This window comes from Silurus meridionalis, chromosome 6 (assembly GCF_014805685.1).
Source record: "Silurus meridionalis isolate SWU-2019-XX chromosome 6, ASM1480568v1, whole genome shotgun sequence".
Classification (NCBI taxonomy): domain Eukaryota; kingdom Metazoa; phylum Chordata; class Actinopteri; order Siluriformes; family Siluridae; genus Silurus; species Silurus meridionalis.
Genome location: NC_060889.1, coordinates 2,186,051 through 2,314,443, shown reverse-complemented (window position 1 = coordinate 2,314,443; position 128,393 = coordinate 2,186,051). Strand labels below are relative to the sequence as shown.

At 39.1% G+C, this 128,393-nt stretch overlaps 6 protein-coding genes and 1 non-coding gene across 13 annotated transcripts in view; 1 reads left to right on the top strand and 6 right to left on the bottom strand.

Annotated features, from left to right (window-relative positions):
* Window positions 1–16,807: 16,807 nt before the first annotated feature.
* On the bottom strand, window positions 16,808–74,871 carry carmil3 (capping protein regulator and myosin 1 linker 3). 5 transcript variants are annotated; one of them, XM_046851916.1, is made up of 40 exons: window positions 74,646–74,871; window positions 72,478–72,572; window positions 56,220–56,270; window positions 56,084–56,143; window positions 55,444–55,565; window positions 54,020–54,114; window positions 53,774–53,844; window positions 53,616–53,689; window positions 48,947–49,022; window positions 48,312–48,400; window positions 47,980–48,074; window positions 47,386–47,472; window positions 44,924–45,033; window positions 44,541–44,618; window positions 43,727–43,803; window positions 42,494–42,598; window positions 39,969–40,038; window positions 38,062–38,143; window positions 37,598–37,694; window positions 36,622–36,676; window positions 36,098–36,270; window positions 34,194–34,262; window positions 33,239–33,332; window positions 31,978–32,076; window positions 30,089–30,208; window positions 29,876–29,989; window positions 29,466–29,641; window positions 29,280–29,367; window positions 28,000–28,110; window positions 27,696–27,762; window positions 26,783–26,970; window positions 25,655–25,734; window positions 25,353–25,511; window positions 21,469–21,658; window positions 20,932–21,166; window positions 20,043–20,149; window positions 19,336–19,432; window positions 18,278–18,352; window positions 18,005–18,166; window positions 16,808–17,863 (listed from the first exon to the last, which is right to left on the bottom strand). In XM_046851916.1, the coding sequence occupies exons 1-39, from the start codon at window positions 74,803–74,805 to the stop codon at window positions 18,030–18,032; spliced, it is 4,128 nt and encodes a 1,375-aa protein (XP_046707872.1). In that variant the 5' UTR covers window positions 74,806–74,871; the 3' UTR covers window positions 16,808–17,863; window positions 18,005–18,029. The 5 variants fall into 5 exon arrangements, 4 of the variants coding, with proteins under 4 accessions (XP_046707872.1, XP_046707871.1, XP_046707874.1 ...); XM_046851915.1 differs by having other exon boundaries at window positions 18,047–18,166; XR_006926176.1 differs by lacking the exon at window positions 16,808–17,863 and having other exon boundaries at window positions 18,105–18,166; window positions 19,336–19,428.
* A 2,889-nt stretch (window positions 74,872–77,760) lies between these two features.
* c6h22orf39 (chromosome 6 C22orf39 homolog) lies at window positions 77,761–79,040 on the top strand. The gene is made up of 3 exons (XM_046851888.1): window positions 77,761–77,852; window positions 78,644–78,811; window positions 78,898–79,040. Exons 1-3 carry the CDS (start codon window positions 77,826–77,828, stop codon window positions 79,027–79,029), a joined length of 327 nt encoding a protein of 108 aa, XP_046707844.1. The 5' UTR covers window positions 77,761–77,825; the 3' UTR covers window positions 79,030–79,040.
* Window positions 79,041–79,830: 790 nt separating this feature from the next.
* On the bottom strand, window positions 79,831–83,096 carry LOC124387487 (E3 ubiquitin-protein ligase TRIM47-like). The gene is made up of 6 exons (XM_046851887.1): window positions 82,814–83,096; window positions 81,754–81,849; window positions 81,424–81,665; window positions 80,772–80,931; window positions 80,621–80,683; window positions 79,831–80,528 (listed from the first exon to the last, which is right to left on the bottom strand). Exons 1-4 carry the CDS (start codon window positions 83,033–83,035, stop codon window positions 80,823–80,825), a joined length of 669 nt encoding a protein of 222 aa, XP_046707843.1. The 5' UTR covers window positions 83,036–83,096; the 3' UTR covers window positions 79,831–80,528; window positions 80,621–80,683; window positions 80,772–80,822.
* A 1,713-nt stretch (window positions 83,097–84,809) lies between these two features.
* On the bottom strand, window positions 84,810–89,749 carry LOC124387503 (tripartite motif-containing protein 16). The gene is made up of 6 exons (XM_046851908.1): window positions 88,786–89,749; window positions 88,613–88,708; window positions 88,283–88,519; window positions 86,989–87,145; window positions 86,846–86,905; window positions 84,810–85,857 (listed from the first exon to the last, which is right to left on the bottom strand). Exons 1-6 carry the CDS (start codon window positions 89,089–89,091, stop codon window positions 85,313–85,315), a joined length of 1,401 nt encoding a protein of 466 aa, XP_046707864.1. The 5' UTR covers window positions 89,092–89,749; the 3' UTR covers window positions 84,810–85,312.
* A 2,437-nt stretch (window positions 89,750–92,186) lies between these two features.
* Window positions 92,187–100,018, bottom strand: LOC124387002. The gene is made up of 6 exons (XM_046851087.1): window positions 99,930–100,018; window positions 98,296–98,384; window positions 97,429–97,888; window positions 95,700–95,754; window positions 94,563–94,650; window positions 92,187–93,175 (listed from the first exon to the last, which is right to left on the bottom strand). Exons 2-6 carry the CDS (start codon window positions 98,340–98,342, stop codon window positions 92,695–92,697), a joined length of 1,131 nt encoding a protein of 376 aa, XP_046707043.1. The 5' UTR covers window positions 98,343–98,384; window positions 99,930–100,018; the 3' UTR covers window positions 92,187–92,694.
* On the bottom strand, window positions 94,371–94,443 carry trnag-ccc. The gene has a single exon. It is a non-coding gene; the product is annotated as a tRNA-Gly (tRNA).
* Window positions 100,019–121,278: 21,260 nt separating the features above from the next.
* Window positions 121,279–128,393, bottom strand: part of LOC124387626 — a 152,003-nt gene continuing 144,888 nt past the window's right edge. For 2 of the 3 annotated variants that reach the window (XM_046852056.1, XM_046852055.1), the window contains exons 10-14: window positions 128,290–128,393; window positions 127,571–127,879; window positions 127,085–127,289; window positions 126,581–127,004; window positions 121,279–125,882 (exon numbers count right to left, since the gene is read on the bottom strand). The exon at window positions 128,290–128,393 is cut by the window's right edge and continues 14 nt beyond it. In XM_046852056.1, the coding sequence (XP_046708012.1) occupies window positions 124,941–125,882; window positions 126,581–127,004; window positions 127,085–127,289; window positions 127,571–127,879; window positions 128,290–128,393 (1,984 nt within the window). In that variant the 3' untranslated portion in view covers window positions 121,279–124,940. The remainder of the gene's footprint in view (window positions 125,883–126,580; window positions 127,005–127,084; window positions 127,290–127,570; window positions 127,880–128,289) is intronic. The other variant, XM_046852057.1, reaches the window with a different exon arrangement.

The window sequence follows — 128,393 nt, the reverse complement described above, 5'->3', positions numbered from 1 at the left end:
GAAAAATGACCCATTTATCATTTAGCATTGAAAATGTATATCTTCGCTCGCTATTTAGATTATGAAATAAATCAATAAGATATATCCCTGTTTTTTTATATGTTGCATAGCTAGTGATTTGACCACAGCTTGATAATCATAATGTGAGGGAAACATGTTTAGCAAGCCAGCAACAAGCCATTTTTTGTCACACTGACTGATTTCCTCATGGTAAAGGCAGAGAATATTTATTATTTCATTTTAGCCAGTTAAGTCCAACTTTCTCCACAAATTCCGTCAGTCAGTGTTAGCAAAAGTCACAAAACATTCTTGTAATGGTGGTTGAACAGTGCACTGCTGTGTCCATTTTTAATTCATGCATCTCTGAAGATTTGCTTACAAGACATTTTTCGTTAGCGGACATCACTAAGTGGGCCGCTAAGTCAGCTCTGATCTTTTCAACACCCATGACTATGGTGACAATCTCATAAATAATGCATTATATATTTTTTCCTTTGCTGTCTTTGATCTATGTAAAATAGTAATCAGTAAGATCAGGGCCTTGGTTACAAAAGAACCTAGATGATGATGCTTGGTTTTAACATATACAGTAAATAAATATACTGTATTTATTACTCAGGTTCAAGACACTTTTCAGTTCAAGAACATTTTCTAATGAACCTACTTGGTCCTATTACACAAAATTCTGTACAAAACCAATTTTGACCTAGTTACCATGACCAGGCAGTAACTAAGGATGATAAAATGTTAAATCCATTGCATAGTGACTCAGGTTACAATGCGATACAATAACAACTGTGGCCTTAATTCATCCTAAAAGGTTTCTATCTATCAGCTTGCACTGCAAGCTTCATATCTCACCATTCTTGTATCAATTATACATCTAATATATACAGGAAAGCTCCATAGATAAGATCTGCATCACTTGGCCACAGTAAATAACTACATTGTAAAAAAAAAAAACAACGCAAAACCATTTAAAGGCTTTGTTTTGCTTGCTGGAGGTTTTGTTAATGGTTTGTTGTAATATTTTGTATGCTTGCGTGTGTTAATATTGAAATGTAGGAGGTTTTAATGATTGAAGGGTTTAATATGATTCAAAGGTGTAAATGGTAAGCATGTTGCATTAATAATCATCTAAATGGATTAATGGATTTACACCCTAAGTGCTTCCTGATGTGGTTAAAAGAGTTTTTTTCATAGCATGTCTTTATAGGAAGTAATAATTAAAGGCAAAGTGTAATGTAAATGTAGGATGTGTACAGATTTTCCACATGGACTCTTTTAGTAAATAGGGTCTGCCAAAAAGAACGGCTGTATGGACATAATAGGGAATAGACAGCAGGTCCATTTTCTATAAAACCTTTATTGAATATATATAAAACATTCGTTTGGCACAATGCTGCTCCTTGAACTCTCAAACTTCAGCACAGAAAAGAACAAAACGTTAACCACTGGTCCAATGAATCTTTACCAACCCAAATGTGTTCTGTGTGAGTGAAACATTATATATTTCCTATTTTGTGTATTATTAACTAGTCATTCAACAGCCAGTATATTGAGCCATTCAAAGATCCACTGATTCATCGTCATTCATTATGCTATTCAGGGTCAGAAACACTAAGTGCAGGTGGGAATATACCCTGGATTAGACACCAATCCATCAAAAACAGACAAATTCACACCTTGGGGCAAATTGTGAGCAGGAAATCCATGTGGACTTGGGAAGAACATAGAGATCTCAGGATCAAACTGCAAACAAAGAAGCTGTGAGGACGCTACATGCTGCGTCACCATGCCGCCCAACCTGCTGCTCAACATGCATAATTTAATATGCCAACCTTAAAGAATGGAGTTCATGTTACTGAATGGTATCTGGTGTACCCTTAGGTAATGGTCAGAATCTGGGCAGTTCATGGATATTATAATAGAATAGGATGTTTTGATGGTATTACTATCAGGCAGGTTTGTAGAATGGTGGGATACTTTATATCCTAAAGTGCACTCAAGTCTGTGTTATCTTGTAGCATTCTTATTTTTTGCCAGAGTCCCTGCTTGGAGTCTTGGTCCAAAAGGTACCCTTTATAAAGAATATGACTCTCTTAACATTTAGACTTGCTGATTCATAGTTCGAACCATCAGAACTTACCCTTGTGCCCCCCTTTTTTGCTGTTGTGGCTGGTTGTTGCACATGGAAACACTAAAGATCTCAAGAAGTCTGACCTAGAAACCGTTGTGTTGAATAGTATATTCTATAGTACAATACTCTGATGTATTCATGTGTGCAGAGTGCTACAGACATGTTTTTCCAGTCGAACTTGGCTGTAACCAACCAATCAGAGTACGGAAAAATGCTGACACTATTCTGGGCCAACTAGCTGCCCTGTGTAATCTGATTGGTTATAGAAACAGAGCTTATTCTTAAGGAGACTATAATAAAGGAGCCAACAGTATTGACTTTGAAGGCCTTGGGCAGATTAGATTGACATGGCAGCACATAGAGGCTAAAATGTGATTGGAAATCTAACATACACATACTGGAAGCAGTGCAGCCAAGAGAAACGCTACGAAATGAAGTTGGGAATAAATTAACACAATTCCATGAAACAGATATTAGAATTCAGGTTGTAAATGTAGGTCAGAGCTTTTGATAGTGTTTGGGCCAGCAGAGAAGGCTTTGCTGGCCCTGACCGCCCACCACTGCTATAGTATAATCTCTAGTGTTTTGATTCACTTTACTACTACTACTACTAAGTCAGTAATATGCACTGGAAGAGCTGTTCCCCTTGAAGAGTTGATTTTGTAATAATCAGTTGCATCTGCTCGATTGAACTGCTCCTATTCAGTACCAATGACATGGCACGGTTTGTGGCCACCGCTCGGTTTTCATGCCACACATTTCACTAGCGGTGCATGATTAGTCTGCACGACAAGCTCGTTTCATCCGCAGTGTTTTAATTACGCCTCATCAAGCCTCAGCAGCTCCACGTCGAGTATGAATAGCGCTTGATCAGAATGATGAGGACTCAAATTTATTCCTTAAATCCTCAAAAGTAATTACGCTCCTGTAATTAAGGAACATGTTGCATGAATCGAAGTGTGATCATAAAGCAGAAGTGTCACGTGTGGAGTGGACACCTGTATGGATGCCTGCTTATCCAATCAACCAATCATGTGGCAGCAGCATGGATAATAATTAGGGCAAGAGTTTCAATTCAGGTTTAAATCCAACATCAGAATGAATGAGGAAATTTGATCTGATTGTCCTGTCCAGGACGCCAAAAAAATATGTTCTACTGGATTAAACTACTATGTTTTGAGCTATCCTCAACCCCCTTGCCTTGCCTACAATATCCAACCACAGTTTCATTAGTGTTAGCATGACTTGCATAGTAAATAGCATATTGTCAGTACACAACATGAAATGAGTCATTTAGTTGACCAGCCATAACACTGGATATTTTTTTGCCCTGTGGGCTTGCTAATTAATTCATGATCTGTCCACACCATCTCATTCTGAGGTAAGTTTAAGCATTTTAAATATGTGACACAAAAAAGATGACAGCAGAATCCAAGAGTGTACGAACCACATCATAGAAACACTGACAAGATGTTAACTCGAATGTCAGCTTCTGACTAGACTTACAGGCTGCAGATAAGCTCCATCACAGAGGGTGAAAGCTTTGTGTTTTGACACCAATTCAAACGAGTAATTGCTCTGTCTGGAAAGTTAGCTGGCACATAATGCTATATTGCCTGCAGAGAGAATAACAGGGGAGTATCAAGTGTCAGTGCAGTGTTGATATATGGTGGATGCTTTGGGATGAAATGATGGATTGGTCCACAGCATCACACCAGGACCACAAACATAGTAGACCCACTGGTTTAGTGTAAAGGTGAAGTACGTTTATTGGTACCTATAAACTGAATTAAAGGCTCAGCTGAAATCATCTTCAAGGTAATAATATATAATTAAGGTATGTAAACATATAATTTTACATTAGGAATCAGTTTACGTTTAGGTTACAAAGTTTCCTTACTGATTAAACATCTAAGGATCTCTTATAGAATACAAATACTTCATTTAGCTTTTTACAAACACTACGTTTTAAAGCCAACGCAATGCATTTAAGCTTTATGCTTGCAGTTCTTGTACTCAGTCAGTTTAATCTTCGTTAACATTAATGTTTGTCTGGGGTATTGTGTGTGTGTTAGTTAAATATTGCACATAGTCTAAAATAGTCTAAGGACATATTGCAAGGTGTACAACTAGGAAAACCACCTAGGGGGAATGCAAGATGTTGCTTGATGGCACTCTGCCTTCCTTCCTTACACTTGTGAGTCCATGTGAGTCAAGAATGTTTTTATTCAACAAATCATGTACAAACAAATCTTTCATTTTTTTATTATTGCCACACATTTTTCAGCAGTATTGAGTTTGGATCCTGTGCACTACAATTATAATGTAATGTGTACTACAATTATATGTTTACATAACTTAGTTATATAGTATTTCCTTAGGGATTTTTTCAGCTGTGCCTTTAATGCAGTTTTATACAGTAGGTACTAATAAATGTCACAAAACTAAGATAGGTTTTTTTTTTTATGCTAAAAGAAAAAGATGATATCCACCTCTATAACAAATACGGCTTGGCATGACATTTCATAAAGTCTACTGAAATTAGTGTTAAATGAGCTTCGCTCTACAGTGCTGTTGTGCCCTCAGTATACTGCATGTGCTTTGATAAGTAGATTCATTTTCATTTATACTCATAAGCAACTCTCATCACTTTCAACAAGCCACGGCGTTCATGCAGCCTCGGCTGAGAGTCAAACCCGCGGCTCACCTTTCACGCTAATGAACAGCCCAGATGCTGAAAAGCATTTTATTGAATTACGTTACATGAGTACCAGTATCGCTTACGTCTATTTTTAAAAAAGGGATAAAATGGCTTGTATATGAATGAGTCAGCTTTCAACTATCATCTGAAAGCTGACTCATTCACTATAAAAAGAATACAGACATTTTTATCTGTTCTAAATGTACCTTTAATTAATACTTTTCAAGCTCTTAATTCTCCACAACATGGGCACAAATATGGCTGCTTTATGCAAATGTGTGTTTATTATTAGTAAAATCAAAACTCAAAATGGAGCATGAAGACAAAATATTCTTGTAAAATATTTGAAAGTAATTATGATGTTTTATTTTATACTATAATTTTATACTGTAATTTTATAAATCATCAGGACACCAAATGGAACTTTTGCTATGTTTCCACACGGACTGTTTTAACTGCCGGTTGTGTTGCCGAAATTTTGATGCTTGATTTGAGAATTGGCGCATCAGTAAAACAAATGTCTAGTGATTTAAAAAATATTTTGTTTACCTTCTGCCCTCTAGTGGATTGGAGGCTTTACTCTCCTCATGTGCAAACTTAACTATATACGTATTTGTGCTTCCTAAACATCCACATTTAGTCCCCATTTTCTGTTAAAATATCCTCCACTATTCTGAAAAGATGTTCCACTAGATTATGAAGTGTGCTTGTGGACATTTCTGTGAGATTTCATTCAGCCACAAGAGTGGTAGTAAAGTCAGGTACTGATGTAGGTGAGATGAGTATGCCTGGGGTGCAGTAAACATTCCAATTCTCACCAAAGGTGTTCGATAGGGTTGAGATCAGAGCTCTATAGCAGGAGATCTTCCATTCCAACCCATGTAAACCATATCTTCATGGAGCTGGATTTGTGCACAGAAACATGCTGGAACAGGTTCGGATCTCATGCTACCACCTCCATTACTTCCTATACAATTGTGTGCCTTGAAATTTGTTTGGTGAAGAACCACGTATAAATGGAAAAGCCAGGTGACTAAATTCTTTTGTCCATTTAATATCATTCTTCAGCTTTTGTTCACGAAATCAACGAATAAAAGACTGCATGTTCATCTCTATACTTTCTAGCGCATTCACTTTCTTTAATATTGCCCGATTCATTTTTTTTCCAATTAGCATACCTAAATATTAAGCATTCGTCAAACGTGGAAGCTTGTGATGTATGTCAAGTGAAGACATTAGAACGAGTGATTCGAGGCGGCGTGGTAATACTGAGAAAGTGTCTCCGTGATTGGCTTAATGACTCAACTCTGTGGTTTAGAGCACAGCTTGAAGTGTGCTTTTGTAGGTCTGAATCATCGCTTTCTTTCTGATTATACAAGGATGTCACGATGCAGAGATTTGGGACAATGCATTTTCTGTAAGATGTTCCTTTCAGCGTTCGTAGAAAGGAGTCTCCAGTGTCAGTGCTTACTGCAACGTAGTTTTTGCATTGCAAATTCTTTATATTGACTTACAGAAAAAGCAACCAACCACACTCAAAAAAATGAATTCTGCTGCATGTTTAATTTACTTAAATGTAACATACATTCCGTACAATATAATTTTATGTTTATTAAGTATACGCGAATAAATCATGTAGGATTTTCTATAAGGTCAATTACTTAGCTTTTAATAGATTCACTCATGTCAAAATAACGTAACACAATCAAACTCTCACGCGCTTCCGGGAACTTCACCGCCGATATCGCAAAATTTAAGCAAAGCCTGGCTTCGGGATTTCACCTGTTTTTCGCGCTCTTGTGAAAAGGTAAGAGCAAATCTTTTTATACACTTTTAAAATGAATTAAAATGTAAACTAAATCACTTTTAACTAAACGTGTTAGTCTTTTTTTGTTGATGATCCACTGAATGCAACGTTTTTCGTTGTCAATCAACAAGATGTAACGTTCATTTAGGTTAAGAGAAAGCTAGTTAATTACTGTACAGTTCACGATTAGCATGGTGGACTTTACTGCAGGTAATGGCATGAGCAGTTCAATTTTATAACATAATGCGTTTACTCGTTAAACAAATACACTCATTTAATTAACCATCCCTAAATGAGGCTCTCCGTTGTTTTGCCAATAACAGGGCAGTAGTCAGATTAGCATTAACTGTCGCTTGTCTAAACTACACGTGTGGTATAAGTGAATCTTCCACACTCAGCTCAACAGGAGAGGAAGAGACCTTGCACAAGCGATTCTGCTTGTTAAGAAAGAAAGAACTGTAATAAAAATGGAACGATTTTCAACAGAACTAATAACAGTATTAAAAGTTCAACAGCTGTAAAGCCAAAGTATGATAGCCATAATGATTTACATAATAAAAATAAGGGAAGGGGGGAAATAAAGTTTTACAGGAATTGATATAAGTAAACATAAAGAAAGATTAGATTTTTGGTAAAAACAAACAACACACAGAGGCTGAACTATATACAAAAATCTAATAAATTAAGGAGAAATAGAATAGCTATAATTAGAATAGTCACCAAATACCTTGTCAATTTGTGAGTGAATACTAGTTATGTGGTTATGTTAGATGAGATCAAGTTCAGTACCATCAGAGGTCATGTCTAACAGCTGGTAGGAGTGTGTAAACTTCCATATTAAAATTATATTGGTTGTATTAATGCAACAATAAAAGAAAAATATAATAATAATGTATTATTACTAATAATATTTATAATAGTAATGTTGATAATAATAATAATTTTAATCACTGATATTAATTCACCTGTCTCTGTTTATCACAGCAATTGGTTACTGCCATACCAGCTGCCAAGTGTGCCTTCACCCTGCACTTGTCTGAAGTCCATCTGCATCAGTCATTACAGGTTATAGGCATGATTTCAAAACAAGATGGCCAGCACTCTTCAGTGTGCGTGAGGTAAGTGAAACAACATACTACTTTTTGTTAGAGGATTTAGAATACAATGAAAAGACCCATGAACTGATGATTTGCTGATGGTCACACTTCAGCAGTTGTAATTATGCATTCACTTATTAATACATGGGTTATGTATTAACATTTTTATTCATAGGTGTGTGCAAAATTCAAAAGGACCACTACAGTCTATTTGCAGTCTAAGTTTTTCTCCCAGCTGGATGTTCACTCTGCAAATCTAATCAAGGCATATAGTAAGAAGGGTGGATTTATAGGAAGGAGACTCAAGAGCATCATGACACCCATGACCCAGGTATTGAGTTTTAAAAATAAGACACATGCTCACAGAAATGTCTTTTTTGCTTTGATTAGGGAGATGATTTGATGACATTCTTACTTACTGACATTGCTCTATATGGTATTAGGAGAAAAGCCACACATCATGTGTGAGTTGCCATGAACAAAGTTTGGAAGCTGCTCTAAATGTGACCTTCACAAAATCTCTTGATTTGGAGATAAACTACACATGCTGTCTGTGTCTCAAGTCAAGTCATACTTGCACAAGCCAGCTTGTGCTATCAAGTCTTAGCATCTAGCACAAGCCGGATCTTAATGTTTCATATACTAGTGTAATAGATATTAATCTTAGGTCTTGTGGACTCTCTCAATCTATTAAACATACATTTTAAGAAGAAATAATGAATGAGAATATTTTAAAAGGGGGTCCAAAAAACTTTTACAAAAAAACTTTTTACAAAACATGTATGTCTAAACATATTGTGAAATCTAAATTTAATTTCTATAGTGAAGAAACAAGCGGCATGGTTCTTTTTCCAGAAATTGTATCCTTGATAGGCCATATTTCTTCCTGTTATATTATAACTAGTTATATAATTTCATTATGTCATTTTGCACTTCCATGTAGAAATTCACGTGTTTATTCTCTGATTTGCAGAACAATAGCATTGATATTGGACGTGAATGCATCCTAAAGGGACTTTGTGTGTACTTGAATGAAGATCCGGAGAAGCTGGTGAAGGAATACATGGTATGTTTTTATACCTTTTAGCTTCAGTAAGGAAATATTTAAATCTATGCTACCCTCCAGAACATAAATATACGTTTGAAGCTTTGCAGAAAATAATTTTAGAGCTGAATGGGAACAGGCTTTCTGCAAAAATACACGCTCTTAAAACAATTCTGTTGCGTTGAAGATTGTCCACTTCAAGTAAAGTGAATATTATTCAATCATTCCTTTGTTAAAGGTTTAAGGTCACTGACATTTTATGGGACAGGTCTAATTATTTGAGGTGGGGTGCTATAAAACATTTAAAAAATGAAATGTTTTATTACATGCAGTATTTCTTTTTTCAGATTTGATCATTTTAGAGTGGTTTGCTTTAAAACAATTTTAAGTTGAAACAATACCAAGTACTATGGTTCATCCATATAGTTATAAAAAAAATAATAAAAATGTACTTTATTTTTTAAAAACAATTTACTATGCTTCATGTTTTCAAGAAATTTGTAATGTAAAAATGTTACAAAACCAACAACTTTGTGCAAAGAATGGTGTGCACTTATGTGAATCATTGCCCTTTGTTAATTAAACTTGATGACCAGTGGTTTTGTGTTCATATTTCTACACTTAACACCAAGTAGATTTTGTGAGTCAAACTTTTAATGTAAATTCAAATGCAATACTTTACTTAGAATGTACTTAAATCAATCATGGAAAGAATTTCCATGTGATTCAATGGCTTTCTTTCAGCATTACCTAATTTTGTTTGGCCAACTTGTTTAACTGTAGTTTTAATTACTTAATTCAATTGAGTTAGATCATCCCAAATAAAATAAGTATAACTAAACATGAATAAAAAAGTTGAATTACCACCAATAAATTGTGTTAAAACAAAATAAAGTTGGAAGGAAACTTTGCAAATAAGTATAATGGAGACTAAGAAATTAAGTTGAACCAACTTAAGTATTACAAGTTGGCTGAAAATGATTGCTTAGTGTTTAAAATAAGAAATTTAATCATGTGGAAATACTTTCCATGATTTTTTTAAGTTAATCCAAAGTCTATTTTTTTTTGAGTGCACATTATACCACTCTTCGGGTGATTATTTTGTATATCAGAAAATGTGTGTGTGTTTTCAGTTCTCTTAACACCACAGCAGATTCTACATTTGTCTTCAAACAATGACGCGTATTCATCATTGTTTCAGACAAAAGCTTCGGGCAGATATGGTGTGAAAGTCAAAATGAGTAAGCGATTAGGGGTTGTGAGCATGTTTGTGTTTGTGTGGGTGAAAGAGTGAGAGAGAGAACAGCTGGTGTGTTACGGGAATGAAACACGAGGCTGGGATTTAAAAAGCAGCGCCTACAATCTGATGTTTCTGGATCACCTTGATAGCGTTACCGAGCAACTTTCAGTCCGAAGCATGATACGAGAGATGTGTGTGGGGGGTGTTTGGATTAGGCCATGGTGGCAGTCCCTAATATAGACATATAAGCACTTAGCAAAGAATCTGTAGTAGGGTTAATAAAATGCCTTCCAGCAACGGGCCGAATTTCAATGCGAAGTTCATGCAGCCAAACGTTATCATGAGGATGAAATTTTTAATGGAAGCCTGATTGGATCAGCCAGGAATCCCTAGCAGCAGGCATGTGATAATAACAAAGCCATGGGAAAGTGTAATGCGGAGGAGACGCCAAAAACATTTTCCAAAATAGAAACAGTTGAGGTCAGGGTTTTTTTTGGGTATTTTTGCAACTTTTAATCAATATACATATATATTTATGTAAACATCTGCAAAGTCAAAGAGCTCAACAAAGCCATGTTATGCCAATAGAAACACCAAAAATGTAAAAAAAAATGTGCAAAACGGGTACATTTGAGCTCATGACATTTGCAATTTGCGCATATTTGACTGATTTTGACCGGAGGTTGGGTGTGCAAACTTTTAAAAAGGATGATGATTTCACATGCAGCATATCAGGTCCAAGGCATTGAATAAATGGCTTTTGGTAACCCTGCTGGCACATGTTCATGGTTGATGTGGTTGTTTAAACATTAAAATAACGCTGACTCAACCTAAAATGCTAAATTGGTGGTAAAAAAGGTTTGAAAAATAATTCGAATCCTTATAGAAATTTTATATGGAATCAAAATAATGTCTTAAGCAACATCAAAATGTGTGGCTTTAAAAATGATTAATATGATCGTTATGATTCTTTGGAGGTTTTTCTTCCATATAAAAATTTCAAAGTCTAAAGCTATTGCCTTTTTTTTAAGCTCCTTTCAATACTGGTGCAATCAGTCTGTTCTCAAAACACTGTTGGAGGTAAAACACTGGTACAACATTGCTGTTAGGCAAAATAATTGGTTATCCAGGCAGTGCTCAGATGTCAGGATGCAGCAATTCACACCTAATCCAGAGCAACTGTTTCTCATATTTCACTGAGTCACTGTAGAACATAAAAAAAAGAAACCAGTACCTACCAGCAATCAAGACTGGATTGGCATTCTGGTTAGAGCAATGCTGGACAATAGAATTCTTTCCAGAACCTAAGCACAGAGCCCTTTTCAGAATTGTGGTATAAATGCTGGTATAAATGCTGTTTCTGAATCACTGCTGCCATGTGTGAAGCAGTTTGCAAATAAAAATGAACAAAAGATAGTGGACACCTGCGCATTTGTGCTTCTTGAACATCCCATTCCACACTATTGCCCATTTGCTTTAATAATAACTGCCACTCTTCTGGGAGATGTTCCACCAGATTGTTGAGTGTACCCACAAGAGCGATAGTAAAGTCAGGTACTAATGTAAGTGTGGTGAGGAGGCCTGGGGTGCAGTCAGCAATTCAATTCATCCCAATGGTGTTCAATAGGGTTAAGGCCAGAGGTCTATAGGCCATTTAAGATCTTCCACTCTAAACCATGTAAGCCATACCCTGATGGAGCTGGCTTCATGCACAAATTCGGGCATTGTTATGCTGGAATAGGTTTTCCTTGTTAAGGGAACATTTCATTCTACCACATCCAAACACATCCTTTACAATATGGCTGAAAAGGTAATATCTCAAGAAAGTATTTTATCAGTGCCGTGCATTTATTGGTAACATAGCAAATGCTATCACAAAACAAGACCTTTCAGAACCATTGAAATATCCATGATCGTCTAAATAAATATGGAAGAATATCACAATTTAAGTCTTTGTACCAGGCATCAGGAAATCTTCATGCCATTTTAGAATTGACAAAACACAGGCTCCCTCCATCAGATACACATTTGAAGATGAGATAAAGATAAGCCTTTAATCCTTTTCTACCAGCTCAATATAAGCTACAAAGCTACAAATCTAGTTCACAGGCTACTTCCCAGATTCCACATGAAAACATCGCACATCATTTACGCCATGTGTGCAATGATGGAACAGCTGACATCATCCAACATATGGTCAAATCCCCTGGTGAAATATCACAGCTGTCGCATCAGATGCCCTGCTTTGTTTTGAATTTCTACCCTCCCCATGCCTCTTTCTCACACATAACAGAATCCTCATTTTTGCACTTGCGACTGCCAAGAAGGCCAGACTGCCTATATGACATAATCTATAATTATTCAAATAATGCTGTAATTTTAGAGAGACCTTTGCTTAGCAAAAGAGAGGGGGGGCTGCAGTTCCTAGAATGAGATTTTCAAAAGCCCGTGGGCATCAATACAGTACCTTGTTTGACATTTGTGTATAGAAACTATTTATTCATTAAGTCAGTCATTTTCCTTCCACTTTTCCTGGTGTGGGTTGTGGTGGGTAACAGTATGAGAAGGTTAGCTCAGGCATTCTCTTTCCCTGTCCATAGACTCTCACTAGGGGAAACGGAGAATTCCCATATCAACTGTGAGATATATGCACTTCAACTGGTCCTTGTCTACTCTGACATGAGTGATAGAAGGTGCAATACAATGATGCCCCCCAGCCAGCACCTTCTATAAACCATCTCAAACCTTTTTGAGGACCAGCTAATCTAAAGCAATACTCGACTGTCAAGCCAGATAGACATGCCAGAAAGAGGGTGCCGTCTGGGGGGAGCATCATTTCGAGGTGCCTAAACCACCACAAATGGCCACTCACTCGGCCTACGTTTGTCGAGGACCAGCTAATCTAAAACAATACCGGACTGTCAAGTCTGTTTTTGGAGGAGCAGATAATATAATGCAATACAGGTCTTTCAAGCCAGATAAACCACCCAAAATGGTCACATTCGCTGGCATCGTTTTGAAGCAACAACTAACTCAAGCCAAAAAGACATACCAGGTAGAGGGTGCTGGCACTGGGCATCATTGTGAGGTGACTAAACCACCCAAACAGCCACCTTAGCTGGCCTATCATTTTGGAAAAGCAGATAATCTAATGAAATACTGGACTGTCAAGCCAGATTTGCATGGAGGGTGCTGGCTGGGAGCATCCTTGTGAGGTGCCAAAACCTCAAATGGACACCTCAGCTGGCCTATCTTTTTGGAGGAGCAGCTAATCTAAGGCACAACTGGATTGTCAAGATCCTAACCCTATCACAATGAAAATGTTGAACAAACCATTTACTTCTGAACTTATTTTTTCAGGTCAAGAAAGGCTACAATCATAGCTCTGAAGAAGGAAATACAGTTGTGTTCAAAATTATTCAACCCCCACTGAAATTGATTGTTTTGGTCGGTTTGACATTGATTATGATCATTCAGTCATCCTGCTTACAATTAAATCAAAGAGGCACGTGTAGGTCAGACAAATATAACATAACATTTATAATGAAATAACCACAAATGTCTTTTCTGAGCTCACATCATTATCAGTTTTATTCAACCCCCAAGTGACATTCAATCTTAGTACTTAGTACAACATCCTTTTACAGTAATAACAGCTTTTAAACGTGAAGCATAGCTTGACACAAGTGTCTTGCACCGATCTACGGGTATCTTCGCCCATTCATCATGGGCAAAAGCCTCCAGTTCAGTCACATTCTTAGGCTTGCGCACTGCAACTGCTTTCTTTAAGTCCCACCAGAGGTTCTCAATCGGATTTAAGTCTGGTGACTGCGATGGCCACTTCAAAATGTTCCAGCCTTTAATCTGCAACCATGCTCTAGTGGACTTGGAGGTATGCTTGGGATCATTGTCCTGTTGAAAGGTCCAACGCCTTCCAAGCCTCAGGTTTGTGACGGACTGCATCACATTGTCATCCAATATCTCCTGGTACTGAAGAGAATTCATGGTACCTTGCACACGCTGAAGCTTCCCAGTACCTGCAGAAGCAAAACAGCCCCAAAGCATGATTGACCCCCCGCCATGCTTCACAGTAGGCAAGGTGTTCTTTTCTTCATAGGCCTTGTTCTTCCTCCTCCAAACATAGCGTTGATCCATGGGCCCAAACAGTTCTAATTTTGTTTCATCAGTCCACAGAACACTATCCCAAAACTTCTGTGGTTTGTCCACATGACTTTTGGCATACTGCAGTCGACTCTTCTTATTCTTTGGGGACAGCAAGGGGGTGCGCCTGGGAGTTCTGGCATGGAGGCCTTCATTACGCAGGGTGCGCCGTATTGTCTGAGCAGAAACTTCAGTACCCACATCTGACAAATCTTTTCTCAGTTCCTCAGCAGTCACACGGGGACTTTTCTCCACTCTACGCTTCAGGTAGCGCACAGCAGTCGAAGTCAGCATCTTCTTTCTGCCACGACCAGGTAGCGTTTCAACAGTGCCCTTTGCCTTGAATTTGCGAATGATGCTTCCTATGGTGTCTCTTGGTATGTTTAACATCTTTGCAATCTTCTTATAGCCATTGCCCTTCCTGTGAAGAGTAATCACCTGTTCTCTTGTCTTCCTGGACCATTCTCTTGACCTCACCATGTTTGTAACCACACCAGTAAATGTCTAGAAGGAGCTGAGTATCACAGTCATTTTAAAGCTGCCTAATTGGTGCTTATTAGGCTTTATTGCTGCTCCCTGATATCCACAGGTGTTTTCAATACCTGATTGAAAACACTTCATTGAACCTCTGTTCTTCAGAGTGGTAGTCTTTAAGGGGTTGAATAATTATGTCAATGAAGAATTCACAAAAGAAACATTTACTACTGTATTACAAAACTAATTGATGTCATTTTAGTTGCATATGGTTCTTTAAGAAGTCCTTGTAGGATTTCATTCTAAATACAATTACAAATGTACACTAAATTCCCTAAAACCATTTACAGCATTGGGGGTTGAATAATTTTGAACACAACTGTAACTGTCTTGAATAGATCCACTATCAATCTAGAAAACAAATGCATACTGTGTTAGCATCCTCCAAAGACTCGCACAGCTGTGTGAAGATTCAGGAGCAACAATAATCTCAGTCATAGAGATTTTAAGTGCTGCCTCTTGAAGCGAAGTTACTGTGTTAAGGAGTTTTTCCAGGTGTTCTTAAAGGCGTTCTTCAAAGTCAATCAGCGGTCTTTGCTACCAAGTACACTTATGATGTAATGAAGTACTTTCATAATCTCCCACATGAGCAAGAATGCCCTCCAGTAGCACTCTGGGGGTCTGTCAGAGAAACCCTCTAAACCACCAGCTCCACTTTCTACAAGAAGGCTGCAAACATCAAACTATTTGGTTTGCAACAACAGTTTTCCTTTATAGGCTTATAAATCTCATGATTGTCCATTGGGATATGCTGCAAACTCAGATTAAAAGACACTTTAGCTAGGGACAGGTGAGTATCCCCACCTAGCATGAGGTCCATTTCTTGTGGAGGACCTGATGTAGCAGAGAGACCACCCGGATCTAAATGCCGTTACTGCAGGGTTGAGTCTGTGTAAGGCCATGTCCACACTAATATGTTGTCGTTTGAATGAATGAACAAGAACAAAGCTTTTAGAAAACACTCTCCAAATACATTTGAAAACGAAATTTTCACAGCGTGGACAATAGAAAGGGTGGCTTTCGAAAAACGATGACGCATTTTAAGTCATTGCGGGAACATTTTAAAGAGCCAGAAAGCAAATAAACGCAGAGCGGAAATGACGCAAGTCAAATCGTCTTACGTGTTTGCTCATGCGCAGTACAGGGACATAAACATTTTCAGACTTTTTAATGTGAATAATAAAACTTGTATGGAATACACCAGGCCATAAAATGTTATCAGAATATTATTTTTTCCTTGTCACTGCTCCAGAAACATTAGCCGTGTGCGTGTAAGGCATCGAGGGCTCAAAGAAGACAGCTGCCTGGGCTTTCTTGTTTCATCAGATAGATTTTAGGGTAGTTTAGCAGGCATGTGCAAACAGTAGCAAACCTGCTATGGCTCATTGGGCTTTCACAGTGTGCGTAACTGCATGCGATTAAATGAGACGTTCTTAATGAAATGATTAATGAATACCTTAAACAGGCTCTTCAGTGTGTGTAACTGAGAATAAAAAATAAACGTTTTTTGTAGCAGACATAATTGTGAAGGCAAGGAACATACATTATGTTGTGTTTCTGCATTTCTTCTACATGAAACTAGGAAAATATTACCCAGACACTTGCTGTCCATTACCAGACCCAGTTTAAGGTTCAAGAGGTCTTTGTTGAAGGTGTCCTGGAGGCTGGATATTACTGTGACTGTTTGGTCCTTTCCAAGTTCTCAAGGTTATAAAGGTCCCTCTGATAAAATTATGGCTTGATCATGCAAAACCTTCTTATTCTAGCTGTATATTTTGGTTCATATCAGTGCCAGGACAGGCTTAGCAGGCCTAATCCCGTGCTGTTGGCCTTTGTCGCCCTCGTTCGACCAAATAAAGAACTACATCCTGAAATGTCTGTCTATCTATCTATCTATCTATCTATCTATCTATCTATCTATCTATCTATCTATCTATCTATCTACATATAATTCTCTCTCTATCTATCTCTTTCAATCTGTTCATTTCTATCTATCTATCTGTCTGTCTGTCTGTTTGCTTGGAATTGTTGTCCCATTCAGTTCTGCTTACAGAAATGATTAACCACAAAGCAGCATTTTCATTACTTAGATTTAGCTTTTTATTCATTTTGCCACATTCACAACACCAGTAAAAAATAGAGCTCATTTAGATACAGCAGTTCTGCTCAATACGGAAGAGCATAAAATACATGTGACTGATTTAAGAAAGAAAGAAAGAAAAAAAAAAGACACAGCAAGCCAAAAAAAAGGTGCAAAATCGGCGTACTCGTAGTCGCTATGGAGAAGCTACACAGTGACATCCTGCAGGTTCTGGAAAACTAACACAGGGGTGTATGGGAACAAATCAGAGCCATACAGAATCAAAAATTGTAATTAAGTAAATTAACTTCATTGCATCTTACATCATTCAAAAACAACAGGACACACTAAAGAAGCAAAACCTCCGTTGCATCCCGTTCCAGATCTTTTGATTAATCATGGACGTGGAAATGGGAATGTTATTCAATGGTTTATTAAGGGTTATGACTGGACAAATGTTTGTGCTTCAGTGCGGTCCGACTGCAATGTGTTGACCAAACTGAAATTACATTCACTTCAGAACCAAAGATTGAATTGAATATTTTTAAACAAAAAAAGCAATCCTGAGTTGATTATTGTTCCAAGTACCATTTTATCCCCCCTCAAACACCCCCCTCCCCCACCCCCCCATCAGTGTGATTGCTTTTCGAGCCGGCAGGGAATAGAAATTGTGGGGCGAATCTGGAGGGCCGTTACATGAAATTCCGAGGTCAGAGCAAGAAGCCGGGCGAGTAAATAAAGCCGAGGAGCGGAGAGGGAATATATTGCTCTGTATATCTTTGAAAGGAGTTGCAGCAGGGAAATGAGAGCACAGAAAGGCGGAAAATAGAAAACGAGTAAAAAAACTGGATTGAAAGACTAAAAAAAAGGAAAACAGAAAGACGGGGAGATGATGCAAAGCAAGAATAAGTGAGTGACTCATTGAAAAGGATATGAAAAACCCCAGTGGGGGTGTGTGTGTTTAAAAAAACATGATTGGCAGATGTAATTTCATTCACGCGTACAATCGTTCCTTGTATCTTCGTCACTCTCGTTGCTTGGCTCTGGACTTTGTTGACCTGCAGAGAGAGAGAAAGAGAGAGAGAGAGATAAAGAACGACAACGAGAGAAAGACATGACCTTATGTTACCTCATGAACTAATCTGGATTAGTTAAAGGTCAGCTCAAAGCCATCTGCTAGACTGTAAACGCACACTCACACAAACACCCCCACACACACATGCACTATGTGTGCACATTACCAGGACTATCGCAAGATTTGTTTGCTCTTGAGGGAATTCGTGGCTTTTTCACCGGGGGTTTAGGGTCAGAGGAGATCTCCACTTCCCCCGTGCTGTCTTTCTCCATGCCTGAATGAAAGCCTTAAAGTTAAATGCAAAAATAATAAAGAGCGTTATTCTAGTACACTTTGGGATTTCAGGTCATTAAAATATCATCAAATTAATAATATTAATAATAAGTCAGAACCTGACCTGCCTCACAGGAGTGGATCTTTCGGTTCCTGTGAGGCCTCGTGGTCACAACAGAGTTAACGACTTCCTCATCACCTAGCCATTCATACCAGTTCACAGCCATGCACCAAGATCATCATCAAATATCATGGATATATTGTATGTACTGTACAAAAACATCCCCGGATGTAATTCAATAATTTAAAGTGATGTTTGTAAAAGTAACGATTCCTGACATCAATTAAGCGATTTGGATGAACCCCAAAATTGTAGGTTCTGCAGGTAGTACTTTGTTTTCATGCCAATAAGGAGTCCATGCTCTGCAAACAACCTTGATGTCGAAAGGTATCATTCATGACTAAAAGAAGTTAAAAAACAATAGTTGTACCATGGAATACCATGAAGGTCCAGATCAGCAAGTGGAGAAAACAGGGTGCGATCTTATTCTTTACATGTCTGGGCTAAGGGGTAAGGTGGATAGATGGCAGGGGGTAGAGTGGCTAGAGGGCCTAGGGAGTGGGGTGGCTATAGGTTTACTGGGTAAGGTGGATAGATGGCTAGGTAGTAGGGTGGCCAGAGGGCTAGGCAGTAGTTTGGCTAGAGGGTCTAGGTTGTAGGGTGGATAGATGGCTAGGGGGTAGGGTGACTAAAAGGATAGGAGGTAGTTTGGCTAGATGGCTTGAGGGTAAGGTGGATAGAGGGGTAGAATTTACGGTTGCAAGACGATTAGAGGTAGAGTGAAAAGAGGGCAATGGAGTTAGGGTGGCTAGAAACAGCTAGAAAGCTATGGGGTAAGGTGGCTAGAGGGCTAGAGGGTAAGGTGACTAGATGGCTATGAGGTAGGGTGACAAGGGTGACCCAGTCAGATCCAAAGGTCTGAATCATCTTAGATTGGTTTGAGGAAGGTGGGCACAAGACATCTTCTCAGTCTGATAGATTATTTTTGCAAAGATGAATTGGTAGGCGAAAAATTTACTGGCTAATGTAGATGTTGTATATTCCGATTTGTTTTTCATTTAAATTCTGTCAGTTGCACAAACATTTTATATGATATGAGAAAACGTCTGATTCTAATGTACCTTTAGGGACAGCAGAATCTATGGATCTGGATGCAGGCTTAACCAGGGCAGGCATTACCTGAGGCTGCATGGTGAATTTCTCTGGTGAATTATCTAGCTGGGGAACAACATTACAAACGAATATGAATTGACCAGTTACAAGGCTGCACTTAGTACTAAAGGTACTATAGGTATGTATTAACATGCACGCATATATACCAATCAGGCATATTATGACCGGTGAAGTGAAAAACAATGATTATCTCTTCATCATGGCACCTGTTAGTGGGTGGGAAATATTAGACAGCAACTTAACATTTTTCTCCTTAAAGCTGATGTGTTTGAAGCAGGAAAAATAGGCAAGCGTAAAGATTTCAGCGAGTTTGACAAGGACCAAATTGTGTTGGCTAGACGACTGGGTCAGAGCATCTACAAAACTTCAGCTTTTGTGGGGAGTCATCAGTATCTATCAAAAGAGGCAGGAACAGTGGTGAAACGGTGACAGGGTCATGGGTGGCCGAGGATCATTGATACACTTTGGGAGCGAAGGTTGGCCCATGTGGTCCGATCCAACAGACGAGCTCCTGTAGCTCACATTGCTGAAATAGGTAATGCTGTTAATGCTCGACAGGTCAGAACCGTTTTGGCAGCAAAAGGGGGACCAACACAACATTAGGCAGGTGGCCATAATGTTATGCCTGATCAAGGTATAAACACAAGCTATACACCTTTTCAGAAATAGGAGGAGTCTGTCCTTCTGCTTTTTGCTCGTCTTGACTCGGAATTGAGTCTTTTTCGTCGTTCTCTGCTCCAGTGTCCTCTTCAGTGCTCTCTCCTGCAACAGCAAAGAAAAATCAGTTAAGCACCAAGCGCAATCTCAGTCGAACTTCACCATCATAATCGTCATCATCATCACGTTCCAACTAAACTAGAAAAACGTTCTTTCGGCTTCTCCCATTAGGGGTCGCCACAGCGGATCATCCGTATACATGATCCGCATGTTCGATTTGGCACGTTTTTACGCTGGATGCCCTTCCTAACGCAACCCTCCCCATTTATCTGGGCTTGGGACCGGCACTAAGAGTGCACTGGCTTGTGCAACCCTAATGGCTGGGGTTGGTGCATTTCAACTAAACTATATGGACAAAAAGGTTGTGAACACCTGACCATGAGAAGCTTTTTGAACATCCCATTCCAAATTCTGTTAAAATTGGCTGTTATAATATCCTCCACACTTCTGGGAAGATGTGCCACTAGTTTTTCGTGAAGGGGTTAGTAATTCAGGTAGCGTTATGGGGTGAATAATACTGGGGTGCACTCTGCGTTGTAGTTCATCCCAAAGGTGTTCAATAGGGTTGAGGTCAGAGCTCTATAGCATATAAAGCATATCATATATATTTTTTTGCACAGGGGCATTGCCATATTAGAACAGGTTAGGGTCTCCTAGTTCAAGTAAAGGGAACCTTTCATGCTACCACATCCAAAGAAAATGTATACAATTGTGTGCCTCCAACTTTTAGTTTAAAGCAGAACCACATATGGCTTGGAAAGTCAGGTTTTTCAAATATTTTTGTTCATAAAGAAAAAATTTTATTATGATTAAAATGCCTGCATTACCGGAGCTCTCAACCAGATGGTGCTGTTTCATGTTACCCAGTCTCGGCTTGGTGCTCTGAGGAGGAGGCTCTGGTCTCTCGAGTCTCTGCTGCAACTCTGCCATGACTTCGTCCTCCGTATGAGTAGAGGACGAGGTCGAACCCTGGGCATGCTGATCTTCTTGATTGTCATTAGAAACTTTCTGTCCTTTATTGGCTCGGTTTGAGGAGACGAGCACTTCACTGTACTCGTTTAACTGTTTGAAAATATAAGAAAGAGAGAAGAAGGCAGATTCTCATGACTCATGGACATATCATAGGATCATAGAATCATGCACCAGAGGTCATGAGGTCTAGTTTGCTGTTGTAATTTAGTATAAAAGGAACAAATCACAACAGCAAATTAGACCTCATGACCTCTGGTTTTAATGGAAAGTGGTTTTAATGGAAAGTTTTTTTTCCCTTATAATCCAATTCCATACTTTTTCATACTTTTCATACATACACACATTCATACATATATGAATAGGAAACCCTGTATAACAATATTTTGTCGTACTTGTCTCGGTGCGATGGAGGACGGGCTCACCGGCCTCATCCCGGGCAAGGGAATGCCATGAATGGTTTGGCATAAGATCTGAGGAGATGCTTGATATCCCGTCTCGCCGTTGTCTTCCTCGCACGATGCGTCGGCCCTCTGCGAATTCTTATGGTGATGAATCACAGCGTACAGGTTCTTGGTGCCAGCGCTGCCATTTAAAGAAGAAATGATCAGCAAACACAACCCTGTAGTGATCTCAGAGTACAGAGAGTACTTTTTTTAAACACATTATGTTTGGATGGATGACAGATTTTAGGATGTGTGACAGTTAAATGAGGGATGAGGAACGCCGACTACGAATAAATAATTGAATAAATAAGCAGGGAAAGAAGAAACAGCCTGGAAGAAAACACACAATTTTGTGCCGTTTGAAATGTGCTTCAGTCGTATTCTTTGCTATCTTTAGAAAACTTGTCAAAAAACTTGCCAAAGTTCCAATTCATCCCAGAACGGTTCAATAGGATTTAGGTGCGGCGACTGGGCAGGCCATTCCATGACAGATAACACTTTGCTCTCTAAATAACGCTTACAGTGATTTGACATTCGCTTCAGGTCACTGTCTTGTTGGATAAGAATCAGAAATAGCTTTATTACCAAGTTTGTTTACACACACAAGGAATTTGACTTGGGGACAAGAGCTTCCAGTGCAGGAGAAAGTACAGACATATATAACAAAATATAACAGACAATTAAACAATGCAATACAAAATAAACAATTTGGTTTGAAAGAAGCAGATGTAGAGGACAGGGGGGTATGGAGATGGACGATCCGCTGTTGCGACCTGAAATAAGCAGCCAAAAGAAGTATTTTAATTGTTCAGCCTATGGGGAAAAATAGTTTTTGTGCCTGAATGTTCTGGTGTACGGTCCTCTGTAGCGCCGACCAGAAGGCAACAGTTCAAAAAGAGAGTGGGCTCGGTGTGTGGGGTCCAAAGTGATTTTCATAGCCCTTTTCCTCACTCTGGATGAGTAAAGATTTTGGAGCTTGGGAAGTGGAGCACCAATAATCCTCTTAGCAGTCCTGACCCTTCCGCTGTAGCCTCTTGTTGTCTGATTTGGTAGCTAAACCAAACCAGACAGTTCTAGATGTACACAGGACAGACTCAATGATGGCCGAGTAGAACTGTTTCAGCAGCTCCTGTGGCAGGTTGATTTTAATCAGTTGGCGAAGGGAGTACATCCTCTGCTATGCCTTTTTCGCAATGGAGTCAATATTATTGTCTTGCTTCAGGTGAATTCAGTTCCAATGAGCTGCAGTCCAAAAAAATAGTATGGTGTTGAAGTATGGAATGGTTGCCATGTTCTTTCCTTTTACCCGGAATAAGCCTCCAACCTTCCCTGCTCCAAAACAACCACAAACCTTTAAGCTTCCACCTCCATGTTTGACTGTGGGCATAAGTCAGTCTGCTAACATCACCTCTCCTGTGCTCCACCTCCTATAAGTTCTCCTAGAAAATGAAATGTCCAATTTGGGCTCCACAGAACTTTCCTCCAGTCATTGTCATTGTCACTGTCCAATTTTTGTGTGTTTTTGCCATTGACCATGCATGTGTCTCCAAAAACCCCCAAACCCTTCCAAACTTTGCACAAGCACTGTATATATATATATAAATAATTAATAGAAAAAAATAACTAATCAACAACAACAACAACAATATATATATATATATATATATATATATATATATATATATATATATAGAGCATCTATCTTCCATAAAAAGCTATTGTAATAATCTTAATGGTGCAAACAAACAAACAAACAAATGAAATCAATAAAACAATAATATGCAATTTAACAATTCATATTAACAACAATTCATCATCATCATCAAACTTCTGCTTGACATTTATATGAATAAAAATGGGAATTAATTGAATAAAACCATGCATAAAACATCAACATCACAAACCCCTGCTTCCCAGTTGGGAATTCCAGCTCCCAACAACCACTGCGGCTTCCAAATCTGGCAGCAGTGAAACTCCAGCTCCCAAGCCACACAGACACACACACGAACACTTTCCACACACACTCTCCATCTCCAATCTTCTGAATAAACGGTCTGCTCAATTACACACCCACACACACTCAAATAAAGACTTAAATTCTCTCTAAAGTAATGGTTAGTGTGACCGTCTTCATTGACTTACCAAGTTTTATAATACAAAATATTCCAGTCTAGTTTTGTAACATGCCAACAGATGACAGCACAAAGCTGCACGCACAGTCACAGGGAGCACCGACCTTTATAAGTCAGTCCTTCAAAAGCTAATGTCCTGTGCACATCTGGAGCTGTGCACCTGGTGCTATTTCGACCACGTGCGTTACCACATCGGCCATTCTGACCCCGTACGGACCCAGTCACCGAGCTCTGGGAGCACCTTATCGCTGTGCAAGGGGACGATTTTGAAGCATCTACAGTTGTGCGAGTTTCACGACGATACGGGTTTCCATTTCAGACGACAAAAAGATACCGTCATAAAGCTGGTGGTTAAAACTAAATAAATAAATAACTTTATCAGTGAAGCCAACTTCCAAATTTAATGTACCAGCTGAAGGCAAAAGACATTTATACCCTTCATGCAAAAATGAACAAAACAAACAAAAACATATAATTATGTCTGACAGATGCTTCTTCTTCATCACAAGCAACAAAGAAACAGCTATTTATAGTGAAAAAATTACAATTCTATTCGTGTTGATGGTGGATTGGCTGGGTAGCGATGTCCCAGGGAGCCCTCATGCCTGTGTTACCTTCTGGCTCTCTTCTTTTTTAGTATTGCAGTCACAGGCCAGACCTGCCAGAGTTCCTATGCGTACAATTGACACCTCTTAAAAAAAGAAACGGTGAGATACACTATATGGACAAAAGCGCTTGGACACCTGATTGGATTTCAATGTTGCTTTGGAGCATCTATTTCCACATTAAGTCCCCATTCGCTCTTCCACTATTCTGGGAAGATGTTCCACTAGATTTTGAGTGGGCTTGTGGAGATTTGTGAGACTTCATTAAGCTAAAAGGGGGTTAGAAAAGTCATGTAGTGAAAAGAAGACTTTGAGGACACATTCCAGAAGTTTCAGGAATGCTGGGAGCGCTGTATTGCTGTACAAGGGGACTATTTTAAAGGTGATGGTGCATAACGTACATAAAATACTTCCGTGTAACCAGAGCGAGTCTCAAAACTTTGATACTACCTCGTAAAATCTAATGACATCCTATACAATTTGTGTTTTTCCAAAAACTTTGGGGAGGAACCAAATATGGCTGGAAAAATCACGTCTAAATATATTTGTCTAAGAGCTGGTTACTATATGAGGCTAATTCATATTCTGCCACAGATGGATCCCAAAAAAGAGAAAAGAATATCACTGCAGGACCAAATCTTACCCTTACTTTAGTAAATTATCAACATCGGATGGTCTGGATTTTGCAAACAAGTGTCCTCATTAGTTTTCAGGGAGTTTTTCCTTGCCCCTCTCAAACCCTCTGGCTTGCTGAGAAAGAGTGTCTGTACTGCGTTGTCTATCTGATATTAAGTTCAATTCCTTTTCGAGAAACAATTTCTAAGTGTGTCTGAATGATTTATAGACACTCTGCTAACTTGTATGTATGTACCCCCTGCCTAATAGTGGCCTCCTTCATATCCTCCCAGAAGCTATTGATCTGATGTAAGTAGCATAGTAGCATGCCTGAGTGCTGGATGAGGTTTCTAAAGAGGAACGACAGATGAGAAAAACGAGAGGATGAAAACGGAAAGAGACAACACCGATTGTGTGCACTCCGACAGTACGGTACGTCTTGACAAAACTTGTCTAGGTGAAATTGGAAAGAAAAACGTACTTGGTGCGACATTCGTCCCCACACACTTCGCCCTGGATCGCAGGCTCCGGCTCTTGATACGATGCAGAGTAGCGGTTCTTCCTGAACCCCGAAAAGATGGACAACACGTTACGCCTCTTTTTCCGTCTCAGAGACTGGACGTGATGAGAAGATATTTGACTGTAAAAACAGACAAAATCCACAAAAAGGTTTTTTAAGATTGTTTTGTTGGAAGGAGTCTCCAGTATCAGCGGTAAAACTGTAATTGAGTTTCCAGTGCCCCTCTAGAACAAGAAATACTTTGTGACATGGAAAAGGCAAACCTGTCTGGTAAGACCCTCTTGGTGTAGAAATCAGGAAGTCCCTCATCCAAAAGGTTCACCCCACCATTTTCAGACAAATGCTGCAAGATAAGTGGAAAGAAGCAGTTAGGATCACAGCATGTCCGTTTGTTTTAAATCTAAGGCCCTTGGCTGTTTTTGATAATCCTGCAGATTTTAAGAATAGCCATGCTAAAAAAACAACAAAAAAAAACAAGTGCCTGCGTTTAGTTCACGGATGAATTCGATTAGCAAAGACAACCAGATCTGTAGTAGAGCAAAAACAAAAATGCAGCCCGCAGCTCCTTTAAAGTAAATTCGGTTTCAGAGATTCAAAAAACAACAACAAAACTTCAAAGTCATTCCGGGGTATTTTTGGTCGACTAACATTTTAGCTACACTGTACAGACAAAAGTTTGTCAATACCCGACCAATAGGCTGAACTTATTCGGATAAATTTGAAAATGCTAAAAAAAAAAAAGTCTAAATATAGTGTGGACATAGGATCGGAATGTGATTTCGAAACATTCCATTCCACATTTACTCCCAATTTGCTGCTATAACATTCTCCGCACTTCTGGGAAGATGTTCCACTAGATTCTGGAGAATGGTTGAGGAGATTTGTGCTCAATCATCTAAAAGGGTGTTAGTAAAGCCAGGTTCTGAGGTAAAGTGAGGAGGCCTGGGGTACAGACAGCGTTCCAATTCATCCCACTAGGGTTAAGGTCAGAGCGCCATAGCAGGCCAACTAAGCAAGATCTTTCATTTCCACCAATGTAAAACATATATCTTCATGAAGCTGGCTTTGTTTGTTGCCAATTCTCAAATTTTCCAGAGCTCAGTTCCCCAAAGCAGATGGATACAAGAAATATGAAAATCGTTTCTAAATATAGATTAATAGATAAAAGCTTAAGCAGTACAACTTATGTAAAACACTTCTAACTGCTATTCATGTGTGCAAGCCCTAAAATATTTAATCGAGGCCATGGTATCGTAATACGTGTTTTTATTGTTGGCAAGTTAGTCGCACTTTCAAATATTTTGAATTGAAAAAATACTAACGCCAATATTTTTAAGTATCAACTGACTAAGCATTCCATCTAAGCTTCCAGCTCAAATTCAGCCTTTTACCATATCTGGAGGGGTGTGTCCAGGCCTGTGTTTTCTTGGTGGGCGGGGACGGATATGAGTTACGTGGTGCAGAGGCGTGCCTTGAGTAGGCAAGATGGACAAATTGTCCCACAAGGCCATCCGAGAAAGCGCAACAGATGGACGAGGCGCAGACAGCGAAGGAGACAAGTTCGGATCATCCCCTAGACCTAAAAGGAAAAAGCAAAAAGTTAAAAAAGACGTTAAGACAATTGCGATTTAAAAGGGTACTGAATTGTACCCTTCTTGAACATCTTTCATCTGGTGATTTTTTTAAATGATGGATGACACAGGATTAAATAGCTTGTAAAGCAGTGTTTCAGTAACTCAACTGACCAGACTATGTGGAATCCAGATTAGCAGGTTATTGAGAAGGTCTTGTAATCAGAAGGTCTTGAGTTCAAATCACAAGACCACCAAACTAGGGCCCTTGAACGAGGCCTTTAAACCCTTGACGGCTCGTAAGTCACTCTGGATATGGGGTATGTGCCAATGCCATGACTATTTATGGCATTTGATAGACACCTTTATAATGATCTCAACTATACAACCGAGAAGTTGAGGGTTAACTCCTTGCTCAAAGGACTATTATGGGCAACCTGGTGGTGCTGGGGTTTAAACCCACAACCTTTGAAGCAGACATTCAATGTCTTAACCACTGACCTACCACCTCCCCATGAGCAAAATAAAGCAGTCATTGTGACTTTGTACTATATACTTTAATTGTTTTTAACAGCCAAAGGTGGCTCTGTAGCAGAACTGCGATTTAATCTCGAGGGTTGAGTCACTGGCTGACATTCGTCATCTTATTACACCCATTTCTCATCTGCTACTGTACATCTACTGCCACAGATGGGTCTAATAGTCCTAGAGGCAGTTGTCGACAGTGACTCACTCAGTCTGGTGGAGACGGGCCGGATGCGTCGTGTCCTGGAGCTGCGCTTCTTTATGGCTATTGTATCCTAAGCACAGAGGAAGCAGATGACTAGCGTGCTCACGTCAAAAATAACAAAACGAACAGAAAACAGACGGCAGCACCACGCGTATTTGTTTGTTCCCAAGGCTTGTTTTGGGAGGTAATGGACATTAAATCGATTTCAGACCATAAACAACAATTTGAAAGCACTTATACTGTAAGACAGACATTAGGACATCCATTTGTTGAAAGCAGCATGTGGGATGCGGACACATTTTCTTACGATGCTGATTGTGAAATCGTCCTCTGGGATATCAGCAGAGTCCGAAGTTCGTAGCGTGTGTCGGATCATGGCGCTGTCATCCGGTCGCCTTATGCGAGCCACCTGCTGAAGCTGTATACATAATAATTACATATAACGATTACCAGGACCATATTATTAACCATTTGTTGGTGTAATTCGAGTGTATTTTTTATTATATGATATACTATTAAAATAACAATAGCAACATGGTCTAGTAATGGTAAAAAATATTTTTTACAGTGATGTAAATTTCACCAAAACCTGGAAACCTTGGCAACAAGAACCTATATGAATTTCTGTAATACCACTGTCTTTTAAAAAATGCTGGAAATGTAGCAAAAACCTGGCAACCCGGAATGAGAACATACTGATTTCTTCAGTGCGAGTGTCTTATTTTATGATGCTAAATATTTTTGCAGAAATCAGGCAACCATAATGGCAACCCTAAATGAGGACGGATACTGATTTCTCTAGAACTAGAGTCTTGTTTTTTAATGACGCTGGATCTTTAAGTGCAACTTGGCAACCCTGAATGTGTCAAAGATAATGATTTCTGAAGTACCACTGTTTTTTCTTAAGATGCTAGAAATGTTACTGAAACCTGTCAACCCTGAACATTTTTTGTAATACCAGTGTCTTTTTTTAAGATGCATGAAATCTTGCGGGGACCTGGCAACCCTGAACAATAATTAATTTGGATTTCTGTAGTACCAATGTCTTATTAAGTTTTTTTTTTTTTACAAATCTAAAAAGTTTGCTAAGATCCTGGATACCGATTTCTGTTGAAAATGCTGGAAGTTTAGCTGAAACCTGGCAACTCTGAACAAAAAAAAGATAAAAATTCCTGTAGTACCAGTGTAATTCTTTTCTTTTACAAGGCTTAAAAGTTTGCAGCAACCTGGCAACCTTGAACAAGGACAGATACACATTTCTGTAATTTGAATGTCTTTTTTTATGCTGCTAACAGTTAAGCTAACCCTGGCAACCCTAAACTAGCATAAATACAGATTTCTGTAGTACAAGAGTAATTTTTTACTTTTACAATTTTCAGGAACCTGGACACCCTGAATGAGAAAATATATGAATGTCTGTAGTACCGCTGTCTTTTTTATGATGTTGGATATTTTGCTAAAACCTGGCAACCCTAAAAGAGAACACATACGAATTTCTGTGCTACACCATCTTTTTTAAAAAAATGCTAGAAATTTTGCTAAAGCCTGGCAACCCTGAACAAGACTAGACACAAAATTCAGCAGTACCAGTGTCTTGTGAGTAGCGTAAAGCTCTTGAAGGATCTGGTCCACGACCGAGTTGGTGAGGTAGGAAACCACGGACATCTTCACTTCTCTGAGAGGGAAAAGCGATAAGTCAGTGACAGTTACAGTTGGAATATTAACGCCGGAATATGTGGCATGTTCAGGCATAACTTAAGCCCCATCTCTTACTCTAGAGCTTGGTTGATATCCTGGGCTGCTCTCTCCATCAGCGCAGTGCGGATGGCAGAACGAGGGATGGACACATGCTCAGAAATAGAGGAGAGAGGTGTAGAAAGATGTTCCGCAGCAGCCGAGGATAGAGGACACAATTCCCGACATAGAGATACCATGGAATCCACGATCACCTATAAAAAAATCACGTATATGTAATCTTTAGAATTAATGCAGATCTTTAATAATCTCCATGACTGGATTTGGCCTTTCAATTATACACTACCGTATATATATTAGGCCAAAAGTATTAGGACACCCGACTTTTCGACCATATGTAGTTCCCTCGACCACCACAAAGTTAGAGGCACACAATTGTATCGCATGTCTTTGGGTGTGAAAGAAAACAAAACAAAAATAAAGCTCACTTGAAGTTCCTTGTCAGCTGCTTTAGCCAGTTCTCCAGTGAGAGACTCCAGTTTTTGCCTAACTGGCCCATCTACGGAAAGCACATGAGCCAGCTCACACAGAGAAGGGTACAACTGGGAGACAACAGAGACGACGGTTATTAAAAAAAAAAAAAATCACCCACAAATAACCCACAAAAAATTGTTTGCTTCTCTGGTGAATCCACGACTCACAGCTCGAGAGTTCCTGGCTTCCTTTAGAGCTTGTCTAGCAGCCTGAAGTTCCTCTTCATCGCCTGCCGCTCTTAATGCACATACCTGCTGCTGAACGCGAACGCACAGACGCTCCATCACCTAAAACAGACAAAAGTCAAGAAATTGTTGGTGTATCCCTCAAACAACTACATCATACTTACATGATATGTATAGCTATATTTAATGTTAGGTAAGACATGTCCCCTGTCCTGATCGTCCCTTCCTTACAATGCAATGACACTAGAGATTCCTTCCATGAATGCAAAATTTAGTTTTTGGTTTCCACTGCTGTACAATTCGTGTTGTTGAAACAATGTTGTTATGAACGATAAGGTAAGAAAAACATGCAATCTAGATTAGCCATAAAGAACTATTCGAACTTCTGACCAATCAGAATGGAGTATTTCAAAAATCATCTGTGAGTTATGGATAAATTGGCCCATATATTCGAAAAACATTTGAGAAACAAGTTGGCCATAGGTTTAAAATGAACAATCATAAAAAAAGGCAGAAATGGTGATACTTATACTAATAAATGAAAGCAAATTGGAATGGAGCGAGTTTCTATTTTGCTGTATTGGTTGACAGGACTTGAATGATGTACAGTACATAAAAATTTCTGTGAAAGTGGCTGAGACTTTCCTCAATCACTGGACCGAATTGCGTAAAAAGTGTACAGTAATAAAGAGTAAACATATAGTAAGTATTGGGACCCCACACTTTTTCAATACCCCTAATAATACTAATAATAGGAAAACATATAACCACTATAGTGTACCTATGCACCTTTGGTGCTTGGCCCCCTAATAAGCAAGCATTTGCACCAAATGTGTGTAGGCAAACTATAGTGATTGCATGTTTATTCTTATTATTTTTAGGGGGCCAAGCACCAAAGTTTAATAGGTACACTAATAAGAAAAAAACACATAACCACTACATTTTGGTGCTTGGCCCTATATTATTACTAATAAGACAAACATATATAATCACTAGGGTGTACTTTTCCCCTTTTGGTACTTGGCCCCCTAAAAATAATAAGGAAAAACCAAGTAGTCAATATAGTGTGGCTACACACAGTTTGGTGCTTGGTCCCCACAATAATACTGATAAGATGAAAACATATAAAAACTATAGTGTACCTATACACCTTTGGTGCTTGGCCCCCCTAATAATCAATCAAAATAGAAGCAAATACAAAAACCAAGCAATCACTATAGTGGTACCGTTGGTGCTTGGGACCTAAAAATAATAAGAAAAATACAAATAACCACCAAGTGCATCTACACACATTTTGGTGCTTGGCCCCCTAACATTACTAATCAGAAGAAAATATATAATCACTAGGGTGTCCTTATGCACCTTTGATGCTTGGCCCCCTAAAATAATAAGAAAAAACAAGCAATCACTATAGTTTGCCTACACACATTTTGGTGCTTGGCCCCCTTAAAAGACAACACACTATTCCAGTAGGGTTTCTACACACCTAATAATAATAATAATAATAATAATAATAAGGAAAAACATTTAGTTCCCAGTTCTTGGCCACCTAATATTATTAGTAAAAAAAATACAAATACTATAGTGTACAAGCCCACTTTTGGTGCTTGGCCCCCTGAATAAGAATGAAAATATGCAACTATAGATGTTTTTTCTCTACCCTCTGTTAGTCCAATGCCCCATGCAAAACAGCATCTAATGTCTTGCCTCTTCACGAGTCCGCTCTAACTTTCCATTTCCATATGAATACCTTATCGGACATTAACAATCATGCCTGTCTTCCAGTCACAGCTGTCTTTGCTAACAAACTCGGATCTCGGCAACCCCCTGCCGCCGGTTGCATCACCTGACCGTCGGCGTGGTGAAAGTACCTGCTCAGCAGTGCTAGTCACCAGACCCTGATGCAGTCTGAGAGCCTGTTTCTGAGAGAAGCGCTGAGTCTGGTTGTTTCTTAACAATGCCCGCTGGATCTGACAGATGGAAAAAAAAGACATAGAATCGGAGTTAAAACCTGCATGCTCGACGCCGACAGCGATGTTCAGATAAACGTTCCAGTCATATGGAAATTAGCCTTATTGAATGTTTGGATGGGCAAGAAGTGCACATTTTCAAAGTTTAAAGTGAGTGTATGTACATAATTTACATCAACTGTGCATTTTCAGTATTTTTCAATAGAAAGTATAGTAAATACAATATATATATTTTTTCTTGCTAGTACAAATTACCCGTAATAAAGAAACTCTTTTTGGAGCACAGCACAAGCAGATAATTCTCCTGTCAGTAAAATAATCTCTGTTTACTTGGAAAAGTAAACGCAACAAGAAATTCCCTGATCAAACCTTGTCAAATGCACCTTTAGGTCAACTCTAGTATGTGATAAAGATGTGTAATTCAAGTAAAAAAAGGAATCTGTAGTTCGGCCCATATGGACCATGAACCATTGAAATTTTTATTTGCCGGTTTTGTGTAAATCTGTATTCATAAATCATTCATACTGTAAATCTGCTTTGAGAAGTGGGCAAGTTCTGGAACCTGTTATGTCCATATACAGGACTACAGCATAGACATAGTGTACTGGGACACAATAATATAGGATGTCTTTGGATGGGGAAGCGTGAAATAATCTCTCTATTTGAACTAGGAGACCAAACCTGTTCCAGCATGTCAATGCTTTTGTGCACAGATCCATGAACAGATAGATTACATGGGATCTTGCTATACCCTGCTGTAGGTAGTTCTTACGCTCCGGTGTTTAGTATTAATTTAAGATTTATAATCAAACTCTTGATATCACCCAAACGACGATGGGTTCCCCTATTGAGTCTGGTTCCTCACAAGGTTTCTTCCTCATTCATCTAAAGGAGTTTTTCCTTGCCACAATCACCCCCAGGCTGCTCATCAGAGATAAATACACATCGTTCACTTTAATTCTTAAGTCCTGTAAAGCTGCTTATAGAAATAAACTTGAACATGAATGTTCAAAAAGTACATACGAATTTAATGATCAGGTGTCCACAAACTTTTGTCATACACATATTGTATATACACATGATTATCATCAGCTTAGTTGCATAGTTTGCAAATGCTGCTTGTCTCTACCAGTTAATATCATAATTTTTTCGCTTTGCTCACCTTCGTAATCGCCTGTTCTGTCCGCTCGGGGGAACTGCGGTACGCCTGCGAAACGTCGCTCAGCGGCACAGGCATGCATTGCAGAGTGAAATTACTGGGCCATAAGAGAGAAAGAAAGAGACACAAGGCCAAAAAATTTCGATATTAGGGACGGTAAGATTCACCAATTTGCATCGTTAATTGCACTGACGCATCGATTTAAAAAAACTGTGAATCAGATGCATTAGTGTACTTTTATTATTTAAAAAGTGACCCATTTGTGTTGATGGATTTCTCCTCGCTAAACTGTTTCTCAAACTGCTGCTGCGTAATTATGACGTATCACAAAACTACAGAGACGTGTCCTGAAAACCACATAGAATACAGATTAACATGGCAGAGGTAGAGCTGTAACCTCCTGGAGACACAACAGCAAAAGAACGTCTGTTTTTATTCAGTCATCTTTCGTGTATTTTTTTTTGTTTTGCACAAGAAAGGCCTGTTTGAGAAAGGGCCATGCGCTAGAAATCAATTTCTGACTTTGTGTCTGATTGAACCAAAGAAATAAAAGCAAACTATCTGCACCATATTGAGTTACAGAGCATCGTATTTTTTTAATTGAATCGTATTGCATTGTATCTGAAATCGGATCGCACTGCATCGTAATGGGGTGAATTGTATCGCATCACATCGGTAGCTGCCTTATATGTATCTTTAACATGTCGTATTGCTGGCTATGCATTTAGATACGAATCGCATCAGCCTCAGTTACAGAGATGCACATCTAGTAAATATGGCTCTGTAAAGCAGGAACAACGGATGACAGTATTCCCAGCACACTGACTAAACAGAGCTGAATAAGAATCCAAGGTCGAGTAGTTGGAACTAGAAATTTCTATACAAAAATAAATAAATAACTGAGCCGTAGAACAATTTGAGTGTATTAAACAGTGTGAGTGCATGGCTTATGGCTTACTGCTCCATAGAGCGTGCTACATCCTGGAACCCAGCAGCTGTGGTATTGTTCCGATCCCATGTCACACTCCTAAGAGGCGGGGAGGAAAAAAAACAAGGAAATAAAATGAAAATACAACTGGAATACAGGAATCAAACACTCAATGGGATGGGGGAGGGGTGAGAATCATCATAAACTTCAAAAAATTAAGGAGCGCATCATATACATTTTTTTATCCGTTTACATTTACATATATTGTCGTAGAATAACAAAGCATCTTCAGATTTACGTTATAACAACTACAAACACCAGGGTCACGTTTTTTACTCTCGCTTATAGTACAATGCATCTTGCGTCAAAATGCAGCTCCATCCTGAAAAAACTTTCCTGTGGCAGAAAAACCTCAAGATACTATAAAAAAAAAAAAATCTCTGGCACAGGATATTCATTTAAGCAATGTAAGATAATTTAGAAACGTCTAAATAAACAACCAATTCCTCAACAGTCTTCTTTCTGGCATGATTTCATTTTATCGCTTTTTGTCGATCTCTCCTGCTGCCTCAGCACTTTTGGTCTAATTAATCAATGTCTTATTAGTCAGTGTATTCCCACCCCTTATTTTCTGCATTGTCAAGTCAATTGGCTTTAAGGTGCTACAACACAATGAGACAATCAACACAGTGACAGTGTAGCACTGACCAGTATCGTAAAATTGTCAACTCTTGAATGTATTTATACTGTCGCTCTTAGTTGTGTTCCCCGGTATCACGTCTCTTTGTTCCGTCCCATACTAGTAAAATCACTAGTGTATGGTTTTAATCACATTTAACTCAATTCAGTTCATGAGGTAAATTTATGTTTTCCAAAAATGGAAAATTGTTCAGAACAGAACAATTAGCATTTTTGGGTTTCTCTTAAAGTTGACAAGGTTTGGTTACCCTGAAAAACGTTTACATTTGCGCCATTTAGCAGACGCCCTTGTCCAGAGCGACGTACAAAAGTGCTTTGAATCTTCAGTGGTATGCTAGATTACAAACTTAATATAAACATAACGCTTGAATTCTACAAAGCAAACTTGGAAAGTGCTAATTTAAGTGATTTAGAAAGGAACGCGGAAAATCATTGGTATTAAGTAATACAAGTAATAACCTGACATGTATAAAAAAATGTACAGTAATGTAGAGTCGAGGTGGAAAGTTTGTGATGCTTTTAGAATTTTTTTTATTTCTGCATATAATGTAAATATAAAATATAACCCAAATCACCATCAACGTATACAAAAAGAAGCTAATTAAACAAACAAAGAAAAATAACTTAATTGATGTGTAATATTTGATCATTTTTCTCAATAAATAACACAAAGAAATATTACAGTAGGATATTGGGAAAACTTGAGAAAGATCAAAACTTCCTATACCACTATAGCACATTTTGAGTTGTTTTGTTTTAAAAACTTTTAATAAAATTGTAAAGTTAAATTTTTACCAAATTCGGCTCGAATGATCTTCAGACAAATCAACATCAATCGTATCAGAAGGATTTTTGATATTCAAAACCATTTTTTATAAATTTACTGCCAAACACGACATCAGACTGTATATCAAATAATGGCTCAATGGATCGACATGAAACTAAGAGTGCCATGTTAAACTATAATTGCCATGATATTTAAGCATTGAGGGGCACTAAAATGTAAAAACCTATGATATGATGTTTGCTTTGGAATAATTAGAAATAAACTTAAAGTTTGTGCTTCTTCAATGTGCAGATTTTTCTCATTCCAGAAGAAAAATATAAATAACAATATATTTTTGCCATGCTATATAATGCTATGAAATCACAACGTTTTAAAAAACTTACTTATCAAAGAATACCCAAGAATTATCACATCGAGTCATAGTGGAGGGTTTTGAATCCTACTGTACCTCAGTGAGGTGTTAATCTGCAGGGCTTTGCTCAACATCCTGGCCCCGGTGTCCTCCAGACCGTTGCCGCTCAAATCCACTTTCCTGAGACATGCGTTGCTGCCGAGCATGTTCACTAGCACCGTTCCACGGGATCGCAGTCTAGAGTCAGCAAGGGACAAACTCTGGAGACTCTGGAGAAGAGAAAAGAGGGGAAATAATTACCATTATGGGTCGGTTAGAGAGCTAAGGGCACTGGTATTGTGTGCATGGAGTGTGATCGGCATAAACGAAATAAGTTCGTTGCTATCTGCTATGAGAGAGAAAGTCTTGCAAGTCAAGGAAATTTAACAAACGACATACTCCGAGGGAGTCAGGGATAGAGAAAAGAGAAACAAAGCGAGCGATCAATTATTCAGGTGCACTGTAACAAACACAACAGACTCCTGAGTACATGCTTGCATAGGAGCAGTGACGAGAAGAAAGTGTGTGTGTTTTTGTGTGCCCAGGGAAATGTCTGATAGAGTGTATCTCAGAACGCTCACACATTCTTCTTCTTGCACTAACTGCACTAGTTTTTGCAGGATTTCATCCAGCAACCTGTGGAGAAAAAGAGACAGAGATAAATAGATGCTATGATGCCTAGGTAATGGATGTTGCATGAATAAACCAAATAGGAATTCAAGTTCTTAAATACAGTCTGGTCCGATTTTAAAAACGTATCATATACTGTAACCTTTAAACCTACTGAAAGTGACGGACTTTTTAGATTAGCGAATATATACATTTTTGTATGTATGGTCAGCGGAGTTTTACATCATATAACAATATAACGCTACATATGGACAAAAGATTGTGTTGCTGTTATCATAAACTACATGCTTCTGGGAAGATGTTCCACTAGATTTTTAAGGTACGTTTAAAGAAAATTGTGCTCATTCAGCAACAGCAACACAGTGGTGTTAGTAAAGTCAGGTTCTGGAGTAGGATGAGGAGGCCTGGGGTGTATGCAGCATTGTTCCCAAAGGTGGTTCAATAGGGTATCAGAGATCAGAGCCTTCTAGCAAATCACTCAAGACCTTCAACTGCAACAGTTGGTAACAGTTTTGGAAGAACCTGAAAAAGTCAGGTGTCTTACAGTAATTTCGTCCATATACTATAGAGTAAACCTTCCTATTCCGTATTAACTGAACAAACTCTTCAAAGCTTGCTGAACTCCTGAAGCAATATAGCCTATCATGAATACGCCTACTGTTAGTCCTTAGAAAGCTATACACTGTAGGTGGATAACAAATTCAGCCTAGCAAACTAGATTCCACCTCATTTGTCAATCCAAGCGTTCGATCAATAAAAGAGCAGCCAGGTAATGTTTTATAACCTTTCTAAGGGTTCAGCTTACGTAACAGGCCGACAAATCTCAAATTGAAACCAAGTCTTTTGAAAGGTTAGCCAAGCTGCAAAACAAGCGCTGCACCCATGGACAAAGACTATTAGTAAACGTCTGAGCCATCTGCTCCATACCTGCCCTTGACATTGAAATTCTTGCCCAGCAGCAAATGCTTCAGGGAGGGGTGGCGAGAGAAGGCTGGGATGACCGAGTAAAGATCAGCATCCAAGCCTGAAGTAAATCAACAGAATCAGAAAATGGGTTATACACAATGAATGCAGAGTTACATCAATATTTATATGGGGGAATCATATAAATATATATCCAGAATCCGATTTTGGCGATCCATTGCCATATGAATAGTTCTCCTTGCAATGATCACAATAATGGATCATTGGAAAATGACAATTGAACAAAATTGCTTCCGGCTTCATTATTCATCAGCTTATAAAACAGCAACAGATAAAAGTACTGGTTTGCTTTATAAGATGACCAAGCACGCTAAGTCTACAGCTCAATTATGAGTATTGGATCCTCTGAAATACCGTGAATACGTCTCGACTTATGAGTCATGTGTTGAAAAAGCACTTTTTCTTACCGTTATCTGAGATGTCCAGGGTACTGATGGAGGAGACTTGGGGGAACAAGTCCTTTATCACCGCCGCTCCTGCTGATCGGAGCTGCGAGAGAGCGACAAAGACATAGAGTATGAAGCATGTGATGATGTATTTCATTTTATAGGGATGAATACATATTAAAACCAGCATACGAATGATCGTTTCTGTAGCACAAGCTCGTAAAAGGGTTTAATTAGCTGCGCTCTGTCTCAAGGCAAGGGCATGAATGGCTTTATAATGACTCTGAAAAAAGATTAAAAGGAATCGAAGAAAAGAAATGTCAGCAGTGTCATACTGCGGTATATTGAAAACGTTCAGGATGGTAGAGAAAGTTTTTTCTAACCGCACACAGACACACACAGAGTATAAAAACACAATCACAATGAGGCTACTGTATATAATCAAGACTTACAATCTTATTTCTAGCCAAAAAATCTAGCCATAAAAATCTTATTGATCCTACTTCAAAAATGTTTTTTAGACTTTTTTTTTTCTTACTTAGTTAGTAAAGCTTAAAGATTTGAGCTTAATGCTTAAACCATCAGAGACATTATTTGAGGCCCGTCTTTTAAGACTTTATTTTAGCTGTAATAACTGGTTTTAAGGTTGCCCAGTAAAAAAAAAAAAGCTCAATAATCACACTAAGGACTTCATAAATATTATTAATTCCAAATGCTTGTTTTATGTCGACACCAACATACTAATTTACAAGCTAATAACAAATTATAAGAGTCTTAGTCTTAGTCCAGTATTGAGTCAGCACAATCTTTCCAAAAATTATCCAGTATAATTATAAATTTTGGTAACTTTGAATATCTTCGAGTGTTCAGTAATGACAAATTCAATGTTTTAAGTTGAAGTATTTAAAAAAAGCAGCAGGTAATGATTTTCGCTTTGTTTCAGCCTCGTAAATACTGTTACAACATTAATTTGTTTTAATTTTAAATGTTAAAATGATTTGTCAATTTAAAAACAATATATAATAATAGTTTTTTAATTAAAATGAATTCTTTTGTTTAGTAGCTCTGGTTTTAAGATCTTTTCACACAAATTAAGTAAAGCAACCTGTTTAAAAAGCTAGTTTTAGGTTAATTATACTAAATCGACTGCTTAGAATAAGTGTTTTAATGCTTAGTATAAGATATTTTGTTCTTTTCTAACGCCAAGATATGTTTTCTTATTTTAAGAAATATTACCAAGTGTAATTATCTAACTGGCCTGCCAGATAATTTGACTTGTTTCTAGTCTGTATCTTCTCAAGTCATGCATTTATTTCTTATATTTATTTTATACACTATTTGCTATGCAAATTCATAAAACTAAATGAAATGCTTTGAATTGGGTCTCCTCAAGTTTCCTGCCTCAAGCCATGTCAGGAAGGGTTACCTCACAAAGGTGCTTATGACACCTCAAAATTAACGCCTGGATTTCTGTAGCCTAGCAACAATGTCTGTGCAAAAAAAAACCAACAACAACACACAAATAGAATTTCATTGCTTTTCTGTAATTAGATATAAAAAACAACCAAACATATGTGCCTGTATATTAGATTCAATTAAAAAAAACGGGATATTTTTTCTGCCACTACCTCCCACGTCTTGTCCGAGGCACCCAAAATAACAACACTAACTAGAGCATGTTTCTTCCGAATCTCATTACTGTAGACATCTCTTCAAACTGCTGCTTATGCAACACTATGGGACAAAGATGATGGAAAACTGGCACAGACTGGAAAATATATAAAGAGCTGATGGTGGTGGTGGTGGTAATGGTGGTTGGGGGTGTGTGGAACAGACGGCTTGGATTTCATGCATGGATTTGGTGTGGTTGAGCCCGAATTCCAAAAAAACATACCAACAAAGAGATGTCATGTGTGAGATGTGTGTACCTCGCAACCACTAATATCCAGGTGCAGGTCAGAGATGTGAGGGTTGGAGGACAGTCCCAGGAAGAGACCCCTAAACAGAAAGAACATGCTTCAAGATATCAACCCAAGGGTTTAAAAGCCTTTCAAATGCGCCTCATGCTAAAATATACAAACATTTTTGGAAAACTGACCTTTTACTAAATATTAGCATAAAATTTGAGGCGCATATTTGTGTTCAATGTCTTTGGAATTGGTAGCATGAAATTTTGCCTACTTTTAAAATAGGAGGCCCAAAAGCTTGATGAAGATATGGTCTGCATAGGTTGGAGTGGTATATCTTAAATGCCTACTACAGAGCTCTATCCTCAACCCTATTGGGATGAATTGGAACCCTTACTGCACAGCTACCCCAGTACCTCACCAACCCTTGAAGCTGAATGAGCACAAATGTCCACAAGCTCACTTTAAAAAGGTGTGGAACTTCTTCCCAGAAGAGTGGTGATTATTATAACAGCGAATGGTGACTTAATGTGGAATGGGATGTTCAAAAATATACACTTATAATTGTATAGTCAAGTGTCCCCAAACTAATATCCAAATAGGATTTGAATTCAAATGTTGAATGTTCGATGAAGATTCAGTATTGGGGAAATGTTTCTTCTGAAATGGTCCACATGGTAGTGTGCTTCTACATATTCAACCCATTCAAATTAAACTGGCAATACTGAATGTAGGTACTTGAACAAGGATGAGAACAATCTGAAAAAGTTAGCTTTGGTTCACTTCATAGTGCAGGAAGTACACCAAATTTGCAGTGCAATTTCTATTTATTTTATTTTTTGTAAATCAATGCTGCATTAGTGTGACTGGAAATCTGTTCCAGCAGACAAACAAATCCTGGATGCGATCCTTATTTTCTATTATTATCTAATCCATTTATTTAGGCCTGACACCTCGTGCTCTAGGGAGGTTCTCCGTGATTTTCGGAGTGCTAAGCAAAAGGGCTAAGCAGATTTAGAGAAAGTCTTGTCAAAAATAAGAGCATTTTTATAATTGGTGCTCTGGGACACAAACTGAATCAAATGAACACAAAGTATTCTGTTTGTTCGTAGATTTCTTTCTTAACTATCAGGAATGGAATCTGATGTGGTATTCGGCTGTTGTGGCACATTCCCTGCAAGATTTGATGTGTCCTGGTGTGCTTTTCTGCTCTGGATGTAAAGAGCAATTATTTTAGTTAATGTAGTAATAATCTTTTCTCCACATTTCACATTTAGTCCTCATTTGAAGAGATTTGTGCTTGTTTAGTTGCAAAGGTATGAGTAAACACAAAGGTTTGGATGTAGGGTGAGGAGGTCTGGGGTTCAGATGTTCTACAGGGTTGAGGTCAGAGCACAAGAAGACCACACAAGATCACTCAAGCATTTCATCCTGGAACAGGTTTTGGCCTCAAAGTTTCAAGTGAAGAGAAAATTCCATGCCTCTGAAGGCCTATACCGCTGTGTGGTTAAAATAGCACATATGGCTTGTTCCAATATTTTTGGATACACAGCGTAAACCCTAATTTATTAAAACATTCAGACTCCGAAATTCCCTGGAACGTCTTACCAGACGCCTGAAAGCTATTATAGCAGCAAATGGGGTTTAAATGTGGAACAGGAAAGACTACATGTGTACAACACCTTGCAAAAGAAAGAACCCTCATCACAGTAAAGCACGGTGGTGGGAGCATCCTATTGGACCTGTCCTTCTCTGACTAATCCCCTCCTTTTCCAGCCACTAAATTTAGACAATGCATGAGTTTATGCATTTGCACTGCTGCTACAGCGTATTGGTAATGATACGTTTAGGATGTATATACATAAACTTTATGGCCAAACCTATTGGGACACTTGAATTTTCCAGCCATATTTGGTTCTTCCTCAAACTGTTACCACAAACTTAGAAGTACACCATTTTACGGGACGCCTTTGGATGTTTATTTTAGTATGAAACATTTTCTCCACATGAAATAGGAGACCCAAACCTGTTACAGCATGATAATGACACTGTGCAAAAAGCCAGCTCCATGAAGATTTTCTTACATGGTCTGGGAGACGTGGATCCTCAATCCTATTGAACACCTTTAGAACGAATGCTAACTGAGCACAAATCTCCAAAATCAGGCGAAACATCTCAGAAACAATGCAAATGGGGACTAAATGTGAAATGGTATGTTCACACAGAAAGCTTGCTCAGGTGTCCACAAACTATATATTAAATATAGCATATATGGCTTCATGGTACAACAAAGGAAATCTAATACAAAAGATCTCAGATTTTCAAGGAATACTTTATCGCATGTAAGCGAGATCCAAGAATGGAAATGAGCTAGCAATAATTTGGTTACGTATGCTAATTCGTTGTGGGTGTAAGAACAAGACAGAAAGATAACATATTTTATGTTTTACTTTCTCTCACACTGTAGCGTCGCTACTTCCTTGTTTGATAATACACAAACATATGTAATAAAAAAATGTATCTTATATATAATAAGCTAGCTTTACCTGAGCACATCTGGGGGCATCTTCATGGAGGCTATGCTGAGATGGGTGAGGCTGAACGCTGAGGTAAAGAATTGACGAAAGGTGGGCAACATGTCTTTCACTTTCCTGAAACAAACAGAGAGAAAAAGAAAGAAGGAAAAAAAAGGTCAGAGGATGAAATCCCTTTTCAGGTTTTTCCTTTTTTTTGTATTTATGTCATTCCTCAAGAATCGATCAAAGGAAATGAAATAAAACAAACCATAACAGAGGATGAAACCCTGAGAATGTGGGCATGCATGGGGGGAAAAAAACAGACGTTTGTGGGCACCATGCTATTTTTATAACATTCCAACATTTAGTCCCCATTTGCCATTAGAATAACCTCCACTCTTCTTGGAAGATGTTCCACTAGATTTTGAGGGGTGGTTAGAGATTTGTGCTCATTCTGCCACAAGAGGGTGGGTCCTGTGGTAGGATGAGAAGGCCTGGGGTGCACTTAGTGTTCCAATTCATATCAAAATAGTCAATAGGGTTCATGTCAAAGCTCCAGACTCCAAAATGTTTATAACAGCAAATGGGGATTAAATGTGGAATGGCAAAGATTGCATGCATACACTGCATTGCATAACAAAGTGAAGCACGGTGGTGGGATCTTCATATTGAATCTTTGTTTCTCTGTCTAATTCCTTCCTTTTCTTGCTCAGTCATTAAATATAAGCATATGGCCTTCTTTAGGTAGATGTTGTTGCGCCAAATTCTTTCCGTTTAACTGAAATCCGTGGGGTCCTCCACAGATTGATGCATTTTTTAAATCAGAGAAAAAAACGAGAAGAAATGGATAAAACGCAGGAGTTTACATTCTAGAGCTAAATTCCGAGTCTCATTTTTCATAGAATGTCTCGTAATGCAATTACGGAGCATAGATGCTATTGCGGTGGTGGTTTCCAGGGGGAGTTTAGGCAAGCAGATATACATCATTGCGTTCCTGTATGTCTGCACCCTCTAGCTCTACTTTTCTCTGTCTTACACACACACACACACACACACACACACAATGCTGACTAATAGAAGAGCCACTCTGTCTGAACCAGCAATGTTTGAGAGATATCATTATACAGAAAGTGCTTTTATGGTCTACTAGCGTGTTGGGAGACAGCGAGCTTGGAAAGCAAATGCACAAGCATGCAAGACAGAAGATTTATTGGAAACCAAAAGGTGAACCTGATTTCTGATAACAGTTTTACTTCGAGTTACCTGGGAGAGAAGGAGTTCTTTGAGAGATTTAGGTAGGACAGGTCAGCACAGCAGCCTCGGAGTAAAGGGCCGAACAACTGCAAAAAAATAAAAAATAGGAGAAGAACAAACATTTATTCCAGTGCACCAGGAAATTTCTCAAATCTTGATTCGATTTTTTTATAACGGCATATTGGATAGTGGCGGGGGCTGCAATATAAATCGCGGGATTGTTCTGAAGAAATTGAAAACCCTCATGTAGATAGAAACGATAGAAGACATGGGGCGAAGTCTTGCTGTTACTAGCATGTGACAGTCGCACTGTGTATTCGATTATTGTTTTGTAATCAATTTATGTTTGTAGTTTTGTTGTCTTCTTCTTCTTCTTTCAGCTTCTCCCATTAGGGGTCACCACAGTGGATCACCCTTCTCCATACCCCCCCCTACTTCTGCCTTCTTCACCCCAACCAACTGCATGTCTTTCCTTCTTCCTCCTCTCCTTCTCCTTCTCCCTGGTAACAAATTGGGGAAAAAACACATACTGTATGGCTGGAAAAGTCAGATGTTCTGATACTTTTGCCCAAATAATGTAGCTAGACTGCATGTGCACACTCTCCACAGTGAAGCATGGTGGTGGTGTTAGCATCATGTTTGGCTTTGCTTCTTTGACTAATCCCAAATTGTTTTGTAAACGGCCTCCTCAGGGCCAATAACAAGAACTAATCTGCTTCTGGAACGTTCCACAACACCCAGTTCTTGATTATTGTCTTAAAACAGTATGCTTCACTTTATATTTTGCTGCATAGATTATTATGGGATGCTTTGGAGCACTTACCGATTCCACAGCGCAGTCGGTGCCTGAAAGATCCAAATGCACCAAACAGTTGGGCTGAGCCAAAAACAGGTACAGATTCTACACAGACAAGAAAGCAGACATATATAACTACTGTATATGTTTGTATATAAGTGTGTAAGAGACAGACAGTCAGCAAGCAAAGGTCTGCATGTCGCTAAGCTCCTGAATAGAAAATGATTTTATATACGTCCTAGATCTAAACTAGCGTAGAAGTTCATCCCTAGCCTGTGTCTTATGCTGTGTCAAGTGCTATGTTTCGTATTAGATCCTTGCTTTGTGTTTGGATTAATCATTATAAAAACAAGAACCAAGACAAAACCCTACGCTTGTGAGGTTCTTTGTTTTTTTGAGTGTAGTCTAACCGTAGCATCCTCGCCGGAAAGAATGCCTGGGTTCTTGCTCAGGTCGAGATGCAAGAGAGAGCTGGAGTAGTCATCACTGGAGCACAAAGCTTGAGACAGCAAACTCGCACCTGAGGTAAAAAGAAATCATAAAGAAATTCGAATGCTTAGATAATGTGCTAAGATAATGTGGTAATAAAAGTGAATAGGATCTTTTTAAGTGTAACTTTGTCCATGATGAGCGAGCGGGTGGCGACAGTGGCAAGAAAAAACTTCCTGAGATGGCATAAGGAAAAAACCTTGTGAGAAACCAGACTCAAGAGGAAACCCATCCTCATCTGGGTGGCCATGAATGGCCATTTATTACAGATAAACGATGTTGAGATGGTTGAGATGGTGATCAAATGTGTAGTCCTGAGTCAGTGTAGCAGACTGTTGACAATAAGTACAGTCCAAATTTACAATGTTTTATTATAAAGCGTCAACCACCATGCTTCACTGTATAGCTACAGCCACCATACTTTATTGTTTAGCTTCCACCACAATGATTTACTATGAAGGTACCACCACAATGCTTTATAATAAAGCTACCACCACTATGCTTCACTGTGTAGATACCACCACAATGCATTATTATAAAGCTACCACTGCTATGCTTCACTGTATAGCTATAACCACCATACTTTATTGCTCAGCTACCACCACCATGCTTCATTTTGTAGTTACCGCCACAATCCTTTATAATAAAGCTACCACCACCATGCTCGACTGCACAGCTTCAACCACCATATTTATTTTGTAAAATGTTAAGTAATTTATTTCCTATTAACCTTCAAACTGTATTGCGTTGAAGAATAGAATCATCGACAATCCAAAGCTACCACCACCATGCTTCACTGTTTAGCTACACCCACCATACTTCAATTTCAAGCTACCGCCACCATGCTTCATTGTTTAGTTACCACCACAATGCATTTTACTACAAGATACATTGTATTAACAAAGGTTTGTGGACACGTGACCATAAGATTTGTGTATTTTTCGAAGATACCATTCCACATTGAGACACCTTTTTTTCTTATTATAACCTTCACTCTTCTGGGAAGATGTTCCAATAGATTTTGGATTGTTCTTGTAGAGATTTGAGCTCATTCAGCTATAAGGGTGTTATTAAAGTCAGGTACTGATGTTGTTGAGGAGGTCTGGGGTGTAGTCAGCATTCCAATTTATCCCGAAAGTGTTCAATAGGTTTGGAGCTCTATAGCGGGAGATCTTTCACTCCAAACCATGCAAAACATATCTTAATGAATCCAGCTTGTGGAACAGATTTGAGTTTCCTTAGTTCTAGAAAAAGAAAAACCCACCCTACCGCATCTAAAGACATCCTATACAATTGTGTGCCTCCAACTTTGTGGGGACATTTTGTGGACGGACCTCATAGGGCTGGAAAATTCATATGACTTTTCTCCATGAAATATATAAGGAATAATAAAGACATTAAATTAGGAGAAAGACTTTCTCTGGAACATTCCAGAGCTCTGATGTATCCCTTGTTACATTGTCTCCTTTTGAATATTGTAAAGGAACACCAACTCTTTTTTTTCCCCCCACAAATCATGGAGGATCGCCCCAGATATGGAGATGGCGCTGTGCCACATCCTCAAAGAGCATGCCTCATCAAACGCAGCTAACAAGGCCAACTCGATCCACCTCACTTCCCGTTTCAATTCACATGCTTCCACAGTGTATGCTCTGTTAGAGGACTGAAAAGATTTAGATACGAGCGTTAATCAGCCGAGCCATTTTCGCCATACTGTAAGGACTGACTGAGTTATTAGGGGTCATGGGGATTACATGGGATAATACAGGAAAATGCAATTTAAATTTTTTGTTTTTTAGTTTGTAGTGCAAAAAATTTACAGGATATTTATTATATATATCTCTACAAGCACACTCCAAAATCTGGTAGAACATCTCTGAAGAGATGAAGCAAATTGCAGCAAATTAATACTAAATTAGCTGAACCCTGCATGACATCTTACATGAATAGTGGCTGTAATCGAAAATAAATATGAATTCTATTACCATATATGTAAAATATTTTCCCCATATATACATATATAAGGTCTGTCAAAATTAATGCATTAATCATAACGAAAATTTATTTTAACGGCACTAATTTTATTAACACGCGATTATGTTAACGCGCATTTCTGTTTTACCTTTTTTATTATAAAAAATATAAATCAATACACATATTTAACTGAGATATACTCAGATATAAAAAAAAAATAAATTATAAACTCAATTTTAAACTCAAAATCGGTTTTAATCACTTAATATTTGTTTTACTGATGCGCCAAGTCTCAAATCAGCACCAAAATCCACCTTGATGCTCACATCCGGCAATTAAAACCGTCCGTGTGGAAACACAAATACAGTATATGTATAGAAATAATTATTTTGAAATATATTAAGTAAACCTTTAGAGGAGAACGAGGTCTTGGAGAGGTTGAGCAGACGGAGGCCTTTGCTGAGCTGACACACCTGCTGGATGAGGTTTGACACTCCTGCGAAATCACCCATGCGAACAGACACACACACACACACACACACACGCAAACTTGATTCGTTTAAAGGGGGGGGGGAAGACACAGCAGTAGGCATGCTGCTGTCATTGGAATAAAAATAACTAGTTTTGTAGGTTGTGTCCACACACACACACACACACACACACACACACACACACACACACACACACACACACACACTACTCTCTCTGGCACAATCACCTACACACTTACACACTCTCCCATTTTCAAACACTCGATTTCTCGACTTTCTCTCCCTCTCTTTCACAAACACACACTCTCTCTTATTCACACACCTGCATACTAAAGCATCATACACACACTTTCAGGAAAGGCAAAACCCATCGAGCACTAACATAGTAAGCTTTCACTGTGTGTGTTTGTGTGTGTGTGTGTGTGTGAGACACAGAAGCTTGAAGGACTGACAAACCCAAATGAGCACCCAAAAATAAAGGAGAGCACGAGGTGACAGTCGTGATGTCACACCTTGATTGTCGAACGTGTTGTGGGCCAGGTTGAGGGAACGCAGCACTGACGCCGGATTCTCTGACAGAGCTGCAGCCATTTTCTGAGGAAAATCTCTAAAGGGGATAAGAATGAGACCAAAGAAACAACAAAACAAACAAACAAAACTGAGTCATGACTGCTGAGAGAAAATGTGCACAGTATGTAAGGTAAAGAGGAGAAAGAGAAGGGAAGACGATAGATAGATAGATAGATAGATAGATAGATAGATAGATAGATAGATAGATAGATAGATAGATAGATAGATAGATAGATAGAGAGAAAAAGATAAAGAAAGAAAGAGAAGATCTCACGCTTTAAGGCCGGCATTCTCTAGAGTGAGTTCTTCTAGACTGCTGGACTTACTGACCGTGTGGAGGACCTGGTCCACTACTTCTGAGTTCTGGAAACACACACACACACACACACACACACACACACACACACAAACAATCGCACTAATATTGTCAAGGCCATAGTGATCCATAGTTACTGTTATCTTCGCCTCATTGGTCCACTTGGCAAAAGTTTGTGGACACCTGACCATAAGATTTCAGGGCTTTTTGAACATCCCATTCCACATTGAGTCCCCATTTCCTGTTACAGTAATCACCACTCTTCTGGGAAGATGTTTCACTTGATTTTGGGACAATTTGGGACACCCAAAACTATTCCAACATAAAATGACCCTGTGCACAAAGCCAGCTCCATGACCATTTCCTTTACATGATTTGAAATGGAAGATCTTGAGTGGCCTGCTGTAGAGCTCTGATCTCAACCCTACTGAACTGGATGAATTGGAACGCTCACAAAAATATTTCCGAAATCTAGAACATCTTACCAATAGAGTGTAGGTTATCATAACAGGATATGGGGACTAGAATGTTCAATGCGATGTTTAAAGAGATATATATATTTATGCAAAATAAATCGGTTATGAGATATTTACTAAGCGCATGTCTTTGCAGTACAGCTTGGTGAACCACGTATTGTATGCCATAGAAGCCACGATGACCGCAAGGTCTCTGCAAAACACACAGAAGAGAAATCGAATGAGACAGAGGCGAATAAAAATATAAGCACTCTTCACACAAACACTAACACACACAAAAACTGCCAATCCTTCTCTTCGCAAAGTGAATCCCGAGACAAAGTCCCAGAGACAGAAATAGTACAGAATGACACACTGAGCAGGAAACGCTCGCTTTTATGAGACAAGGGGAAGAGAGGATCGATGGGGAAAATGATGCCAGAGCAGTAGGCTACTTAGCACCGTGGCTCTGTGATATGGCTTTTAATCCTGGCTGTGGGCCTAAAATCATTTTACCCTGAGGTAAAAAAAAAAAGGATCAAGACGGTGGCTAGTCATTTTCTATTCTTCCTTCGAGAAAGGGATCCAAGAATAAAGCTAAAGCATGGTTTGTGATTGGGATCTTTTCGGAGGTTCGGAAGAGTCTGATTTGTTCAATTACCACAAACATGGAGGCAAACAATTGTATAGGAAGTCTTTGGTTGTTGTAATTTGACATGTATAAGGTCAAAACCTGTTCCTGCACAATGTTAAGACAATCGTCTGATTCTGAGATCTTTAAACAACGTGAAAAGATGGCTAATATGTGCCTGTTTTTTTCTTTAAGCACCGATTTCGAAATTCTCATCACACATCCCTGACAATACCATATTGAAGCTTCACTTTCTGCAACAAGATTCTTGGCAAGGCTCCACAACTTTCTTTCTTGGAAGGCAACACAACAGATAGAATAAATCATATCACGGCTGAGATCAATGGAAAAAAAAAAAAAAGGTTTAGAGCCGGGTAAAAGAATGAAACAGTGGAAAGAATTTGACAATGAAAATATTAAAAATAAAGAAAGAAATAAAAACGGTGGGCTACAGATAGAAGCAGAATTAGCATGGCAACGGTCCATGGCAAACCCACCGACCTGACTTGAGAATCCGCATTGCAGAGCACCCAGATTATATAGACGAAAGTATTGAATCAGTACACCTGACTTTTTCAGCCTTACTTTATGTGGGTTTTTCACCAAGCAAAGTTGGAGACACATAATTGTATAGGATGTCTTTAGAGGTCACTATCAAAGCCAGCATAAACATATGGTTCACATGGATTGGAGTAGATCTTGCTTGGACTGCTATAGAGCTCTGATTGCAACCCAGGCCTCCTCAATCTACATCACTATCTGACTTTACTAATGCCCTTGAGGTTGAACAACCACAAATCTCTATAAATACTCTCCATAATCTAGTGAACCATCCTCCCAGAAGAGTGGAGGGTATTACAACAGTAAAAAGGGACTAAATGTGGAATTGGAACACAAATCAGGTGTCCAATATAGTCAGTATAGTGTATCTTACAGTGAAGTGCATGGTGGTGTAATATATATTTATAACAACACATTGGGTGGTAACTGAACAATGAAGCATGGTGGTGGTAACTGAAAAATGAAGTATGGTAGTGGAAGCTGACCAATAAAGTATAGTGGTGGAAGCATAACAGTAAAGCCTTGTTGGTGGTAGCTTAACAATGAAGCATGGTGGTTAAAGCTGAACAGTGAAGTATGATGGTGCAAGCTGAACAATGAAGCATGGTGGTGGTAGCTGAACAATAATGCATAGTGGTGAAAGCTGAACAATAAAGCATGGTGGTGGTACTGTAGCTAAACAATAAAGCATGGCAGTGGAAGCAGAACAATAAGGCATTTTGGTGGTAGCTGAACAATGAAGAACGATTTTGGTGGAGGTAGGTGAACAATAAATGATGATAATGGTGGTGGTAGCTGAACAATGATGCATGGTGGTGGTAGCTGAACAATAAAACATGGTGGTGGAAGCTAAACAATGAAGCATGGTGGTGGAAGCTTATAACATATATATACATTTCAGATATATTGGAATACTACACAAATGTCTATGTTTTTAGTAGTACACCCCTTTCCTGTAATTGCCCCTGTCTTGTTACATTTACATTTGCGGCATTTGGCAGACGCCCTTATCCAGAGCGACTTACAACTGAGCAGGGGAGGGTTTTAGGGCTTTTTGCTCAAGGGCCCAGCAGTGGCAGCTTGGTGGTGGGATTTGAACCTGTGATCTTCTGATCCAAAGCCCAATGCCGTAACCACTGAGCTACCACCTCCTTGTTACATGATGGTGTGCTCCTGTTTTGTTTTGGTCTATAATTAAGCTTTGTTTTCCTTAATTCATACTTCATAATTACATTTTTGGTTTCCTTTGTTTCTGTCCTATGGACTATCCTAGTTTATTGTCGCCTGACCATGTATTGAACACTACGGACAAAACATTTACATGTCCGTATACATTATACATGGCCAGTTCTTGGTTGTTTAGACTTCTATTGACTTTTCATCACAGCTTTAAGGCACATTTCAGACAAAAATACAAAGTCATAAAGTCATCCTACTGCTCATGTCCATTTCCTGTTTAGTTGATTGCTTTTTTTATCACGCGAGATACTTTGGGCGTCAAATTTCTGTGACCAAGGTGTCAAGATTTGGTGCTATTTAAACCCAGCTGAAGGCGTATGCAAATCGAACAGGAAGTGAAACTGTCTGACGTTACCTGTTGGCCTAGACAAGAGATCTGACAGGAAGTCATTAGAAATGCTTGCGGGCTGCAATAAGATCTCATATATGTGTGAATGTTATTGTAAATCAAAGATTCACAGATGAACCACTGCCTTATTTGAGTACTGATCAGCAAATAAAGGAAACATTTGCTTATGTCAAAAGGCACACAAAAATCATGGTTTGGTACGCACCTTGGTTTTTATTTAACGGTTCGGTTCAATTTCGGTACAGTAATGAGAGGAAGAAATGCAAAACATAAAATTGTTTGTTTTTTTATTATATTGACTAAATCAAGTAATTGAGTAAATTGCACAAATTCAATGTATTAAATTAAATTAAAAAGATTAAAAAAACTATTAAACAGTTTACATTTGTTGTGTGTGTGTTCCATTCAATATACAATTTTCTCAACTTATTTCAGCATACTTCAAACATGTCTTCATTCCTTCCATCCTTCATTCATTCACTCCCTTGATATGCGGAATTATCAGGATTTTCTCTTTTTAAGAGGAACTCTTGAATCTGTAAATAAAACGCTAAAGAATCCATAGCTCAAGACTGTCGTCAAAATGTTGGTGATGACAGGAGACAGTGACACTGTGCTAACTCTGGTTTCTGTTTTATACCCCCTAGTGTATGTTTTTTAAGTTTAATAGTAAAATTAATAAAAGAACAGTGACACAGTTCTAGTCTAGTGTCTAGACTCCACTGAGGCAGAGACTAAACAAACTCATATATGTTCATGAGGGAACTCAGATTTTAACTATGTTCTGCACGTAAAAGGATTGAGTTCGGAATACATGTGCACTGAACCGAAAGCCCCGTAACACACCGTGTAGGTACGAACATGTGTATTATTATACCCCTTATATATAAAGAGTCCATTGAAGGGCTGAATGCCAGAATCATTCAATGCAAAAACAAAAAAGAAATACTGACAAAAGGAAAAGAAAAGAAAGCATCAAATCTCCTTTTTCTTTAAAGCCACCCCACAACAAGACTTTGCACCATCATAGAAGATTCCTTTTAGTCACTTTTCCTATTCATGTTGCCGTTCTTTCATCACGTTCCCCCAATCTCTCTTGGTGTAGAAAGCTAATCGCCGAGTCGTAGGATACAGCTGGTATTTGAACCAAGCTCCAGGGAAATAAATCACAGAATCACAGACCTTCACTTATTTTTTTTGTGTGGGAGCGCTGCAGTGTACTCTGGTATGACTAAGGCACTCCAAAATGCTGAAAAAAAACTAAAAAAACTTCTTTGTATCGCCTACCCAATTAAAAGTTTTGACAAGTAAATGACAAATGAGCTAATCAGCATGATTGGTGTTTCACTGATCGAAAGATCTCGAGTTCAAATCCAAGCAAAACCAATCTACCACTGCTTGGCCTTTGAGCAAGACCCTTGACCAACTGCTCAGTTGTTTCAAAAATGGCATAAATGAATGTGGCTTTGGATAAAAAGGTGTCTACCTACCTTTTACAGAACAATGAAATCTTTTCTTCACATATCCCAGTGGTGTTAGGAAACTGGGGTCAGAGCGCAGGGTCACTAAGGGTTAAGAGCTTTGCTCAGGTGCCCCAACAGTGACAGCTTTGCGATACCTTGGCCTTTACCACTGAGTTACCACCTCCTCCGTTGCCATTAACCAAACGTAAACGTTTTATAATTTCTATTACCTCAGACCTCTTCAATACCCACTTCCTTCCACCATCTTTACTATTAGAAGTCTTTCAGCTGGGGCTCTCATTTTGCTTGGACAAATATTTGACACCTGAGTATAAGATTTTTGAACATCCCATTCAACATTGAATCCCCATTTGCTCTTATATTAACCTCCACTCTTCTGGGAAGATGTTTCACCAGATTTTGAAGTTTGCAGGTTGGGAATTCCGATGCATCCCAAAGGTGTTCCATAGGGTTGAGGTCAAAGCTCTATAGCAGGCCATTCAAGATCGTTCACATCTCCAAACCAAGGTAAACTACAGCTTCTTGGAGCTGTCTTTATTTTACCTGCTCTCCAGGTGAGCGAAGTCCAGCAGACTGAACTCTCTGTTGTCTTGCGAGTGATATATCGTGTCCACATCCTTAAATTGAAAGGCAAGAAAGAGATTTCGATTGATTTCTGATTGATTTTTGAGCCAAGATACCGCATGACTTTCACATCTTACCCATTGCACTTCCTCTTTGCAGCTTATGCCGTTGTAGTCGCAGAGCGCCGCATATGTCTCGGAGAAGCCTCCTGGGAAAAAAACCCAAAAGTCACAGGTGTCACAAAGTTTGAGGGAGTCCATTTCCCACCAGTCCTCATAACAAATGAGAGACAATTCGATGCTAAGTATAGGACGTTTTTGCGAGCAACAAATTAGCACAAATAATTGTAAAAATGATTGGGGTAGGGGTGGGATTTTCCTCACCGCACGCTCTCTGGGCCTCCACCGATGTTTCAGAGCTCGGCGAATATTTGTGCCCTCCGTCAGATACCTCGCCATCTGCTTGATAGATAGAGGGGCTGAAAGAGAAACGTCAATTCAGCCTAGAAAAATAAACACTTAGGGGAATAATGCACCGAAACGAAATCAATCAAAGTGCAAAAAGAACTTTCACATTCACCTTTTGCTCGAAGTGAAAACAAAATGTATGACATTTAACATACGAGGGAAGGATTCCGTCGGGTTGGAAGCCTGCTTTCCGAGCTCTAGGTGGAGATCATTATTAAAATGACTTCGAAGCCATAAAAAAAGAAAATAAAAATGGGATAAAAAATGCGGAGCGACGAATCACAAAACACGCAAACATCGTTCTTCGGCATCTATAATGATGTACAATAAAAGAATATTCATCCTAACATGCATGAGGGATTCCAGGATTCGAGTGCCCATTGAGTCAGAATAAGCTGACTAAGCAATCGAGTGCACAAATTTTTTGAGGCATTTTGAGGGAACGTGTCAAATGGTGTCACGTGAGCTTGATGTCGATATCATGCAGATCATGTAAATACGTATGTAGAAACTTTCTTTGACAGGATGTCAAGTAGTTCGTCTATGGTGCCTTGTAGTATAAGGGGTTTCAAATGATAGCATTTATTTAGAATTTTTCACACGACTCCTTTTGCCACGTGACGACGTTACAAGGAAATTAGTTCACAATTCCCAACAAATAGTATTATTCTATTCAATCTTTCTATTCAATTATCCCGTATGTAATTCATTGTATATCCTTGAAAACTGTATATCATCTGTATATACACTGCGTATAACATAACATAACATAACACTTTTTACTGTGGCAAGGTAGCAAGTGAACATTTTTGCCTTAAAGTTGACGTGTTAGAAGTAAGAAAAATGGGTGAACGTAAGGATTTGAGCGAGTTTGACAAATTGTGACGGCTAGACGTCTGGGTCAGAGCGTCTCCAAAACTGCAGTGGTCAGTATCTATTAAAAGTGCTCTAAGGAAGGAACAGTGGTAAACCGGTGACAGGGTCTTGGGCGGCCAAGGCTCATTGATGCACGTGGGGAAAGAAGGCTGGACCGTGTGGTCCGATTCAACAGACGAGCTCCTGTAGCTCAATCTGCTTAAGAAGTTCATGTTGTTGATGCTCTAAGGGTCAGAATTGTTTTAGCAGGAAAAGGGGGGACCAACCATCCATTAATCCATCCATCTATCTATCCATCCATCCATCCAGCCATCCATCTATTTATCTATCTATCTTTACCACCTTTTCTATTTTGATCCAAATAGAAGAAGACATGTTGGTGTAATTTGGCGAATTTTGCTACAGTCAAATGTTTTGTATGACGATTTGTTCATTCGATCTTCAGTGTCACGAAAATAACTCACACGCAGATGGAGTTGTTGAAAATGCGCGAGAGAGTCAAGTTGATGTGGCCGAGCATCTGGTCCATGTGGTCACTCGACTGGAGCCTGAAGACGTAGGTGGACTTTTCTGTCTCTATGACGACCTGAGAGAAAGACACACACAATGCCAGAAAGGGTTTGTTTGTACATGTACACTTTTCAGACCAAAGTATTGGGACTTCCCCATACTTTTACCACAAATCTGAAGGCACACAATGTATAGAATGTATTTGGATGAAGCATGACATTTTTCCCTTCGCTTCAACTAGCAGACCCAAAACTGTTCCAGCATGACAATGGCACAAAGCCAGCTCCATGAAGATACACGTTACATGGGTGGAAGATCTTGAGTGACCTGATATAGAGCTCTGAATTCAAACCTATTGAACATTTCATTTTCATTTTGAACACCCCAGGCCTCCTAACCTCACCTACACCAGTACCTGACTTTACTAATACACTTGTGTCTGCTACGCAATCTGGTGGAACATCTTCCCAGAAGATTGGAGCAAATGGGGACTCGATGCTCAAACAGCTCAGGTGTCCACCAACATTTTATTCACCCAGTGTATATAATACAAAATAAAATATGAGTAGATTCGATTTACAGAATGGCCCATACCTGGTTCTCTGGATGAGGGATGATCGCACGGATCTCCAGGTAGTTAAACGTTTGCTCCACCTGAACGCACAATAAACACAAAAATGTATTACCCCAGAACACGAAGTTCGTTAAATGTATAAATACACTACTGTACCTTAGTTGGTAATTTTGGAGCCATGAGGTAAAGCCGCCATGTAGCCAGGACCTGAAATATTTAATAATAAAAGCAGCAGTCAATTTGATTACTGTAACCTACGGTAACCTTGTAACATGGTAACGTTCTACAAGATCAGGTGATTTTGAGGATCTGGTGATTATTTCTCTTACTGTATATCAAATTGACTCAACAATGTTAATAGCAACCATTATACAATAATAGCAACATCTAACATGTTTGCAAAACATGCTACTTCCTGTTACGTTTTGAGCTAGCGCATCTATAATGGTCCTTCCCTAAGCAGCTTCTCTTTTTTTTTCCAGGAAGTTACTGAGGTAAAAATATGCAGCTTCAAATAGCGACCTTCAAGCGCAAAGTTCGTTTTACCATTACAAAGCTTGTGCACTATTTCCTAAACATATTTGGACCAGGCTTTGAGGATTAGAGGATTCAACAGTGCTCGATGCTCCGAAAGAGAGTTCCAATCTGATAGTAATGAAAGCCGCTAGAAGATGAATAGGGTTTGAAGCGAGTCTCTGAGAAAGTCAGTTAGATCGCCACATAAATTACAAATAGTCCATATTACCTTGTCAAAGCAGGGTGTCTATTAAATAAAAGGTTGGATTTAACTAGGCTTAATGAACATCCTGAACGCCAGCCAAAAAAAAAAATGCTCATCCCGGGATTTATGCATGATAGATGTACTACTGAAGCTGTATCAGCCAGACCTGTTTTTTGGTTTTTTTTAATCATGTTTTGAGGTACCTCAAGTGTCAACTACGGAGTTCTTACAAGTTTCTGATGATACTTTAAATTGGAGGAACCAAGTGAATTAAGTGAGCAGTAAAATATGTAAATCTACTGGTATAATAAGGCAGATTAGGCATTTTATTACTACAAAATGACTTCTCACGCTTTACTATGGTTTAATAGTTTAAAAAAAAACGTTTTTTGATTTCAAAACCTTCAGGTTCCTACTACTTATTATATTAATATTTTTTCAAATGTGTTTTCATGTATAAGATATATTTAAGTAAGGCTAAAATTGCAGAACATTTTTGAATTTTTTTACAATCAAGTAACTTCTAGATTTTTGGGGGGGATTTTCATCTTCCAAAAATTCTTACAGGTAGAAGTCAAAATTTGATACGATGTAGGAGTCCAAAATTATGGACTGGTTTATGCCACCTAGCAAAAAAATAAAAATAAAAATAAAAATTCTTTAGTATGCTATATTTTCTTATACACTTTAAGGTATTATATTTGTTTTTGAAATATTTTATTTGTTTGTTTTTTTTAAGCATGTCATAAATTTGTAGTCAGTCACACAAATTTGTTATTATAATTAAATTTTTTTTTTTTATTCCATTAGTTGTTTTTGGATTTCTTTATTGTTTAGGTGGATTGTACTTTTTTGTCTTTTTTTTTTAATTGTATATATTTTATTTTTGTCCAAAATAAATGATTAAACAAATCTGCACCTACAATTATATTCCTACACCAGTCATGCTTCTCAGCCAATGTCCAATTATCCCTACAACAATTATCGACTGTTCTTTAATCTGTCGCCATAGTCATAATGTCATGAGAAATCGGAAACGCCATCCGTTATCATTAATTATGTACGCGTCGTGGATTCCAAAATCAATTCCGTCTCTCTCTCCACCTGGAAGTCCTATTAAACAGGCACTGCAACACACAATATCAATAGACAATTAAACAATATCATCATACTTAAGGGGGAAAAAAAACGAGTTCAGAAGCAAAGCAGCCAGATTTGTAGTTGCAATGGTGGAAATCTCGATGAGGAAAGGCAGGGTGTTAAGATGATACTGAGCCAAATCAGGTGAAGACTGACCCAGAAATTGGCAAAGGTACTGAAAATAGATTTATGCTGTAATTGTAACTTTGGACCATTAGGCACTGGCAGACGATTCGTTGCCTAGACTCAAGTTATGATTCTGAAGATGCCTTCCAAGATTTTGTCAGTGTAGCAAGTACTTTCTGAAAAACATAGGCTCGCATCCTATTTGGTGGCTTTCCTGTGAGAATTTCTCAGCCAAATTTGGGTTAGGGTTGTTTGGAAAGCAAATAGCAAGGGCAGGTGGTAGCGTAGTTGTTAAGGAATTGGACTTTGAAGCTAAAGGTCGTGAGTTAAAACCAAACTACCACTCCAGGGCTCCCTGAGCAAGACCCTTAACCTTATAACTGCTCAGTTGTATGAATGAGATAAATGTAAGACACTTTGGATAAGGGAGTCTGCCAAATGCTGTAAATGTAAAAATCTAGAAATTTCCCCACTGTGGGAGGAAGAAAGGTTTATCTTATCTTATACAAATCAATGATGGTGGCAAATCAAAGTGGGCATCAAAGAGTGCTCAAATGATTGGACCACATATTCACATTTATGGCATTTGGCACATGCCCTTATGTAGAGGACTTGCAATTATCTTATTTATACAAGCAGTATAAATGAAGCCTTGCTCAAAGGGCCCAAGTGTGGGAGCTTGGTGGTGCTGGGATATGAGCTTATAATGTTCCGATCAGAAGTCCAACATGTTACCCATTGATCTACACATTACCCCAATATGTTTCAAAAGTTATGAGCGCCCTTCCATAAACCGCAAATGTACCTAATTAAGCAGATACTCATTCATCTCAAAACATGGAATTACAGCTGTAGTTTGGGGTTTTTAGATTCACCTTACAGGTTTTTTCAAAAGGTAAACAAAAACCAGCAATAGCCAGCCTTAGTCAACCACTGGTCAGAAAATGAGCTAGATTTTGAATTCAAATGTATTTTTGCTGGAACTAATATTCATTGGTGTGTATCTGATCAGTAGCATGAGATCAAGATATCCTCATTAGTAAACAGTTGATAACCTCAATATACTGTACATAAACCACAAACATACTTCCACAAACGTCTAAAAATTACTTCTAAATGAATCCCAATTTTGACCACTGGTAGCGCTAAAGCATTTGCAGGGTTTGGCCTATATATTTAGTCGGAATGTTTCCTAGATCCACCCCTATTAGTGTGCCAAATTTCAGAGCTTTTTATCATTTGGTTTTATGGGCTGCCACAGACAAGCAAGAAAATTAATAGAGTGATTAAGCAACTTTGGTGCTTGGGCCCCCCCTGGATGGACTCCAGATCCACCATGGCCCTGACAGTGGTCAAGCACTTAAATGTTTGCAACTGTTTCATGGACATCAGTCCTTATTCATATTGGAATAAATTAGACAGGCAGCAAAGAATAGTTAGACATGGAGAAAATATAGAATAAGGTGAAGAAAAGAATGGCTTTAGTTGCAACTCTATTGACTCAAAAATGGATCACCATACCAGCATCTAAACTTTTACTTTCTCCACACAAACATCAGTCTACTTCCTTTTTATCTTCACGTTCTAAAAGGACTACTTCTACTCATCTTTCGTCCGCAGCGTGACACTTTTCCTACACCTGATCCTCTTTTTTCCCTTCTCACCAAGCGCCCCTGACACACTTAGATCTTCACAGATCTAGGGAACAAAGTGAAAAATATTGCTTATGGCAGAAACTCTTCTGAAAAAAATCTCTAAAATGTAGCTTCTTTTTTTTTTCACAAGCCTCGATTTGGAACAATCAATGAAACTGTCTACTGTTAGCGCACTATAGGAAATTGTATTGATCTTTACTAATACACTATGTATGGTGTCAATGGACAAGTTTGTGGACACCTGACCGTTCGGAAAAAAACTTATTTGAACATTCCAGTTCACATTCTGGGAAGATGTTCCTCTCGATTTTAAAGTGTGCTTGTGAGGATGTTTTTTGCAAAGTCAAGGGTGATGTAGTCTAGTGATGTAGCTGTGGTGAGGAGAGCTGGGGTGCATCAGCATTCCAATTCATCCCAAAGTTTATCATTAGGGTTGGGGTCAGAGCTCTATAGCAGGAGATCGTCTAAACCAGGGGGCTCCAATCTTTTCCAGAAAGGGCCAGTGTGGGTGCAGGTTTTCATTCCAACCAATCAATGGTCACACCTGATAGTCATTGAAAATAAAGATCATTAGATTTGAACAGGTTGAATTTGGTGTGGACTTTCTTGGTTGGAATAAAAACCTGCACCCACACTGCCCTTTCTGGAAAAGATTGGAGACCCCTGGTCTAAACCATGGCATTGTCATGCTGGAACAGGTGAAATTGTATGCTACGACACCTTATACAAAACCAGGTGTCCTTATTAGGGTTGGAAAGGGGCGGAAAGTTCCGGTAAACATTCCATCTGGGGAATTTGATTGGAAAGTGTTTTTGGGGAATGTATGGGAGTTAATTAGAAAATTTGGCAAAATTTATAAAAACTGTATCATATCTAAACAAAAATAAACATTTTGTCTGGTCATGATTTAGAAAAATGACATTTTCGACTTTAATTGTTAGTATCATTTTGTTGCGCAATCGCTTACACACAGCACAAGGAGGAATTGAACATGAACGTATGCGATATTTAATAAATTCGAGTAAATGCTCGGCAAGATGGACATTTGTTGACATTACTTTGCAAGAAATTATGGTTATGTTATAGACGAATGCACAGTGCATGTAGGGGGTGTGGCCTCAGTAGCACTGCAGTGAGTATGCTATGTGTGTGTTTTAACCAAGATTATCCTGCAAGATGTTTTTATCAACTACATATAAGTATCCTCTTATAGGCTTAGCTGCAATTTTGTTCCCAGTCCCAAATTCCCAGTTTATTCCCATTAATTCTATGGAAATTGAAAAAAAAAAATCTTGCTGGAACTTTGTCTATATTGAGGTTTTACTAGGTAAAGAATACTTATATAAACAAATAGGTTACACCCTTAAAATCACTGACACTCGATGGCCTGGTAACAATGGCACCTGTCAAGAGGTGGAATATATTAAGCCACGAGTCAACAGTCAGTTCACAGCCTTACAAAATATTTCTCTAAACCGACATGACCTCTAAAAGTCCAACACAATCAAAATTCAGATTCGATCATCCATGCAGCCATGCCCAGACTTCTCACCTATCCCCTTTTATCTCTTCCTTTCTTCTCTGCCTTCCTCATTTCTCCCTGCCATTTTGTGTTCTGCTCTGTCATTTCCAGCTCCTCAAACCCTCCAACTAATGATTCAGTAATGGCTCCCCGGGGAGAGACGAAGCCGCAGGATGGAGACACTGCGAATCCGGATAATAAAGACTTCATCTTTTCGTTTTTTTTTTTTCTTTTAACTTGTTTAGCCTGCTCATCTGCTCTTCATGGCATGATTGTGGTATGGAGAGGAGGGATGCGATGGAAGCATCGAGGTAGCAAAAATTCAATTTATAAATGTATTATGCAAAATGGCAACACAATACTCGAGTTTCTGTATTTCAATTTCCATTTTCCATTTCCGTAGGTGCAAAGTTTGGTGCGAACAGAAAATTAGAATATAATATTTCCATTTTCCATTTCCAAAAGCAGTTTTTATTTGTAAATCACATACTAATTTGAACGCTTTCTAAGTTGCGAAAATACAGTTACAAACCATTTGCTTGATTTAAAGTAGAGATAAATATTACAATATTATTTTACAATAGAAAAAATTGCTCCCTTTGAACTTTCACTTGAGTAAAAGTACCGTATTTTCCGGACTATAAGCCGCTACTTTTTTCCCACGCTTTGAACCCCGAAGCGGCTAATTTATGGATTTTTCCTGGGTTTTTCCCGGTTTCACAAGCTTTAAACAAAAAACTGAGCCTGATAACGTTAGACCAATGAAATTGCCGAACGGGCATGAAAAAACGCACCTCACCTGTGTTCTGAGCTGCACAGCATCGGGAGAAAAGCTTCACCGATGGTGATTTTTAAACGCACGACAATGCCAAAAGAAAAACTCTCGAGAGAAATTGTTGTAAAAGGAAGGAGGAAGACAGTGAAGAATGACTTTCTTGGTAGGCTACTGTTTAGATACAAGCCGATGTAACACGTTGAATCAGGGTCAAGGGATAGCTCGCAACTCTGGTTGCAACAGAAATCAAATAAGCACAGACAGGTTTCCAAAACTCGTGCTTTTTTATTTTTCTTGGTAACAGGTTAGTCAAAGAAACTTAGAAATGAGCATCAGAAAATAATAAGGACATATTCCTCGGCCTTGTACACATGCAGTAATACCGGAAAATTCGGCGGCAGGCAATTCCCACAATGCTGCTCTGCTCTTGAAGGAGCCACAACATATTTCACCCGTTAAACCGTGTAACAGACATTGTCTATCGTTAAAGAATGTGTAAAGTTCATTAGTTTCAGTGTAGACTTATAGACAGGTGCAGCTTATTTATGTTCAAAATAAAAATCTTTGTCAAATTCAGTGGGTGCGGCTTATATTTGGGTGCGCTTAATAGTCTGGAAATTACGGTACTTCAGTAGAATACAGATACGTGAAAAGGCTACTTAAGTAGTCACATATACAGTATGTGTAACATTTCCAGGCAGAAATAGCAGCAAAATGATAATTTTATTGTTATTTGTCTTACACGCATTTCGATTCACGGTTAGGACGCCTCCGTTTTTATCATAACGGCGTGTAAAAATCTTTCAAAATGCGTTCTCAGCCAAAGGTAAAGCAAAAAGGTATGCACTGACGCTCACACTGAAGACGTCCAAAGAAAAAAAAAATTATTTTCAATTAAAACCCTGGGACAAATGTCGTTAAGTTGATGTGGCTTCGAAAATCCATTGACCATGCCCACCCTACGTCACGACAAAATCTGTTCTGCGGCCTCTCTGAGAAGCTTCCTCGATGCTTTCACAGGGTGTTAAAGTCTCAGCACAGGAAATCTCCTGAAAAACCCTGAACCTGTCAAGACTTGGACAGGTTCCAAAATAAAAAAATAAAAAATCTGCTGTAAGGATGACAAGAAAAAAACAGCTTGATGAAAACTGCCTGAGAAAAACCTCTGCGCCTGAACAGACGCATTAATTATTAATGCGTCTTGTTGGGCTTGAAGCGATGTACTACGGTAGATCTGTATACCGATGCATTAAACAAGGGCACAAAGGCCATAGAAGTTGAAATGTATGACAGATTGAAAATTCCGGAAGTTTCTGCGATTTGATATCAAGCAAAAGAGGATCGGATTGCTTTTGAATCTGCTTCCTTTCCATCCGTTTTTAACCGTGCTGTTGACCCGGGGGATTTTTTCCTTGCCGCTGGCTCACTCATTAAGAAACCGAGCATACGTCCGATTTTCCTGCTTTTGGTATTATTATTGTTAAAAGCACTACACAAATAAAAGTGAATTCGCCTACAGTGACTGTCACGAGTTTGGAAACACCTTGTGTTTTATAGGTTTGCTTCTATGCAAAATCCTAGGCAGGTAAATGGAATGAAAATTTGCATTGGCTACCATAAATATAAAAATGTACAGATTAAAAAATCTTTCCTTAGCATAAATAGCAGCTTTACACAATCTTGGCATCTGGAAATTTCATTTCTTTAAATATACATCTGAAATACTTAGCATTGTCGCTTGGGTAACTTGCTAAAGGTGTTCATTACTTTCTTTCCTTTTGATTAGGGTAAGACTGGAAACTTTCCATAGTGAATTCACAGGAATTAATGGGAATAAAGTCAAGTCAAGTCAAGTCAAGTTTTATTTGTATAGCACTTTTCACAACAGACATTGTCTCAAAGCAGCTTTACACAAATCAACAGTTAAGGTGAATGGTGTGAATTTGTCCCTGATGAGCAAGCCGTGGCGACTGTGGCAAGGAAAAACTCCCTTAGATGTTATGAGGAAGAAACCTTGAGAGGAACCAGACTCAAAAGGGGAACCCATCCTCATCTGGGTGACATCAAGAGTTTGATCATAAATCTTTCAACAATACAGAACACTGGACAGTGAGAACTAACATGATTACTGGAGTATAAGATTATAAGTGATGTTCTTTCTGCAGTCTTATACAGTCTATATGGTTAGTTAAACTGGGAATGTACAAAATGCCAAGTTAGCCTATAACAAAAAACTTAGACGTTAGTTGAAGAAGAAATCTTGCAGTATAAACTGAGTTAAATTAACCAGATTTAATGCAGTTTCACCCCCTCCATGCAGTGTGTATTCCTCATTAGACACATCATTTGTCCATCTTGACGAGTGTTCACGTAAATTACATAAATATTAAAAACTTGCTATTTGTGCTAAACTAGTAAGCTATTGTGCAACCAAATTATACTATCAATTGAAATCAAACTGATTTTTTTCAATTTGTACAAGTTTCCATGCTTGTCAGCTTAGAGACCCTTCTTGCGATCCAGTTCATCCCAGAGCAGTTCAATAGAATTTAGCTGCATTGACTGGGCAGGCGATTCCATGATAGAATGACACTCCAGCTGACATTCGTTGATTTATGTTGAAGTCGTTTCCAATGAATCGCAGTCCAGACAGAATTGCATTGAGTTCAATTATGGAATGGTAGCTATGTTGATTCAGTATTCCTTTCATTCTATTACTTTCAATTCCATGTTTGGCTGTTGGGGTGAGGTAGTCTGCTAACATTTAACAGAAATGTCTCATCTGGACTTTTTTCATAGAAACAAAGGTGTCTCAAAAAACATAAAAGACGTTTGACAGGCTCTGGATATTCAAGATATCTGGATCTTGCTAAAACCTGAACAAAACACAGTTTTGTGCTCCTGTCCTTCAAAAAGGATTCTGAGGTCATTGAGAAAGCCAATGAAAATGTATTGAGAGTTTAAAAGAGAAAGAGAAAGAGGCAGGCAGACAGACAGAGAGAAAGAGCAAGCAATAGATTACTCTGGTGATAGGGCTTAATGCCCCGTATCATGGGCAAAGAGCTTTCAGTATTGACCTGTAAATCACTGCGCCATGAGGAACTGCTGACTTCAAAGGAAGATCCGGAGACAGCGAGAAAGAAATAATGTATTAGAGGGAGAGGGCCGATTTGGACAGAAGGGGCAAGTACTGAGCAGCAAGTGACACAAGTTCATTAGTGGACTACACTTCAAAGATAGAATTCAAATGATGCCAAAAAAGCTCCCAAGAGACTGCGTGACCTGGACAACCCGAAATCTCTTGTCTCTTTTTTCTTTTCTCTTCCTGCCTCAGTTCCAACTCGCGGTTTCCATCCACCTGTTTCAATTCCAATTTAAATTTTGCATATGACAACTGCATACTTTTGTGTTTCATCTTGCTTTTAACTGTGGAGAACATCCATCCATCCAATTTCTCAATGGCTTCATTCGAAACCAACCGACTACAAATAGTGTATTTGTAGTCGGTTGGTCGCAGTCTTCATCAAATCTTTGGGGACACCTGCCTACAAATTGTTGCCATAATTGTGAATGCGCTCTATTGAATGTTGTAAAATTTACAATACCTTCACTGCAACTAAGAAATCCAAGCATGTTCCAACTCAAATCAAGGTCCATGAAGACGTGGTTTGCAAAAGTTCAAGAGCAAGACCTCCACTGGCCTGCAAAAGAGCTGAGACTTCAACCCCAATGAACACCTCTGCGGAAGGATTGAAACACCTCACTTCGCAGGACCTCACTCTCTGACATCATTAACACTCTTTCTGCTGCTAGAAAATCCAAAGATTCTAAGAAAAGCCTTCCTAGAAAAGTGGTGGCTATTATAATGCCATTCTTTATAGTTTGTCAATGGATCCTGTCCTGTGAACATAAGTTGAGAAGATACATGCACATATTCACAGTATAATAGTAGCTAGTTCACATCATGCCCTGTTTGTGAAATATAGGAGGAAAATGGAGAACCTAGAAAAACCCCAAAGAGGCATTCAACCTTGGATTTTTTCCATGTTTTCACAATGTCTGTATGAGGTTCCTCTAGGTTCTCCTCTTTCTTTCGGCTTCTCCCGTTAGGGATCGCCACAGCGGATCATCCGCATGCTTAATTTGGCACATGTTTTTACGCTGGATGCCCTTCCTAATGCAACCCTACCCATTTATCCGGGCTTGGGACCGGCACTAAGAGTGGCTGGGGTTGGTTCCCTGACCGGGGATCAAACCCGGGCCGCAGCGGTGAGAGCGCCGCATCCTAACCACTAAAAATCGGATATTATTAATTGTTCCTAAGTGCGAATATGTACACAATAATGTCAAAAAGCTGGTAGCCACAAAGCCTACACATCTTCAGATAGTTTAAGTATGTCCAGGGTGCCCTCTGATGAACAGGGAATCCCAAACAATCTGTATTCCTGGATCTATTATTGGATAAAGACTTAGGGTAGGATGAAAAAAAATGCATGAGCACCCCAACAATCAATATTTAGTGGAAAAAGGTTGCCAAAGATCTTGGGCTACTCCTCCATGCAAAGTTTTTCCAGCTGCTTGATAGTCTTTAGTTTGTGCACACCTCTTTAAATCAGACCACAAGATTTCAACAAGGCTAGAGTTCTAAGATGGATTGATTTTGTGGTGTGTATCGTTTTGCATGAATGTTATAGATATATACCGAAAATGGGCATAGTTTTTGCTGCATACTGCAGTAATGAGCAAAAACCTAAATCGAAGCTAAGTCAAGGCCCTATAAGGTCATATTAAACCTTGGGCTGTAGTGAGAGACCACCAGTTTTAAGCCTTTTGCATTCTACAGACTGTGAAATTTCAGCAACGTGTATCTAATAAACGTGGGTATGCAGATATGTAGACTGTATGGTGTTGACGTTTATTGAAACGTAGGCTATGACACAAGTTACAGAAGAATAAAACATCGGAATGCGCTACTAGCATAGAAAACCAGAGGAGGAGAATAAGGTGAACTTAACGGGGAAACAAAAAGGTCTGCACTTGTATGGCTTGCTTCTCACCTGGGAGCTGCAATTCCTCTACTGTTTGTTTCCATGCTATATCTTTCTTGACAGGGTCATGGTAACAGCTAGAAGACATGTTATACAAGTAAGACCTCAGCTGCCGAAACTACTTTCAGAATTTCATCCTTGCTGGAATCCGGTACACCATTATTCCTTTAGCTCTTTTTTGCCTACTTGGTAAGTACGTTTTAGCACCTTGTGTTGATCAATACCTTATTTTATGTGCCATTGTTATTAGCTAGTAAGAAGACGTTGGTTGTAGCAGCGAGCACACTGTGAGGCGCTCATCATGAATTTCTGACTGAAAATTTTCACAGGCTAATTTTGACTGTGACAGTGATCCTCCATGACTTTTGAACCTCCCTCACAGTATGACATTAGACCATTGTTTACGAGGCCAAGACTAAAGATCTTTTTATATTGGTCATCTTTCGTCAGGGACAAGCTGAGAGGGGCAATGAGAGGGACAACCGAAGATGATAATGACAAATCCTAGGAATTCTAGGACTAATATAGAGCCAAGACCGGGTCTTGGGCTTTATTTGGCTGAGCCCATGTCAAAATTCAGAGTCAATCCTAAAGTCAAAGTCAATCCTGAAAGAAAACATGTAAATATTAAGACCAAAAAGCACCAAATACTTTTTGAGGCCAAGCCTTTACTTCTACTGCTGCTTTCAACATTGTATTTGGGGAAAAAAATGAATTAAGACTAAGACTGTATTTAGCAATAAAGTCTTTTACAAATGCCTTTAAGTCAAAAAAAATCTGGAATGGAAATGAGACATTATTCAAATCTAAGAGTGGACTCGAATCGCCTAACATCTGGATTTGTTATCCATGACTGAGCTTGTCTGATATCAATATTTAGTGGCACACAGCAATTCACCACGTCTATTTGTTCAGGTCAAGGAACACCGACTTCATTACAGCAATGTGTTACTCCAATGAAGCTAATAGATTTAATGTCCACATGAGGATATTAGATCTGCCTTGTCAATTTAAAGCAAACTACAATGACCTGAATCAAAATGAGCCCAATAGTGAAATAAACAGACTGAGGGGCAGGATGCAGAATAAAAATGAAAGCCAAAAATCTCAGACTGGTCACAGCTGCCACTCAGCCTCTAAGATATGGATGGGGACAAGACACATACTCATCGAGGTGACAAGAAGCCCAGAGGGACACATCACATCACACTGCACCCACATAACCTTTCTGCCCCCGCATGCTTTTCTTATTTCTCTTTCTGTCTCTTATACACTCTATGGGTCACAGCTGCTACATCAGATTTGTCTCAGTCGGAATTAACTTTTTTTACCCCTGACCACTGCTCTTGTTCCGAAGCCGATCAGATCGAAAGGCTACCCCTACATTCAAACACAACTAAATACAGTACGTGCCTGACATGTTTACAACCCTACCTATTTCTTCTATAAACCAAACAACCTCGCCTGACTATCAGTACTACAATTTCCACCCACCAGCTTTAATGTAAATTTGTGCCGAAGGCAACTGGAATTCAAATACTAGAATTTTCAAGACAAAACCCTGAATTAACCCCCTTTATTTTAGTGCTTGATTCGCCAAACATTAAACTTCAATTGCTTCATTCAGAACAGGACACTACCCTACTTATTAGCATGCCAAATTATTATAACATGTGACATATTATTGGCAACAAATTTTCAGTTATTATTTATAGCCACTTGGTCAGGTTCCCTGGTGGTCTAGTGGTTAGGATGTGGTGCTCTCACCGCTGCGGCCCGTGTTCGATCCCCGGTCAGGGAACCAACCCCAGCCACTCTTAGTGCCGGTACCAAGCCCAGATAAATGGGGTGGTTTACGTTAGGAAGGGCATCCAGCATAAAAACATGTGCCAAATCAAACGTGCGGGCGACCCCTAACGGGAGAAGCTGAAAGAAAGTTTATTTATAGCCACTTGGTCAAGTATCACCCCCTTTCCGAACTTTTCCACATTTGAAAGTGTTTCAACCTAAAACAAAAAACATTTACAGTACTGGGATTTAAAAATTAGATTTATACGATATAGACAAAATACTTTGGTTAAAGCAAAAAGCATGTTATGTTAAACTATCTGAATTAAACTATCTGAATTGTTGTTGTCAAAATTGCTCATGTACTCTCAGAGTAGATGGACAATATTGGTAAGGAACAATTATAACAATAGACTTGTTGCAGATTATCAATCAGTGTGATGTTTAGGCTTTGAAATTAGCCAGTCTGACAAATCCAGCTCTTGCGGTATGTTTAAAGTAATTGTCCTGTTGGGGAGACAAACCGCACCTGCAGTCTATAATCTATCACAGACTGGAAAATCTTTTTAACGAGGCTTGCCCTGTATTTAGCTTCATCTTTCTTCAGCTTAACCCTGACAAGTTTCCTACAGTAGTTCCTGCTGATGAATGGCATTCTCCCAGCATGATATGACCACCACCATGCTTCACTGTGGGAAGTGTTCTCAAGTCTGCTAAAGTGGATCTTTGCGCCAGGGTCAAAAGGTTTTTCTTTACCTCATAAAACCAGACAAACATGCCTTTTGGAAGACTGAAAAGAACTGCACATGGTCTTTTATAATATTGCTTCTTGTCAGCCCATTATTTCCCAGCAAAATCAGCAAAATCTGAGATTTCCTCATTAAATTAAAATTCATACTTCAAAATCGAGTTCATACATTAGCTCCGTTTTCTCATATGACTCAACTTATCCTTGTCAGATGGATCAACAAGAACTACCACCAATCCATAACCACAAGGCCAAGGTTTTAGACCCCATATTTTGTAGTCTGGGTGAGTTAGGAGCCCTGCACATTTTAAATGTATGATACAATTTCTCAATCATGCGTTTCGTTTTATTCCTGTTTTAAAATGCTTTTGGCTATGGGTAAAAACTTAAGGTAATAATGTTTTACCTTAGCCCACTCTCCCAATCTACATTTTTTCATATTTCTTAAATACATTTCTGCCAACGTTTTTCCATGTTAAATTGCACTAATTGAAATCCAAGGAATCCAAGATGGTTGCTTTTGCAACTTGATATAGATATAGATAGAGTATTATCTGATACAAGATATAAATATAACCTGATATAAGATATACTGTAGATATTAGCTATAGATTGACGTAAGTAAAAAAAATCGGTTCACCTTACCTTGTACATTTTTATATCATTTAGGATTCTGTCAAATTGCACTAATACAAAAAACGTGGAGGAATCCAGTGGACAATTTCTTCTAGCCATTAGGTGTTTCTAACCAGTGTCACTACATAAGAGCTAGATGGCGTTTGCAGATTTTTGGTAAGATAAACCCCTAGAACATGAAAATTACTTTTGCTCGAATCTGCTGTGCAAATGTTTTGGGTAAGGAGATTGGGTAACCTATTTTTTTGGCTTTTTTCTATCATCATATTTTTAATTAGGGAAAGAACTGACTTATGGGACACCTCGGGCCTTGGCAAAAATGCTCTTCGCAGCATTTTTCGGGGGGCAACAAAGCAGGAAAAACAAGAATAAGTGGACTGTCAAATCATGCTGCTGTAACAAGTGCACTATCTAATTGTTAAAAGATGGCAAAGTATGGGGTGGAACACCTGAGAAAAAGCAGAAAAGGCGGAATAGGATGAATAATATTTTTCCGATTCGTTCATATCTGTATATATCCACCTTTTTTTGGTTGCCTTTTCCTTTTTCTAGCAGTGGCTATCTGAGTCCACTCCATTGAGTCAACACCGAGTGTCTAGGAATATCCGATTGTTGTCTCCACATGGGGACCTTTTCACATAATAATTATGATAGTGTATGGTCCTCATAGGCATAGTAAAACAAGGGCATGTGTGTGTCCATGTGTGTGTCCAAGTCTTTCAGACCGAATATTTCCTGTGTGACCCGAGGCCCTGTGCCGACGTCTTCACTGCACACATCTCACACACAGATTTCCTCTTGGAGACAAGGAGAAAGGGTGGCAGACAGGGTGGAAGTCCAACGTCAAACAGATTGTGTGTATGTGTGTGTATGTGTGTGTGCCATAAAATGCACAAAGCCAAAATGTCCTTTTGCATACAACAGCAGAAACACCTAATAACTAAGAATGTTATATAATAGAACACTGAGAGCAGGAAAGAAGAACTGAGAGGTCCCAGAGGTCCCCAAATGAGGGCCACATAATCCCCACCAGAGGTCCCCAAATGAGGGCCACATAATTTTAGCTTTCTTTAATGGGGGTCGTTCTTTAACAGAAATATACATGGGCTTGGAGTGACTACCAGTATTGGAGATTTTATTATGATTTTAAATGTATTTCTAATGCCTCCTAAAGCTACATTATTTTGTGAGGCGCCATTAACTTAGTTATGCATATGCATATGATCTGTTGGTGAATGTAACAAATAATTAGGCTACGTTATTAATTAGAGGTTGAAAGATTTTACAGATATGGATAGCTAGGTTGGCTCGTACTTGCTGATAACTGGGTAATTAACAGTTTTTAAAATGGATATTTTATAAAACAGTACTGCAATTTATTAAAAAAAAGAACAGAATCATGAAAATGCTAAAGAAAACAAATACTAATATACTTATTAATAAATGTAATTATATATTTAATACATTTAAAATAATAAATGTAACGTAGCGCACTCCGTGCAGCATGCAGTCTCTCATGTAAAAACAAACAGCACTTGGCATCAGTAATTCGCCCCTAGAGGCCGCTCTCGTAATGACAGCAAACCGGAAACCAGAAAAACTATAAGTATATACTTATAAGTATTTTTTTGCGGATAACCAATCTGTTCCTATACCTCTATTGAAAACTAAGGAAAATTTAATTTTATTATCAAATACAGATATGATATGAGTATAAATATATATTTCGAATAAAATTTTCAAAATATGTCTCTGGCATTCTTCAGAGGGCCGTTCCAAATGTGGGGGCAGACCTAATTCGGCCCCCGAGGGCCATATTTCGGGGACCCCTGGTATAGAGGAAGACAAGAGAGACAGAGTGAATGAGACAGGGATGAGACAGAGCTGATTGAAGGAGGAAAACTAGAGAAAAAGCATAGAGGATTGGCGATATGGCGAAAGAAAAATGGACAGAATGAGAACAAGTAGATACATTGTGTATTCCTAGAAGAATGGCTTCAGAGTATGTGATATTGTATGTCCTGAGCGACTTTATGTTATGTTATACAACTGACTAAGGAGGTTAAGGGCCTTTGCTCTGGGGCTCAGCAGTGGCAGGTTAGTAGTGCTGGGATTTGAACCCATGACCTTCCTATCAGAAGTCCAACATCTTCTCCACTGAGCTACTGCTTCCCATTTTTAATTCTGCCATCATATTTCTAACAAAATCCATGTTCTGGGCATTCAAAGATATCAATGATACAAATCATCCTTACCAATACCCTGTCTTCAGATTTCCCATTCTTGGTTTCGACTTTGATGGCTTGTGTAAACTTGACGGACGGCTTGTCGATCGCTCTCTTGATGCTTTCTGTGAACAAGACCAGACTTCTGTTACTAAGCAGGAAAACCTTTTTTTTTTTTTTTTAAATCTCTCTTTCAGAACATTCCTTTGTCCTAGAGACTGTTCGACATCCACAGAGACACACTCCCACACACTTCACACATCACGTGCAGGCTGAGATAGAAAAACCTGACTGAGGTGGGGGGGGTTTCGAAAGCGCTAGATCGGGTTGCAAATATATATCTTTAAAAAGTCGAATGGGGGAAAAAAAAAACCAGTGTTGACTGAATTTGTGTCACAGTTAATATACATTCTGAAGAATAGAGACTATGGATTGAAAGGGAATAACTAAACAGAAACAGAAAATTCGTTCCGAGTCAAGTTTTAAACAGAAACGCTAGCTAAACCTGGTCTTCCTTGTGGACAGCCAGGACATAACCGGGGCATATTTTCCTATAGATTTAGGGACGATTGCCTTAAGATTACCATGTGTAATCTTAGTTCTCGTGTTTCCTTCAACCACTTGAGACCATGCTAGGTGTTTTTTGTTTTGCACAAATATTGCATTTTTGTATAAACGACTCAATGAGACTACAGATTTTCATCCCTTTATTCCAGCCTCGAACCCAGTTCTTCCCTGGATCGATTCCAGACCCTCCTCATACCCTGACCCTAAGACCAATAAAAAACAGCTTACTCGAGACGAACGAACGGCACCATATTGCATGAACAGAGGATAAGAGACAAATCATTTCCTAGTGGAGATTCATTATCACAGTCAGCTTGTCTGAGTGATTAAAGCTGCGAGGCCTCCACACTGGCACCACGCACTCCATGTGCCAAAGATATATGCCCTCTCTCAAGTGTGTGTCTGTGTGTGTGTGTGAGAGAGACTTACATGTTTGCATATGAGATGTCTGGGAAATGCACAGCCTGGAGATCTCAGAGAATGACCTGCTTCCCCAGACATTAGATGCATACACACACACACACACACACACACACACACACACACACTCTGCATGCACAACTCCAATTTGAGACACTTCAAAGGAGTGCGCCATTTCGCCCGATCTATTTCCCTCCCCTTGCTACCACTACAGACACACACTTAAAGAAAGACTGGCATGCACAAGCACACACACACACACACACACACACACACACACACACACACACTGATGAACCGACGTTGCTGCTTTAGGATGTTTGGGTGGTGTTAGGCAGAAAGATCTAAATCGGTGGAGCGTGTTTGATCTCATTGCGCACACTTTTTATACACATGTGCAATGCGGTTTGATACACAACATGATGTAATGCACAGTTTAATACACAACACAGTGTAATGCACAGTTTAATACACAACACTGTGTAATGCACAGTTTAATACACAACACAGTGTAATGCACAGTTTAATACACAACACAGTGTAATGCACAGTTTAATACACAACACAGTGTAATGCACAATTTAATGCATAAACACTGTGTAATGCACAGTTTAATACACAACACAGTGTAATGCACAGCTTAATACACAAGACTGTGTAATGCAGTTTAATACACAACACAGTGTAATGGACAGTTTAATGCATAAACACTGTGTAATGCAGTTTAATACACAACACTGTGTAATGCACAGTTTAATACACAACACTGTGTAATGCAGTTTAATACACAACACTGTGTAATGCAGTTTAATACACAACACAGTGTAATGCACAGTTAAATGCATAAACACAGTGTATTGCAGTTTAATGCACAACACAGTGTAATGCAGTTAAATACACAACACAATGCAATGCAGTTTAATACGCAACACAATGTAATGCACAGTTTCATACAAAACAGTTTAATGCACAGTGCATTGCACACTTTCATCCCCCTAAAACAAACTACTTCACGAGCGTACAAATGAAGCTTCCCAAAGTCGGTGAAGTTGCAGAAGGGGACCGGGCACGATTCTAATTCACCGCCCTGATACGCAATAACCTGAGATCTAAAAATAAGTGCATTATTTTTATTTATTTATTTATTTACTTGTGCATTGCGTTGCAATGCATTGCGTTGCCTCCGGCGCGCGCACGTGCGGAATAATTACCTGTCATCTCGCGGCTCACGTTGAGGAAGCTCGCCGGTGCGCTGTCCTTCGCGGCCATCGTCGCGCGCGTGCTGATGCGCCGGAGGTCCCGCGCGCGTCTCCTCGTCCTTGGGCTAACGAGCGGCTGCGTCCTCAGTGCGTCCCGAATGCCTGCGATCATATCTCATCATATTATATCAAAGGCAAGAGGAAGCGGATATGCAGAGACTGAGAGAGAGAGAGAGAGAGAGAGAGAGAGAGAGAGAGATGGGGAGAAGAGAGAGTCGACTCACTTTTTCGAGTCGACTCTTCAGAGTCGAATAGCGAGTCGAATCCGTGCCTGCTTTCATTTGATCGAATCCGAATCTGAGTCGCGCGAGTCATTTGAACAAAATCGAATCCTGATGCCCTTAACCCATTTTTAGTTTATTATTTAGTTGATTTATTTTTTAAATCAATTAAGTTGATATTATTTTTTTTAGTAGTTTTTAGTTACTTTTATTTAATTATACTGTTCCACACACACACTGCACACAAGCTGAAATCATCACGTTTGCTCGAGCATGAGAATAGTAAAAAAAAAAAAAGTCATCAATAAAAACAAAAGTTATTAAATGTTTTATTTAGATAAGTATAATAAACCTTTTGGGCTGAAAACCTTCAATATGTTCAATTGGTATTTTTCACTTGTTTCAAAGAAGTAATAGTAGTTTCAAAGGGAAAAATATGTCACAATAATGTGTGATTTTATTCCGATTATTAGACTTTGGACACAAAATATTTAAAAAAGCACCACAAAGGAAATGTAATACTACAGATTGTTAAGGAGATGTTAAGCTGGGGCTGATTTCTTTCTAGCCCAGGCTGTAGATTCAATGAGTTAACGTATTAGCTACCATTGTGTGAAGGGTCTAAACAAAAGAAAATGCGTGTTAGATATGATTCTGTCTTCACTATTATAATATTTATACCGTTGCCATAACAAATCGCTTTAATAAGTCAAACTGCAGCTAGAAAAAGTTGTTTGTAAGAATGCTACGAATAGGTGGATTTGGAGATGAGATCGTTCGAGCCTTTTCTACAAAAACAAATGGTGGCAATGACGCCTTGTACTTCTAGATATGGTAGGTTTATAGAGTTTATAAATATAAATGTGTAATTAAGAAAGCGTTAGCTAATTACAGCCTCTGAAAGCGCATTATCTCATATCACATATGTCAGACTGGCATACGAATCGACTTCTTGTGTCCATTAGCAGTAAGCAGCTTTAAGGTGTTGCATGTCAAGCGCCAAGTCCTGGTATAGATCTGACAGAGACCTTCCTTTTGATTGAGCTTCTACTTTCCCATAAATTTGGAATAATAGACTCTGTATTGTTCTGTGATAAGAAAATATGCAAGAAGATGAGACATTTTTTTATTTATTTATTATTGTAGCTACTGTTATCACTTATGCTGCAGCTATAAGCGGTAGTTTTCTCGCTTCTCTGAGCTTGTCATTATTTTTCACTGGCTCTGAAGACTCCCTTCTTTTCTTAGTTTTTTTATTAGCAATTAGATGAAAAAAAAATGATTGAATATGGTCTAATTAGTCATTAGATCATTACAGGATTTCAGTGTCATTGGTACAAAATTTGTATTCTATATACTACTGGAGAAATGATTTTCCCCCACTGAGCTTTGCAAAAATGTATTCTGCCCTCTACTGTTTGTATAGTGCAACTGAAAGAAAGAAAAAAAACATTCTGTCAGGTATTTTTAATGAAAATAATAAGTCCAAAACAAAAATTGAACACAGGCAGAGTAGGTTTATCAATACAAAATAATAAAACAAAACTAATATAAAGACGAATAAACCACGACAAAAATAATGACACATATAATGAACCCACAAAGACCAAAACAAAAGGTGTAACTTATATACACAACACTAAAAGGAGCAGGTGGGGGACATTAAGCGCCCAGTGGCGACATCTGGTGGCTAAAGCAAAAACAAACAATCCAAAAAATGTCCAGACCCTAAAACGTTCATAAAATGCTCGTTAGATTGCATTGTCATGAGAAATGAGCTGCAGGAAATACCCTTCCCAACCTGTTTACCTGTTTACGAAAATCTTCATGCTCTATTCTGTACATTCTGTATGTCTCTGGATCATTATAGCTTAATATAATTGTAATTCATAGAATATCCTAGGTTATCTTCTACCCATCTATATATCATCTGTACGTAATTTATATATACAGATTATCTCTTTTTATTTACGTATACTGTGCCTTACACACTTACACACATCTCCTGTAGATCATATTTTAAGCTGTTGGTTTAACCAATCAGATTGTGAGTTTCTGATTTCGAGGCCATCTAGCAGGCGTCCAATTACATGGGCATTTGTTGCGTGGCCAGAGAGGGCGCTAGTCGGAGCAAATCTGTAGCAAACTGCAGAAACTCAAATATATTCATGTAGATTTAATAGCTGCTTTTTCATTCCATGATGACTGACAGAGAAGAAGAAACTGATTTGGTGACAGATATTTTTACAAAGACTTTAACAAGATGGACTTTTCAAGAAAAACTGGACATCGTGAGGAAACGGTTCAAAACAGTTGTTAAGCTTCTTCATAAACCATTTACACTTTTCTTAAATTGTTTTAAGATTTATAATCACACTATTGATATCAACCAAATGAGGACATGTTCCTCTTTTGAGTCGGGTTCCTTCCAAGGTTTCTTCCTCATAACATCTAAAGGAGTTTGTCCTCGCCCCAGGCTTCATCCTCAGGGATAAATACACCTCATTCGCTTTAATTCTTAAGTTCTGTCAAGCTGCTTTGGGACAATGTCCATTGTGAACGGCACTGTAGAAAATAAACATTTTTTTTTTCGCATAGAATTTGCAAAAAAACACAATTCACGTCATTTCAAATCCCCTGGAATGTTATGAGGTTTTTATGAGCTTATTATAGATAATTCTGCTCATTTATGTGTTCATTGGGTTTCTTGCTTCGGTAATGCTGGTCATTCTTTCTGTGAGATTCCTGTCTGTGATCTATCTATCTATCTATCTGTCTGTCTGTCTGTCTGTCTGTCTGTCTGTCTGTCTGTCTGTCTGTCTGTCTGTGATTGCGGAAGTCAACACTAGGTGGCAGCAGAGAATCACAAAAGCAGAATTCAAACCCAAGAAGAAGAGGGACAGCTGCAGAAATGGGAGAGACGCCGTTACCTTGGCGAGTAGGTCTTCCTGATTTTTATGATGTTATTCATTTCTGTTATATAATTTTTTTTTTCTGTTTACGTTGCCGGATTCGGATGACTCATCTGTTTTAGGGCTGTCGATCACGCATGCGCGCACGATTAGGGTTTGAATGAACTTATTATATACAGTTGTAATATAGATGATTGTTGCTGTGATCGTTCAGTTCTAGGTTAGTCAGCCAGATGTTTTGCTTGGGTGTTGCCGTAGGGTGTGTACAACGGTTGTTGATTAAAAACACGCTGACGGTAAACAGTATGAACTAGGTTGTGACGTCATAAAGTACCATCTGATGTGCTCAATTTTCTTGGAGTCTGAATGGAAGTTGGACATTTTAGCTGCTTTTGGAGCTCTGGAATATCAAACCTTCTACTTTATCAACACCAGTAGCAACTGTTAGTTTTTAATCAAACAAAACTTCATTCTTGGGGAGGTTTCCCATGCGATCTACGACGCCCGTGTTGTCTTTTCTGATCAGGGAAGAATCACAGCACACGGAATGGCGTAAATGTTTTTCAGTTTATTGCAGATAACAGACAAGTATATATATCACACTGGAAAAAAAAACCTGATTGGGTTAGAAGACATAGTAACTAGAGATGTGTGAGCCCAGAAAAAGACACTGTATACCCTACATACTCATTATAAACATCCTATTGACACTGAACAGACAACATAGGAACGTGTTTAGAGAACCAGTGTGAGGTCCATCTTAACACTAACAGCAACCGATTCTAATATCACGACTGATCACATTTTTCCATTTCAGCCGCCACGCTCTTGTGATGTTTACTGGGCCGAATTCGGGCACTGCAAAAGTTTACACCACCGTTTCCATCACTACTACACATACGGCACGTCGCCCGTCTGCCTGCAGTGGAAAAACGACTACGAAGCTTGCAGAGAGTGGGAGAGGAACCGCAGTCCACACGCCAAGGTCAGCGTCTATTATAAAGCCGCCCCCTTTTCACCGCAGCGTTTTTTACGCGTGACTTTCACTGTTTTTGCTACTTTTTTTTTCAGGAGAGTCTTCAGATGAGCGAAAGGAATCGAGTGTCTGAACAGAAGAACTTGACTACATTTTGGGAGATGAGGCAAAAACCACCGGCTGACTGGCATCTACCACTTGACGAGGACAAAATAAAAGATTCTTGAAAGCACGAAAAGAATGTGTTAAACGTGTTTTTATTTTGCAGCATTTCTCTGGTTGACGTTACACCATCCAAGATATACTCTGTTGACGTTTATTTTACATTAATGGCATTTTGGTAGACACTTTTATGCTTATGATGATTTAATTCATACAACTGAGCAGTTAAGTGGGGGTTAATGGCATCTTGATGTCCTTGAATTTGATCTTCCACATGATCTTCCCAACATCCTACTAATGAGCTACCACTTCCCTCTTCCTTCTGATACCACTTGCCTGGCAGCTTGGTTTTCTGGGATTTGAACTCATAGCCTTCAAAACAAAGGCTCAACATTTTAACCACTGAGGTACTACTTCCGTGGCTGCTTAATGTTCAAGGATTTGACCTCGTGACCTTCCCAACATAAGCCCAACATTTTATCAACGAGCTACCACTTCCCTTTTCCTTTCTAAACCCTTTCCCCGCCAGCTGTTTTATTTGATTTTACCTCATGACCTTTCCAACAGAAGCCCAACATCTTAACCACTGAGGTACTACTTCCCAAGCAGCTTGGTGTTCTAGGATTTGACCTCATGACTTACCCAACAGAAGCCCAACCTTTTATCAATGAGCTACCACTCCCTTCTTTCTTTTGATACCATTACTCTGCCGGCTGTTTCTCTGGGATTTGAACTCATGACCTTCCCAACAGAAGCCCAACATCTTAACCACTGAGGTACTACTTCCTTAGCAGCTTGGCGTTCTAGGATTTGACCTTATGACCTTCCAAACAGAAGACCAAAATCTTACCAATGAGCTACCCCCCAAGCCTTTTGACCAATTCGATTCAAGGAGTCATCAATATTTTATTGTGGTAAGACAATTAAAAATAGAATGCTTAAAGATATAAATTGTGACAAGATTTAGTTTTCCTTGTAAAAATCTCTGATCCATGTTAGCTAACATTTATTTTCCACTCAGGGCCTCATCTCTCTAAATTGCAGAGCCTGATGTGAGTGTTTTTCCCTCCCAACCCGAACCCGGCATATACCGGTTCGGTAAACCCGATCTGTGCTTTATAGATGAGACTCATATCATCTAAAACATTGTAAAACTCTAGAACTCCAACCCCCTGATGCAAATACACTCCAATCCTAGAGCAATGCTTGCTATGTGTAACAGGTACGTATTTGTTAGCATGCCAGAATTGGTAAGTAGTGGAATAACAGCGCAAGCCCCAGGAACACTGGTTCCTTCCGAAGAGACGAGCCCGTTTTCCTTTCCTGCTGATTCCTTTATAGGACACGGCGATGCACACCCAGTTGCTGCCTCCGTACTCGACCTCCCAGTAGTGCGGGGCACCTCGAAGGCTTTCCTTGCACAGGATTTGCGCTCTGCAGTCGAATCTGTCCTGGTGCTCGGGGTAGTGCTGCGAAGGATGCACGGCCGTCACCTGGGTGTTATTTTGGGACAAGTGGAGGGACACGTGAGCTGTGTCGAGGTTCATCGTGAGCTTGGAGGCACCTAGATTTATGGCAAACATTGGGGTCATTAGGACGTTTGGATGTAGGATAACTGAACAACTGTATTGTAGTGTTGGAGCAGAGCAAACTTACTCTGCATGAAATCGTCCCGCTTCGTGAAAACGGGGGGCGATGTCAGGATTTTCGCAGCCTTCACTGCTCAAAAGAAAGAGTGACAACGGTGACGTAACAATGGAGTACTCGTGCTGTGTTTTATTTTTGTTTGAGGTCATTTTTGACTAACCGTGTTTAGAGATGGCTGTGAAGTGCAAATTGCAAACATGTCTCAAGCGGTTTACGAGGTCCAAGACGGCTTCAGAGGCGAGATCAAACGAAGAGTATGGACGGACGAAGAGAACAGGGGAGGGCAGGGATGAAGTAAGTGCTGGAGTGGACAGAATGCGCTGGGGACAAGATCAAAAAATATCAATGTGGTGTTTGTGGGCACCTGGGTATATGATTGGTATGCGCCATTTTTTAGCATCTCGTTCCACATTTACATTCCAATTGCCTCCACTCTTTTGGGAAGTGGTTTAACAAGATTTTGTGGAGATTTGTGCTCATTCAGCAACAAGAACTTTAGTAGAGCCAGGTGCTAATTTAAGGTGAAGAGCCCTGGGCGACAGTCAGCATTCCAATTCAATAGGGTTGAGGTCAGAGCTCTATAGCAGGCCAACTGATGGGAAAATTAATGCTACCATGTCCAAAGACATCCTATACAATTGTGTGTCTTCAAATTTGGTTGGAAAACACAGGTATCGCAATACTTTTGTCCATATAGTGTAGTTCACATGACAAGTATTAACAATTAATTGAACATCAATTCGCAACCCTTTGTATAAAAACTTTTTTCGATAAATAATTGTTTAATATTTTGGACAAAATCTGGAGCTTACTTGTAAAAAATGGACGCCGTTGTCTGCCTGAAAGAGCCTTTCAAGCTGCTGGAGTTTACAATCCCCCTCTTCAGATCGCAGATCTCTGATGGCAGCCTCTCCAAAAATTCCTTAGCCTTCTCCACGGCAGCTTTTTCTCTAGCCAGGATCAACTCCTTCACCTCACGCTGTCTAGTCTCAATGGAGTGGATCAGCTCTGTAAAGCTGTTCTCATTGTCTTCGACAGCCTGCCTGGCTGAGGTCTTTTGTAAAAAGAAATAAAGAAGCAAAACATGATTCGATCGAACGAATAATTGAACGAACGAAAGCGCAAAAAAATGGGAAAAAAACCTGGAACGCCTCAGTCGCTTGTTTTAATTCTTTTGTTTCACGCTGTCGGGTTTTAATCCTGTCGTTAATGTCTTTCTTTATGCTCCCGAGCTCCAACTGAAAAACAGACAAACAAAAGATTAATATATACTGTATGGAAAAAAGTTTGTGGACACCCAGCAATAACAATTTGCATGGGCTTTTTAAACGTCCTGTTTCACAACGTCCAGCCACAAGAGTGTTAGTCAAGTAAGTTAATGATGCAGTCAGCATTCCAATTCCTTATGTTCAATAGGGTTGATGTCAGAGGTCTATAGCAGAAGATCTTCCACAAGATCTTTCACTCCAACCCATGTAAAGCATATCATCATGCAGCTGGCTTTGTCCACAGGGACAGTCATGCTGAAACAGGTTTGGCTCTCCTAGTTCAACTAAAGGAAAAATTTCATGCCACCACATCCAAAGACACCCTATAAAATTGTGTCCCTTTGAGGAAGAAGCAGATATAGAAGTGTCCCAATACTTTTGTCCAAAACATTTTTAAAAAGTTACTTTCACTGAAGTAAAATAATTTTCGTTAAATAATTAATTTAGAAATATGTGTAAATTTGAGCCCTCAAAATGTATCAATAGCCAAGTCTCAAATCAAGTACAGAAATCCGCCATGATGCACACATCCGACAATTAAAACCGTCCGTGTGGAAACATAACAAAAGTTCAATTTGGTGTCCTGAAGATTTCCATCATTTAAAACACTATAATTACTTTAAAACATTTACAACGGTATTTTGTCATGCTTTATGTTGAGGATGGTTTCACAAATAATAAACATACCTTTGCATAAAGCCTCCATATATGTTTATACGCATGTTTATTAGAGTATGAAATCTTGAAAAGTATTTATTTATGGTACATTTTGTGCGGATAAAAATTTGCTATTATGTTGCGATAAATAGTTGAACCGATTGACGGCCCTAGAATAAATATACTTATTCATTATAAATTATGGCATACAATGTTATATATGTAAATTATAATAAATAATAATTTATATCTTTTTTTTTTAATTAATTCAAAACACCTCCATTAGCTTGTCGTGCTCGGGACACAGACGCTCTTCGAATCTTCCTGTAGCCCCCACCAGCTTGTGTCTCTTGGCGTTCAGGTGCAAAACATTGTGCATATCCAAATGGTCCACGCAGTACGAAGCCAGAGACTGCAAACACGACTGCTCTGCTTTACGCTTCCTTCCTGTGCATGCATAACACGCAACATCTGGCGATGTGTCTATTTCTTCATCCATAGTGGAATAGTTGAAAAAAGAAAAAAAAAGAGATTGGTAGCAACAAAAGCAGTCTGGTAGTGGTTACTTTCGTTTCTTCTAAAGTATGAGTGTGGCACTGCCAGGAGGGGAAATCCAAATATTGAGTTTAATGGAGGGTGTGGATTTGGAGAGTTTAAGCCTCTGACTCAGAGGACTGTTATTCACTTAACCACAATATTAACACAACAGGCCATGTTTTTTATTCTGTATCTGTTCCATGGAGAAAAGAAATCAGCACTTGAAGGGGGGTAGTGACTCAGAGGCCAAGGCATTGTTACTCTGGATTGTTCCCAATCTGCCATTGGTGGACCCTTGAGTAAGGCTCTTAACCCTTAACTGCTGGGTTGTAGGTCGCTCTGGATAAGGGTGTCTGCAAAATGGCATAAATGGGAATGTACATTAAAAAAATTCCACACCAGGCTTTAAAATTCCCTTACTGTAAGTGTATGGACTTTCTGGAAATGTGATCTTCCATGATGAGAAGTTTAGAAGTCAGATTATACATTACGACCAGTCTGAACAGCCTGAAGGACTGTGCTGGGGTGGAGAATATATATATATATATATATATATATATATATATATATATATATATATATATATATATATAATAATTAGATGATGAATATTATAAAGTAAGCTACATTCTCCACACTAGTGTATAATATATATATATATATATATATATATATATATATATATATATATATATATATATATATATATATACACACACACACACACACACACACACACACACATTATTTGGAAAAGTCTGGCACATGTAGTTTGAAGGAGTCTATAAAGCTTGAAGGAGTCTATAAATAATGGACAATTTGTCTAAGAAAGGCTTTTGAGTCATATGAACCCTGTGTAAAAATGAATCATAAGGGGGGGACCAAAAAATCACATTCAAAAGTTAGTGTGACTCATGTGACTGGTCACTTGGGTGCTTGTTCATTCTCTTGTCATCTCAAGACCTCAGTTCTGGCAGGTTGACGTCTGAGGGACATTCAACCTCTTCAACTTATCCACAAGCCACAACTTGATCAGTATTCCACTGCTTTCTTGTAGCTTAGAAGGTGATAGATTGGAAATATGTGGTTGAATAAGCATGCGATGTGATATGTTCCACTGCTGAAAAAATAGAATGATTCTTTTGTATATTCTGTCTAGCATACAATTTTCCCTTCACTTGAACTAGGAGACCCAAACCAGTTTTAAAAGATATGGTTTGCATGGATTAAAGTGGAAGATGTTGAGTGGCCTGCTATAAAGCTCGGACCACAAACCGATTACACATCTTTTGGACGAATGTGACTGCACTCCTGGGCTCCTCACCTCACCTTCATCAGTACCTTTACTCACACCCTTGTGGCTGAATGAATTTTATACAAATCTTCAAAAGCACACTCCATAATCTAGAGCATCTTCCTAGAAGAGTGGAGGTTATTACAACAGCAAATGGAGATTAATGTGCAATGGGATATTCAAAAGCGTATACGAATCGAATTGCAAACGTTTGTCCATATAGTTTGTATGGAGAAAAGATAGTTTCATATCTTTTTCATTCTTTTGGGCCAAGATTATGCTTTGGCCTGAATTATTTTGTCATTAGTTCTCTGCTATGATTATTACACGCCATGGTTTCACAAACTAGAAGAGTTCTTTTGAAGGAGTTTTGGTGTCCTGAAGTACATCTAAACATGGACCAAAGAAAAAAATATATATTCTTTATTACATTGACTTTATTAGTTTATTACAATAACAAATGGCTTTTACTGCATTGATGAATTACCAACATAACAGCTTCATTCTTAAAAATCAGTGAAAACAACATACAATGAAATAGATTGTAAAGCATAAATTTCTCATATTTGCACTTCTAAATAACCTATACAATGATTAGCATATAGAACATTCTCAACTCACTTTAAAATATTCGTTACCAGAGTGTTAGACAAAGATAAAGACAATTTTGTTTTTATGCTAGGTGTCTTTATTTAAAAAAGGAAAAGATTATACACTGAATTTCTGTCAGACATGCAAGGAAGTCATTAGTGCGTTGTAGCTGAAATGCAATCACTGTTCAAAAGCCATACTCAGGAGGCATGGAAAGGCTTAAAAACTTTGTATTCCAGATGTTCAGTGCAAAACAATATGGCAAAATTGAATGATGCAAAAAAAAACTGTGATGGTTTAGTGTGCCATGTTGTTTTGCCAAAAACTACTTCAGGTGCAAGGGCATTTTCTTTCTTATAAATCACAGAGTTGAATTCGAGATCCTATCCCTACCAGCCCGAAACCAGCATATACAGGCTCTTCAAAATGTGTCTGGACCTTGAAGATCCTGCTGAAGACGTTCCCCGAGACATTATAAAAGGCCAAAACCCCTGCTCCATGATCCAGAAAAATCCCTATTTTAGAACAATCCAAAGAGCTGTCCTTGTGGGTTTTCAGGCACTTATCGTCGTGCCAGAATTCGTATATACCCCCGTAGTTGCGCAAGGCCCACGAATTTTTGCACCTGCCAAACAAAGGTGCCTTTTTTCCTTTCCTTGTTATCCCTTTGTACGAGACTGCGATAATAACCCATGACCCTTTCATACCGCACTCGACCTCCCAGTAATGCGGTGCACCGCGCAGACCTTCTCGGCATAAGACCTGCAGCCGCCTTTCGAATCTGTCCCGGTGGGAGGGACGGCACTCCGGCTTTTCGACAGCAGTAAGTTCCTTGTTTAAGTTACTCAGTTTGAGGAGGTCATGTACCGTATTTGTATCCAGAGTAAGTTTGAAGGCATCTGTCGTGGAAGAGTTTGAAACAAAGTCAGTAGCTGGTAAAGTGGCGAATGTAAGACATATTGGCGTAAATCAATTCAGTTTTATTTATACAGTGCTACATGGTGGCAAGAAAAAACTCCCTGAGACCTCATGAGGAAGAAACCTTATAAGGAACCAGACGTCAAATGGAACCCTTGTTGACACCAGTGCAAAATCATTTCTCTTCTGTATTTGAGTTCAGTAGAGTCAAGGAATCGGTTTGGAGTAACTCCATTTCATTGACATTTATGGCATTTGGCAGACACCCTTATCCAAAGTTACTTATTCATACAACTGAACAGCTATGGGGTTAAGGGCCTTGAGGGCCCATGAGTTCCAGCTTCAGATCAAAAACACCAAAACCACTAAATTACCACCTTCCCAATTGTACACTATTAGAATGCATGAACTGCATATAATTTGAAGAAGCAGATAGCTTTGAGGTTTGAAGTTTGACTAGATTTTTTTTTGCTAACATTTCTACATATAATTGATTTGACTTAATATCAAGTTTGATTAGGATCGATTTCAGAAGCCATAGTCATATTCTAGATATTGATCTAACTAATTTGGCATACTAAGCTTCAGTGGTGTTTTCAAGAACAATGGTGTAACCCCTTACATTTATAGCATTTAGGAGCCCCCCTTTCCAGAGTGACTTAATTGAGTGACTGAGCATTTAAGCATGGCAGCCTGATGAGAAGTTCAACATCTTAACTATCACTATTATCGATAAACTTTACCTTTCACATGATCTACACAGAATGTCTTTTTTGAGGTTTATTATTGCTGTGCTTAAGAAAACAGTAGTCTGTGTGACTATAGGAAGTGGAAGCCTCACATATCTGACAAGTTCTTTTAAATATCTATATGCTCCTGTTCCATTATGTATATGTTTTATTTTGACAATAGCTTAAAAATAGTTTTTTTCCTATTACTGATGAAAAAGAAAAACGATTAGCTACTCACATTTTAAGAGCTCCTGGTATGTCTGTGGTAGAGGTGTGGATATGATACCAGTGTTTTTTACTGTGTAAGAAATAAAGGAATGTCATGCAACAAAATACGCATTTAAACATGAAATTCTCAAAAAAAAAAAGAATAAACAATACCTCTTTCAGAGATAGTCATAAATCGCCACTGGCAGAGTAAGCGTAGTTGTTTGATTAAATTTGAGGCATCATTAGTTATAAGCTGAAATGGACCGGATGGATGGACCACTAGAGCTGGGATCTGGATGGACTTTGGAAGGTGGGGAATAGAAGCAGTCTGGGAAAAAAAAAAAAAAAGATTTTTAGATGATTCCCTACCTTGCTTTAACTTCTGCCTCATTAAAACTTTACATCTCTAGAAAGCAAGAGAGCTCAAGACCATCAATTTATTCACGGTCCTTCCATCCATCAATTGAAATGAACAACATCCGTTCGTCCATCAATTTTTCAATTCTATCAATGTCCTTCCATATACACGTTCATAAAATAAACAACATCCATCCATTTGTGGAATAACAATCAGTCCATCCACTTATCCATGGAAGGAACAACAACCCTTCAGTCATCTATTTTTGGAATGAGAGTATCCATCTATTCATTGAATTAACATCCACCTACTTATCTATCCATCCATTCATGGAACAAACAACATTTATCCATCCATTTGTGGAGTAATGGTCCATTCCATCTATCATTTTGCATATTAATGAAAATAAACAGTAACCATCCATCCATCCATCCATCCATCCATCCATCCATCCATCCATCCATCCATCAATCCATCCATCCATCCATCCATTCATTCATTGATGCAGTAAAATAGTACACATCCATTTACTGATTCATCATCTATTTGTGGAATAACAGCATCCATCTATCCACTGAATGAACATCCATCCATCCATCCATCCATCCATCCATCCATCCATCCATCCATCCATATTTGGCTCCTGTTGACTTTGCCCTTTTTCTGAAGATGAAGATCCAGCTCTAATGTCAGTCGTTTTGACACCGTTGTGGAGATCCGAATCGCAGAAGACGCTTGAGATGCTTTAAAAAGAAGACTTCCAGGACACATTCCAGAAGTGGCAGGTACGCAGGGAGCGCAGTACTGAAACAGTTTTGAAACCAATTGATACCACATCGTATGTTCATCAATGGGATTAACAGTGTCCACCTATTATCCATCTGTCGAACTATGCAACAATGCCCATCCACCCCTCCATCCAGCCATCCATCCACTCATTGTTTTATCAATTCATATATTCATCCAACTATTCACTCAATAATGAGTCACTTAACATTTTCCACAAGCGTTGTAACTGCCCTAATAATCCTAAATGTATCGATGCATTCCTCCACCTGCTCGACATTCTACCTTTTCAAGAATATGTGCTTTTGCGCCTGTACTCACTTGCAGAAAACCAATGTCATTGTCTGCTTGAGAGAGCCGGAGCTGTAGTTTAGCATCGATGCTCTTCAGATCACTGATCTCCCGCTCCATTCTCTCAGAAAGTGCATTGACTTGCTTCAAGACAGCCTCCTCCTGAGCCGTGATCAGCTCCTTTACTGCACGCTGCTTCTTATCAATGGAGCGAATCAGTTCGGTAAAGCTCTTGTCGTTCTCTTTCACCGCTCGCACTGCTGATGTCTTACATAAAAAAAAAAGACTTTACATGCACAAAAAGGCCAAATGCTTCATAACAAAATTGAATAGCTACTTCACATGTATAAATAAATACACCTCGAACGAATGAATAGCTCGTTTTAAAGCTTGCTCCTGTTTCTCACGGGTCTGAATCAACTTGGTTGTCTGCATTTGCATTTTCTCCAGCTTGATCTGAAAAGCAAGAAATGAATGCCATAACCATAACCATTTCATTTCATATATCAGATATTTAGTAGAAAAAAACAAACCTTCTTCTCAGGCACCTCATCCTTAATCAAGACGACATCGTGATTGTTGTGTTTATAGGTAAGACACAGGTTGCATATGCACTGCTGGTCTTTGCGGCAGAAAAGCTCCATGAGTTTGCCATGCCGGGGGCAAAGGCTCCTTTTGAGGCTTTTCGTAGCTGTCATCATCTTTTGTCTTTTCTCCAGAACGCCATGCTGGTCTTTATGGTCTTCACAAAACGATGTCGCTTTACGCTTCCTTTCGGTGCAAACATCTAAGTCTGCAGCAGAGCTCAGATCCACAGGTTTGGCTGTGTTTTCATCCATGATGTTAGAAAAACATTGTGTGGCAGCTTGGTTCGTTTCGAAGCGCAAACAAAGGTGGTGCCAGAATGCAAAAGGGTCTGGTGTGGGTGTGGATTTGGATCGTAGATGTTACGCTCTGACTCAGAGGAGTGCTATTTACTTAACCACAATTACAGCCAGTTCTGGTATTTTGTTTTGCTCTATGTATACCCTATGACCAATTGTTCCAAAAAAAATCTTTCCAACTATGTACAATTAGAGTACAATTCTGACTCACAGCTCCAGGCGCCTCAATTTCGGTTTCCAAAGTAAAATCCGATAGCTGAATTGTTTACCTACTGTATAATCATTTATCCATCCATCCATACATTCACTGAAAAAAAAAATCTCTCAAGTTATTGAATAGCAACAGTATCCATCCATTTGTCCATCAAGGAAATTACCCATATTCATCCACTGATAAATCCATCCATCTTTTTATCCATCCATCCATCAGAAAAACTCTATCCATTTTTCTAGCTATTAAATAACAACACCCCTTTATCCATCCATCAAGTAAATTATCTATATTCATCCATCTATACTCACTAGCTATCGAGAAGCGCAACAAAATCCACCTATTTATCCATCCATCATCCACCTATTCATCGAAAAAACAGTATCCATCTCTCTAGCTATTGGATAGAAAAACAAAACAAAACAGCCAATTATTCATCCATCATGGAAATTAACAATATCCATCCATCCATCCATCCATCCATCCATCCATACATTTATCCATCTATCAATTTACCAATCCAGCCATCCATCTATCCATCCATCCATCCATAAAACAAATGACATTCATTCATCCATCCGTGGTATAAAACCCAATCATCCAATCATCCATTCATCCATCCATCCATCCATCCATCCATCCATCCATCCATCCATCTATGCATCTATTCTTCTATGGAATAAACACTATCCACCTATTACTCCTCCATCTATCTGTCAATCCATCCATTTATCCATGCAATGGAAAAACATTATCAATCTCTCTAGCTAATGAATAGCAACAATAATACATACATGTATCCATCCTTCGAGGAAATTAACGATATACATCCATTCATCCATCCATCCATTGAAAAAACAGTATCCATCTTAATAGATAGCAACAAAATCCAGCCATTTATTCATCCATCAAGTATATTTACCATATTCATCCATCCATCAATCCATGCATCCATTCATTGGAAAAAAAACAGTATCCATACTTCTATTTACTCTGTCCATCCATCAAGGAAATTGTGTACATTCATCCATCAAATAAATAGTATCGACCTATCCTTCCTTTCATCAATCCATCAATTCATCCATCTGTCCATCCATCCATCCATTCATCCATTGGAAAAACAAGTATCGATCTCTCTAAGTATTGACAACAGTATCACCCATTTATATATCCAGCAGTAAAAATGATATATAACAATCCATCTACCGTCTATCCATCCATTCATAGATTAAACAGCCAATCATCCATGGAATAAACCACATTTTCTATCCAAGCATCCATAAATGAAATAAATAGTGGCCACCCATAATTGTATGATTGTTTTAATCACATCGTCTCCCGATGTTGTGCTCCAGGGCCTCACAACACTTTTGATTTTGGCAGAAAAAGACCAATCGCAAGCCAGCATTCCTTACAATGCAATATTGTTAGTTTGGGGTCTTGTTTGTTTCTGTTTTTCATTATTGTGGAACTAGATCAAGTCCATTTTGTAAATGCCAACCTCAACGCACTACATTATTTCTCCTCTAACGAGGTGTGGTATTGTGTGACACTCGTCTTCATGCCCAATGAATATCCTGTTGGCATGGACCAGACTGTGTAAGTGTGACTTATTTGTGAAGAGGAACACATGCACTGAGGCATCTGTCTGACTCATGCCACGTGTCTTACTGTGCAGCAACGTGATATGTTTGCCACACAAGTAGTGGTGCCACTCTTCCTTTATTTTGATGACTACTTTGATTTTAATCTTATTTGCTAATCAAAAGCAAGTCAAGTCAACTCTGTAAGTCAAGTCTGTAAGTCAACTCCATGAAGGTTTGGAGTGGAAGATCTTAAATGGCCTGCTATAGAGATATAAACCCAACTGAACACCCAACTGGCTGCATCCTAGGCCTCCTCACCTTACATCAGTACCTGATTTTACTAACACCCTTGTGGTGCAACAGGAACAAATCTCCATAAGCACACTCCAAAATCTTGTGAGACATCATCCCAGAAGAGTGGAGGTTATTATAACGAGGAATGGGGACTAAATGTGAAATCGAATATTCAAACCTTCTTCCATATAGTGTGTGTGTTAACAAACATTGTACTTTCAAAAGCCAAAATTCATGTTCTCATGAACATGAACTCTCAGCTCCCAAAGGTTGTTATTTTATTGCATTATTTAAATATAATTGCATTTGAATTGAATTCCAGTCATTCTTGCCAAAAAACAAAACAATAAAGCAGTCCTATCAAACTTGAAAAGTAAAAAGATCTGATCATCAAAGACACGTCCCTCATGTACCACTAGAGGGCACCCCAGTCAGATAAAGATTTCTTTACAATCTACCAGATTTCCTTCTTTTTTCTTGTTTTTGTAAAGCCCCTTTCTCGTTACCCAGCTTCACTGCCTGACTTTACTAACCCCCATGTGGCTAAATGAGCGCTAATCTTCATAAATACGCACTAAAATCTTGTGAAACATCTTCCCAGAAGTGTGGAGTTTACTATAACAGTAAAATGGGGAGCTTTGTTCTTCCAGGAACAGTACAATATAATAACATTTTAATAGCACTTGGGCCAATGATTCTCTACCCAGTGACAAGAAATAGCTCTTGATTGCACTCATGATTGTACAGAAGGGGGAATTGGCTTTGGGAAGTCCCATTAGGAGAAATTATGAGAAAATGATTTCATTACCTACATCAGGGAGGGGCAACTTTTATAGTGATAAGGGGCCAGATTTTTTTCTCCTTTATACCAGAGGGGCAGGTTATTAATCCAGACTAGAATATTTTACATAATTTCATGCAAACCTTCTTTTTGAAAGAAACTGGAAAGCCTCAATTTGAAAAACCTGTGGCTTCTTCTGCTAATGCACAATTGTTATTGCCTGAAAAACATGTTTTTCTCTGTCAATTTCTCTTTTCTATTTACTCATCTTGGTGAACGTTCTCCATAGTGCGATATTCTACAATGTTTTAATTACTATGGTGATTGACATATACTTGCACCCTCTGCTGGTTGGAGAATAAACAAACTAATGTAAAAGCAGACTTTTTTTTATTTTTCAGTGATCAGACTGACATGTTCATGGCCACCAGCTGCCCAACCCTGACCTACATTATACTGTATATCTCTCAGAAAGTGAAAAGGGCCCTTTGAGGTCACATGGGAAGTCAAGAACAGTCAGTTTTGCACAGTAGCTTCCAATCTTAATAAAATGACAATAAACAACCAAATGCTATATTTAACATTTACTGATACATCTCATGGTACAAGAACATATCCGTACAACAACGTCTCGTACAAGCTACATCTATGCACTCAAAGATAATACATCAGGGGGATCATTGTCGCTAATTTGGAAGGATCTGCAGGACTTTGATTCGTGACGGATTGTACACGCAGTCCTCCTCTAACCCGGAAGCCACCATTCCGCAGTTCGGCGGTACCCAGGCTGTGTTATAACCATGCTGATGCCACGTCTTCTGCAAGGGATGGCCTCGATAATCGATCCTTTTCACTTTACCAACTCGCACTTTCACCTGGATGACCGCCAGAGCCTGGTTTCGTTGTTTCAACGGATATTTAGCCGCTTTGTTAAAATCACGGCTCAAATACACCCCACGGCCCAGCATGCCACTTAAAGAAGGGATGAAGCCTCCGCGTTGGATCTTTACAGCATTTTCCCATGTAGTGCCATGATACATAACATAGGACCTGTGTTTGTGATGGTGTGACCGGTGTTGACGGTGACCATGGCAGTCAGCGGACACCTCTGCTCCTTCGCTTATAAGATCGTCGTCATCATCCTCGTTAGGACATTCTTCTAGGCCACTGTAAGCAAAAAAAATGCAGATTTATTAAAGCAATAGAATGCCATTTAAGCCCACTCTTAAAATAGCATTATTATTTATTATAAAAAATAGGAGTAGATATGTTAATCAGCAACATGGCAACCGTCTTAAGAAGCAAATTTTATAAATATTCTTCTTCCGGCTGCTGCCATTAGGGGTCGCCAAAGCGGATCCTCCGTCTCCATACTACTCTGTACTCTAGATCTGCCTCTTTCAAAACAAAACCTATATGTGGCTGTGGTAAGACTTCACCTGTAGCACATGAGAGTAATCAATGCGCTGTGTTTTAGTCCGACGACGCCAATAAAAAGGAGAAAGACCATAGCCTCGAAGGGAGAGATAGACACACGGATGCAGAAGGTTCAAAGCTCTGCTTGGTAAACTATTGCCTGTCCATCTTTCTTCCAGCAGGAAACCAGTGAGTTTAATGCTTTTAATGGGATGGATTCAGTGGAAGATTTTGAGCTGCCTGCTACTGTATAGAGCTGTGACCTCAACCCAATTGAACCCCTATGGGATCAAATGGAAGGCTGACTGTTTACTCTTCGAATTTCTATTCTTTGAATCGAAGGGGCACATTAAATGTACAAAAACATCAAATGAATTCATTGTCAAGTTCCAATTATGAAATCGTTTTTTTTTTATACACTCTAATGCCTTTATGACTTAAGATTAGTATTTGGTAGCATTAGTGTATTATGCAATCATATTAGCAGAATACCAGAGTAACATTATATATTGATTCAAATTCTTGTTATTTGTTTATCGTCAATCAGCCTTTTTTGGTTCTTTTTTAGATTGCTGTCATGTTTTATGGTGTTGCATTTGACAGTCAAGAAAATAAACACACCAAAAAATAAAAAATAAAATAAAATAAAACAGCAACATTTTCTTCTGTAATCTGAATTTTTTTTTTCCTGATTTGTTTTTCAGGATTAAAGGCAAGCGCTTGTGCAGAAATGCAGTGTGTTGGCTGTAAAAACTAATGGCATACATGGAAATTTACCAGTATATATACATATATAACTTTCTTTCGGCTTCTCCCGTTAGGGGTCGCCACAGCGGATCCTCCGCATGTTTGATTTGGCACATGTTTTACGCTGGATGCCCTTCCTAACGCAACCCTCCCCAATTTATCCGGGCTTGGGACCGGCACTGAGAGTGGCTGGGGATGGTTCCCTGACCGGGAATCGAACCCGGGTCGCAGCGGTGGGAGCGCTGCGTCTTAACCACTAGACCACCAGGGGACCCCAGTATATATACATATATACAGTATATAATTTTTCTTTCCAGAGCATCTGACTTTGAAGGACATAAGACCTTTATATTTAATTAAAAATGTAACCACACACAAAACACATACACACCCCGAATAGCCAAGCTGGAAGTCATCATCCAGTTCATCCTCTGTCTTCTCATGAGTTTTCGAGCTTTCAGCCATGTTCCTAATAAAATCTAGGAGATCGAATACATGTTTATTTCACAATGGTCAAGAGAACAGTTATCAAGTTCCATTAAAAATTAATTATTTAAATGTGCAATTATGCAATATAGAATACATTATATTGAGTAAAGTACTTGGAGATCTGCCATATATGGTTCTTCCCTACACATCTGTACAGGATGTCTTGAATGCTGTACCACTAAGTTCTCCTTTCACTAGGAGACCTGTTCCAGCATGATTATAGAGAAACGCAGTATAACAAAGCGCTGCATCACCGACAGAAATGCAGCAAGAACGAATGAAAAGCAAGAAACCCAATGAACACAATATAACAAGTCTCCTTTCACTGTAGCCACAGCTGCACCACTCGCATACGCCATCTCTAGCAAGCAGAATCATCGATATTTACCTCGTAAAAATGGTTTCTGTGCATTCTTTCTGTGCACTAGGGTTTTCCTGGGCTTTTGAAATGATATTGAACAACAATATGTAATGTGATGGCTGAAATCTGATCAGATAGAAACTCCAACATGTACGGACGCTCAGAAAGAAAAACTTTAAAATGAAGAGAATAGACTACTGAGATTAATGTAATACATATTCATGGACAAAAATATATTAAAACGTAGGTCACTGGTTCTGACAGAGTTTAAACCAGCAGAGGAAGCCTTGCTGGCCCAAAAGGTCTACCACTGCCATCTGTATAGGATAGGATGAATAGAATAGAACCGTGACAGTCATTTTGAAGGTTACAAATACAGATTTTATGTTACAATGGGATTTGTATAATACAATTCAGAAATGATTGGGAAACTCTGTATAGCATCAAATATCTCAACTCACATGGTTTTAGTACTAAGGCGAAGTGCATGTGCTTCTATGATAGCACATTTATATTATGAAATTATGTAAAATTTTTGTTTGTATAGATTTCATTTCTCTCAGTGACTCAACTGTATTTGAGACGATACACTTTAACCAAAAAGAATTGTAGCTACAAATACTGAGAGAAAGATTAATGACAAACATACAGTATAACAAGAATCCAAACTTACCTTACCAAACTTTTTACCTTTACCACAGGTAAAATCTTTCCTGGAACAATCTATAGCTGTCTACTTTCGTTTTCCTGACTCTGCACGATAAGACGTGATAAGCATTGTTTCGTAATTTTTATATAAACACGTGGCAGCTTGTGGAACAAAGAAAGATTGAGTTTTTCAACATTAACGGAATGTGGCTAATCAAGATGATTAAATCTGAGGTAAATCCGATCAGATATTATTCAGCAGTTATTATCATCTATTTTATACAACAGATACTCTATAAAGACAATGTTTTGTGGAAACCTGAAAAGATTTGGATGTGATTTTTTATTCACATTTAGTCCCTGTTTGCTCTTATAATAACCTCCACTCTTATGGGAAGATGTTTAACTAGATTTTGGAGAATACTTAGCAAGTTTTGTGCTCATTCAGCCAGAAGGGTGAGGTACTTTTGTAGGTGATGTGAGGAAACCTGGGGTGCAGTCAGTATTCCAGTTTATCAAGTCAAGTCAAGTTTATTTCTATAGCGCTTTTCACAACAGACATTGTCTCAAAGCAGCTTTACAGAATTTAACAGTTAGCGTGGACAATGTGTATTTATCCCTGATGATCAGCCATGGCAACTGTGGCGAGAAAAACTCCCTCATGTTATGAGTAAGAAACCCTGAGAGGAACCAGACTCAAAAGGGGAACCCATCCTCATTTGGGTGACATTGAGTGTGTGATAATACATCTTTAAACAATACAGAACACTGGAGAGTGAGAACTAACATGAGCACTGAAGTATAATTTTCAATAGGGTTCAGAGGTCTATAAAGGCTACTCTAGATCTTACAGTCCAATCAATGTCATCTTGACTACAGATATTGAGTATCCCACCAATTTCTCACTATTATTAAGTGATCTATATTATATGGAAAACAATAGTTTCTGCCATCTTGAGTGGCCTTCTATAGAGCTCAGACCTTAACCTTACTGAAAACCTTTTAGATAAACTGGACATTCCAAAATCAAGTGGAACATCTTCCCAGAAGAGTGAAGATTATGAGTGAATAGGGACTAAATAAAGAATAGGATGCTCAAAAATACATACCAATTTTTTTAAATATTCAACCTCGATTCACACCAAGTACTTTTTTGATAGAAACACAATGAGCCTTTATACTCAGGTGACCATAAAATTTTGACCATACTGTAGATCTTCAGTGAATTATGAAGGAATGACATATTGCCTGATGGTCAAATGTTTTTCCTTTGACAAGGTCAGAGAAGCGCAATTGAGAGGGTTTGGTCATGTGCAGAGGAGGAACATGGGGTAGGGAGGAGGTTTATGGATGTGGTGAGGGAAGACATGCAGGTGGTTGGTTTGAAAGAGGTGAATGTAGATGACAGAGTGATAAAGAGACGGATAATCCGCTGAAAGTCAGCAGTTTTTTCCTCACTGTGCTAGTTCTCTTTAATAAAGGTAACTTGGAGCAATGATCCTCTACCCACTGACAAAAATAGTTCTTGATTGCAATCAGGAAGGTACAACAGAAGTACTCGTCTTTTGGAATTCACATTTATTACCTACATTGAGCTCTAACTTCTCAGGAAACGGAAAGGGCCCTTTGAGGTCAAATTGTGAGTCAAGAGAAGATACAACACAAAAGTATAGTCATGTTTATTTATTTGGTGCTATATGATTTTACGAAATTTATCCATACACTTAAAGATAATACATTAGCAAAATCAATGCCTCTAATTTGGAAGGATCTGCAAGACTTGGATTCGCGACGGATCGTAAACGCAGTCCTCCTCTAACCCGGAAGCCACCATTCCGCAGTTTGGCGGCACCCAGGCTGTGTCATAGCCATGCTGATGCCACGTCTTCTGCAGGGGATGGCCTTGATAATCGATCATCTTCACTTTACCCACTCGCACATTCACCTGGATGACTGCCAGAGCCTGGTTTCGGTTATGAAATGGATATTTAGCAGCTTTGTTAAAATCACGGCTTAAATACACCCCACGGCCCAGCATGCCATCTAAAGAAGGGACAAAGCCTCCGCGTTGGATCTTTGAAGCATTTTCCCATGTAGTGCCATGATACATAACAAAGAACCTGTGTCCGGGATAGCGTTGACCTTGGAGATGGCAGTCAGTGGACACCTCTACTCCTACAATTTCATCATCCGTCTCATTATGATATTCTTCTAGGCCACTGTTAGCAAAAAAAGCAAGATTTATTAAGCTAAAAGAATGCAATTTAAGCCCAATATAAAAAATATAATTGTTTTTAGGATATAGGAAAAGACATGTTCATCAGCAACATGGAGACCATCTGACTTTTCCAGACATATTTAACTCTTCCCCAAACTGTTAACAAAATGTGAGCTATAAAGCTTTGACCTCCACCCAAATGAACTTCTTCAGGATAAAACTTTACTAATGCCCTTGTGGATAAATGAGCACAAATCTCCACATGCATTCTCCAAAATCTTTCGGAACATGTTCCCAGAAGAGAGTAAGTTATAAAAAATAACAAACAAGGACTACATAAAAGCGCAAACAAATCTTTTCATTTAGCTCACAGAATTTACAGTAATCACACACTAAACACATACACACCCAGAATAGTCAAGAGGGAAGTCATTATCCAGCTCATCCTCCATCATTTAATGAGTTTTCAGTACTTCGGCCACGTTCCTGATTTGAATCTATAAAATCAAATACGTGTTTATTTCAAAATGGTCAAAAGAACAGTCATTTCATTTCATTAAAACGAATTATTTAAATCAAATGTGCAATTATGCAATGGAGAATACACTACCGTAATTTCCGGACTATAAAGTGCACCCTTATATAAGCCGCACCCACTGAATTTTACCAATATTTTTATTTTTAACATAAATAAGCTGCACCTGTCTATAAGCCGCAGTCTAGACTAATGTACTTTACACAGGCTTTAACAAAAGACACGTTACACACGGTGTAACGGGTGAAATATGTTGCGGTTCCTTTAGGAGCATAGCGGTATTTTGGGAAAAGACGGGCACAGCATTTTTCCTGGTATTACTGCGTGTGTTCAAGACGAGGATTATGTCCTTATTATTTTCTGATGCTCATTTCTAAGCTTCTTTAACTAACCCATAACGCTGTTGCTAAGAAAAATAAAAAAGCACGAGTTTTGGACTGCAACTGGAGTTACAACACGAGCTCTCCCTTAACTCAGACTCAACGCGCTACAACGGCTTGTATCTAAACAGTAGCCTACCAAGAAAGTCATTGTTCAGTGTCTTCCTCCTTCCTTTTACAACAATTTAGCTCGGGAGTTTGTCTTTTGGCATCGTCGTGCGTTTAAAAAAAACTTTTTTTCTCCTGATGCCATGCAGCTCAGTACACAGGTGAGGTGCGTTTTTTCGTTTCCAATCGGAAATTTCATTGGTCTAATGTTATGGGGCACAGTTTTTTTGGCTTGAAGTTTGTGAAACCGGGAAAAACCCAGGAAAAATTAATAAATAAGCCGCTTCGTTGTTTAAGCTGCGGGGTTCAAAACGTGAGAAAAAAGTAGCGGCTTATAGTCCGAAAAATACGGTATATGGCCAAACACATTAGGTTACCTGACTTTTCCAGACCTGTGGTTCTTCCACACACATTTGTACAGGATTATTCTGGATGCAGTTTTATTACATTTTCCAATTCACTTAAACTGGGAGACCCAGACCTGCCCTAGAGCACTGACCTCAAGCCTATAAAAACACTTTTAGATGAATGTTAACTCTGACTGCACCCTAGGCCTCCTCACCTCACCTCACCTCACCTTAACTCAGCTACACCAGTGACACCCCACAAATCTTCACCAAGACACTAAAATCTGGTGCAACATCTTTCCAGAGGTTTGAATTTGATACATATATTATAGTCAGGTTGTCCACAAGCTTTTGTCCATATATACAGTGTATCTGAAAATATGTGTTGTATGTAAATTCTAGGATGTTTAGAACTAAAAAGACAAGTGTGACATTCATTTGTAGGTTACAAATAGAAGTACATATGCCTCCATGGTAGCACATTTTTCGCCTGCAATCTATAGATTTAATATTTTTCCATTAATTGGACTCTACTATGTTTGGGCAGTATATTTTATCTCAACAGAATTGTAGCTAAAAATAATGAAAGTGAGAGAGAGAGAGAGAGAGAGAGAGAGAGAGAGAGAGAGAGAGAGAGAGAGGAACAAGCATTTGATAAGGATTCAAACGTACCTGTAGTAAAAAACCCTTCCTGGAACAACCTGCAGCTCTCTTTCGTTTTTCTAACTTTGCATAGCTCTTTATATCTAGGGTTAAGCTTTTATTTTCGTATGAATTGTTATGTAACCGAACAGGAACAGATTTTTACATAGAACTGATTAGCATTCTTTCGTAAGTTTTTGGAACATAGACTGCATTGGATTGCAAACATGAAGGGAATGCAATAAAAAGAAAGTATTAAATCTGAAGTCAATCTGAAAGTAAATATCGTTCAGTGGCAATTGTTATCTCTTATAAACAAAAGATACACTATGTGGACAAAAGTTTGTGGAAAACTAATGAGAATATTGGTGTGTTTTTTGGACAACCCGGTCCACATTTAGTCCCCATTTGCTGTCATAATAACTCTTCTGGAAATGTTGTCTATATATGTAGTGTGCTTGTAGAGATTTGTGCTCATTCAGCCATAAGGGTTTTGGTAAAAGCCAGGTTTGGATGTAGGTGAGTTGAGGAGTCCTGGGGTGCAGTCAAGTTCCAAATTATACCAAGGGTGTTCAGTAGAGTTAAAATCAGTACTCTGTTGCAGGATTCTCAAGATCTTCCACTTTCTTCCATGTCATCCAAACTGCAAATGTTGATGAGAATCTTTGATTGTATTGAAGAAAAAAAAAAAAACCTGTACTGTAGTAATTTCTGATGGAATCACAAGGAGCTCTAGATTCATCAAGGATAGCCCCAAACATTCAAACTCTAAAAAGGTTTTCAATAGGGTTCAGAGGTCTATAAAGGCTAACATGGGATATATCGGTAGGGGGCAGGAGGAAAAGAGGAAGGCCAAGGAGGAGGTTCATTGATGTGGTGAGGGAAGACATGCAGGTGGTTGGTTTGAAAGAGGTGGATGACAGAGTAATAAAGAGACGGATAATCCGCTGAAAGTCAGCAGTTTTTTCCTTATTGTGCTAGTTCTCTTAAATAAAAGTAACTTGGAGCATTAATCATCTGCCCAGTGACAAGAAATAGTTCTTGATTGCAATCAGGAAGGTACAACAGGGGTACTCATCTTTGGGAATTCACATTTATTTCCTACATTGAGCTCTAACTTCTCAGGAAACAGAAAGGGCCCTTTGAGGTCAAATTGTGAGTCAAGGAAAGATACAATACAAAAGGATAGTCATGTTTATTTACTCCATAATAATTCCAATCTTTATAAAATGACCATACAAACCAAAACAACCAAATGATGCATTCAGCATTTATTAACATATCTCATTGTACAAGAACATCCTTAAAAATTTTTCATATGCACTATTTATTTTCTGCTATATGATTTTACGAAATTCATACATACACTTAAAGAAAATACATCAGCGAGATCAATGCCTCTAACTTCGAAGGATCTTCAGGACATTGATTCGGGACGGATCGTACACGCAGTCCTCCTCTAACCCGGAAGCCACCATTCCGCAGTTCGCCGGCACCCAGGCTGTGTCATAGCCATGCTGATGCCACGTCTTCTGCAGGGGATGGCCTTGATAATCGATCCTCTTCACTTTACCCACTCGCACATTCACCTTGATGACTGCCAGAGCCTGGTTTTGGTTACTCCTTGGATAAGTAGAAGCTTTGGTAAAATCACGGCTTAAATACACCCCACGGCCCAGCATTCCATCTAAAGAAGGGTCGAAGCCTCTGCGTTTGATCTTCAAAGCATTTTCCCATGTAGTGCCATGATACATAACATAGAACCTTTGTCCGGGATAGCGTTGACCTTGATGATGGCAGAAAGCGGACACCTCTTTTTCTCCATCGTCATCATCTGTCTCATTATGATATTTTTCTAGGCCACTGTTAGCGGAAAAGCAAGATTTATTAAAGCAAAAGAATGCAATTTAAGCCCAATATTTAAAAAAAATTATCGTTTTTAGGATATAGGAAAAGACATCTTCATTAGCAACATGTAGATCATCTGACTTTTCCCTAAATTGTTAACAAAATGTGACCTATAAAGCTCTGACCTCAACCCAAATGAACTTCTTCAGGATAAAACTTTACTAATGCCCTTGTAGATGAATGAGCACAAATCTCCCCATGCATTCTCCAAAATCTTTCGGAACATGTTCCCGGAAGAGTGTAAGTTATTAAAATAGCAAACAAGGACTACATGCTTACAATGTTCATAAAAGCGCAAACAAATCTCATGACCTTGTCTTTTAGCTCACAGAATGTACAGTAATCACACACTAAACACATACACACCTAGTATAGCCAACAGGGAAGTCATCATCCAGTTCATCCTCCATCTTTTTAATAAATTTCAGTACTTCAGCCATGTTCCTGATTTGAACCTATAAAATCGAATACGTGTTTATTTTAAAATGGTCAAAAGAACAGTCATTTAATTCCATAAAAAATTAGTTATTTAAATCAAATGTGTAATTATGCAATGGAGAATACACTATATGGACGTAAGCATTAGGTTACCTGACTTTTCCAGACCTGTGGTTCTTCCCCAAACATTTGTACAGGATTCTACTGGATGCAGTTTTATTACATTTTCCCATTCACTTGATCTGGGAGACCCAAACCTGCTCTAGAGCACTGACCTCAAGCCTATCAAACACTTTTTAGATGAATGTTAACTCTGACTGCACCCTAGGCCTCCTCACCTCACCTCACCTCACCTACACCAGTACCTTTATTAACACCCTTATGGTTAAATAACCACAAATCTTCACAAGACACCCCAAAATCTGGTGCAACATCTTCCCAGAGGCTTGAATATGATACATATATTATAGTTAGGTTGTCCACAAGCTTTTGTCCATTATATATAGTGTATGTGAAAATCTGTGTTGTATGTACTCATCTGTATAAGATAGGATGTTAAGAACAGAAAAAAGTGTGACATTCATTTGTAGGTTACAAATAGAGGTACATATGCTTCCATGGTAGCACATTAATGTTTCAAATTATGAAAATTCTTTGCCTGCAATCTATAGATTTATTCTTTTTCCATTAATTGGACTCTACTATGTTTTAGCAGTACACGTTATCTAAACAAAATTCTAGCTAAAAAATACTGACAGGGAGAGAGAGAACATTTGATTAGGATTCAAACATACCTGTAGTGCAGGAAAACTCTTCCTGGAACAACCTGCAGCTCTCTTTTATATTGTTTCATTTTTCTAAATTTGCATAGCTCTTTATATCTAGGGTTAAACTTCTCTTCTTGTATACATAGCTATGTAACTGAACAGGAACAGATTTGTTTTTTTTACAAATAACTGATCAGCATTCTTTCATAAGTTTGTGGAACAAAGACTGCATTGGATTGCAAACATGAGCGCAATGCAACAAATGGAAAGGATAAAATTGGAAGTCAATCCGAAAGTAAACAACATTTGATAACACAGTTGGTATCTCTTATAAACAAAAGATACACTATGTGGACAAAAGTTTGTGGAAAACTAATGAGAATATTGGTGTGTTTTTTGGAAATCCCGGTCCACATTTAGTCCCCATTTGCTGTCATAATAACTCTTCTGGAAAATTTTTCTAGATTTTGTAGTGTGCTTGTAGAGATTTGTGCTCATTCAGCCATAAGGTTTTTGGTAAAAGCCAGGTTTGGATGTAGGTGAGTTGAGGAGGCCTGGGGTGCAGTCAAAGTTCCAATTTATACCAAGGGTGTTCAGTAGATTTAAAATCAGTACTCTATTGCAGGATTCTCAAGATCTTCCACTCTATTCCATGTCATGAAGGTTACAAATATAGATTTTATGTTACTTTGGGATTTGTATAATACATACAATTTAGACATGATTGGGAAACTCTGTATAGCATTAGATATCTTAACTCACATGGTTTTAGTACTGCTCCTTCGCTCATAAGATCGTCGTCATCATCCTCATTAGGCCAATTAATGATTATAAATCATGAAACAGTACAGAACACTGGAGAGAGAACAATAGTTTCCGCCATCTTGAGTTGCTTTCTATAGAGCTTTGACCTTAAAATTACTAAAAACCTTTTAGATAAACTGGACATTCCAAAATCTAGTGGAACATCTTCCCAGAAGAGTGAAGATTATAATAAGAGTGAATAGGGACTAAATAAAGAATAGGATGCTCAAAAATACATACCAATTTTTTAAATATTCAATGTACTTTTTGATGGAAACACAATGAGCCTTTATACTCAGGTGACCATAAACTTTTGACCATACTGTAGATCTTTAGTAAATTATAAGGGAATGACAAATTGCCTGATGGTCACCTGTTTTTCCTTTCACAAGGTCAGAGAAGCGCAATTGAGAGGGTTTGGTCATGTGCAGAGGAGGAACATGGGATATATAGGTAGGGGGCAGGAGGAAAAGAGGAAGGCCAAGGAGGAGGTTCATGGATGTGGTGAGGGAAGACATGCAGGTGGTTGGTTTGAAAGAGGTGGATGTAGATGACAGAGTGATAAAGAGACGGATAATCCACTGAAAGTCAGCAGTTTTTTCCTCACTGTGCTAGTTCTCTTAAATAAAGGTAACTTAAAGCTATATGATTTTATGAAATTTATCCATACACTTAAAGATAATACATCAGCGAGATCAATGCCTCTAATTTGGAAGGATCTACAAGACTTGGATTCGCGACGGATCGTAAACGCAGTCCTCCTCTAACCCGGAAGCCACCATTCCGCAGTTTGGCGGCACCCAGGCTGTGTCATAGCCATGCTGATGCCACGTCTTCTGCAGGGGATGGCCTTGATAATGGATCCTCTTCACTTTACCCACTCGCACATTCACCTGGATGACTGCCAGAGCCTGGTTTCGGTTATGCAATGGATATTTAGCAGCTTTGTTAAAATCACGGCTTAAATACACCCCACGGCCCAGCATGCCATCTAAAGAAGGGAGAAAGCCTCCGCGTTGGATCTTTGAAGCATTTTCCTATGTAGTGCCATGATACATAACAAAGAACCTGTGTCCGGGATAGCGTTGACCTTGGAGGTGGCAGTCAGTGGACACCTCTACTCCTACAATTTTATCATCCGTCTCATTATGATATTCTTCTAGGCCACTGTTAGCAAAAAAGCAAGATTTATTAAGCTAAAAGAATGCAATTTAAGCCCAATATAAAAAATATTATTGTTTTTAAGATATAGGAAAAGACACGTTCATCAGCAACATGGAGACCATCTGACTTTTCCAGCCATATTTAACTCTTCCCCAAACTGTTAACAAAATGTGAGCTATAAAGCTTTGACCTCCACCCAAATGAACTTCTTCAGGAAAAAGCTTTACTAATGCCCTTGTGGATGAATGAGCACAAATCTCCACATGCATTCTCCAAAATCTTTCGGAACATGTTCCCAGAAGAGAGTAAGTTATAAAAAATAGCAAACAAGGGCTACATAAAAGCGCAAACAAATCTTTTCATTTAGCTCACAGAATTTACAGTAATCACACACTAAACACATACACACCCAGAATAGTCAAGAGGGAAGTCATCATCCAGTTCATCCTCCATCATATAATGAGTTTTCAGTGGCCACATTCCTGATTTGAATCTATAAAATCGAATACGTGTTTATTTCAAAATGGTCAAAAGAACAGTCATTTAATTTCATTAAAAATGAGTTATTTATATTCAAATGTGTAATTATGCAATAAGGAATACACTATATGGCCAAACACATTAGGTTACCTGACTTATTCAGACATTTGGTTCTTCCCCACAGATTTGTACTGGATTATTCTGGATGCAGTTTTATTACATTTTCCAATTTACTTAAACTGGGAGACTCAGACCTGCCCTAGAGCACTGACCTCAAGCCTATCAAACACTTTTTAGATGAATGTTAACTCTGACTGCACCCTAGGCCTCCTTACCTCACCTCACCTCAGCTACACCAGTGACACCCCACAAATCTTCACCAAGACACTCTAAAATCTGGTGCAACATCTTTCCAGAGGTTTGAATTTGATACATATATTATAGTCAGGTTGTCCACAAGCTTTTGTCCATATGTGTAGTGTATCTGAAAATCTGTGTTGTATGTACTTATCTGTATAAGATAGGATGTTTAGAACTGATAAGACAAGTGTGACATTCATTTGTGGGTTACAAATAGAAGTACATATGCCTCCATGGTAGCACATTTTTTGCCTGCAATCTATCCATTTAATTTTTTCCATTAATTGGACAACTATGTTTGGGCAGTACATTTTATCTAAACAAAATTGTAGCTAAAAAATAATGACATGGAGAGAGAGAGAGAGAGAGAGAGAGAGAGAGAGAGAGAGAGAGAGAGAAAACAAGCATTTGATAAGGATTCAAACGTACCTGTATTGCAGGAAAACCCTTCCTGGTACAACCTGCAGCTCTTTTTTATATTGTTTCGTTTTTCTAGATTTGCATAACTCTTTATATCTAGGGTTAAGCTTCTATTCTTGTATACATAGCTATGTAACTAAACAGGAACAGATTTTTTTTTACATATAACTGATCAGCATTCTTTCATAAGTTTGTGGAACAAAGACTACATTGGATTGCAACAAATCAAAAGGATTACAATTTGAAGTATTTCTGAAAGTAACCATTCAGTGGCAATTGTTTTTTCTTATAAACAAAAGATACACTATGTGGACAAATGTTTGTGGAAAACTAATGAGTTGAGGAGGCCTGGGGTGCAGTCAAAGTTCCAATTTATACCAAGGGTGTTGCAGGATTCTATTGCAGGATTCTCAAGATCTTCCACTCTATTCCATGTCAAGTCAAGTCAAGTCAAGACATGTCATCCAAACTGCAAATGTTGATGAGAATCTTTCATTTTATTGTAAAAAAAAAAAAAAAAAAGAAACCTGTACTGTAGTAATTTCTGATGGAATCACAAGGAGTCTAGATTCATCAAGGATAGCCCCAAACATGCAAACTCTAAAAACGCCCTTTACAGTGCTAGACAAATCCTTGGTTACATAGGTATGATACTTTCTAAGCCATTTCTAAAAGTTCTGACAATGTTCCTTTTTTAAGCATTCATTAAGCTATGCATGGGCCTTTTTCACATCTAAAATACAAACGATTTTATTATGCTCTTTAATTGCATTTCACTGTCTCTGCACTTCAACCCTGCACAACGACAATAAAGTTGAATCGGGTAGAATGAAAACCTTCACCACAACAAGCCTTTCTGGATAACACCGAACACCTACACTGCATTCAGAAAGTATTCAGACCCTTTACTTGTTACTTTGTTGAAGCACCTTTGGCAGCAATTACAGCCTCGAGTATTTTAGGTTTGAGGCAACAAGATTTGCACACCTGGGTTTATCCCACAAACTTCTGCCATTCCCCATGAAAAATTCACTCAAGCTGTGTCAGGATGGATGGGTACTGTTGGTGGAGAGCCATTTTCAGGTCTTTCCAGAGATGTTTAATAGAGTTCAAGTCAGGGTTCTGGCTGGACAACTTCAGGACATTCCCAGAGTTGTTCCTCAGCCACTCTTGTGTCGTCTTGGCTGTGTACTTAGGGTCATTGTCATGTAGAAAGGTGAACCTTTGTCCCATTGTAAGGTCTGTACTTTTCTCTATTCAGCTTTCCCTGTCTGACCAGTAGCCCAGTCCCTGCTGCAAAAGAAAAAACCCACACTTGGTTGGATGGTTTTTGCCAGGTGATAAGTGGTACCTGGCTTCATCCAGTCAAAAGTTTATGCCAAGCTGTTTAATCTTGGTTTCATCAGATCAGAGAATCTTGTTCCACACAGTCTAAATGTCCTTCGAGTGCCTGTTGGCAAACTCCAAGCGGGCTTCTATAGGTTTTTCACCAAGCAGAGGTTTCCATCTTGCCACTCTGCCATACAGCCCAGATCGGTGGAAGCCTGCAGTGATGGTTATCCTTCTGGAACTTTTTGATTTTCAAACAGGATCTCGGGAGCTAAGTCAGAGTGACCAACATGTTCTTGGTGACCTCTTTTGCTATTGACCAGCTTTTGGAAGAGTACTGTTTGTGCCAAAATTCTTCCATTTGAGAATTATGGAGGCCACTGCGCTTTTTAGTTCAGCAGAATTTTTTTGTGTAGTCTTCCCCAGATATGTGCCTTACAACAATACTTACCCTGAGCTCTGCAGGCAGTTCTTTTGATCTGAATACTTCAGTTTTTTTATATTTCAGTTTGCAAAAAAGAATTTTGTAGAATTTTGTTCTTAACATTATGGGGTACTGAGTGATCAATGAAACAAATATCAATTTGAATGATTGTAGTATCAGGCTGCAACATAAGTTGAAAAAAGTAAAAAGGTTCTGAATACTTTCTGAATGTACTGTAGAGTCTACTGTGCTCTAGACTGAGGTCTTTGGCCAGGAAATTTTCCTGAAAATTTTCTGCAAGTGCATGAGTTACATATATAGAAGGTCTAATCAGAATCAGAATCAGAATACATTTTATTGCCAAGTATCATGGGTTACAAATACAAGGAATGTGTCATGACGGGCTGGTGGAAAAAAAGTATAAAGAAAACCTTGGAAAATAAAATAATAAAGTAATAAAGCAATAAATTAAGATAAAGACATTGACTGTACTATTAGTGCCAGGCATGTAAAAGTGAGTGTGCAAATGATAATATTTTCAAAATAAGTTCAAAGGTGCCGGGGTGCAACACAGTAGTCTTGGTTGTTTGCGTTAATGTAATTCATGTGAATACATAATGTAATGTTAGGTGTTTTTGGAGGCAGATAAGAGATAATGGTGGGTCCTTGGTATTGTTAATGAGGTCAGTTGTGGATAGAAGGAGACAGTTTGAGGTGTAAGGTTTTGATCCTGAAGGATCTCAGCCTTCTTTCAGAGGGGCGTGATTCAAAAAGTTTGTGCTCAGGGTAAATGGGGTCAACCACAATCCTAGCTGCCTGTTTCAGAGTCCTAGAAGTGTACAAGTCCTGTAGAAGTGGCAGATTGCAGCCAATCACCTTCTTAGCTAATTGGATGGCATTGTGCAGTTTACCTTAGTGTTTAGCAGTAGCAGCGGGTAATGGAGGTAAGTAGGGACTCAGTGATGGAAGTGTAGAAGTGCACCATCATTGACTCTGGTAGATCGCATTTCTAAAGCTGTCACAAGAAGTACAACCTCTGGCAGTGAAGTCACACAATATGATGGCGGAGACTGGGGCTCAGTTCTTCCTGAAGTCTATCTCCATCTCCACGTCGTTCTGAATAAACAAGGCCACCAGATGGTTAATTTTCCACTTATAGACAGACAGCCTTGGGGGGAGCCAGTACTGATGATCTGGGAGTCAGAGACATGCTTTCCTATTTTCACATGCTGTCTCCTCTCAGACATGAACTCTGTGATTTACCTGCAGGTGGCATCAGGCATAGCTGGGAGAGCTTGTCCTGTAGCAGAGCAGGGATGACTGTGCTAAAGGCGAAGCTGGAATCCACAAACAGGATCCTGGAAAGGGTTCCTGGATAGTCCAGGTGCTTTCCTCAGAGCTAGTTCTTTGGCATTGGTTTGGTGTGTTCCCCCCTTTAAAGATTCTGTCTCTCTCTTAGATGAAGAGAGTGTTTTTTGTGTTGGGGAAGGAGAGGAGGGAGGTGTTGAGGTGTACAGCTCTTTCAAAGTGACAGTAAAACTCGTTCAGGCTTGTTGGCCAGATTTTGCAGATTGGGGGGTTTTAGGTTTGCATTGGCGAGTCATTTGCTGAGAACTGCTGTTGTAGTTTCTCAGGGTACCGCTGTTTAGCCTCTTTAGTGTGTAGAAGGTGTGTAATGGTTGTGTTTGGTGAATTTTGTTTGTGGAGGGTGTGTGATGGTTGTGGTGGGTATATGTTTGGAGTTTGAGTGCTTTGTTTTCTTTAATGAAAGTACAGGCCTATTTCCCAATACAGACTTTTGGTGGTGGGGTGAGTGCGAGCCAGTAGGTTTAGGTTTACACATGGTTCAGATATTTTGAATGTCTTTTCTCTGTAAAATGTTAATAAGGGGATTAAATGTGGCTCAAATTCAAATGTCGATTGTTTGAGTGTGTCTTGTCAAAGCTCTATATGGAAAGGACACTGAGTGCTAGTTTTTTCCAGTGATTTTCTGTTTCACGAATTGTATGATGGAGTGCACACTGTGAAATAGTTTGGGTCTTTTACAAGCAATCAATTCATTTGCTTGCATCCATTGCCTCGGGAGAACGTTACAAAACAGGTTGATGAAATGATCACTCAACTGGTCAACATTAGTGAGGTTGATGCTTTGGTCATAAGCATTCTATTAAGGTGAACAATGTTGTTATTGTTGGTAAGATTTTGAGCAGAGAAGTACATATTTTTTTGTGTTTTGCTATTACAAGCTCAATTTGAGGCCTGGCAGAGGAGGTAGTGAACGGAGGAGGGGGGAGTATTGTAGTCAGTTAAATTGTTAATGGGAAGTGGCATGAATGAAGGCTAGCTGCTGTTGTTGTTCACCTAAAATTCTTCCTTGAAAGACACAACGTCTGATGTAGTTTGCCAAAACTGGCTGCAGGCTTTATTTATTTTGTCAGGATATTGCTAGAGCCAGGATCAGGTGCAGGACGGGTTGATCAGCATCAGACTGGATTAGAGATGAGCCGAATTATTAATAGCCAAAAGCAAAGTAGAATAAAACTGCTGAAAATAAAAAGGGAAGATGATAATACATACCATTTTATGATGCAACATGAAAACAAATACTTTTTTGTATAGAGGAGATGTATCTTAAAAGTAGTTTGACAGATGTTGAAGTATTCCTTTATGGGTTCTTTTTGAAAGCTAGCTTGAAAACTGCTGATATGGGGTTTGCTTTGGGATTAGTATCCCACAGGATAAAACAAGTTTGATGTAAAGCATGAAAGAGCATAATGTGGATGCTTGTTGGATGGTTTCAGCAAACTTTTCAAAGACCGTTTGAATGGAAAATATGTTAATAGTGCTAATAATGGTTTGCTGTTAGTAAACATTGCTCCTTTAACACCTAGTTATGTTGATCGATTAAACACATTGCAAATCTGACAATCCCATGTCGATTTTTCCTTTAAACCATCAAAAGGATTTGTACATTTCAGGCCAGTCAGGTACTTGTTCACTCCCTTGTCATTTCTACACTGCGTTATTGCAACTCACTCCTTTCAGGTCTATCTCTGAGGGATATTCAGCCTCGGCAACTGCTCCAGAATTCATCTTGTGAATGACTAGTTTTCGACCTTCCACAAGTTTTTCCACACCACCCCAAAGCAATGCTCCCTCCATCGGCTTACTGTAGCTTCCCACATGAGATTTATAACTCTGATTCCTGCCTACAAAGTCCAAAACAGACCAGCACCCCCCACCTAAGAGCACTTATCTCAGCATGCACTGGACTGTACAAGGACTTCAAGGTTCTCAAGAGTTTTTTTGCATTTTCGATATAAAATCCAGTTTCTTTATTTGAATGTCTAAGCCATAATCAGGTAAACCAAAAAAGATACACTAATTAGTCAATAAAAAATATCTAATCCTCTAATAAAATCCCCCAAAATTAGAACCTGGACCTTGAAGGAAAAAGTTACACTATATTTTGGAGTGTGCTTGTAAAGATTTGTGCTCGTTCAGTATCAAGGGTGTAAGGAATGTCACATACTGATTGTGCTGATTGTGAGGAGGTCTGGGATACAGTCAGCATACCAAATCATTCCAAAGGTGTTCAGTAGGGTTGAGGTCTGAGCTCTATAGTAGGCCACTCAAGATCTTCCACTCCAACTCATGCAAACCATATCTAAATGTAACGTTAAAAAAAATATATATATATTAAAATTGTTTATTTTTATCAATTTACAAAATGCAAAGTGAGTGAACTGAAGAAAAATCTACATCAAATCAATATTTGTTGTGACCACCCCTCGGGCTTCCAATTTATACTGCATATTTGCAGAAGTCAGGGATTTGGTAGAATTAGAGTCATGTGTATTATTAGTCAATTATACCAATCAGGTGCTGATGATCATTAATTTCATATGTTGGATGAAACACAGTCATTAACTGAAACAAAAACAGCTGTGTGGGAGGCTGGGAAGAAAACCGCCAAACTCTGCTGCTAAGGTGAGGTTGAAGAATGACAGGTTTATGTCACAGGTCATACATGATAGCAAGACTAAACACATCAACAAGACACAAGCTAGACATACTGCTTCGGCAAGGTGTCTCCCAGACAAAGATTTCAAAGCTGACTGGGGGTTCAAGATGTTCTGTTCAAGCTATTTAGAAAAAAGCACAATGAAACAAAGACCGTAGTTGCAGTGGTCAGCCAAGAAACCTTAATATGGCGGATGAAAGACACATCATGCTTTCCTTCGACATCAGAAGACATCCGGCAGTGCCATCACCAAATAACTGGCATAAACCAGTGAGACCCATCTATTGTGGAAACGTCTGGCCAGACGTGGTCTTCATGGAAGAATTGAACAAGGTTAAACGAAACAACTATGCATGAAAACATAGGGACTTGGGTGCAGAAGGAGTCAAAATTCTAAAATATTTGGCTGTATGCCAAAGAGCTGGAAAACGGTACAATAAAAATTGTCTGCATGCAGCAGTAAAGCATGGTGGAGGGTCCTTGCAAGTTTGAGCCTGCATTTAAGTAAATGGAGTTCTAGATTTGGTCAGGATTAATTGTAAATTAAACTAAGAGCCCCTAGGTGGCAGCATTGGTATTTTCTATTGGTAACTGTTGCCAAAGCCTGCATTTATCTTCGGGGAAAATGGATTAAAACTAAATAGCTAAATTAAAGTAAATTAATATGAGATGTTTTGCATCTCTTATTAGATCATATTATATCAATTTCAAATGCCTCTGTTTGCGCCAATCGCATTTGACTGATATGATTGATGGACTTCTCACATTGCAAGAATGATGTTCAGTCAAATAGCAGCTTAAAGTATGTGACAGGGATTGGTTTGATTATTGCACCACTATTAGAGTAGAAGTAGACAATAAAGTGCATGTTGTATCCTTTCAGTAGTTTGAAATAATTGGTATTAAATAATAAGGTTTTGGTGTAATATGACAATGTATATTGCATACCATTTTGGAAACCACTCGCTGCTGCTGAGGATAATTCGACATGTGTAGCCTAAAAATACAGGTACAGGTTTTGGATTGTAGTAATATATAAAGCTATGATGGCTTCCTCCAGTCCATCAGTAAACAGTAAATGTAATGAATGGATATCCATGTATCACCCAAGTTAAGAATGGGTTCTCTTTTGATTGTGGTTCCTCTCAATGTTTCTTCCTCATATTGCCTCAGGAAGTCGTTCAGTCACCACCATGGCTCCACCATCACCACCTTTGCTTGCTCATTAGGAATAAATGTACGAAAATAATACAAAATCAAACTACAGCGACTAATTTCTGAATTGAAAGTTGACATTTTTAATATGTTTATTTCTGTAACGCTGCTCTGGGGCAGGGTCAATTGTTAGAAAATAAATGAAATCCCAATAAATGTAATTACTAGTAGCTTCATGGTTAAGGCATTGGACTTTGATTTGGAAGGTCACAAGTTCAACTCTCAGTCACACCAAGCTGCCACTGGTGGCCCCCTGAGCAAAGACCCTAACCTGGAAGGTAGTAGCTTAGTGGTTAAGGCATTGGACTTTGGATTTGAAGGTCATGAGTTCAAATCCCAGTCACACCAAGCTGCCACTGCTAGGCCCTTTGGATAAAGGTAGCCATGAATGTACAACTGAAGATAAAAAAAACCCCTCTGATTTATCATTGTGATGCTTGCCATCTACTAGATCCAGTAAAGAGGCACACTTTCACCCCATAAACTGTTTACATTTAGGCCTGACCTTTGCATCAGACGATCATCTAACACAAATACAGTAGACTGTGTCAGACTGTGTCTGCTGTAATCGTAAACACTACTATGAGGACTCCAAGGACTCATTCATAATATATAATACACTTTTTTCTTTTCCTACTATGCCCCTGCTGCAATGTTGAAATGTTTTGAGCTGCTGGCCTTTCTGTTCAGGACGATCTAGAAAGGGGAGCAAACATGGCACAGTGGTTAGGCTGGACTCTTGACGAGCTGTTCCTTTAAGACAGATCAGACAGACAAACATGGTATTTGATGTTATTTTGTCTCAGAGGAGCTGCCTATTTCAGGATAAACAAGGTCCTGGTGAATCTAAAAGCACAGCAGGGAAATGAAGACAAGCTTTGATCAAAATTGGACAGGGAATGTTACAGCTGTACTGACTTTGTACCTATAGGGATGAATTATATGCTTGGTAAACAATTATATTATTACCGTCTGACTTTTTGTGTGGCTAGTCAAAACCTTCTTTTGCTTTGCAGAAATTAACTGTGCTTGCTTGGTTAATATGACATGCTCCGTGTAGGGGTTCCTCAGAATTTAAGAACACCGTACTAATACTGGCCAGGATTCCCTTTGCCATCTGAATAGTCTTGGTGGTTCTTCTTTCATGAATTTCAAAGGATTTCTTTTAATGGTGCTCTATTATGGAGCATCCCACAAATCTGAAAATGCACATTCATGCTGTGAATTGCCTATTCGAACAAATCCCAAAGATAGAATGCAGTGGCAAACAGGGAGCTAAGAACATTGTGATGTGTATATGGAGCCAGATATTTGCTTTGGGAGATTGAATGAAGTATTAGGAGAAGTAGTCCTTTACATGAGGAATTAGGGGTTGATATTAGGGGCTAGGATTAGGGGTTAGGGGTAGAGCTCTAGGTTAGCATTTGGGGAAGGGGTTAAAGTTTGAAGATAAGGTTATAATGAGGGATAAGTTAAAAGGTTAATTTAAGTATATAGGGTAAGGTTAGGAGGTAAGCAAGTTATAATTAAATTTAGGGGTAATTTTAAAGGTTCAAGGTAATATTAGGGTTAAGGTTCGAGGTTGTGGGTAAAGTTGGTGTTTAGGGATTAATTGAAAAAGTTTGGTATTGAAGTTTGATGATGAAGTTATAGTTAGGGTTTAGGGTTGTGGTCAATATCAGGGTTTAGGGTTAAAGTTAGAAGTTGGGAGTTAAAGTTTAGGATGAAGTTATATAGGTTAGGTTTAGCTACAGTGAAATTAAGCGTTAGTGTAAGGTGTTAAGGTTTAAGTTAGGGGTTAGGACTGGGGTTAATTTCAGTGTTTATGGTTAATGTTAGGGGTAATTCTTAGGGGTTGGAGTTAAGGATTAAAGTTAGAGGATGAAATTCAATGTTAGGATTAGGGGGTTAGGATTTAAAGGTTAGGGGTTAGGGTTAAAGTTAGGAGGTAATTTTAGGGTTTAGAATTAGGGGTTAGGGTTAAAAGGTTAGCAGTTAGGGGCAATTTTAAAAAGTAGTATTAGGGGTTAAGGTTAAGGTTAGGGTTTAGAGTCAAAGCTAAGTGAAATGAAGAAATTAAATGTAATGTTAGGAGTTAGGTTTAAAGTAAAAGTTAGGAGGTAATTTTAGGGTTTAAAATTAGGGGTTAGGGTTAAAAGGTTAGCAGTTAGGGGCCAATTTTTAAGAGTAGTATTAGGGGTTAAGGTTAGGGTTTAGAGTCAAAGCTAAGTGAAATGAAGAAATTAAATGTAATGTTAGGAGTTAGGTTTAAAATTAGGGATAGATTTAGGGGTTAGATTAGGGGTTAGGGTTAAAAGGTTTGGGTCAAAGTAATGGGGTAATTTTAGGGGTTAGAGTTAAAAGGTTAGCGGTTCGGGTTGAGGTTAGGGGCAATTTTAGGGGCAGGATTATGAGTTAGGGGTTAGTCTTAAAGTTGGGGATAATTTTAGGGGTTAGAATTAGGGTTTAGGGTTAAAAGGTTAGCAGTATGGATTAGATTTAGGGGGTAATTTTAGGGGTTAGGATTAGGGTTTAGGGTTAAGGTTAGGGATTAGAGTTAAAGCTAAGTTTTAAGAGTAGGGGTTAAGTTTTTCAACTTCTCAGTTTCTAGGGGTCGATATTAAGTGTACTGAAGCCTCAGACTATTGTTCTTGGCTCAAGTTGACATGCTTTTAAGTTATAAAGGTTTGGATTAACTGCATTCAAGATATGTAAAAGGTCAAATGATTAATCAAATTATTTTATACTAGTTGGTTGTAAAAAAAGAAAGTAACAAATATCTGTACTTCTTGGTTAGACTTCAGAGTCCCCAACCTGCACATTCAGAACTTCTTTTGTGTTAATGTTCCAAGCAAAGACATACCTTTAGCATTTCATTTAGCACACCCCATCAATTGCAGTTCTATACGTCAATTGAATATACGCACGCATGTGCAGCTTACTGCCTCTTTCTGCACTTGCTATCCCTTTAACTGTCATCCAATCCTCTATAACACCCTCTCCAACCTTCTTGCCTCACAACTTATCCATGCATGGATTTTCTGTCGGCTTACCTGAGGGAGATCGAAGGCTAATTAAGATTGTTAATGAAGATTTAATTTTACGCTTTCCAACCCGGCAAGCACTCGGGAAGATGTAAAAGAGGCAGTGAATTTTTTTATTGAACAGAGCAAACCGGAAGGAGCGGTCCTGCAGTGCGATATATCTAGATCAGAGAGCATTGGAAGTGCAGGAACTCTCAGCTAAAACAGTCTGCTTTGCTGTGCAGGTCAGGACATTTCACGTGGATCGGCAGTAAATCAACCCCCCTGCAAAATAAAACTGCAATGCACTTTCAGTAGCATATGTAATAGCCGGGGGGATGTGTCCCGGGGAATGGAGAATGTCTCCTCCTGACAACCCACCTACCTGTTGTACCATTTGCCATGATGCTAGTGAAGGACTTTATGCCCTGCACTTCTGTCTCACTGCTTTGCCGCATTAATTATTCACCAGGCTAATTTCAAAGTGTGTGGTTATCTTCACCTGCCGTATCTCAGCGAACCAACCGGTGCTCGCCCACCTACCGGCTTTTTTAGTTTGTGCTGCTGAAAAAAGTGACACCCTTTTCAATAGTACAAGACAAGAACAATTTGCTTGCAAAGTCTTCATTGTGCGAAGCTTTTAGGAAGATTTACGGCATCGTTTCTTTTTTGTCGAATGACGCATTCTTTTGTTATGACTTAAATTGCTTAAGTATTACAGCGAACAGAGGAAATAATTACCAGAAATCCAGCTGCATGGTCCTCAAACACGACACTATATAGACAAAAGAGTGTGAGTCTTTGACAATATATTGGTATATGATCCCGTTTCACATTTAGTCCCCATTTGCTCTTATAATAAGCTCCGCACTTCTGGGAAGATGTTGGAGTGTGCTTGGGCAGATTTGAGAAGATTTAGCCAAATGGTAAAGTAGTCAGGCACTTATGTAGGCCTGGGGTGCAGTCAGTCTTCAAATTCATCCCAAAGGTGTTTAGTTGAGGTTAGAACTCTATAGCAGGTTACTCATGATCTTCCACATCTCCCAACCCATGTAAACCAAAACTTTATAAAGCTAGCTACAGAGCTAGCTGTTGTGCATTGGGGCATTGTGGAACAGAGCTGGGTCTCCTAGTTGAAATGATGAGGAAACTTAATTCTACCACATCCAAATCCATTCTATTCAATTGTGGGCCTTACCTAATTTTGCGCAAAGACACAAATCAGTGTCAAGGACAAAACTCTATGGAGTTTTTGTTCCTGGTCAACTGACTTGGATAAAGTGGTCACTGAAGTTAAAGAAGTACATAAATTTCCAATAACAAGTCCTTGAAGAAAGAAATAAAGAAGCACAATGACCCGTTCAAAGTCCTGTTCATGTCTCCAAAAACTTCTCTCATGAGTTATTTCATTGACTCACTCGATTTGGATGGGTACGACATCTGCGAAATGTCTTCTTCACAGAAATACATGGCCTTGTAATTTGTGGGTAATCTCTCACAAAATGAATCATGGGATAAAAATGGTAGCCCTGTGGGACTGCAAAACTGAAACTATTGATCGGGAACAGTTTGTGCTACACCAAGCACTGCAGCATATTTATTTTTCTTCTTCCTGAGGTTAGATGGGGCACGATAAAATCCGATTTGTCGGACAGCTCGGAATGTTTACAGACAAATTTAAATGTATGCTTTATGCAAAGGATAGGCATATAACTTAAGCCTCTATGTACAGCATTTTACTTCTTTTTTTTTTAAATAAAGTTTTTTAAGAATATCTTCCCTCATACAGTATGTATAAATGCCCATGTTTCTAAAAAAAATTTTTTTTTTGATGCCTGCATGTTCCTTTTATTTATATGCAACAAACTAGACACAAGAATTGGACAGGGAATGGCTGTAAGAAAGGTTTTTGGACAAATGAGTCTAAATGTGGCCAGGCTGCTTCACCCCATAATTAAACATGGAGGTTGAAGCCTAATGGTTTTGGGGTTGTTTTGGAGCAGAGAAGGTTGGAGACTTAATCTGGGTGAAAGAAATACTGAACCAAAATGGCTACATTCCATACTTCAACACCATGTAATTCCGTCTGGACTGTAGCTCATTGGAACCGACTTCACCATACAACAAATAAATGACCTGAAGTATATAATCGAGTTTTGTAAGCGATATTTTAAAAAAGCAATCAGTCACCTGGAGTGTTATCTATCATGGAATGGCCTGCCCAGTCACCGCACCTAATTACCTGTGTGTAAAGCTGTTATTCATGTTAATGGTGGATTTTTCAATGAAAATAAAGTGAATGCATCTGTACATTTATTTCTTTTATATAAAGAATTTATATTTCTAAATATTATTATATTTATGTTTTTGTGCAAAACTGCAATGAATGGACATTACGTGCCCCCAAATGAGGATGGGTTCCATCTAAAGTCTGGTTCTTTGATGTATAATCTGGAGTTTACAGAAGGCCATCAAACCAAGTCTGGAATAAGGTTTTGAATAAATATTAATCAGGTTTTGGTTTACAAAAAACATCAGGGAATCCTTTATGAAGTTGTTTTGCCACTATGCCATGTACTGAAAGTCAGAGAAGAAACTGAGGCATCTATTATACATATTACACACTATGTAAACATTATGTGGTCTAAAGTTTTGCTTGTGCTTAGTCCTCATTTTCTGTCATACAGTACATTAGCCTTTATTTGTAACATATACATTAGAGCACAGTGAAATTTGTTCTAAGCTTGCTTGGAAACTGGGGTTCGAGCGCAGGGTTGGCCATGATATAGCACCCCTGGAGCACAGGGGGTTAAATGCCTTGCTCAAGGGCCCAAGAATGTCAGCTTGGGGATACCGGGGCTTGAACCCCCGACCTTCCGATCAGTAACCCAGCACCTTAACCACTAAGCTACCACTCCCCCTAATCGCCACTCTTCTAAGAAGTTTTTCCACTAGATTGTGTAATCTACCACATATTATTTTGTTGTTTGATTTTTATACAGCATCCATTTAAAAGGTAATTTTCTCAACATTTCCGTAAGCCCGGTGTGAAAATATCTGCCTCGGAGCATTGCCAAGACTGTCGCCAAGTGGACAGACTTTACAAGAAGGACTTTGGTATAACCCATTTCTCATGCTCATATAATGGCTTACATAGTTAATTAAATCGCGGTGACGCAAGCGTTGTACTTTCCTGCTTCAGACTTCTTCACGGTATTAACCTTGAATTGTTCACGAAGACTTGCTTTGGCAGTATCATTTATCTTATTAGGTATATTTAAAAGACATCAATATTTCAGAGTTGTTTTGTTTTTCAGACAGGACTTGTCCAATCGGGGGGGGAAGGGGGGGAAACAGAAAGAAATTTGCCGACGGTCGAACGCCACGCATCTAATTACCGTCATCAATTACCTTCCCGCTTCGCATGGTTTTGCTGACCTCAGAGGACCCGACCCCCCACTCCTCTTTTATCATCACCTTCCAGATGTGCACGAGTCACGACGAGACAAAATACTTGTCACGCCTCAATGAGATCCTGGACAGATTTATGGGTGGTGGGGGGGGCTTTAGGGGGGACAAAAAAACCAAAAAAAAAACGCCTTTTATTTGTACATGCAGTACCTGAACAGGTGCACTCTCATGCCTCTTCGCCCCAGGAAAGGAGCAGATTAAAAAGAAAAAAAAAAAAGAAAAGATTATCAGGAGGGAGAAATGAGAAGGTCGGAATGCGAGGTGGTGGGCTAAACACACGTAAGCATGCTGTAATATCACACACGGGATGTGCAAGGGCTCTTTTAATAGAGAAAGTGGATAGACACACATTCTGCGTTTATCTTCCTCCTGAGCTTGAACGTGTAGTTAGCTTAGGTGAATATTGAATGGCTGTGGGAATAGGAAGGCTAATAGCCTCATTAATCTGAAAAAAAAAGAAAGTTTGTTACCTCACATGGCAATACTGAGTAATTCATTTCATACATTTTGCATTTATGGCATTTGATAGCCACCCTAATCTAGAGCGTTTGACATTTACCTCAGATATACTGTACAGCTGAGCAATTGAGGGTCAAGGGCCCAGCAGTGGTAGTTCGGTGGTGGTGGGATTTGAGCCTATGACCTTCTTATTAGAATTCTGACATCTTATCCAATGAGCTACCACTTCTCTACCTGCTTTCCCAGCTTGTTTTGTTTATATGTAGAGGATTGGAGTGGCAATTTACCGCAATAGAGCTCTGACCTCAACCCTATTGGACACCTTTAGGATGAATGTGAATTCTGACTGCACCTCTCACCTACATTAGACTTTACTAACACCATTGTGGCTGAATGTGCACAAATCTCCATAAAATCTGGAGGAACATCTTCCCTGAAAAGTGGAGATTATTAAAAGCGCAAATGGGGACTAAATCTGGAAGGCGATGTACAAAAAGAGCAAACTCATCTTTGGGTCAGGTGTCCACAAACTTTTGGTATAGTAGGTGCAATGTTTGATTCCTCACTTTCAGCATTGTAATAATTTATTTTAAAAAGGCAGGCTCCTTTTTTGTCATACCAATATAATCTGTCCCGCTCTGCAGTCAACCTTTACGATTTTATTCGATAAGTCAGCTGTAATTTCATATTGAAAGCAACAGTGATTTGATAGATATGATACATGACATTTTATTTCTTTGGATATATTTCTCGTGACTCATATCTTTCTATCTCTGCGTTACACTTTCAGAGACAGTGTTTGTCTTATTTAAAGTTCTGAACGCCTTGCCTGTGCTCTAATATCGACGTTCTGTTTTGTCAGAGATGGGTAGAAAAAGAGATTGGTGTGGACACACTGTTCGCTATAGGAGTCTTCCAGCATTGACATTGCCTGGAGTGCATCCAAGTAGATCTCAGTAGCTGGAGTATCATAATTATTAGATAGATAGACAGACAGACAGACACACCGACGGACAGATCGATAAATAGAACATTTTGCCAGCAAAAATAAATACCTCAAAAGGGACAATTGGAAGATTTCTTTTTAGTTTTATTTAAGAAATTATTTATTTAAGCACACACCCCCCAAAAAAATCCCTCAAAACATGTATTTTTTTAATTTACAAAAAATAAAAGAGAAAATACAACAGAATCATATAATAAATAAACTTCAATCTGTTTCATATGGCATTGTGAGATTTCAATATTACTCTGCATAGAGCAGGGTCAATAATGAGGGTAAACAAAAAGGAGGCAGAGCCATTGTGGCTAGTGATACAGACAAGCCTTGGACAAAAGTAAATTCCTTGGACAGTCCTAACCACAATGCTAGTTGAAATGACAAGCGAATATTCTGTAACGAAGGTATTGCTAATGTATGAAAACCTGGGTAGCGTTCCTATGAGAAGAAGAAATGGAGCACTGTTTTGGTTGAAACCATTAAATGGAAACTGTTTGGTAAATAAAAGATGTGAGGGGTTGAAGTGGCTCGGCCTCCTCCTCTACCCGTTATCATGATTGTACACTAATACAGTGGATCTAGATCTGGTCTGACCCAGTCACAGTGGCTCTGAGTCAATATGTCCCACTTAATGATCAAATCACACAGGACATTGAGAAGGTGTATGTGTAAGTGTGTTTGAGTGTGAGTGTTGATGTATGTGCAGGGTTGGTCGTAATACTCAGAAAAGTCACTGTAAAGACATGTTGTGCTCTATCATCATTGCATGATTTTACAATATAAACTTTTTTTATTAATTATTTTTAGAATTGGTTGGTACCATTAATTTAACGCCAATGCCAGTGGCTTGAAAATGCAACATTAAAATCCATAGGCAACAAGTTTGAGGTGGGAGGTGGAAAGTGGTAGATCAGTGGTTAAGGCATTGGACCTTTCTGCCTTCTATCTCCAAATATGTCAGGATCCCCCCCCCCCGTCATCTAACCAAGCAGCAAGACTGAGTGGGCATCCTTAACTATCGGTTGGAACTAGTTCGTTTCAGCTTTGCCGACATGTCCAAATCCTGGAATCGTTTTGAAGTGGTTTTTCTTTAGGCATAAGATGCATTATTATTACTCCCTTGCTCTCAGGCTAAGCCACATCCAATTTTAGACATGCCCTAAAGAAGAAAGGTTTATTTGTCCCTACATTATGCTGCAGTAAAATCCTTATCTTCACAAATCCCACCTTGTTAGTAAATTGGGGAGCAGGTTCAGCCATGGTACAGTCCCCCCTGAAGCAAAGAACATTAAATGCCCTGCTTAAAGACTCAACAGTGGCAACTTGGATGTGCTGGGGCTTGAATTTTCACCCTTCTGATTAGTAACCCAGAGCATTAGTGCTGCCTTAGCAATGATTCTTGAAAGGGCAAAGTCTCAAGTGGGATTTGATAGTGCACCACCCCAAGCACATACACATCATGTTTCACAAGGAATGCACCATTTTACAGGGCAAGCATTTCATTAAAAGTTTTCAAGGAGGATTTGGACAGGTACAGTAAGTCCATGGCACAGCGTTTAGCTAACATGATGGATCACAAGCAGATCCGGCTGAGCCACATGCCTGTGGTCTCTCTGGAAGCACTAAATGAATGATGTTCTAGTGGCAGCTTGTGAAATCTGTGAGGTAAATGGGAGTCTGTGGGGATGCTGGACATGTGTCCAATGGTAGGACATCTAGGCCAGGATACAGTCCGATGCTACATCCAAAAAAGAGTGGGAGAATTGTACATCCTGGCACTTAGTTTGCCTGATATCTGCTGATGGCCTGATGACTTTGGGGTTTCACCTTGCAGATTAGAATTTCTGCACAAGCTCTTGTAACACACTTTAGCGAATTGGTCAATTGACCATGCCACTGTTTATAAAGTTGGGGGTGAGCATAAGCTGGTAATATGCATCTACTGTACATGCTACCTGCTGTACCACTATCCTGCCAAAACAAATAGCCATAAATCACTTTGTGACCTTGCAGAAAAGTTTCAGCCTGCACACATTAAGGTTTTAAGGCCATTCTTACACTCCTGGCAGTAACCCTTGACCTAATCACAGTCCATACCCAATATACACTATAACACGAGGCGTTTCCTCAACATATTTGGATTAGGTAATGCAATTACTGGTATTCTGTTATGATGCAACCTCTGTGTGTGAATGCGTATGTGTGTATGTTCACCCTTGTACAGAGTATGGAAAAATGGCTACATCCACATGTCCATTTTTTAGATGATTTGTCAAAATTCTGTACATTTGAAGGCATTCGAAAACATCCCCAGACACTCATTAGCTGTGGGGCAAACTATTCCTTTTTTCTGAAAAATTATTACTTTCCAGCATAGTCAGGTAGATCAGTCCAGGATTCCATTTGGGCTTGATGCCCTGCAGTAGAGTTAATCCCAAATAATCCAGACAAGTCCGCTCGGTTCAGTTTATTCCTTCGCAGGTGATTTCATCCCTCAGAGCCGTAATCCGACATGACATTTTAATCTTTTATCTCCTTCAGTTTTCTGTTTTTTTTTTCTTTTTATTTGAAAATGACTTTGCATGTTGTTTTTTTGAATACTACTGTACTCACTCAGTACTCAGTAATCACTTCACACCATGGTTTTTGATATTTACATTTACATACAATGTTGTAATATTTATTCTGATTTTCTTTCTTTTTTGTATATGGAAAAACAACAACAGTATTGTCTTTTATTGAGGGTCCCATATGAAAGTGCATTCCAGCTCAGAGTTTTGCATCCTGCCTGATTTCTCTTGAGGAATTGTGCCAGTTCAAATTTCTTGACATCATTTCTCTACATTAATTGTTCCGGAATCGGACGATATGTTGCACGTTAAATAATTGCTGTTCGAAAAAAAGTGCCAGGAATCAACAAACAATTGGAAAATGTACAAAAAATAAGATTTGTAATTCCAATATTGTATACACAAATCCAGGAACAATGGGACAGTGACATGATACCACATTACAACTGCAGCCCCATTTAAATGCATTTTAAATGCTTTAGGTTTCTAATATGGCAGTTGAAATCCAAACATGAAACATGAACTCTTGTGGGTCCGTCTTGAATCCAAGTCGAGATGTTTTGCATTGAAAAGGCATCAAAGTAAGTAGAAAGTAAGATGATTAGCTTTTCTTTTTGTATAGTTTTTTCAAAACAATGAGCAGACAAATTTACTCCAGCACCCCTGAACAAAAACTTTCTTTCTTTCTCACCACTATTGTATTATTTTGTATTTATCAGCTGTTATATGATAGCCTATCCCCCACCCCAGACTCCCTGGTGGTTGTGTTGTCTTGCACATTGCCCCAAAAACATGAGTCACCTGCAGTACCACTCTTTCTCTCTCATACACACATTCTCACAAATTGTGAATAGAAAAGATACTATGGACATTTCCAACCATTGCTTGCAACACTTAGAGAATGGTAAATACTCTGAAGAAAAACAAAGTGTTCTCAGTCTCTCTACTTCTGTTCTGCTTTTTGACACATATTGCTTTAAATTGCATCAATCACTCACTCTGTAGCTTCCTCTCGCTTTCTATTTAGCTCACCTTTGTTTCGTGTGTCTCTCTCAATTACTTTTCCTATATATCTTCCTCTCGTTCTTTCTCCTTTTTTACCTATTACTCCAGCACTGGTTGCAGCTTACTCACACCATACCCTTTCTCCCGACCATACCCTTACACCATCCCGTACTCTAGCTTTCAGTCTTTGTCTTTCCTCTCATCTCCAGACTGCTCATCTTTTTCCTTGTCATTTTGTTTCTTGGGTGTCTCTGCTTCGCTTTCATCCTCGATTTCTTTCTCCCTTTCTTGAAAGAGTTGGGCTAGTTTGTGGAACTGGGGCCCCCACTCCTCCAGCCCACCTCCCCACTCCTCCTTGTTGGCATCCTTCTCTCCTTCGCTTTCCAGGGAGCTAAGTGATCCAGCACGTGACCCTGTGCCTTCAAGGCCATACACTTGCACCGAGTCATACGGCGGCTGCGTTGGATCAAAGGACACCTGTGCCAGGCGTAGCCGCAAGAACTCGCCAACTCTTAAGGCCAAGGACTGGCCGCTTCCTCCTTGAATGCCCCTTCCTGCTGCTTCAGGCACTGTAGGCCAAGCTCCTCCATATCCTAGGATCCCTCCAAATGCTCCTCGACCCTGCCCAGGGTAGGGCAGCAGCTGGGGCATCATATCCCTCCTGCCCAGGCTGTAAGCCCCCATACCCACCCGTTCCCTCCAGTCAGCCACATAGCCCGTACTATCTGCGACACACAACGGAATCCCACCTTCTGGCCTCGCCACCACAAAACTACTTCCCATCTCTAATCCTCCTTGGTTTAAACTTGCTGTGTAGTCCTTTTGCTGCTCCCCCTGCAGGACAGTGGTGTAATTACGGCTGACAGATTGCATGGTATTGTTTGCTCCATCTGTGCCTTCTGCCGAGCCAGCTGCACACCTTTTTGGTGAGAGCCCGGCACGTGACGAGCGCCGACCTGCCATGGGCAGTGTGGCTGAATCACACAACCAGCCACCTGAAACCCCGGGCCTGGTGAGTGTGCCTGTGCTAGTCAGCACCAGTTCCCTTGGAGCAGAATCAGACTGCACCTGTTGGGAACGGGGAGGAGCAGGAAGGTTAAAGCGGGTCAGGATGAGCTTACGCTTATAAATGAAGGAGAAGGAAAAGGAGAAGGATTGGTAAGGTGGGGTGAGTATTAGAAAGCAAAGAGAAAAAAATTATTACAGGAAACTATATACACCCACCAGGCATAACTTTATGGCCACCGATCAGGCATAACATTATGACCACCTGCTTAATATTGTGTTGGTCCCCCTTTTGCTGCCAAAATAGTCCTCACCCGTCAAGCATTAACAGCATTAATTTCTTCAGCCATTTGAGCTACAGTGGCTTATCTGTTGGATCGGACGACACATGCATTAATGAGCCTCAACCACCCATGACCCTGTTGCCAGTTCACCACTGTTCCCACCTTAAACCACTTTTGGTGGATACTGACCACTACAGACCAGAAACACCCCATAAGCTGCATCATGTCTGGCCATCACAATTCGGCCCTCATCAAACTCACTCAAATCCTTAAGGTTGCCCATTTTTCCTGTTTCTAACACACCAACTTTAATAAAAAAAATGTTTGCTTGCTGCCTAATATATCCCACCCACTAATAGGTACCATGATAAAGAGATAATCAGTGTTATTCACTTCACTGTTCATAAGGTTATAATGTCATAATGTTATGGATGGTCGGTTTAAATTTATATTTATCTAAAGTTGTTAAATTTTCAATATTATATAAAAATAACCAGGATTTTTATTGTAAGAAAGGAGATAATTTGTTACCCAGTTAAGCTCCTGGCTGCGCTGCGCATCACTTCCCGAATCTTCCTTGATATCAATTTTGTGTGGAGTCCCTTCTTCAGATGCAGTGGCTCCATCCTGGGATGCAGTTCCCTCTCTAGAGCTATTCACAACTTCGCTAGGCCCCATGTACAATGTTCCTGGTTCAAGTGCTCCCACCATTGCGCCTTGGTTATGGATTACGAGGGAGTGATCTGGCTGGCCAGCAGAGAAACGATATCCAAGTTCCGTCAAGCCAGGTTCATATGGGCCCTGTGATCGCCGTTGCACTGGGAGGGTCTGGCTGCTGTAACACAACCGGCCATATAAAGGAGTCTGGCTTGGGTACTGCGCACCATCCATAGCTCCTGATTGGGCCCAGCTGCTGTATGTGCACGATTTATCCTGGCCGCGTTGAGAGAGACGTCTGATGAGAGAATATAAGGAGCGTTAGTTAAAATAGTGTCTTCACGGAGAACGGGTATAAATCTATAGGTACTGACTCACATGTTCCTACTGTCAAGGGTTCTGTATCCCCTACGAGCACTGTGGGGGGCGCTTTGCAAGGCAGTGATGTCAAAAGCAGCAGTGTCAGCCTCGCCACCTCCCTCGTCATCGTACGTGATGATATTCTCCCTCACATCGTCTTCCTCTAGAGGAGAAAGCGAGTCCCTTTTTTGTCTGCGCAGGGACAGAGACAGAGCAGTGACAGCTAAAGAGAGAGGGGGAAAAAAGGAAAATGGAAAAAAAAAGAAAGAAAATAATAAGAAGAATCAGTGTTTTTGTCCTTTATAAAATGGAATACATACTGTCTGTAGTTTGATGCATGTTTTTTTTTTTTTTATAAAATTGCAGGGTGCTTCAGAGAGAGAGAGTGAAAGGGAGAAAGAGAGACGGAAAAAAATGATTCCAATAGGCCATTAGAACAACAAGCACTCAGACAGACACACGGATAAATGACTAGTCATTATATGATCTTTTTTATGGTCCTACCCAAAAGTGTCGCGCCGCATGCTAAAATGGCCAGCAAGGCTGCTGTGCTGAGACCCGGAGAAGGCAGGGAGGAGTGCTGGGGTAGACAGATGGTCTCCCTTTCCCATTCCGCATCGCTCTGCTTCTCCTTCTCGCCGGCTCGGGCGCCTCCTCTCAGACAGGGACACACTGACACGGTGACGGTCGCCGTGCTCGTCAGGCCTGATGATACGTCTCTGAGGACCAGAGGAACGTGCAGTGTCAGGGAGGAAGTGGAAGAACGTGAGAGCGCCTGCAAGGGTGAGACGAGGACCAGGCTGGCGGTGGGACCTGGAGAAAAACAACCAAAAAGGAAAAGAGGAAACACAGAGATAGATGGTTAGATTTTTAAACTAAGCAAAAAAAATCCCCGGAAGGCTCCATTTTAAGCTCAAATGGAGAGTGATAGACATTTAATTCCACGAAACTCAGTCAAGTGAAGTTTAATTCTATTGCTCCTGGGACTACATTTGTTCAGACCATTGAGTCTGAACGGTGTAAAGAGCGTATTCTTTCTGAGCACCAGGAGAAGATATATGTGGCAAAGACAAACAAAGTAGTAGTGCATGAAAGAGACACAGAGGAGGACAGAAAGGTAGTCTGAAATATATACAGAGACAGGAAACAGGTAAGGGAGAAAAAGATAAAGGGGAGAGATACTTGATATTAGAGTGTTAGACCAGGTGGAAAACAAGGCACACCTCCGCTCTCTCGGATGCTGAAGTTGAGCGCGGTGCTGGACTCCGGAGGGATGTTGAAGTACACAGTGCTGTCGTTGCCTCCCTCATCTCTATCAATTGCTCTC

What these genes read in the sequence shown, in the direction of transcription:
- carmil3 (XM_046851915.1), bottom strand. Translation starts at nt 74,805, where the DNA reads ATGATCGCAGGCATTCGGGACGCACTGAGGACGCAGCCGCTCGTTAGC. An exon ending in AATCTGAAGACAGGGTATTG is followed by an intron (nt 56,271 to 72,477) that starts GTAAGGATGATT and finishes TAAATATTTCAG; the next exon opens with GTCCTGGCTACATGGCGGCT. An exon ending in CAGAACAGGCGATTACGAAG is followed by an intron (nt 32,077 to 33,238) that starts GTGAGCAAAGCG and finishes TCCATCTGTCAG; the next exon opens with ATCCAGCGGGCATTGTTAAG.
- LOC124387503 (XM_046851908.1), bottom strand. Translation starts at nt 89,091, where the DNA reads ATGGATGAAAACACAGCCAAACCTGTGGATCTGAGCTCTGCTGCAGAC. An exon ending in ATGAGGTGCCTGAGAAGAAG is followed by an intron (nt 88,709 to 88,785) that starts GTTTGTTTTTTT and finishes CTTGCTTTTCAG; the next exon opens with ATCAAGCTGGAGAAAATGCA. An exon ending in TATGACTATCTCTGAAAGAG is followed by an intron (nt 86,906 to 86,988) that starts GTATTGTTTATT and finishes TTTCTTACACAG; the next exon opens with TAAAAAACACTGGTATCATA.
- c6h22orf39 (XM_046851888.1), top strand. Translation starts at nt 77,826, where the DNA reads ATGGGAGAGACGCCGTTACCTTGGCGA. An exon ending in AGACGCCGTTACCTTGGCGA is followed by an intron (nt 77,853 to 78,643) that starts GTAGGTCTTCCT and finishes TTTCCATTTCAG; the next exon opens with CCGCCACGCTCTTGTGATGT. An exon ending in ACCGCAGTCCACACGCCAAG is followed by an intron (nt 78,812 to 78,897) that starts GTCAGCGTCTAT and finishes TTTTTTTTTCAG; the next exon opens with GAGAGTCTTCAGATGAGCGA.
- LOC124387487 (XM_046851887.1), bottom strand. Translation starts at nt 83,035, where the DNA reads ATGGATGAAGAAATAGACACATCGCCAGATGTTGCGTGTTATGCATGC. An exon ending in AGCACGACAAGCTAATGGAG is followed by an intron (nt 81,850 to 82,813) that starts GTGTTTTGAATT and finishes TCTGTTTTTCAG; the next exon opens with TTGGAGCTCGGGAGCATAAA. An exon ending in ACGGCGTCCATTTTTTACAA is followed by an intron (nt 80,932 to 81,423) that starts GTAAGCTCCAGA and finishes TCTTGTCCCCAG; the next exon opens with CGCATTCTGTCCACTCCAGC.
- LOC124387002 (XM_046851087.1), bottom strand. Translation starts at nt 98,342, where the DNA reads ATGATGGAGGATGAGCTGGATAATGACTTCCCTCTTGACTATTCTGG. An exon ending in TTCCCTCTTGACTATTCTGG is followed by an intron (nt 97,889 to 98,295) that starts GTGTGTATGTGT and finishes TTTTGCTAACAG; the next exon opens with TGGCCTAGAAGAATATCATA. An exon ending in TGGTAAAGGTAAAAAGTTTG is followed by an intron (nt 94,651 to 95,699) that starts GTAAGGTAAGTT and finishes TCGATCTCCTAG; the next exon opens with ATTTTATTAGGAACATGGCT.